Raw genomic sequence first — 107939 nt, 5'->3', positions numbered from 1 at the left:
CGACAGTGCGCTGCCGTCACGAGCTAAGATCACCCTGCTGGGGGCGGCAATGCTGCTGGACTTTCTGTTCTTCAACGTGTAGTGCTGGCTGAGTGGGGCGGGGGAAGGACTGAGGTCGACGTGATTGTCTCGGATCGATGCGCTGTCTATAATGAGTGATGTGTCACGAAATCAGCACATCATACTTGTGAGTGGATGCTATATCGGGTGCGTCTTTAATTGCATTGGTATTGATTGTGTTGCCAAAATACATGCCCAACGACGAGCTTCATCGTTCTTCAACACAGCAAAATTGAGTAATCCATTTTTACACGTTTTGTCGGGAGTATTGTTGATAAATTGATGAACTGCGTCTTTGAAACTTCACATAATGAGGTCTTTTGCTCATTTCTGCAGTCTTAACTGCAGTCAGCGTTGAGTCAGCTCATTTGCTTCGATTAAAAGGCCGCCTGATCGGGAGACAAAAGCCACTCCCGTCTCGAGCGCTAAGAGACCACCAGCGTTGGCTAAAACATAAAAGGTCGGGCAACGAACTGGCAGTGGTGGTGGCAGAGTGGTGCTGAGGCTGCACGAGGGACGATTTTCGATGTGCTTTAGGGCGTAACGGAAGCCGCTGCCTTGCACCCATTTACAACAGTGTATGACGTTCATGCCTACCTGCCCTTGGCTTATCCAATAGCGATGTGCGTGGTGCTGAGTTTGTTTGCGGACTGCTGAGCTTGTATGCCGCATGGACTGAGTTTGGGTGCCGCACGTCGAATTTGTGTGCCGTGTGAAACGGTGCTTAGCTATTTTGGATTGCTGAGTTTGTGAGTTTATGTGCCGGACGCCTGACTTGTGAGTTTGTATGTCGGTCGCCGAGGCTGAGTTTGCGAGTTTATGTGCCGGGCGCTGAGTTTGTGTGAGTTTGTGAGTTTGTGTGCCGGGCGGCGTCCGGCGCCAGGTGCGGCCGGACGCCGCCATATGCCATGCGATAGCCGGGTATGCGATGACGGCGCGCGGCGGCCCGCTATCTTATCGGCCGGAGCGGGCAGATAGCGCCGGCCGGCGGGCCGCGCTGCCCGCGCCCGGCCAGAGTACAGCGACGCTCCGACGGCGATCCACCGGTCACTCGGCGCGCGGCGGACAGCGACACACCAGCCCGGCGTCCACCGTCCTCCTCCACAGCGTCTCCAGCAGATCCACCCGCCGCCAGCTCTCCTCGGCGCCGGTCCGCCGACGCGGCTCGCTCGGAGACCTCCACTGCCGCCCGTCGCGAGTCGCCAGTCGTCGTCGGTGGCGGCGGGACCCGCGCTCCGACCGTCGGCCGCGTCGCAGGTGACGCCGACCCGAAATAGCCGACCGGACCGGCCGCTGGAACGGACTCCAGCCGACCGAACGCGGCGGTGTCGACCACGTGCCACGAGCTGAGCAGGACGTGAGACGGTGCGCCGTGAGCGGACGTGGCTCGGACGTGAGCAAGACGTGAGCGGGAAGTGAGCTGAAGACGTTATCAAGTTTGTGAGCTGACAGACAAGCCCGAAGGTAGACTCTGCTGCTGTGTGAGAGCCCGGTGTCGCTGCGGGAGCTGCGGCGGCCGCAGTGTCATGCACAGAGACCAGGTGGCTTCGGAGAAGGCGGCCAGTGATCAGGCGCTGAAGCTCACCTCGCTGAACGCGCTGGCGGGAAAGATAGCGCCGCCGCCGGCGGGCGCGCCCGGCGGCCCCGGCGCGCCCGTGGCACCCGCCGACCTCAAATCTAGGTGAGTCCGCTGGGGTGTGGGTGGTTGAGTCCTTCCTCGGGTGGTCGTGTAAGTCAATGCGTCGCTTTCAAGCGAACAAATCTACTGGTTTATCAAACATTGAGCGTCAACTGAACATCAGTCAGTGGGTTCCCGCAAATTTTCACCGCAACTGCATTAGTGAAGACATTGCAATCACATGTATCGTGAACCAAATATTTATCCGTTTTGAGAAAATAAATGCTCTTGCACGAGCCATGGCAGCGGCGCAGCGCACCTGTTCGTCTCTGGCCAGTGCAGAGCCGCCCGCCCTGACTGTCCTATATCCTCTGTGCTCTGCTTATCGCCCCGACCTCCCCCGTCGCGTGCTATTGGCAGCCTGTCTCTCCGAGCGCAGCATGCGATCGGGCCGTCCTTCCTGTGGGGGCGAACCCCCACCCCCACCCCTCCCCAGCGGTGGAGTCATCCCTCCTACCCCACTTCTATTCAGTGTCCCGTATAGTGGATACGGAAATAGCTCCATCCTTCTTCCTATACGAGGTGATCAGCACCTTCCTCTCTCTCGTTGGGATTGGTCAGCCCCGCCTCTGGGCCTCATCTGGCGCGTGGGTCCCCTCCCCCTCCCGTAGGTGCCCCGCCCCCTGCGGGGTACATCGCGTGCGGCGGCGACGGTCGGTCTGTGATGAGTATCCGCCGTCTACCGGTCGGCTGTCCTGATGGAGGGCATCCGTCCGGTGCTGCTGGAGGAGCCCCTCCCCCCTAGACCCTCTCTGACCGACCGACCGACCGATCTGCACCTGTCCAGTGACCGATCCAGCAGTGACCGGTCATTGACCGATCACTGATCAGTGACCAACGAGTGGTCGATAAGTAACTGATCAGCAATTGTGACCAGTGACTGATCACTGATCAGTGACCGATCGATGACCGATCATTGACCAGTTGCCAAACCAGGGAAAGATATAAGTATTTCGCAACGTGAATGCGTTTTCGTGACTTAAAATGGCTGGTTGTCATTAACATTTCATCCTGTGCCAGCCCTCCGCGAAAATATCAAATATCATTCTCACTACAAGGGAAAATAAATAACGTTTTAATGCGCAACACGTGGGGACAACATTAAAACGTCCCTTTGACATGTCTCCCCCTAGTGTAGCATTTCAGCGCGCGATAAGGGATATCTGGTGTATTTGTCCAACTGCGAGTCTACACTGGAGGCAAGATAATCCGCTCAACAAGACAAAGTGCCAACCGCGTGGGCGATTTGGCAGAGATATATTTTAAGCTACTGACTCGGCAAAGTTTTGCTTGTTTAGAAACTCAAGCATATCAGTTTTTTTCCTCTTTCGGAGATTAGAAGCATGTCATGATGACGATTTGTTGTGTTCGAAATGTATCGTTAAGCTACTTGTTAAAGAGCAGCGTGATTGATTCGCAGCATATTGAACGTGGCAAGCTGTCTGAGGTAGGCATTTCTGTAACTTTAAACTGACAAGGTCATGGAATAAAAACAATCATTCCGGCTGGGGCTACCACAAAAATGGCACACGTTCCTTGGAAATATTACGACACAAAGAAAATCCCGTTCTCTGAAGACATTCGGCCCCGAGGAAGCCGTTCCCGTCCCGAGGGTCCAGTTATCTCCCCTGTCCCGGGAGATGAGACTGACTGGCAGCGGCTGTATGGTCAGTGGTGCGGCCGATCCGGTCCCCGGGGTCAGCTTCTTCTGCCGGCCGACGTTATACGATACCCACCCGGCGGTACTGACCCCTCCCCTGCTCGTGCCCCCGGCCAAACCGCTGACCTCAGGCGCTGCTGACGGGCGGAGATGGGGTCACTCAGTCACCGGCCTCACACCAGGGAGCTCGGGTAACGCTCTGGGCACGGTGTGGCTGCTGATGAGGCTCATGCTCATAGGAGTTCGGAGGGTTTTTTAGTGTAACACACCGCCTGCAGTCAAGTTCACTGGTCACTTGAAACTATCCCCTTTTTGACCAATACTATTTTTATGAAGGACTGATTTTGAAAGTCACCCATTCATTCATGAGTTATTTAATTTGCAACGCTAACCTGGAATGACTTCTTTTATTTTATGGAGTACATCTTCAGGCCTGTGATGGCAAGCTATCGGGACCGATCAACCGAATTACATGTGCTCGTGTGCCCCATGGGAACGATCTAGGCGTGGGCTTCTATCACACCGGATGCTGGAAAAATAAGGAAAGGTTTGCGCCAATTTTTCAAAGCCATATTTCCAAAACTTAGTTCAGTACCGGCGCCCTAATTTGCACGCCTGTTCAGGTAAGCGAGCATTTCACCAAAGTGCTCATACTGCCTGGTCATGTTAGTTTACTTAGGCAGGAAGTGTAGGCGTTGTGTTAAAATAGCTCGGAGTCTGCTTCCTGACATTCCACACACATTGCGGAACCGTTTCCGCGCAGGAAGTGCCAATATTTAGCCGCGTCTGTCACCACGCACCGGCACGTGGCCGCACGTGGCGGCACGTAACGGCACACGGCGCCACGTTTTCGGCACGGGGCGATGCGTGACTGTCCGCACGTGGTCCGCTGCCGCTGCCGACGAGCACTATTCCATCATCTCTGGCCGTCCCCGTTGCACGCGGCTGGCTCCGGATCAGATTTCGGCAAAGTGGTGGTCGCCAATATGCGGCGTTTGCCGCGCCGCTTTTGGCTCGTGCTGCGTAATGCGGCGCGCTAATGGGTGCTGTGTTGTGGATGGTGATCGGCACTCATTTCCCCGGCCAAGTGCTGGCCGGAGGGCAGTAGCGGCGGCGGCGGCGGCGGCGGCGGTGGCGGCGACGGTCGATGGCGGCGCCCAGCGCTGGACAGAGTGCGCCGTTTTTGTCGAGGGCCCGCTCGGCCGGGTCGTTTGCGGTGTCGTGATCAGGCTGATTGGGAGAGCCATCGCAGCCGGGCCGGCTCTGACCCAGTGCAGCTCTCGGTGGAAATGGACGCGCAGTTCAACGGAGAGTGATCCCAGATGGAGTGGAAGGGCTGACAGAGGTGCGGTCATTCTCATCGGCGTGCCTGAGGAGACAGGAGAGTTGTATTTATCTGCTGTTGCAGCCTATTATTGTTCAATGCTCATCTACATATTGGTTTGTTAGATTTTCCCTAGTCTGTATAAAATGCCTGTCTTTATGTAGATTGTTCTCAATTGAACAAGACATGGGACCGGCGTTATGGTGGCACATTTCACTCACGGCGGGCTGGACGAGCTCGGTAATCCCTCCAACATATCACGCTCGTCAAGATACCTGGCTCGGCGCTGTGCACTCTGTGAACTCTCGACTGATACAACTGTCTGTCCGTCCGACCGGCTGCTAACGTTTACACTACCCTCCAGCACTCGCCGATTGTCTTCCCTTTATCGACGACGGCCAGGCGGGGCGCGTCGCTCGGTTCCGCGTCTCGCCGTCTGACTTTGCATAACGTCGGCTCAGCGCGCGCGTCCCGTCCCCATCGGCGACCGATCAGCTCCGATGGCTCGGCCAACTCGTCTCTCAATTCATCGGTGTCCTGGCGGCCCTCCAAGGCGGCCGGCCGGCCGGCCTGCGGCGCGTCAGAACCGTGTCAGAAAACGCTGAATTATCACTCGCCGGCCGCGAAATGCTAATTGCGACCGGTTGCCGACGTAAATGATAAATATTTGGATTTGTGTGGTGTAGGTGTACTTCGCCGGCGGCCGATGACGGGCCATTCGTTATTTTCGCATATTCGCGGGATTTCGACGGGGATGAATGCGGTGAAATGGAATGCTCAAAGCTGGCATTCATCAGTGCCGATTGGGATTTCTATGCTCCCTTTATGGTTTCTCCTGTAGCCGGAAACGTTTGTTTTCTGAGTTTTTGTTTTTTCAGCTTACCACAAGTACCAGGGATTTTTTTCAGTCCTGGTTTACTCAATTGTATCTGAAAAGCATATCATCTAGAGAAAAGGCAAGGGAACGGTTTTTTAAAGTCTATATGATAGGAATCTTTTTACAAAAAGTTCGCTGCTTTTATCGTCTGCTTTTAATCTCAACCTCTCCGCCCCTTCCAATCTCGTTCCTGCTCTCGTTTCCATGTGGGTTTTTCTGGACGGCGGCCGCGCTGGGCGGCTGGCTCCAACTGGCACCGACCTCAGGTGGACCCCCGAATTAACCGTCCAGCTCGTGACGTTGATGGAACGTGTGCCGCCACCGGCCGACGCTCAACGATCTCCAGATGTGCAATGACATCCGACCCATCGAGGAGGCCCGATCCTGATCCGCCGCCGGCCGCGGTCACTCGGCCAGTAAATCGGTAAACGAGCCGAGATTACCCGATTGCCGGCCTGCGTGATTGATCAATGGTGGTCACGCAGGAGGGGGTTATTGCGTTCCAGCGATAGGTCGCGGAGAAAACGGTATGGGATGTTATTGCTTGCAAGGAGCTGTACCAGTGCACACTGCACTAACACATGCCTGAATTGAACAAAAACAGGCGTTTCGACCACAACTCGAGTCCCTCTAAAACAGGCCTCCGCCTCCAATTAACGCACGCAGCAGCGTCGTCACAGTGACTTTGAATTCCGAGTTGATTTATTTACAGAGCAGGTATCGTTTACAGTGCCTGTGAGGGCCCTAACGGCGTGTCATCAACGACACGTGCCGTGTGGCGCCTCCCACTTTGACGTCACCCAGACTACCGGGGCTGGCGCCGCGCCAGGCCCAGTTTCGCGACGAGCACCTGTCGCGGCGACATGTGCTGCGTCCAGCTCGCTGGATCTAGGTGAGCGCACCGTGCGCTGGATTCACACGCCTGGAGAGAGCGGGGGAGTGGGGAGAGAGTAGCGGAGTGGACGCACTGGCCGGACGGCCCCGCGGCCGTTTGGGGCGGGCGCTGATGAGAAGGCAGTTTGTAGTGGACGTGAGGCGTGGATCGCGGCAGTGAGTCGTGGCTGCTGTCTGTGGTCACTGGACTGGTGATTTGGGTCGCGGGTGTGGGATTCCGGCTGGCGGTGGACGTTTTAGGCCGCAGTCCCTCCTCTGCAGGACCCCTGGAACTCGGGCACCGGCAGAGACCAAGTGTTGTCGTATCAAGCGTTTGATGCTTTCTTCTTCTGATAACACGACTCGTAGTAGCGCCTACACTGAAGGCGCCGGCAGTGACATAAGGCCATGTGCGACTGTCATGAGCCCAGTGTCGTCTCCGTCTCCCACGTCGGTCTCGGCCACCACTAGGTCAGGTCGGGCGTCTCCCCGCGTTGGTCCCCGCTCCCCCCATCCCTCCTGCGGGGACGGCCGGATGGTCGCATGTCAATCGTCATCGATGGCTATTATAACTAGCGATCGGTGGTGGAGGTCTTTCCCCCACTGGATGGAGGGGGGGGGGGGAGGATAATCGGAGCCCCCCAGCTCGGCTGTCACAGCTCTTCGACGACCCGTGTCGAGCGGTCGCTGGTGGTGACAGCCCGCCGCATCCACGGAGACAATCGCTTATTGTAACCGGGTGTCGACTGGTCAGAATGGTGTCCGTCAAGTGACGGCTGGCTCTGAATGGATGGTGCGAAGGAAATAGTTCAGCCCTGTAGGAGCAATGAAGCTAGGCTCATTAGACGGTAGAATCCTGTGTAGTTGTTAACTTTCTTCCTCCTTGATAGTCTCTGTAGAATTTAGAATACATAAGCAGAAATGCAATTTTCATTCATCTGATAATTTTATATATTGGAATTACATAAGCAATGTTTTATGTAACGGCTCCAGTGGCGCAGTTGGTAAGGCGTCGGATCTGTGGTCGGGAGGACCCGGGTTCGATCCCCGGTGCCGCCCGGCTTCCGGACTGGCGTCCCCAACTGTGTCACTGGGGGGTGGGGTGGGCTCCCGCCTTGCACCGTAGCCCTGAGGAGGAGCAGGAGCCCTCCCATAAATGGGAAAACATATCCCGTGTGGAGGACGAGGAATAAAAAAAAAATAATAACGGATAGTAATGTTGCGAGAATGTGAAGAAAATATCGACTTTCACCCAGTCTGAGTCCTGACGCCACGATTTGAACATGCTGTTTGATCTCGGAGTGCTGTAAATCCAAATCAGTTTGTTGGCTTACAAACGCACGCATGTAAGCCAACAGGAATTAGCCGGGCTGCAAACGTGGCCGACCGGACAGGGGTGTATTTTTGCCGATCGGCGCTGTTTGCAGCGGGCCATCATCCATCAGGGCAGTGGTGTCGACAACGGGCCAGACACTGATTAATTACGCCCCGGGGAGGGGGGAGGGGGTCAACGGGGCGATACGACGGATGGTGTGGGAATGGGGACCAAATGAGGTGCATGGATGTGGTGTGGGGCTCATTTTGAGGTGTAATTTAGGTTACAGGAGTTTACATAGATAGATTAAAAGCTGTTGATGACAAGGTAATAGATACTTCTTGCTTTAAGATGGGCTCTTAAAGACATTTTCATCTTAGACCCCGAATTCCAATTTCTCGAACAGCATTCTGATCTAACATTTCACATGCAAAACAGCGGGAAGAGCGTCTTTAGATGTATATCGTGTTTAGGGAGGGCCTCTATTCAGCTGCTCGTCAGAAGGTGGATTGAAGAGACGGTGTTCATTGTTAGAATATGGTCTGTACAAGAGGTTTTGATGTGACTCAGACCACTGAATTCCCAGCTAGATGGGACGCGCTGCGAGCTGTGACCGAGCTCGCGTTATAATCCTGTCGCTTGCATGTGGCAGAAACGTTCAAAGGCTACATCTCGGATCGGATACAAGCGCAGTCAACAATCTGCGGCCGTTTATATCGCAGAGTTTGTGACGAACAATGGACGATCTTCAAGCGCAGTCCTGTTTATCTCTGTTTGGAATATCTTCTCAACATACCTCTGTTTTGAGCGGGCCGTGCCCGAGAAACAAACAGAGCCGCCGCGCTACACATTCCTACTCGGACTTCGCTCCTTCCAGGTGGAGAGCAAGCAGCTCAACCACAGACTCGCGGACGGTTTACTCCTTTGCACTCATTTAAAGGGGGAATGGGTCTTTGAAGAACAGGTTCAGTTGGAGACTGATACCGAGGGGGACTTAAATAGAGACATCTTGTGAGACAGTGAATGGTGGAAGGATGAATTGGGTCACCAGTGACTGATTTGACGGGGACACTAGACACCGACACCGGACGGTGGCCGGCTGGGTCGGTCTGTGACAGCCCACAGGACAGCTCACAGACAGTCCACAGGTCACCAGTGGCGGGTGGCACTGCCCTCTCTCACGTCACAGCTCGACACCCTGAATGATAGCTACACGCGGCGGCTGGCGGCCGGCCGGCGGCGGTGACCACGTTCCTTTGCCCGCTATAGATCACTCGAGCGGGCCCGAACACCGTCCTCAGTGCATTCCAGTCGACGGGACAGCCACGGTAGCACAGAGAGGAAGCTATCCATGCCCACTGATCAGTGCTTCCCTATGATATTCAGACTACTGAAACTAAACAACCATTGAATGATTTGTAGCGAAAACCCACTATAACTCCCAATTTTGACAGATGCAACTCTGTTGATTTTTTTCATTATCATACTTATGGCGTGGTTGAGCGCGACTTTTCATCGAAATAACATTATGTCTGACAGCACTATCAATTCATGGATCCAATGTTGATCCACTAAAGATTCAAAGTTGTGAAACAGGTCTGAGGTCACAAGGTGGTCAACATAAGTCTACTTCCCTGTGATATAAATGCACCTTCGTCCATAAGAAATGGACCTACGCCACACTTTTTCTCGGGAAGCTGTAATTATCAACGATTAGATCAGACCGGCCAGAACCTGTTGATGGCTAGGTCAACTGGTTCACGTTTGAGGGACGTCCTCTCTCCACTACAGGTCAATTATTTGCTAGCTTAAAATAGTCGCATCTCATCCCAGCTGTCAGATGGCTACCCGATAATGTCAAAGGGTCGGACTGAGTGTCAATGCCAAATGCCAATGCGCATGCTACTTTGTCAATTGACCTTGGAATATACCGGACATAACACTTGACACCATCGCAGGCGTCACACATTCATGCAACTGGCAACTAGAACTTGGCAGAGGGTGGAGGTGTGAGTTGACCGCTTCACACCCCACATCATCCCGACCTCCATCATCCCATCATTGCGCGGCCGTGTCAGCGGCGCCACGTCATGGTGACGCTGATGACTGAAGTGCCAGCTCGTTCGTCTGTCATCGTCGTCGCCCCTGCCAGCAGATCAGCGATAAAAATACTCGCGCGGGTCGACCGACCGAGAGTCGGTCTGTCCCTCGTACGACCGTCCACCGTTCCTGCTATGTCCACCGCGAGTGGACGAGGCAGCGTCCACCGTGGACTGAGGAGATCCTCCTGACGGGTGGCCCTCTCTCACCCCGGAAAACAAACGCTTGACACCGGGAGTCTCTCAGCACGAGCATTTAGTTTGCCGGTTGGAGCGGACACTATCCCAACAGACGGACGACGCGGACAGGTGTTGGACCGGCGTCCCGGCGCCGGCCGCAGACAAATGAACAAACCCGCTGCTGGGAGCCCGCTGTGGGCGCTGACATGTCGGACATCGATGAATGTTGGAGGCAGTGAAGGACGGACGATGTTGTAAACTTACACAAAATTTCGGGGCGGTGGATAATTACAATTTACACAGAAATTCGGGGATGTGAAAACCTCGACACTGCATGCTATTGTCGAATGCCGGGCAGCTTATGACCAGTCGGCATGTCATAAAGTCCATCAGACAGAGGATGACGAAAGTCGTGGTATGATTATTCGCATTCAAACTCACAAAGCTTATTGCGATAGCCTGAGCAGTGAGCGTAGCTTTTTCAGTTCGATCATTCAAAACACAGTGATGCTACGGAATGAGCTTTCCACGATTTCTTTCTTCAACAAGTCAGCATTTCCGTTATCCTAGCGCCGCCTAACTAGCCATTCAGCAGCATAAGGCAGTCCCTCCGCTTTCAGTATAGGCTTTGGGCCGGATCCGGCCCGGCCCAGTCGCCGTACATACAGTCGGGCCGTTCAGACGCCGTACAGTCGGGCCGCTCAGACGCCGTACAGTCGGGCCGCTCAGACGCCGTACAGTCGGGCCGCTCAGACGCCGTACAGTCGGAACGCCCAGACGCCGTATAGTCGGAGCGCCCAGACGCCGTATAGTCAGGCCGCCCAGACGCCGTATAGTCGGGCCGCTCAGACGCCGTACAGTCGGGCCGCTCAGACGCCGTACAGTCGGGCCGCTCAGACGCCGTACAGTCGGAACGCCCAGACGCCGTATAGTCAGGCCGCCCAGACGCCGTATAGTCGGGCCGCCCAGACGCCGTACAGTCGGGCCGCTCAGACGCCGTATATACAGTCGGGCCGCTCAGACGCCGTACACTCGGGCCGCTCAGACGCCGTACAGTCGGAAGGCCCAGACGCCGTATAGTCGGGCCGCCCAGACAGACGCCGTACGCGCTCAGCGTCGCCCGTTCGACTGATGGACGACATACCGGCGCTGTCGCCCTGTCAATGGCTGATGACGGCCGCCTGCTGACGGCGTCGGACCGTCAGCCGACGGGCCCCGAGCCGTCAGCTCCGGTGACGCCGACGTGCAGCCGACTTTGGTCCCTGCTGTCGCGGCGCTTCAGTCAGCACGCGGGCGGAAATAGCTCCGTCCCCGGCGTCACCGGCGGACACCTCGGGCCGACGGCCACGCCCCGATCGGCCACGGTGATTTGAGACCTATTGATATGTAAATTTGAAATAAAATGTGTTCAGACAACAATATCTATTATAATGCACCATTTGAAAAATACATAAGCGAACTTAATATTTACCTACAGCTTAACTTGTCAAATTGTTGAAAGATGGCTTCAGCCATTTACTGCAACTTTCACTTAACACTTGAATATATGTAGACGAAACTGACTTCTAGAACCCAGCTTCACATAGTCTAGCGCACCTTCCAGAAATCATTCCTCAACTCACGCCCGGCTGTCGCGTCGGCTGCGCTTTGTGCTAGTTTGTTATCTGGGTCGCTAGATGGCAGTAGTGGTCAGCGCCTGGAGGTATGCTGTACCGGTGGGCTCGCTGGAACGCAAACGGCGCGGCGGACTGAGCTGGAGCTAATAGAACGTCATAACTACATCATAGTTATTCTAGCCAAGCAAAGAAGCACTGTGAAACGGCACTTCCAGAACTTTGTTTACTTGTCATAGCTATGTCTTTGAACTAGCTGAAACCACCAAAAACGTCAGACGATCATCTTATATTAACGATAAAGGCTAGGCTCATTTGTCAGCGGCCTCGGTCGCTCGCGGCAGTTTTCACGCGGTCTCGTCTTGGTCGCGAGGTCTTTTTCTGACCATTCATCTTGACGTGCTTTTAGGCCGTCTCCGGTGACGGGAATTGCGAACTATGGTGACCGGTGGGGCCAGGTGAACAGATTGACGGCAAACTCACTCACTGCCGTCAGTAACGCTCAATCTCCCACACCGTAAACCTCAATCTCCCCTCCGTCGCCGTTCTAGCCTCAGTCCTGGCGTACCGTCCTCGGTGTTTCGTCCTCGCTCCAGCTCTCTAGTACTGATAACAGCTGGTTATCGCACTGTGACCGGCTGATAGCGACGTAGGCGGCTCTGTCGGAGCGATACAGAGCAGAGAGCAAACACTGCCCCCGCGCTCTCACCCCTCCCCTGTGCCCCCCCCCCGGCGTTCCCTCACCCCCTCTGGTGCGACAGGGGAGGCGGGGCTGGTTAATCCGGGTCATGGATTATGTCAATGATAAGTATTTCTGTACTGTTCTACAGCCTGTGAGTTGTTCTATAAATCTGGATCATTCTATCAAAACTGCACAGTGACAAAAGAAGATGCAGAGAACATCTCCTCGACTTAGGGGAAAAATGTCTTTAAATTCCCTCCCTTCGCCAAATGGAAGAACTTCTGACTCACCTAGTGCCCATTTTGTTATTTTTATCCAAAAACTGACCTCCGTGATATACTTTCATTATTTGAAATCACTTTATGTGTCAACAGTTTGTAATGACTATTCCATTAAAATGTCCTGCTGAAGCCAGCAGTTTTAATTTCTCGTCATTTGATGACGGTAGCAATCAATCAACCTAATTCGACATCACCGAAATGAATTGATTTTACTAATATTTCAGTCACATCTCAGCCAGAGCGCTGAAGTCGACTAAACACCGTCATTTGCTGACTGGAGCGTTCTGTCCGCCCGTAGCGACGTTTGCAGTTGGTAGCGATGGGTTGGACCGTCCCCCATTGACATTCTGTGACTGTCGTTTTCCGTTGGTTCGGTATGCCATGCACGCGCACGGCCCGCGTGGGGTCCCCGGTTATCAGTCGCTCAGTACACTTTGATTCTGTGAAATTCGCCGCACGGGCGGCTTACGATCTGTCGCAAGTGCTCACTTGGAGAACAAAGTCGGACAGGATGCAAAAGCAGCGAAGGAAGTGCATGCGTACAGCTGTTTTACTTTAAAAGATGCAAAATATTTCAAATGGGACCAATGTTTATTACTTTTTATAAAGGTCGTTGAATAGACGGTGTGGATTATGTGTATGCTTTACCGTTATATTTCGCTGAGTAATTATATGCGTACGCCGCGCTTTTTCTGAAAATACTCTGACGTGCTTCTGTGATCTCATAATAACGTCTATCAGCTCTCGGATGGCCGGCGGCTGATAAAGTTTAGCGTGTCACCGACTCGGAAGATGGATGCGCGCCCGCCGATAAGACGCCGACACTTCAGAACGTGTCGTCACAAATGCTTGACATTTTACTGAAAGGCCCGTCGAAGCCAGCCATTTGCTGATAGGAGCTGACAGAAACCACGATACGAGCCGGCCGATAGCTCACTGAGGCGATAGCTGGCGCGTTTCCCGAGCGGTCATGACACGCAGTAATGTGACACACACAGTGGTGCCATGAAATTATAATTCACCGCCGCGGATAAGCTAACTTTGCCGTTTTATTTCAGAACGGTCCCGTCAGATGGCAGCAGCAACGGACGCGTGTCGCGGGACCAGCCCGATGCGGACGCCATCAAGATGTTCGTGGGCCAGGTGCCACGTCACATGAACGAGAACGACATCCGTGGCATGTTTGAGGAGTTCGGGCCGATCCACCAGATCAACGTGCTGCGGGACAAGATCACAGGTCACAGTAAAGGTCAGTAGGGTCACCGGACGGGGGAGCTACGAGACGCTGTCACGGCGGTGAGGGAGGACCGCCACAGGCAACACACCACACAACAATCGCGCCTGATGAACGAACACCGCATCTAACAGAATGGAGCTGTCTCTGGCGCCAGCCCAGCCTCAAAACGTAATTAATAAGGGGAGAATAAAGTAGCTTCTATCTCATTAAAGTCGTATCAATCAGCGGGCGACATGTGGAGGCTGCTGGGGGACTGATGTGATGCCAACTGCACAGAGCTGTCCCCGGTCGGCACCAGGGGTCACCGCTCGTCGGGCCGTGCCACACGAGCGCTGGCACCGGGGTGACAACATGACGTCAGATGGCTGACACACAACAACACATGGTGTTTGTGAGTTGTGTGCTAGGATCCAGTGGACTTCCGGTGGGATTCTTTTTTTTTTGGAGCTTATTAAATACGGAGGTTCTTCAATAAAGTATCAGTGGAATCAGCTCTGGAAATTGTTAGTTCTAGCCTCTAGGTTAGGTAACCAAAAATGTATCGCAACTTGCTAGATGCATCCACAAGATCGTGCACGCTCGCTCTGTGAAATCCCTGACTGCACTGGTCACGCTGAGAGCAGCAGGGAAGTTAAGGTCAATCCAGTCTGTCACCCGACCCAACAACAGCCGAGCGGACGACACGCAACAGCTGGCGGTCGCTCTGCCATAAATTACCGACGACTGCCTCCGGAGCCGTCCGTCCGACCCCGCGCCAGTGTGGTGCCGGGATTTAGCGTGACGGAGCCGCCAGACACCGGAAATTTATCGAAATCGTTCTGCCTTATTAGCTGAGATGTAAGGTTTTGGGGATGGATAGAGGCGAGTAATTGTACGAGTTGTGTTGGTAATTACGGGGATTGCGTTGCGTTTCTTAGCTGTTGATTTAATTGAACATACAATTAGGCATTTCCCTAAGGGAAACTCAGTGCGATAGTCCTTTATTCCCGGGAACTCAACTGAAAGTTTAAACACTCGGGAGTGTTGACTTCTCACGACCTTTTAAACTGATGACTTCCTCGCGCCCCTGGTAAAGTCCTTCGAAACCTGCGTTGCAAATACGATATCTTTAAAAGGATACGCTTATAGCCTGTTTTCGTTTCTGTTTGCAGGCTGCTGTTTCGTCACATTCTACACGAGAAAAGCCGCGTTGCAAGCGCAAAACCAGTTGCACAACGTCAAAACCCTTCCCGGAGTAAGTAAATAAACGTTTGTGACTACCATGTTGGTGTGAAATTCTGTTTTGTCTTATCTCAAAGGAAGTTGGTGTGAAATTCTGTTTTGTCTTAGCTCAAAGGAATCATCGATGATTTTGACTCACCCAATGTCTGCATTGTAGGCGACTTTAATGCTGACATCATCAAGCAATCTGACTTTGGAATTGAACTTGAATCATTCTGTCAAGAGGCAGACTTACGCATTGCTGATGTGTTGTTATTGCCCCAGAGTTCAATCACTCATACTAATGATGGCAGTTGCACAGAATCTTGGATTGACCACATAGTCTGTACAAAGAGTCTTTACTCTCTCGTTCGTGCTGTTAGGGTTGATGTGTCGATTATGAGTTCTGACCACTTCCCAGTGTGTTGTGATCTGGAAATCATGACCACCGACCCTATCCCGGATTCACACGAGGCTGCTGAATCTGATCCTAGGTGGGTAGTTGATTGGTCTTCTGTTGACGAACTTGGTCTGAACAACTTTGCTATGGCTGCGAGGGAGCAATTGTCTAATATTGACGTACCGTTTGAGGCTATATTCTGTGCTGCCACTGACTGTAGTGTAGCCCACAGAGAGGCTATCAATAGTTATTATGAAGCGATAATTGATGCTATTAAGAGTGCTACTCTTACTACTGTGGCCAAACGAGCGCATGGTAGCTGTAAGCGAACAATCCCAGGTTGGACCGAGTTTGTGGAGGAGAAACACACCTTGTTCGGTGATGTTTACTCCCTTTGGTCCCGGCCCTGGTTGGAAAGCCCCGTCAGGGCTACATCTACAGCCAGTTGCGAATGGCTAGGTCACAATTCAAGTATGCGCTTCGTTTTTGTCTTAAGAATGAGAAAGAGCTGCGAGCAAAATCACTAGCTGATAAATTTGCTAAAAACCCGCGCGACTTAGCAACTTTTTGGAAAGAAGTTCGTAAGCTTAACGCTGATCCGCCACTGGCCCAGTCTATTGGAAGCGTCAGTGGAGAGAAAAATATAGCGAACATGTGGAAGGATCACTTTGCTGATATTCTGAATAGTGTTGATGGCGATGACTGTAAAGAAGGTGTTCTGAATCAGCTTCGTAATGATGGTGAAGGTGCTGATATGTTCTCGGTTCCTAAGGTTTTAGAATCGATCCATGAGCTGTCGTCAGGTCGCTCTCCAGGTTGTGACAGTCTATCTGCTGAACATTTTAAGTTTGCGGGTGTTCCATGTGCTACGCATCTATCGTTATGTTTCTCGATGATGGTGAGACATGGCGTCTTGCCTCCTTCTTTGTCGAAGGTGATACTTCGCCCTATTGTGAAAGATCGGACAGGCAAATTGACTGATAAGGATAACTATAGGCCAATAGCTTTGGCCACGGTGAGCTCTAAAATACTGGAGCGGGTCATACTCACTCGATGTAAAGCAAGTCTTCTCACTAGCGATCATCAGTTTGGATTTAAGGAGGGCCACTCCACCGATATGGCTGTGTATGCGTTAAAAGAAATTGTGGACCACTATTTGCGCAATAGGAGTGCAGTCTTTGTCTGTTTTCTGGACGCTAGAAAGGCGTTTGATCGCGTGAACCATTGGACTCTATTTGATAAGCTGTTGAGTAGGGGAATGGATAATAGCGTTGTAAGGCTCCTCGTTCGGTGGCGAGACTCACATAGGTATCATGTGCTTTGGGGTAAAACCCTCTCTGAGGAGTTCTCTGTGACGAATGGCGTAAGGCAAGGCGGGATACTCTCTCCGTACCTGTTTAATGCTTATACCGACCAGCTGTCAGAAAAATTGGACTTGAGTGGTGTAGGATGTCATTATCTGGGGAGTATAAACCACCTATATTATGCGGATGACATGGTGCTCCTATCCCCTACGCCACAGGGTCTGCAAAAAATGGTTGACATTTGTGCTGACTATGCAGGGAATCATGATATTGTGTTCAATACCAAGAAATCAGTGTGTATGTCGATTCTGCCTCCACTGTTTCGAAATATGATCCTGCCTGATATTGTGCTGTGTGGAAATGTTCTAGCTTATGTTGATCAGTACACTGAGAAAACAGTGTCCCGATTTTCGGGCTCAGAGACCAGTTTTCGGGCTAATGTACCATATTCAAAACAGACAGCACATTTCGAGAATACTTTCTGAGCTAGCGCCACATGGGCTCATACGATCCCTTAAATCGGTATCATTGATCGCAGAAACAGAGCTCAGTCAGTACCCATTATCGGTGTCAAGCTCTAAAACTAGTCTCACTATGATACCAGTTTTCAGCCTGATCCCCATTTTCGAGCTCACCTGATTCCAGTTTGAGGGCTCAAATTGTGTGGTGAAGCCAATATTAGGGCTCACGTCATCGCTTTTCGGGGCTTTGGTAAAAGCTGGATTGCGTCAGCTGGCTGGCCAGCTGGCGACGCACGAAAGGTATTTAATTTTAGATATACCTAAGCGCGGTAGTAGGATGGACATAAATATTTCAAATGGCTTTAAATGAAAAATTGATTGGTAAATATTCATTCTTTTATATCTAGCATTGATATGTAAGAAGCTCTGCTAGCGCCACCATACGGCGCCAGCTGGCAAAAAATCCAGTTAATACCAGAGCCCGCTTTTCGTCCGATGCAGCCCCTCCTCCCCCCTCCCCCGTGTCCAGCAGCTGCGAATAAGACGAAGCCGCGGACAAACTTTTTTTTTTGCTCGGCCAGCCTAGCGCCAGTCTCGAGCGGTGGGACAGTTAACCGGCAATTTTGGCCGGGATGCAAAAGTTACGTTAAACCGGTTTATGTTAACCCGGGAGCAAATAACAACGTGGGAGCCTATCTTAGGTGTGGCAAAGCTAACGGATTACTTACTTGTTGCCGAGGTGCCCAAAGAAGGTACTGGAACCGAAAACACAACATTGGTTCATGTATTTATTAACATTCATACACACAGTCATACTTGTGCAAGGTGTCAGTGTTCGGTTGTGGGGTGTAATAGCCAGGGAAAAAGTTCTATGAACTGAAAAACCCGGCGCCTATTACTTCGCAACATGGTTGTGTATTCAACATGAACTGCAAGGAGTGCAGACGACATTGCCTGTGCTAACTTAACGTCTCACGGGCAGCGCCGCGCTCTGACACCTTGGTCCCAGAAGCGGCGGCGTTTCTGACCGCAAATCGCCGGAGAGCCGGTCGACGCCGTTGAGGGGACTGAGCAGGCCGCTGCCAGCTCCACCTTCACGTCCGCGCGGCGCAGCTCGGTGTGCGGCGGCGGCTCATCGCGCGGGCCGCACCCGTCCGTCCGCTGCACGAGCCGCTTTTCGATCCGACAGCGCAACACCGGCACGCCATTGTGCTGGCTGAGCGGCGGCAGCGGCACGTAGGCAACAAAACAGTAGAAATCGATGGGCCTGGATCGGCGTTGCCAGCAACGCCGGCAGCGGCGCGGCGGGAGGCGCCAGTGCCGCCGTCGGGGACGTGTGCCCTTCGCTGCGCTCATTCGAGTTGGCCGGCCGGCCGCGCGGCGTAGTCCTTTTGACACGGTGCGAGAAGAGCCGGATGAAGGTGGACTTTTTATTGGCGTTGCTGGTGCTCACGCCGCCGGCGTCCAGTTTGGGCGGCAAGTCCGAGTACCAGGAGTCGGACAAGTCCCGCGCGAACGCCGCCAGCCGGTCGTCGTCACTGCTGGCGGCGGCCCGCCGACGGCGCTGCCTCAGAATCGGACGAGTCGGTGGTACTGAGCACCTCGCGGGACGGGTAGCTGGGAGTGGGCCGGCCGCGGCCCCTGCCAGGCCGCGCCACCTTCACCGGCGCAGCCGCCTTCAAACTGCCCTTGCTGGGCGGCGGGTTGGTCGGCGGAGGCGGCAGCGGTGCCTCGACGTCAGTCCGAGTCGCTGTCACTGGGCGGCCGCCGCGGAGACGGCTTCTGTTTGACCCGCAGCCGGCCTGGGCCGGCTCGGCGCCCTCGGCCGGCGGCGCGCGCCGTTTCGAGCGTTTCACCTTTTCACTGTTACTCTCGCCTGGTCCTCAGCGTCGAGCGGCTCGGCGCTGTTCGGTTTCATGTGGCCCATGCTGCTGGGAAACTCGGGTGGGGACAGCTTTCTGACTGGAGTGCCGTCGAAGATGGAGGAGACGGGGGTGCTCGCAGAGTCCTTGCCCAATGCCCATGATAGAGCCGAGGCTCCACTGGACGCCCAGCTTAATCGGGCTATCGCCGCCCTCCTTCTATTGTGGATTCTTCGGCCCCCTACAGCCACTAGGGCCATCATATACTCCCAGATGGCGGCACCTAGGGGATGAGGGGGGGGGGGGTGTCTGGGCCACTTGTCCACCTCGTGGCGTCGCCAGCGACGCCTGCGAGTCGGAGCAAATGATTATGGGGTCTTCCTCGAAGGACGGGTGCTTCAGGAGATGTTGCTTTGCCGTTTTGGGCGCCACCATCTCAGATCGGTAAATGGAGCAAATCCTCCCCGCCGCCTCCCGCAGTACCAATGTTGTACTGTCTGGGTGCTCGGTGAGGACCCCAGCGCCGCCTTCCTATTACTCCCCCGGTCGCAGACCCGTCGACCCAGGCCCACGTCGCACGCTGGGGGAGCGCTCCCAGTCACGCCTCCGCAGCACTCCTCCTCGCTGTCGCGGACGCCCCGATCGGCAGCAGGTCCAGGTGGACCGTGACGCCGTCTGTTGGCGTCTACGGGGGCAGTCTCGTGGATAAGCGCGCCTCGGCGGGCAGCGCCACTCCAGTGGTCCCACACCGCTCCCCCGCGCTCTCTCCAGCCGGTCACTGACTTCAGTCACGGTTGGGGGGGGGGGGGGGCTTCCGCCACGACGCGGCGGGTCCTCCGACGGGAGGGAGAGCGCCTTCGCCAGTAGGCGCGATGCCAGCGCATCCCTCCTCATCTCTCCATCGGCACGACGCCCGCCTCGGCCCTCACGGCGAGTCTTGGAGCATGGAAATCGGGCAGCCAGTGATGACTCATGCCACCATCAGCATCTCCGCCTCCAGGACGCCAAGATGTGTGGCCGCAGCCGCAGGCAGCCACGCCGACCCCGCTGCCCGCATGCCCAAGTAGTCTCGAATCGCTGACACCTCTCCTGAAACAAGAGTGGTGTCGTAAACTTAAACCCCTTGCTGGAGCCCGCCAGCCGCGACAACACCGCCACACCAATTTTTGTGACCCCGGAACTTCCGTCCCGAGCCTTATTTCACGGCACGATGCTACAGTGCGCTACACGTATTGTGGTATTCAGCTTCCATGGAAACATCAACTAATTTGGACGCTCAAACATGGGATTCAGGAGTGGTTAAGGCCCAGAGCGTTCTGTCTGGTTTATAAAACCTTGGCCAGCAGATGTAAACGTGCTTTTTGTATAAGTGGCTTAATTTTGACGCAAAAGGGCACTAACCTTCGGCGCAAATAATGCAGAAATTTCAGCGCAAATTGCAAAATAGCTTGCGCCGAACTTCGGCGCATGACGGCTTCACGGGCGTCCGGCGTACCATATGGATGTTTTCCAGTTTGGGCTGCAGGTTTTAGCTCTAGGTTTTAGACTGTAGGTTTTGGGTTGGGCTGGGCTGGGCTGGGCTGGGCTGGGCTGGGCTGGGCTGGGTTGGGCTGGGCTGGGCTGGTTGGGGTGGTTGGGTTGGGTTGGATTAGGTTAGGTAAGTTTAGGTTAGTTTAGTTTAGGATAGATATGAATACCTATTTTTTGTAAGTTGAATTATTTTTTTTTCATTTTGTAGCATCATTTGCCTTCCATCTTTGAACTGCCATATTCAAGCACCAGAATAAGTATGGACTTGAACCTTTTCCAGTCTGGATGCCTGTATGGAAGTTGTGCAAAATCATGCAGTTGAAGGTATTGTAACCACAAATAAGAGCTCATGACTCAAGTCTCAACTTGTCCATAATTGGTTATCTTGATGTATACTTGTAGACCCTTCCTCTTACTTGGCACACAGGCATGGTGTCACAGTGTTCTAAAATTGGATTTCAATTGGGTGTCCCAATAAAAAAAAATCTGAAGACAAAATGAGATAGATTTAGTCTTTCCGCAAAACTGCATAATGCCATTTTTACCTCAGATTTTGTCAGAAGTAACCTTCACAGGATCTGAAATGAAATGATGTAGAGTAGATGCATCAACTGTCAAGTCATGCGTAACCTGGCAGCTGGCTGTTGAATCAAACTTTTGACATATTTTTTTTAGCAAAGATGAAATAAAGCCACTTGTCATATTTTTAGGATGAAAACATTTTCCCCATCATGTGTGGTTATTCACCTAAAATTCTGAAACATGGAACACTGTCATACCAGCATTCCATCATGTCAACCAGCATTCCGCAGCATGTTAGCAGAAGCAGCAGCATGTTATAAGTATATGAAAGATCCAAATAGGTTGTAGGTTGGTAGGTATTGGTACTAAGTTTAACTTAATAGGTTAGTAGGCAAGGTTAGGATTAATTTTAGTTGAGCATCAAGATAACCATTACGAACAAGTAACAAAATCCTTACCTACCCTTGAAAGCATTGCTTCAATCACATCATCACGAAGAACCAGACAAAATTTTTGCACATTCTTACACTATTTGACATCCTGAATCCAGATATGATGCTTTCATGTGGCGCAAATACAAGAAAAACGAATAATCAAACCCGTGCGTATTCGTATCAACGGCGCCACAATTGTAGATCAGACCTTTTCTGAACAAATGCCACCACAATTTTAATTGATAAGGGATTAAAATGGCATGAGCATCAACATCTTGATTTTTTCTAAAAGATAGCGATAACTGATAACTAATAACTTACCATTCATTTTGAAATCACGGCGGTAGGTACACCAACACATGGCACTGAAAACAGCAAAAGACGGAATGGCGGAATGTCGTATGGAGCCCTAAAACGCAGCTCGAATTGAGCCCGAAAAGGAAGACGAACTGATGCCGCTTTCGGGGCTAATGTACTTTGAGCCCGAAAAGGGCGCCTAACTGATCCCGATTTTAAAATCATACAGATTTGAGCCCTGTTTTGGCACTCATATGAGCCCTTATTCAAAAATGTTCTCAAAGTGTTTTCTGAGTGTACAAATATCTTGGCTTCCATATCACCAGCAGCCCCAAGAAAACTGATGATCTGGAAATCCAATATCAGTATCGTCTTCTTTGTTGTCGGGCAAACTCCCTGATCAGGAAATTTGCAATGTGCTCATATAATGTGAAACGGTACTTATACTCTACGTATTGTTCTAATGTACATGGTGTGCATCTGTGGCATTCTTATCGCTCTTCTGTGTCAAGGAAATTTACTGTTTGTTTCAACAATGCAGCTAGAATGTTCTTTGGTTATCATCGTTTCTGTAGTGCGTCCGACATGTTTGTGAATGAAAGAATCGATAACTTTATGGCGATGTATCGAAAGGCCGTCTATGGATTCATGACTCGCCTGAGCCAGACGGACAACCGAATCGTATCCTCCCTATATGAAAGTGATCTGGCATGTTATTCATCGATTCGGAGAGCGTGGTGCTCTGCCCTGTACAGTGATACAATTTTGATGTGATGTGACTGGTACTGGACCTCGAGTCTGTCAAATACAGTTATCTCTCTCTCTCTCTCTCTTATCTACATTGGCACCGGTCGCTCAAGTTAATTTCTTGTTGATGTTTCTGAGTCATGTGTTTTCGCTCCTCACGTGTTATGACGGCTCATTGGCAGTAGGCGTTTTGCCCGCTGTAATTTACAGACCATGTCGTGCCGTTCCTTTATGATCCGGGATATCTATGTACCTGCTGACTGTTGTTCAGCTGTTTTGGACTGATGACACGTACTTATGATTGCTGTTGATGTGGCTATGGAATTGAAGATGTTTATATGTCATGCCTAAAAACGTATGCTAGCAGTTAGATGACTGATGTGTAAAAAAATTGCATCACCAAACCTTGCTTACTTTTTATCATTACAGATGCACCATGCAATCCAGATGAAGCCAGCAGACACAGAAAATAGAAACGGTGAGTTCGTGCTTCCGCTCTATTTGTCCATGGGCGAACTCTGTCTTTCGCCTAGCGGTGTCGTTACTGTGATCCTGACAGTTTGTAGGACCTTGGCTCAGAACTACGCTGTTTCACGGGCTATTAAACGCCATTAAGGATCAATTTTATGTTGTTGACACTTATCTGTTGTTGATGGAGTGGAAAAATTAAGCAGCATTCTAAGATCTTTGGGGATTTCGCTGAATTATGCCTGTAGTGAACTTGGAAGAAAATTTCTGGATAGTTCACGGTACTGGAAATTCAGACCTGCAACGACAAATGAATGGATTGCCTACTTTTTACTCGCGTCCCGCTGGATTACGTTCTGTCTGTCTGTCTGTCTATCTGCTTGTTTGTCTGTGTGTGTTTGCCCGACTCTCTCTCTCTCTCTCTCTCTCTCTCTCTCTCTCGCTTTCTCTCCGAATGGCTTCTGTCTGCTCTATTGTCTCTTCCTCTGTCTCTTCCCTGCCCCTATCCGTCTCTCCGTCGCTCTCTGTGTACTCTGTTCGCTGGCGCGCAGAGCCAGGTCCGCGATGGAGTCCGTATTTGTCCTGCCCCGGCGGTCCGGCCCGGGCCGACTCCGTCTACCGGCCGAGAACATCTGAATGCCGCTGTTGTTCGGGGTTTGTTTGGCCAGAATTGACTCATTATTCCCGTCTCTTGAGGCTCAAACAGCTGTTGAGTGCAAAGCTGCCAAGGAGTTTCCCAGTGGGAGAGGATCTCCTGAATCAGAGGTTGAAGTGATAGAGACAGTCTTTTATTTCGTTCTCGAGAAACAGTACATGTCTGGATTCCGCCGATGCCGCCGATGGTTTGAAAAAAAAATGATCTTCTCGTTAGCATGGGACTCACAGATATCTGCTTATGTCCCTTGTCGGGTTTCGTTTTTCTTTTAGTCACAAAGAATGGTGAGCCAACCACCTCGCCTTTGTTTGTGTCCCATGATCTGAACAGTTGTCCTTCCACCTGCTCTTTCGACAGCCCCTGTCCTTTCGTGCTCCGGAATCCCTCCTGGATCCACCGCTAATCCCAGCTCGCCGGTCGGGCAGTGCTGATCACATCGTGGTCAGTTCATCAGGCCGCCCGCCCGCTCGGGGTCACCGGGCCCACCCCGCCGGCGGCCTGCGGGGCTGTGTTTGCGGGAGGGGTGGGGACGGGGAAGGGGCGGATGGATGACCGCCCCATCGACCGCGGCGCGCCGCTCCATGTGTGCACAGTGCAGATGGAGCGCACCGGCGGGCGGGCCGGCCATCCCGCGGGGGGGAGGGGGGGGGACAGGGGACAGTAATGCAACTGGCTCGAGACGCTGCTGTACAGTCAGTCTTGAAAGTGCCGCGCATCGGTGGTGGATCCATCTAGCCCGGCCGAGGAAGGGCTGCTAAATTTGAGAGTTGCCGAACTAATTGACCTGGGGAACGGGTGTGGATGTCAATTGGTGAGGATGTCAATTGGTCAATTGGTGGCGATGTCGAACCAATTGACATCCTTACCCATCCTCCAGGTCAATTAGTTCGGCAACTTTCAAATTTAGCAGCCCTTCCTCGGTCAGGCTTGACGGATCCACCGCATCGACGCGCGGTAGGTACTTTCAAGACTGGTTGTAGGTACTCACTTCCGGACTCCGGTGGCTCGGTGGATTCTCATGGGTAGTTTAAGGTCAAGGGAGCTAGACTTGGATGGCCAGAAAATTTCAGTTTTACGGACAAATCGTCCATATGTCACATAAGTCTGGTACTGATTCCGATGAACCAGAACCAGGCTTATGTTGTGTTTTTCTCGGCTTCAACAAGGTCTACTTCAGCTGTCACTGCTCGCAGCGTTCCGGTATAACGCTATGCTGTTCTGATATCCTGTATTTCCAATTACAGAGAGGAAGCTGTTTATTGGTATGCTGAGCAAGAAGTACAATGAAAATGACGTTAGGGAAATGTTCCAGTCCTTTGGTCAAATCGAAGAGTGCACCGTTCTTCGGGATCAAAATGGAATCAGTAAAGGTGAATTCCCTTCGTCCCCTCGGTCATATGTTGTGCACTGGTCACCCAGTTTACCGGCGTTTTATCCATAGATGTATAGTGGAGCCGTTAAAAGACACTGTCCCTTCTTTGTAAGCTGTTTAACCCATTTTCTGTCCAGTGCAGTACGAGTATGTGCCCCTGTGAACAGTTACACTGACATGCGTCATGTGTCTGGCTCCTATACCCCTGCGATAATCGTTCCCTGTACTAAGCTATAGTCTAACACACCTGTTTCGTTCGTAGGCTGTGCCTTCGTCACGTTTGGCTGTCGGCAATTCGCCATCGCTGCCATCAAGGCCATGCACCAGGGACAGACTATGGAGGTAAGGACACCCCAAGACTGGTGATGTCGAGAATCGGCACGGCTTTCACGCTATTCTTCTGTGTATTTTGTGAGATGAGTTGAGTGTGGTTCCATCGGTTGAGTTCGATACTGTTTCTCGTACTTCTTTTGTCCCTGTCGTATTGCTGCTCAGCTACACAAAGGATAGTTAAAACTCTTTTTAAGCAATTCGCCACTTGTCTTGGCGATGCCTACGCCGCGCTGGGAGCAGCCGTGTCTTGCGGTACAGTCTACCTGCAGGCGTTACACGCAGCGCCATCTATTATCAGCGACATGAAATAGAGCACGTCGAATTCAGCTGTGACTGATATGCCAACAATGTAAGGCCGGGCGAACATATTTCAACGATGTTTCAGTGTTTGTGCGTGCAATGTATCTCAACGTGGAAGCATCCGCTTGCTGCTAGGGAGCGCTTACCATGCGCTTCCAATTCGCCCCAAATTATCGGATGATTGCACTAGTTTGTCGCAAAGAAGACACGGCGTGCAAACGTACACAGATGATCATCATTCGTACCATGGTCTCACATCACGCATTAATCGCTCTGGGTGTCGATCTCGCGACGCCGTCTCCTCCAGCTGATCTCTATCTGACCTTGACCTGACCTCCACCCGACTTCCAGCTGACCTCCATTTGACCCGTCCCTCCCCGCCAGGGCTGTTCGTCGCCGCTGACGGTTAAGTTCGCCGATACTCAGAAGGAGAAGGATGCTAAGCGACTCCAGGGAGTGAGTTCGGCACTCTGGGGCGCGCCCGTCGCCGCGCCGATGCCCGTCAACCCTCAGTACCTGGCGGTGAGTCTTGGGACAGCGCGAAGACCCTGGTCTGTGTAGTTACAGGGACGCTCTTACAAGTTGATTAAATAATGTGTAGAGAACAAGCTCTGGTAGCAAGCTGAATGACACCAAGCTATTTTCTAGTCCAGCAATGAACTAGTAATGACGTCGGAACTAGTTTCTATGCTCTTTCGAAATGTTTTGTAACAAAAAAGAGGGAAATCAAAGGTAATGACGTATGCAATAACCTCAACAAGCTACACCAAACGCAACTCGAGATTTGTTTAAATTCTAAAATCTAGATTTATGCAGCGTCCAGCGCAGAGGTTACATAACCGAGAAGTCAGTGGTGTGTTGAATGGGCTAAATTGTAATTGGCAGGGATGAAAGCAGCCGTGTAGGCTGGTTGAGATGCTTAATTGACTATGTTTGAGGGTTATAGTGTCGAAAGTTTCTGTGCGCTTCTAATTAACTGTGATAGCAGCGCAGCCAAAGTCTTTGGAGGTCAAACTTTACGAATGGGGCTAAGGCATGCAAATTTGCAATGCGTGTATGACGACGAATTTGGAATAATTGTTCTTAAATGAGGAAGCTTACGAGCGTTTTAAAAACGCATGAATCGATTTCGCCGGTTATCAGAACGAATCTTCTATGCTCCGTTTTCTGTCAACAGCGCACGCGAATGGGAATGCAGCAAAGCTTAAGTCACTCAATAAACGTTCCAAACTATGCATCCCGCTAGACTGTCCCCCATCACTCGTAAGCGCTGCGGCACAGCATACCTTTCAGGCAAACAAAGCCAGATTGGCGTATAAGGCTCACGATTGCCGTAAGCTGAACTAAGAATGAAAGTGGTAATCTCTGAAAGAGTTCACTATCGTCTCCGTATTTCCTCTCGCTGATAGCGATTGTGCGTCATGCTCTGCACGGTGTCTGCTATCGGGACGTGCTTTTGTGACGTCACAGCCGGCGGGCGGCACACCGGAAGCGATGTAGTGATCGCGCCGCGGCAGCGCCTGGCCTGGATGGCTGTCCAAACAGGGCTCCAGAGGCGGCGGGCCTGCATTGGAGGCGCTGCCGCCACCAGGGAGCCTGCAGCGGGGACGCTGCCGACGGCGGCGCGCGCGGCCGTTGGGAATCTCTCGGAAGATGTTCAAAGAGCTCAGCATGCTCCAGGGAGGAATGCCATTCATTACACGTGCATGCCGGAAATGTGTCTGGCAGTGCCTGCAAAGATCTTAATGACGGTAGAGAAATGCCGTTAATCGCGCGCTCTATGCGCGCTGGGCGATGACGTGCGCATTCAAACCGCAAACAACTGGGGTGGTTGTGTTTGAAGTCTGAGTAAAAGGCCACGAGCCCCACTTCCGTGTGCCGGCTCCCGGTCTCTAGCAGTTGACATATTGGAGCGAGATGTGGATTTAATGATGGAAGCATTGTTTATGAACGTAAGCTTCTGACTTCTTGTTTTCTTTCATGGAGCTCAACCAAACCAAATGTAACTTGTAGGATGTGTTGTTCACCCTCTATCGCGCGGACCGGTCAGCCGTCCCGACTGAGCAAAGACTGGACTCGTAGCCTCTCGGCGGCGCGGGCTGATCCTCTCCTCTCCCGGCGGGCCGGCCCATGGCTGCGGCGGCGGTCGGCGCGGGCTGATCCCTCTCCTCTCCCGGCGGGCCGGCCCATGGCTGCGGCGGCGGCCGGCGCGGGCTGATCCTCTCCTCTCCCGGCCGGCCGGCCCATGGCTGCGGCGGCGGTAGGCGCGGGCTGATCCTCTCCTCTCCCGGCCGGCCGGCCCATGGCTGCGGCGGCGGTAGGCGCGGGCTGATCCTCTCCTCTCCCGGCCGGCTGGCCCATGGCTGCGGCGGCGGTCGGCGCGCACTCGCCCCGAAATAGCGGCGCCGGCGTCGGTGAGCGGCGCGGCGCGGCGCGTCATCACACGGCGACGACCGGCCGTCTGTTGACTCAGGAGGCGCCGGCCGCGACGGGCCCCGCCCCGCCCCGCCCCGGGCGCAGGACACGCGGCTCATTCGGGAGGCCTCCGACAGAGTTGAGAGTATCGCCTGATGAGAGGACTCAGGGCGGCTGCGGGACGCTCTGCTGCGTGCGCTCGGCAGCAGAGACGGGGTAAACGTGTAACCTGTCAGCACTGGCAGTGGTGTTCTTTGAAGGCCGGGCCGTGATGTAAATCTGAAACGGGTCAGCTGGGCTGGGTTCGTTTGGGTTCAAGGCTCGCACCTGACAGTTAGTGAATGCCGAAGTGGTGGCTCGGTGAAAATTGGACACGATTTGGTACTTGCTAGGGGCAGTGGAAAGAAATTACTATGCTTGATAGTTGTTATACCTTTTTAATTTTTAAGCATGATTTAGTCGGTACTAAGACTAGTTTGGACTTGAAGCTATTTCAAGACCTCTAAATCAAGTGGTTAAGTTTAATTAACAATGTAAGCTGTCCCGACCTGAGTAAGATATCCAGTCAGGTCCAGTGCTAACTAGTTGCTGCTATGGACGAACTGTAACACTTCATCCGTGGCTAGCGAGAAGATCATTCAGCCCACGGTGCTGTCTGCCAACTAGCTAAATAACCAAACAAACGGAAACCACCGCCCGCCGCCACTCAGCCTCCACGCACGCCGCGTGGCTGAAATCAGGCACGACCTGCAGCAATATCCCCCTGTCTGGCCATGAATCGCGCCGCTGGACGTGTTTCGCATAAATTGCAGCGTCCAAACAACACTGGCGGACTGTGCAGCGGGCGGTCCGCGTGGTGCCGCTGAGGCCGGCGGGGGCGGGGCGGCCACCGTGCCAGGACCTCTCCCCCGGCCCACAGTGATGCAAATGGGGTTCACGAGTGGCCATAAATACGAAAAAGGCCCAAAATTCAAGTTCACTTAATCGAATAAATCGTAATATGGTCAGTCAGGCAAATGTTTGGGGTGTCTGAAAAAGTATGATTTTAATGTTTTTGTCAAAACCGGCCTCGTGTAGGATTGTCAGAAGTCGAGACATTTTCGATGTCGTAAAATGACTGTCAGGTACTTGAAATTCAAGTGCCGCTAGCGTGCGTTCATGTCATACAAACTGCAAGAATTATACATGAAAATGCTCCCCGAAACCTGCTGCTTCTAATGCCACGTCATAAAAAGCCGTATCTATTTTGGTTTGGCGGTGAGCTAACTATTTGTAATAATGTTGCAACCGCAGTTTTTTACCAACAATATTTGCTTTCAATTCATCTACAGCACTTCCCACAGTGTGTGCCCGTTAGTGCACCATATCATAGCATTCCCTAATCATTTCTGAGTCGCATCGCGAAAGAATTAAGGCGCTAGCACAGGGCTGACCGGCGCTACAGAAGTTTTCGTCCGGCACGGTCGGGTGCCGCGGCGCAGCGGGCGGCCCGGGCGGCCGCGCCGCTGCGCCGCCCGGACGCCGCGCGGCGGCACCCACCCGTCCACTGCGCGCCCACTGCGGCACCCGACCGCCCGGACAAAAATCTCTGTAGCGCCGGTCAGCCCTGTGCTAGTGCCTTAATTCTTTCACGATGCGACTCAGAAATGATTAGGGAAGGCTATGGTATGGTGGACTAACGGGCACACACTGTGTTAGGTGCTGTAGGTGAAACGAAAACATTTTTTTTCTTAGTAAAAAACTGCGATTGCAACATGATGATAAATAGTCAGATTACCGCCAAAGCGAATGAGATACGGCTTTTTGTGACCCGGCATTAGAAGCAGAAGGCTTTGGGGATCATTCCCATGCATATTTTTTTTTCAATTTGTACGAAATGAACGCAAACCAGCGGCGTTTGAACTTGCGAGCGTCTGACCGTCATTTTACGACCTAGAAATTGTCACGACTTCTGACGATTATACACGAGGCCGGTTTTGACAAAAACATGAAAACCATGTGATTTCAGATGCCCCAAACATTTGTCTACTCGGCCATATCGCAATTAACTCGATTTAGTAAACTTGACTTTTGGGTATTTATGGCCACTCGTGAACCCCATTTGCATCACTGTGCGGCCCGGGCGGCCTCGGGCTGGAAGCAGCTCAGCGCTCGGCCCGCTCGGGGCTCAGCTCAGCGGCTGGCAGCCGGTGGCCGCGCCGCCATCTGGGCAGATAACGATGTATAAATAGGCGCCAGAGGTACGGCGTGACGCGCCCGGTCGCGTCGTCACCGGCGCCGCTGGCCGCTTGGCCGGCGACCCGTCACACCTGTGACAGGAGGTGGCACCGCGCCCCCGCTCCTGGCGCCCCCGCAGCGCGGTGCCTCCGCTCCGCAGAACCGCCCCTCCCCTTCTAGCAGCACCACGCCCCCGCTCCTGATGAGCGCCACGCCCCGCTCCCGACGAAAAAAAACAGCCCCTACTCCTGGCGCATCCCCCCCCCCCCCCGATACTGACGACGGTTAGGGTTGCAGGTCGTTCTAGTCTCGTGTTTTACTTTCTTTCAGTCATTGTGAGTTAAAAGGCTATTATTGCCCGTTGTTTGCGCAATTAACACTACTTTACAGCAATATTGATATCGACATTTTTACATATTCGCTGCGTTAATGCAGCACGCATATTAGCAGTCATTTATCACTGTCCACTCCCGGCAGCGCAGGCCATAAATCGTCCCCAGCCGGTGCCACTTCCCCTCACTTCTCTCCCTCTCCTCCGTCCCTCCCTTCTTCCTTCTCACGCGCTCTGGTTCCCCTTTGCTCGGCGACTGACCGATCGGCGTTATTTGTTTCTCAGCTCCTTCAGCAGTTGAACGGAGCGGGAGGTATGCCTCCGCTGGCCTCCATACCCGGCCTGGGAGGAATGCCGGGCTCGCAGCTGCTGCCGCATCAACTGCAAAATGGACACGGTACGTATGAACGGCACTTTGTACTCTAGTGGGTCGATGCGCGTGAGAAACAAATATTACCCTTATTTACGACCGTTAGTAAGGTCGTTGAGATTTGAGTCATGTATCAACTAGTGTTGGCCCTAAAAAAATGAACGCCAAACGGGACATGAAATAAAAAAGGTGCTACAAAAGAAAATAGAAACCGATACCAAAGGCTAAGCAGAGAAACTAAACGGAACAACACACAAATCCTCAACTCACAACCGCTGCGGAGCGGTTTTCCGAGCCTTTCGGCGAACGCTGAGCGATCCGCTCGGTTCAGAGCCGCTCTCGGAAAGGGTCGGCCTTTCTGGGCCGGGTCGCCTCAGCGGCGCTCAAAGCCGCGCTCGGCGGCGTATGAGATGGATTGACGATGTTCCGCGCCACCACATCAAAGGTATCATTTTTCGTCCCGAATCGGGCACGGTTCGGTCGGAGCCGTCGCTGTTGATCGTTTGTTTCCGAGCTCGCGGGCTCTAGGACGATGTGTGTCTGGTCTCGCTTTTAATACTTCCATCGTCTCACATTTCATCTTTTCTTCTATCCTTTTCTCCCTCTCCTTTGACTCTCCTCTCCCTTCTTCCCTCCATTCACTTTTCTTGATAAGCCTCCCTTCATCATTCCAAAGCTATCGGCGAATGCAGATCATTCGTTCCTAATATCAAGCTCTAGACTCATGCACATATAAGGCAGCCTCTCCCGCCGTTTAGCCCTGCCACCGTCGCCCTCTGATAATCCATGTGTTCCGCAGGACTGCCTGGTCTTTCCGGTCTTCACCCGGCCGCCGGTATGGTGCTGGGGCCCAACGGAGAGCCTACCCCGGACATGGCCGGCGCCGGCCTGCCGCCCTTCGCCGCCAATGTACCAGGTGTGTACCGGTAGTTCAAATTTTGACCAATGCAACAGGTAATAAGAATAGGTAAAATGGTGCATCCTTGGATGTACAGCCCTCAGCAGACTGCGTGGTAGGTATTCTTTTTTCGACAAAACCGGTGATAACTCAAAGACTATGTGATCTGTCGGTCGGAATTCATTGCAAATAGAGGGACCATGCTCCACTCCTTCGATTGGGTCTATCACAAAACAAAATATATGCTTTGTGTGGCAACAAAATGCAACAGTTTGTTTTGGGGGCAAATATAAACTTTTGGGTTTTGTTGCCAAACTGGATGGAAAATGAATACGATGGTAATGCCCATCTAAGGTGCGGAGTCTCGCGCGTCTTGCTGTTACGATTTCCGAGTGACCGATAGCATAGTCTCCGCGATATTCTCGGTTTTGTCGAAAAAAGAATACCTACCACGCAGTTTGCAGAGGGCTACCCCGTAGTGACTACTGGCTCCTGTAGCTTCACTTGACTTGATCTCCTGATGTCTTTATGCACCGTTTTATGTACATAAGTACCATGCAGCCAGGCAGTTTACCAGTGGACCAGGTAGTCTTATATCGATCTACCAGGTACAGGCGCCTTTCGGCATCAGGAACTCAGTTCCAATAGTGCGTAATGTGTAGGTATATCTATGGCGCACGCAAGGCTATATAACGGGCACACGGGATGATGAATTGTGTGAAACGGATCCGACTTTCTTGCGGGGATCGGAATAAATGGAGATGAAATGACTGTGAAAGATCGTTCGTCTTAGTTTTGGTTGATTCCTTTTCTACAGCTAGTTGATGACGTTCTGAATTCTGGTCGGTTTCTTCCGGTTCGCTCGATCCTTCCTTGTTTTCCGAGCTGGGTGGTGCCCGTAGCCGGAAGTGACTTGAAGGAGCTCCAATCGGACCGAACTCCCATAGGAGTACCTGTTAGTGCGGCTCGTTGGCCTGTCTCTGGGGTGGGCTGATCCACAGAACACCAAACGACCCCAGCCCAGTGTCTGGCTCCTATCCTGTCATCCAACTGAAATGATTTGAAACGGCTCTGTTGGACCGCAAGGTCTTGATCCAACAAAACAACTAAATGCTGCGCTGTTCGCAGATCTTAGCTTTACTAGCCTGGTCTCGTTGGATATTTTCGGCCAGATTGGGTGTTCTTATTCTAACAATGCTGTTTTTGCTGACAGATCTCAGCTCCGTCAGCCTGGCCTCGCTGGCGGCTATGGGCCACAATGGCTCACCTCTTCCTGGCATGCCTTACGGTACGAGGATACATCCGAGTATTTGCCGTTATTTGTCCCATGAAGATGCCTTACTCATGGGCGTGTCACTGTAACGTGATTACTGCTGCAACATTTTACATTGTTATCAGATCCTTACCTTCTTGATTGCCTCTATCGTTCACCTCTATCGACAGCGCCATTTTTGAAGCAATTCAACGTCATGCATCATGGGACTGCTTCAATGTGTTGTGATTAACCGAGAACACTACCGGGTCTTGTGCTCGCGCCTCACAACCTGATAAACCACTTGTTGATACGAGAGGCCGTGGGGCGATTCCGACAGACCTGGCGCGGCTCGATTGAAGGATCGTATGGTTGCCTTGCCTTCTTTACTGTTCTGGTACTGTTCCGTTAGCGTTCTGGTACGGTATTGTTCCCGGCTGACCAGTCTCTCCCTATCCTCCTCACAGGAGCGTTCGCCGGACAGACGTCGGCGGCGTCTCCGATCCCGTCGGTACCGTCGCTGTCGATGACCGGCGCGTCGGCGCCGCTGAGCGGTCTGGGCGCCGGCGCCGGACTCGACTCGCTCGGCTCCTACCCCGCGCTCCAGCAGTACTCAGGTGCGTCAGAGTCAGAGTCAGAGCCGGTCGGAGTCGGAGAGTGGGCATGACGTGTGTAAAGTGCCGATCGGCTGACTGATTTGTGCATGTGGCCCGAGGTAGTGGACTAACTTGATGGATAGACTAACCTGTTGATGGCGCTGACCCCGCTGTTCCCACTGACTTGTCTTGCTCGCTCTACTTACCGGCCCGGGTGGGAGATGAGTTCTGTTTGCCGAGGTCCTCCCGCCCTGTATTTCACCTCCCCGGCTGCCGACCCTCTCTGGTGATCGGACCTCTGGAACAGCCGTGACCTGGCCGTGACCGGGGACGATGCACCGCAGGGTATCCAGCCTACTCGGCGCCGGCGCTGGCCGCCGGCTCGGGCCGCCAGACCGAGGGCCCCGACGGCTGCAACCTTTTCATCTACCACCTGCCGCAAGAGTTCACCGACTCCGACCTGGCGCAGTCCTTTCTGCCATTCGGTAACGTCATTTCCGCCAAGGTGTTCGTCGACCGTCAGACCAACCTGTCCAAGTGTTTCGGTGAGGCCCGCCGCCGCCCCCTCCCCCTCGGCGCCCCCTCGGCGGCTCGCGCAGGGACGAGCCTTCAGCCCCCCCCCCCCCCCCTCCGACCTCTGAGGCCAGCAGAGAGAGACTCTGAGATCACGGTGCGCCCTACAGTAAACAGAACAGGTTGAGCTGCTGGCGAACAACACACGCTGTTCCTGCATGCTCTTGTTGTTCTGTCGCTTTGGCTTGCCTTTGTAGATTTTTGTAAATTAAGTTCGATTCGGAGATTCGTATCAAGTCGTACGTTAATGCTAAAAGGAAAGCATGCGCTTGTGATTACTAAATTGCACTAACGACTTTGTACCACTTCTGTAGGTCTTCAACATGCCTGTGAATTATGCCCGTTAAGATAATTTGTTGCCCAAATGCCCCAGCTACGAGTGTCACATATTCAATTGATTTCACGGTTCTATACCTATTGAAACATATAAAACAATCAAGGTACAGCAAATAATATATGAAGTACCTATTCGGTGACGCAATGGCATGGGACACCCGGCACTTATTAGTATTTCTTCCGTAAACGTACTGCTTTCCTTGCTTCTTTTGCAAACTAAGTTTTAGATGATTTCATAACTGTTCACTTTTCACAGCTCAAACGCCAATAAACGGCGTGCACCAACCACTTCTTACCTGCAGATGCATTTACATGTGCTTAACGTTTTTACTGGTTGCTGTTATCAATGTCGCATTACACAGGGCTCTGTTGACTGGCTGAAAAAGCATGTGTGTGCCAAATTTCCGGTTATGGGTGTTGATTGGCTGTCTATTTTTCTCTGTGTGTTTTCCGTCAGCACTGCCCTTATTGTCTGGACCATCATCCGTTTCGATCCGTTTTCAGGGTTCGTCTCATACGACAACCCGAGCAGCTCCCAGGCGGCCATTCAGGGTATGAACGGCTTCCAGATCGGCACCAAGCGGCTCAAGGTGCAGCTAAAACGCTCCCGGGACGCCTCCAAGCCGTACTGACCGCTGCCGCCGCCGCCCAACGCGGAGTAAGTCGGACGCACTCTGTGATAGCACGCCGGCCGAGCCTGGGCTGGGCCGACCAGGGCGACATCTATAATATACTGGCGCAGATGGGCGGGACACCTGTCGGAGTCAGCCTGGTCGTGCTGGCGCGACTGTGGCGGTGCCTTATCAGTTCACGAAGCCCGGTCGGTAGGCTAAAGTGCCTTTCGTAGAAATTTTGAGCTTATCTCCATATGTGAGTGAGACTACACTAACGGGTCTGTGGACGGCCAACGTCAGTATTTGGCTGTGTTGTGAAGAGCAGTAAAGGAGAAGTTAAATTCTAACTTTGGATTAGTAACTGCCCATATCAGAGCAAACTGAAAGCCATGCCTCTGCCTTCACAGTTTTGTTATATCTCCTGGCTGTAGGAGGCTGCGTTCACAAGCATGTTGATACGTACATTTAACTGCTGCCAATTAGGACATACATATGACGAGTTGATGTGTTTTGCTCATATTCAGGTGGAACCAGAATCCAGATAGATCTGAGCGCATAATGTTGGGTGCTACAAAAGATCGAATGGTTGTAGCTGCATGTCAATGCGAGTATGATTGCACTTTTTACTGCTTTTAAACCTGATGCAAATACAGTTGCCAATAAGAGCGCCGCCTGTGCCCGTGCTGTAGAAAGATGATCTCGCTCCGTTCCATGTGCCAAAAGGGCGGCGGTGCTCTGGTGTTTTATGGTGTCCCCCAGCCGTGGAGTGACCGTTTGAACCAGGTGAATCGGATTTTTTTTCGCCTGCAGTTAATATAATTTCTTATACTGCATCATGGTATTAAACTTGGTCGCTGTGCCTGATCCAAGGTTAAGTGAACTCCAAATGACCCAGATCAAGCGGTCACCCCTCGGGTTGTGTGCTGTTCCCTCGTCATTGTCGCTAAACTGACATCGACTTGTGTGTATTCCGTGTGGTTTGACGTCTATCCTGTCTTAAATTATCGGCTTCTCCGTTCCTTGTTTCTGTGATTTATAAGTGTTTGTAAAGAAAAGCGCAGCCAGTCAGTTCTTCTCAATTCATTCTACTTGCGACCTCACTTGTCACTTTTCCATCGGTGAAAGTAAATCGATGTGGATTTTTGCCAAAATGTAGAGAATCTCTAAGCTCTGGCTGCGTTTTTCCCAGTTGCATGTCTAGTTTTGTACCGGTCATCGGCGGTTTTCGTCTCGGCGGTCCCGGAGCGGAGAGCAGCGCCCGGCGCCGGCCGCCTCACTAACCCCAGCTCTTTTCTCTTCCCTAGATTGCTTGCGTGAGAGGCATGTGCGCGCTGCGTGTGGCAGGCCGGCCGGCCGCGTCCCTGTCCCTGGTGCCGTCTGTGCCGCTGTCGCCGCTGGATGGCAGCACTGGCGGCAGCGCCGCTCAGCTGAGCCGCCGGCCGGCCGGGGCGGGTTCGCGTCCCGTCGCCGCCGGCCGATACGTCCGCTGTTTGTGCAGCTTCCGTAGTGGTTTGTCGTCGGCCCCCGATCTTCAGTTTCGTCCGTCTTGTGATTGCTTTTGTGATTTTGGATGCGTTTTCGTGTACGCGTGTGCGCAGTCCGGTCCACATCAGGTGACGTACACTGATGACGTGTAGTGACGTCAATAGCTATGTGGGCTGATCGTGCTGTCGAGACCTGTGCCCAATTTCAGAAACAACGAATCGCGTGTCCTGGACGAAATGGCACCACAAAGCTCTCGGTACAAAATAGTTGTCCTCTCTGTAACCACATCAGGTCAAGTCCGGTATTTTTGACATTACCCCCGTGACAAGTCTTCTACCTTTAAATTCATTTATGCCGTGCTGACGTAGTAAGACAATAGTGCGCAACTGCTTGAATATCTGCTTTTATGCCGCACGAAAGGTGATTGATGTTTTCACTCTAATGTGCGTGTTTACCGTCCAACTTCGCAAGTTTTTCATCTTACCAACTTTGTGCCAAACGTATCGTTCGGAATGAGAACGCCCGAAGTCGGCCAAACCCTGTCATGAAATGTTGAGAAAAAAAAAACTCCCACATTCTCTATGCACGACTTGCCCCGAATAAGTTCTTCCTGACCAGAGGGATACGAATGAGCCCTCAGAAAACTGTGCATTGGAGGCAGCGTATTGCAGTTGCCTTGTTAATTTCGCACAGGTGCCTCGTGAAGAGGTGAGACATGTTATGTAAATCATTTATGCGACGGTCTTATCAACAGGTAACATCTCTCCGTGTGATTCTCTCTTTCTAGCTCGACTCATCCCTCTGTCCAATCGTGCCAGGATATTCTTGACTCGACCTAACATAATCCCTCCGTCACTAACCATCCTTAATTCGCACTAATCACCCTAAAAATCGTACTTAATTGACGTGCCGCGTCAGGCCCAGGGCGGTGACCTGCCCCGGCGGTAACTGATAGATAGTGATGAACTGCAGGGTTTAAAGGCCGCCTTCTAAGGAACGGTCTGATGCGGAGTGGCCGCGGCAGCTCGGAAAATATCACTGGCAATGGTAGTGAGTAGCGCACTGAGTGACGATGAGTATGTGCCTGTGGACAAATTGCAGCTGTGCGGGGGATGAGTGAGATTGATTCAGCCGGTGCGGGATATGATCATTACATAGCCGGAAAGTTCAACCGTGTTTGTATTTGGTCGGTACAGAGTGGGGCAGCTCAAGCTGCAGAGACTAGACTTTGAAACAGAGACACTGATATGGCTAAACGCGGGACAGAAACAAACTAGGTTCAGCGGCGAAATGTTCGAATGCTGAAGTGATCGGTAACAAGAACATAGAGTACGTTGCGTTCCGCAACTTTCCTTCACCACAACATTCATTATCCACCAACATCGGGCCCGGGTATGTGAGGCGAGAAAATGGATCACCGCATCGGATTAACGAGCAGTCACATCACATTCACACGTAGAAAATGCACCAAAATGTTACCAAATTATCAGTAGGAATCACTTATGACTCTGTCGGTGCCCATTCTAATGCACTTTAACGTCCGTAGTTGAATTGAACTGATGTCGGTACAGGTTAACACGTCAGGGGATCAATGGTAGAACCATTCCTTCGAAACAACATAAATAGTCGCCAAGAGGTAAAGACGGCTTCAAAACTTTTCGAAACGGCTGCATGAGTTCATGGGCGTAAGCAGCAGCACACGTCACAACAGACGACCAGACCTGTCATTAACAACGAAACCGCTCAGGCCAACGCCGTTACCAGCGTAACGACAAATTCACCAGCCTAAGTGTCTAACAATCTGATCACGACGAGGCAACGAAAATGTGACCCTGCCGTGATCAGTTGGTGTTCGTATCACGTCACCGTTCACAAACAGTGCCTACCCTCCCCAGTCCCCAATTGTCACCTACCTCCCACCCCACCGCGTCTGGTCAGAGCAGTTTCAGGTGGCCGGTGACCTCCTGCAAGATGGCCGCCGGCGCCGGGCCCACACCCAGCACGGTCACACTGCCGGGCGCGATCTGGGTCCGGCCGGCGTCCTGGATGACTGCCGTCACCAGGCCGGCGGCCCGCGCGCGCTGCTCCACACGGTACATGGCCGACTCATCCTCTACGCGGACCACCACCTTGGCCGGGCCGCGGCGCTCCCACTCACGGAGATACTCGGGCGACTGGCGCTGCGACTGCTTGTAGGCGGCCAGCGCCGCGTGCGAGCACTGCGCAGCGATCTTACCCTTCCCCATCTTCAGATCCATACGCACAACCAGAATCATCTTCATGTCGTCGTGTTCGCTGACTGGTACAATGTAGGGTCCGCGGGGGGCGTCTCCGCCCGCGGAGGGGGTGTCACTGAGGGCGCGGGCGGCCGGGCCGGGGCGCCACAGAAGCCAGCCGACCACGGCGCCCAGGCCCAGACCGGTGGCCAGGCCGGGCAGGTCGGTCATCCTAGCGACCAGCTGACGGCAGGTGCTCTGCAGAGGACCCAGTACCGACATCCAACTGGAAATACGGGTAACTGCGGTCAGTAATTCGGTAGGCTGCAGTTCCATGATCACGTGCATTTGAAATTAACATTGGGCTGGTCTGTAACTGCACAAGGTTACATTTAAAGGGGCTCTGTCTCAATGATGGTGGTGTTGGCAGGTCTGGCTGAATATGATTTAAGTATTTTCTGGGCACAGGAACAGTTGTGCAGCATCATACACCTCACCAAATAATTGTGATACCTAGGCACCTACCCATTTCAGCTGTATCAATAAAATATATGTATATCAGAAATTTACCATGTCAAAAAGAGAGGACATGGTCCTTTAGACACATGCTTCCCTTTCATGCTGCCTCAAGGTCAAATGCTTTACAAAAATAGGTAGTTTAGCATTTAAAAACTGTTAGTGGATATTACAGGCGTCTACAATTTAGATAAGCAAACATATTTGATAGTATTGCCTACTGGTGAGGCTGAAATCGCTTTAAAAGTGTGGTATTAAAGTGAATAGTCTCCAAAACATTCACAGATTCACATCATTGGTAGATAATCTTACTCAAAACCTTGCTCAAAACTATTTGTGACAATGGGCCACTCATGCCAGGCCCTGGCAACTCGAGAAGGCACTCCCCAGTCCCCTATCATCTGACAATGAATGACTATTGGGAAGAATTGTATGAATTTCAATTATACATTATACCTTTCAACCATTTGTCCACAATCAGACATCTGTGATCAAAATCTGGAAAATGAATGGTGACAACTTCAGTCTCTACTCTGACAAGAACGAGAGCACCACCAATAACTAGGCACCAATGCACACACCACCAAAAACAGAAGAATATCAGGGGCGGATATAAAGACAGTACATCGGCTAACTACACAACATTGCACAACATGGGGAAAACTGGGCGACACGGTCAAATAACGTTGACGTAGCATTTCATCATAAGCAACACATGGTGAAATTTGACAATGCTTTAGTTGCTCCTTTACGCACTTGTCTTCACAAAAGATCAACAAGTAACCCTTGAAAATTGCTTACGTGATATATTATGACAAAACTTATCAATTTTTTCACTAAATTACACCGCGTTTTGAATGCTTGCTTGCCTATCTTGATCTCACCGGGAAAGATGAAATTAATAATTGTCATTCTTGCGCAGTAAACGGCTTAAAAGACAGAGCTGCCATATGAAGGTAACACCTGTCCGTGCTTCTATCCTCAGGATACTGAAATCCTTTTTCCACCACGCCACAGCCCCCTTCCGGGCTGGGCAGGCAACTTTATCTCATGCGGGCTGCTCCCTTGGAGCGGCACCGCTGCTCCCGAGGGAGCGCACCCCGTAGCCGGGTGGGTATATAGGGCCTTGGCCGGGTGCAGTGAGTGCCTTGGGGCTGGGTGGCCTGTCCTCTGGACGGGCTCAGCCCCGGCGACTCACTAGGGTGCCTGCCCAGACCAACGTCTCCCCCTAATTCCTATCATCCTTCCGGCTCTGCAATGGTCTTGTCGACCGAAAGGGCCTAACCCAACAAAAAAAAAAAAAAATATGAAGGTAAATCTCTGCAAGAAAATTATCTGGCGATTGACACCCGTCGAGTTCATCAGACTTTTGAGACAGTACCAGTAGTATATTCGAATTACACCTCACTCACGATCTACATCAGAAAGGCATGAGGCAGTTATGCCTTAAGTGGTGGATATGTTGCTGTCATCTGAAATTATAGCCTGCCTAATGTCACCAACTAAAGGCATAGCCGACCGAGTAGTAAAGGAATCTTGTAGCCGACCGACATAATCCAACAAGAACGGGAGGCGACTGTCGCCGTCTACGAGGGGCATGGCTAATTGTTACATTGAATTTCTTCACCCATTTGACAAAACATAGGAACCGATCACCAGCCAGTTCCCAAAAACACTGATCTCACTGAATCATTATATTGTATTTCACATAGGTTTGTACTTGATCTGCCTTTGTATCTCGAAAATGTGCACTCACACGCTCACACAGTTTCGACAGTAAACCATTTAGCACACATCACACAGGCGAACATTCAACACAAATTGGTATGTAGACACATCAATTTGAGGATAATCAAATGAAAGTGAGCCCGTTGACATTGAGATTCGTCAAAAGACGACCGGGCGCGGGCAATGGACACAAGTTCGATAAGAGCGACATCGAATATTCGTTGGTCCCATACCTTTGATCAGTAGTCGCTATAATGCGTATCACAAATGTCCAGTTGACTAGTTCAGACAAATGAGTTCACCTTTTAAAACTCGATATTCAAGATATTCGAGGTGATGACTATGAAAATACGAACATGCAAATATTTCATACGGTACATCAGTGGGCAGTGATTTTCCGTTGCCGTTGGACACGATTGCTAACACACGAGCACCCATACACACTATCGTTACTACACTCTACAAGAGCGTCCGTTTATTCATCAGATGAACTGGAGGCGGCATCAGAAAGCCGTGGAGATCCTCTATTTAACAGCTGTCGAGTCCAACACTATCTGCGTCCACCGCTACCTGTTTCGTCCACCCGGCTTAGCGGCATTCGGCAGATCTTCTCCAAGGCTCTAGCGTCGCAGCTTGTGACCCCTCGCCGACCCCTCCCCCCGGGCAGCACTACCGTCAGTCCTCCAGCTGGTGTCGCCGAGGGTCTCGGGCCGCCGCCGAGGGTGATACCCGCCGAGCCTCTGAGCGCACCGTCAGGAAACGCTTCTCGGCCGTCTGAACACGCAGCTCCAGCTCTCGCACTCTAGGAAAAGGGAGGGGGAGGTTAAATTGCAGTCACATAGGACGTTTAAACACTACTCAAAGCGTGCTATTGTTCAAAATGGAATAATGGAATAGGGAATAGGAATAATGGAATAATGGAATAATGGAATAGGGCTATAATTCCCAGCTTTAATAGGCGAATCCTCACGCTGACACCGAAAAAGGAAATGCCAATTCGTTACGGCACTCACTATCCAGTATCCAACAAAATATTACCTGTACTTGTAGCGTTTGGCGTCCTCCTCGGCTTCCAGGCGGTGTCCGCTGACCTCCCGCAGCTCGTCCTCCAGCTCGGTGATGCGCCGGGCCAGGTCACGCTCGACGCGCCGCATGTCAGCCACTCGGCGCTCCGTCTGCTCCGTCACAGAGAGCAGCTCACGGCGCCACCTGGAGAGAGAGGAAGGAGAGAGGAGAGTCAGAGGGTAGATTAGGAGCGTGGGTCGTGACTGGCAGGACAAGGATCAGTTGACAGATGGGGAGGGGCAAATAGGAGGAGAACCTGTAGATACGAGTAGACTACCCGAGACGGAAGACAGGCAATCCTTAGACATATAAGTACTCAGAATTAGTAAACAAACCCAGGGAATGATCTAAAGCAAGGCAAATAAAGCAACCAGTAACACGAAGGAAATAACGACAAGATAAATGCCAGACAGTAAACTCAATTAGGGAAACTCTGTACGGCCGTACCATGGAGCAAGGCCTGCTTCAATTTGCCCGTTGCCAGGCGCAGAGAGCTCTTCAAACTATCATAACTCACATAACTCTTTAAACAGTCGTCACTCACTTGGCCGACATCTGTTGCTGTTCACTCAGCTGCTGCCGGAGCTCGACCTTTGTGTGCTCGTGGTCCGTCTCAAATGAGTGGATCTCGACGCTGAGAAGGCGCTCCTTCTGACGCAGCTTCTGCTCCAGGGAGCTGAAACACCGGCAGCCGGTCACTACCCAGTCATCACGCCATAGCCACACAGCATCGCCACGCACTGAGGGATTCGCTCTAACACATGGTTCATTAATCGCTATGTTTGTTTGTTTGTTTGTTTGTTTTGTTGGGTTAGGCCCTTTCGGTCCAGTAAGACCATTTCAGAGCCAGGAGAATGATAGGATATAGGGGGAGACATTGGTCTGGGCAGGCACCCTAGTGAGTCGCCGGGGCTGAGCCCGTCCGAAGACAGGCCCCCCAGCCCCAAGGCACTCACTGCACCCGGCTACGGGGTGCGCTCCCTCGGGAGCAGCGGTGCCGCTCCAAGGGAGCAGCCCGCATGAGATAAAGTTGCCTGTCCAGCCCGGAGGGGGGTTGCGGTGTGGAGGAGAAGGATTTCAGTATCCTGAGGATAGAAGCATGGAACGGTGGATCGCTATGTTATTCCCAAAGGTCAGTTGTTTCCTCCTCATTTAAACATCACCTCGAGCAGCCTAGGACTTTAGGAGGATACCAGCCTAGGATGTACAAACATTCCTTTTTCCTCGGCTAAACGGCTAAACCCTTCACCGCACCTGACGGTTCTCTCCAGTTCTCGGCGCCGCTCGGTGGCCGCCGCCAGCTCGGTGTCCTGCTGGGTACGGGCCGCCGCCAGCTCCTCCGTCAGAGCCCTCTTCTGGTGCATCAGCTCATCACAGGTGTCTGAGAGCTCCGCCAGGCGGCGCTGGCGCTCGGCGGCGTCCTCCGCGGCTCGCTCCAGCTCCACAGCGTGTCTGGGTGGACGGAGCAAACCGTGTCAGGGCGGTGGGAGGTCATGATGCATGGCGACGGGTAAGGTCCGGCAGGGCCGTAGCTCAGCGCAGTGACCGCAGGCTGACATCAGAGGTACAGCGACGCAGACTAGATCCGGCCTGACGCCCCCATTGGACAACCCAGGGGAAACGGTCGCCAAGGCCGCGAGAGTGACAGGCAGCATATGTTGCGCGCTAATTTGGCCATGGTTTAGCGTCGAGACTGCTGAACCGGATACAGTGAGATGTAGCGTGGTTAACCCGCGCGGGGCTGGGGGGGTAAATTTTACCCCCCCTCGCGAATTTTTGCGATATCTCAAAAACGGCGGCGCGCAGCGCCGCCAAACTTTCAGTACCTTTTCTTACATCAATTTGACACGTTCCCTGAAAATTTGAGCGAAATCCGTCGGAAAATTTTTGAGAAATTGACGTTTTAGTGACGTCATGTTCGCCATTTTCGCAACAAAAACGGCAAAAGTTCAAACGCCGCTAACATCTTCATTTTTAAAGGAATCAAGACGTAACAAAAAAGGTTATACGTAATTTTACTTAGTCTATCAAATGGCTATCTCGGTTTTTTGAAAATTTTGGATTTTGGCCTAAATTTTTTCAAAAAACTGATTTTTTTGGGAAAATCATTATAAAATCCAAAATTTTGAGTCTATCGAAAAAACCGGAATATATGTCAGAGAAGTGGTCTATGTGCACCTACATACCAAATTTTAGAAGAATCGGTTCAAAAATGTGGGAGTTATTCAAAATTTTATGACGTCACGACACACAATTTTTTTGAAAAATGACTTTTTTGGAAGTTCTAGACCTCGTACGGAAACAAAAATAACACCATTCGATTTGCCGTGAAAAACTGCATCAGATAGACACTTTTTTAGGCCTTAACAACCAACTTCAAAATTTGACCTCACTTGACCTGACCTTGACCTGACCTCGACCTGAAATTCATCCAGAGGTGGTCCATATCACTTATTGAGTGTGCCTATTGAATTCTATTAGTAAAATGACCCATAAAACATGTGTCGCACATGCCCTTTTCTATATTTTGTTCTTTGGTGACCTGACCTGACCTGACCTGACCTTGACCTTGACCTCTGAATGATATTGTATGCAACGAATATTGTCTTGGTAGCCTAAGAACACGTTTTGGGCGATCAGTCTCAGTCCATGACTCCATTCTTCGGCGACTACGGTGCAAGGCCGATACTGTAGAAACTTGCAATTTGTACCCTTGACCTGACCTTGACCTTGACCTCAAACTTTAAATTAAGTACATGTTTTTAGTAGTTCGTGATGAGAGCTTTCGATTGGCGTTTGAATTTTCCAAATCGGACCATTAGTTCGGGAGATAACAGGGGGGGGGGGTAAAATTTACCCCCCCCCCCAGCCCCGCGCGTTCGGCTGGAGACCCCAGCCCCGCGCGGGTTAAATCATAGATAAAGACCAACTAGCGGTTAGCCCGACAGTCCATGTTGAAATTTGAAAGTAATGCCATGGAGGAAAAATAGCAAACAAGCTTGGCAATATGTAAAACTAAAAATGCAGCGGCTGAAATATGGAATTCACATCAATAGAGCCCATGCTGTTCTGAAAATAAAAAGGTAAAGTCGCCCTACAGAACACGAACGAAGCTTTTACTTCCTTGATGTCACCGTACACACATGACTAAAATAGATACCGGGCACAGGTGTATGGTCCTGCCTGCGGCTGAAACTGTATTTATAGCCGGCTCACTAGCTTACATCTGCTAAATGGTGTCTGCTAAATGGTCAAGCCAGTGCTTCAGCTCGAATCAGCCGGGCCGGTGCATTCAACAATGACACAGCGCGCCTCGGCATTTCCCTGAAATCGCTGGCGACTTATTCACTCTGCTGCTGATAATACGGCGGTAAATCAAGTGTGAAATACCGGATTAAGTGGCAGCATACTCTGGAAGGAGACCCAGTCACTGCAAGTACAGCGCCGGCCATTGAATGTCAACATCCTGAATCAATAACCAATCAGTCGCTAGACACTTTTCAAGAATCGAGCTCCAGCAACGAGACAAACACCAGCCGTTTTGATAATGTCACAGCTACCGGATTCACATTCCCATGAAACTGAGGGCAGCCAATTTGCCTAAGTCACTCCGGATCGCCTCATATTGAACAGTAGCTATATAAAACGGTGCCACAATACTAAATCAGTCCCAGTTTATCATTCAAATCAGCCTCCTGTAACATAAAACCAAGCCCGCGTCAGCCTCCAAAAAGTGTGCTGCAGCCGGCGCGGCGGGGTGAGCCGCGGGGCCGGTGCTCGCGTGGGTGTCGTCTGGAGCGCAGACCGGACTGCGAGTTAACTCGTTAGACGGTGCGGCGGCCGCTCGTTACCACCCGTATTGCAATGTACGCGACACCGCGGCCGCTGATCGATGTCGCCGGCTCCGCCCCGTCCTAATTGGCGACGGACGCTCCTCGCGGCGGCGTCAGCGGCCCAGTGGCGCTGCCCCGTCCACACACGCCCTGATGGATGGCCGGTACCGAGCCGTCCGCGACCGTCCGCAGTCGTCCACCGCCCCCCGCCGAGCGGTGGCTGCTTCATGGCACGTGTATTTACCGCCCACCAAAGAGCCGTATGAAAGGGGTGTTCAAAGAAGCGGCGCCGGACGTTACACCGATCGATAGCGCGGTAACTGTCGCCGCACGGGAAGGGGTTACCGAAAAACGCGCACACAGCAGCATGGGCCGAGCGCGCTGAATGCCACCTGATGAATGCGTGTTTGTCCGGTGTAGGGAGCGCCGGATGGCTCGCCGCTGCACCCAGGACAAAGGGAGGCACGTCCACATTGGAGTCGGAAGGACGACAAACGGAGAATCCTCTAAAAAAACAGCCACAGTGCTCCGTCTGAAATTGTTAACTACACCAATCTAATGCAGGACGGCAAAAACAAGTGGAAGGCTGCCAGCATGTGATGCTGAAAAATCGGCTGCAATTTGGCCACAAATTGTTGACCCTCACTGTCTGGTGATGATACCCAATTCAGCACAAATGTTTCACAGAAACCAGTACCTAAATCTGGTATTTCACTTTGCATAACCGTCATTTCTATGACGGTACTTTCAGGAACGTTTTCCATAAAAGAACATCAAATCGGTTACAATAATCAAATGACGGCATAGCGTCCGTTCTTCAACCCAATTGATTTTAAATGCTTCAGGCAGGACCATGATAATTTCAACCTCCCGCCTAAAGGCACCAAAAGCACTCTGTGACGCACAATATGGACGTTATCATAAGGGATTCAAGATCTTATTCAACTCTGGAATTCAAATTTGGGTAGAAATAGATTCAGAAACTGACCTATCGCGATTTAGCAATTATCTGCCTAATGCTACGGTAATACCATATGGGCCAGTCACAGGGGTCCCCGAAACTAGGGCAAAATGCGACTTCATCCTGAATCCCCACCCATAGAATTCGGTCAGTGTGACCAACAGTTGACGTCAGCTCACTGCATAACCATCGCATCAAACCCGTCATAAGACAGCGCGCAGACCAGTGCCCCAGCCAACGTCCAGACCAGCGCCCGGCCACGCCCAGACCAGCGCCACTATCATCCCAGCTCGGCCCGTCCCAACCCGGCCCGGCTATCAAAGGCCGGCAAATTCACCGTAATCGGCGTGTGTACACCGCGCGCACACAGGCACACACACATGGATGGCCAACGGGCTGTAAACCGGGGCGATCAGGCCGGGCCGGTGACGCCAGCGAGGCAGACGGTGCCAGTTACCGACAAACGGCCGGCCGGCCAGCCGGCGCCGCAAAAACGCGGAATACACAGCCGACAGCAAACACGGGTGGAGAGGAAAAACGACAGGGTGGTGATAGACGAACGAACGATGGTGAATAAATTGGCAGGGGATGGATATTGGATATGATGGTTGGATAATAGAAATAAAATAATTAAAACGATACGGATATAAATTTTACCACAGGTGTTCAGAGTATAACTATTGCATCAAGCAAACTTGGTTTACGTAATCCGGGTTATCCTCTACCGGGCCGTCTGTATCACCCGGGGCGCTTCAGCAACTGACCTGGCCTGCGCCGAGGTCAGCTTTCGGGTCAGCTCGGCGGCCGTGGCCTCAGCCTGTATCCTGGCATCCTCCAGCCGTGAGAGCCGTTCAGTCAGCTCCTGCAGGGCGGCGCACTGTGCCTCTCCTGAACGACACCGGTCATGCTCCTCCTGTAACACGACAGGGGGCATTTAGGGGAGGAACAACAGCTGTGATAATGATGGCACAAAAGTAGACGGCAATTTTCATGAGCGATGCAATAAGAGAGCACGGTCAGAAGCATGAATTTAGAACGGAAAACACTTACGGTAAAGCATTCTTTGAGTGTTCACTGTTCAACCGCTAATACCCACGGTGACATTGCCTCGGACAATAGGACAGCACAACTTAGCCAATACTCTCCAGCAAAATGGCTCTGAAACGTCTCTCACAAACAACTCCATTACTCGCTTAATCTCGGCCCGCCTCTCGGTGGCCAACTGGACAGTGGACACTGTCTCCCGTTCAGCAATATGGCAGGAAGCAGGGGGCCATCTCAACTTCCGTTGCAATCAATAACACTCGGTTGGCGCGGGTATTTTCCGAGTGAGTGGCCGCCGGCCAGCCGGGCCGACCGCCGCCGCAGCGCCACAATAGAGCAGTTTGTCGACGGAGGCGCCGGCCGGCCGCGCGGCGCGCCGTTAGTGACCGCGACCCGCCGGCGCGGGCCACTTCAAATGGCGCGTGAACAGATCGGCCGCAGATTCACCGCGCCACCGGCTGACCGGCCGGGCGGCGGGTTCACGGCGGTCACTCCCACAGAGCTGCGAGTGGGCGGCAAAAACGGACGGCAGCAGGACTCCAGACACATCGTCTGACCGCACTCCTCCGACACCGCAATCCTTCCTCAGGCGGCGCCGAAAGTCAGCGGGTCGGGCCGCGCGGGGAGACTGATGGCGGTGCTGCCGCGGACTGTGCCGAGCTGTAGATCACACACGGCCGACACAACAGCAGACGGCAACACGTAATGTCACGGCCCGCGGTCAGACCGAACGGAACACGGCGCCCGACCCATCACTGGGCAGCGCGGGAGGCGGCCGCCGGCGCACCCGGCACTCTCACACGCGTGTGATGGAAGCCCGGAAGACGGGGAGGGATGCGATGCGACCCACCTTCAATCGCTCGTACTCGGACTCGATCTTTTTCTTGTCGCGCAGGAGTCGCTCCATCAGCTGCTGGTGCTCCACCTCCTCCTGTTGGCGGAGTCGGTGTCAGCGGAGTTCAACACACACCTGGTTCGGAGCATCGGTCACGCTCCATCATCAGACGGTGGAGCCTAACTGGACATCCATCAAATGGGTACGCGATGAACTCGACACACAACACCGGGACGCTAAAATTCAACGGCGTTGGGGTAGGGCCGTTCTTTAGGCGTAAGGCGATAAAACCACACATACGGATATCCCGTGGCGAATAACGTATGGTGGCTGCCGCTGGTATTGTGATCCTATGATGAATACAGTGGCCATATACGCGCATGTGATACTTCACTGACGCAAGCGAATTAACGTCTCTCATTTCGTGTTTTCAGCTACTTAGCAGAAGAGATCGGAGTTCCGTCAAGAACGCCGTCATAGGGAAGATTACGAATTAATCAAATCAAAACTATTTTCCGATATCTATCAACCACCGCTGATTGTCACATACCTATTAGATGAAAATCATAAGCATCTGAGAAGTAACACCAACATGGAGCTACCCCCGATAACAAGTGTCTCAGCGGGACTAAGGCCGAGTGCCGTTCGGCACAGATCACTCCTCCCCGCGGGGCTGAGTCACTGCACTGAGACGGAAATCTGACGCCAATCCTGCGACGGTTTCAGCCTGACGTACGCCAGAGCCGGGCGGTCCGTTTTGGACCGAGCACAGACCACAAATAGATTGGATGGATTAAAAGGACTCGCCAGAACAGCGGAACGGAGCGGCTCATTCTCAGAGCAACCGGGACACTTGATGCAACTGGTTCGATTTTAACACGTAGGGAGTTTTGTGCGCATAACTAGCCCAGCTTGGCTTTGCTACGTGGGAGCCAAAGCAATACTAAATCACTAATACAGTCCATCAAAGACTTGTTAACTTTCTAATCATCCCAAGGCGCACAAGTACCGCTTCCTTGCATTCAAATTTGCGCAGAACAAGAACAGCTGTGGAAGCAGTTCGCTGTTACGTGCGCCAACGCCTTGAACCAGTTCAAAGTCAACGCCCGCGGCTCTGGACCCCGTGGCGCGGGTCTGGGAGGTAGTGGGGGGGGGGGGGGGGGGGAGGCCAGTCGGTCGGTCACGGTCTGATTAATCAGCCGTCCGGTCGGTGCTGAGCCCCGGCCGCCCACGGGCCGTGACCCCGGCTACATCTCTGGCGTTCCAGGCAGTGTGGGGCGGCGCGGCACGCCACGGTACAATCCGGTACGGGGCGGAGTGGAACCGCATGGTAAGAACGGTATACACCGGTAAGGTCAGGTGTAGTACGCGACAGAACGGCTGTTACTTAAACGGTGTAACGGTGCAAGATGATGTTGCGTAGTTATAGAAGCGAACGACTTTTATAGACATTTCTAGCATTGCAGTTCGAATTTGGGTTTTAGTACAATAATTTAGTGAGAACATACAGAGCAAAAACGAGATAAAGCAGTGAACAACTGAGACTGTAACCGTACTGGACATGACAAAAATCGACCGCGCATCGAACTCTGAACAGCAGCTCCATGGTAAAATCAGGCTCAAAATGAGACGTCACTCATCATCCGACACGAAATGTTACGCAACAGGCGCCCCCGCGGTGACAGCAGGCTGCCGATCCATTCAGGGACGGCACGCGACGGTCGGTCACCGTCCGCAGCCGGGGGGAGAGAAGCACAGGAGGCTCAGATGGGACTACAGCTACGTGGAGACCGCTCGTTAGGTAAGGGAGGGGAGGGGAGGGGAGGGGATGGATTAGGTGGACGACCACACAGCCCAGCTAGACAGATATACAGACGGACAGACGGACGGACAAACAGACAGGCCACTGATCAGAGACACGCACACCTCGGTCCAGCCGGAAATGAACGGATTGAGCAGACACGGCACCTCCGAGAGGGGGGGGGGGTGAAAGGAGGGAGGAGAGATGTCATATCCCCTACCAGCAGCTACAGAGGAGAGAGGAGGAGACCGGAGAGAGCGAAGGAGCAGTCGCTGACGAAGAGAGCACAGGAGAGGTCGGCACTGCGGACGCTCTCCTACCCAGCTCGTCCCCCGGTTACGACGGATTCTTGGGAAACATTGCGGGGTCAAATAGGGTACAGATCTTTTGTTTGCTGAAGTGTTCGGGTTTCACGTCAATAGTGACTGATATGTGCATAATCATACGCAAAGTCCATGCTATCAATATGCAGAACAAGCAGTTAAATAACCAAGTTAAGCTAGGACAAGATTGAGAGCAGCATTAAGTTAAACCCCTTCGGTAAATTTACAGGTAATTTACATGTGAACCATACAACCTGGCATCGCGGCTTCGGGTCATGCAGGTTGGACGACTAAAATACCGCCGTACACAACAGGCACTGAACGGCGTTCTCCCCGACCCCGTCTTACGGCGTCCTTCTGCTGCAGTTTCTCAGCTAGCTCGGTCAGCCGCTTGTTGCCCTGTTCGCGCACGGCATCGACTTCCTGACGGGTCCGCAGTCCGGCCTCGTCAGCCAGCCGGCCCAGAGACGCCTCCAGGTCTGCCACATCCCCTGCCAGGTCCGCCGCCGGGTCACCGGGGTCACAGGGGTCACCAGGGTCAGCCTGGGGTCACCCGAGGTTAGGTGGCGAACAGGGCGCCAGACAGGCAGCCGACATGCGGTTTAGGTGGGGTCGAATAAGGCGGGCGCGACAAACTACAGCTACCAGCAATATGCGCTTTTACGTGGGCAGACGGTCCAGGCGTCGGTGGCCCTTCACAGAAGCGTTATTGCAATCGATAAGCGCTGGGCATTCACGCGAGAACGGCGTTAGTCATTCGGCAGATGCGTTACTCATTCTGGGAATTTATGCGACACTGGTTTTCCAACTATCTAAAGCGTTGCGGATGCAGATATTTGGGTTTAGATAGTGACTGTCCGTCACCTGCCACCTACCCTCGAGTCGAGCTGCCTTTTGTACGGCCTCCTCCTTTTCGATGAGGGCGTTTTGTACGACATCCACGCCCTCCCTGATCTTCTCCAGCGCCTCAGCCTCGCGCTGACTGAGCTGGACGCACCGCTCCCGGGCCTCGATCAGGTCCTGACGGAGCCGCTCCGACTCCTCCGTCGCCCGCCGGAGCCGCTCGTCATGCGAGGCGGCTGACTCTGACAGCAGGGCCAGCTCGGCCTCCAGCTGCTGCTGCCGCTCGGCCTGCTCCAGGGCGCGTCGGTCGGCCTCCGTCAGCCGCTCCGTCAGACGCCGCACCTGCTGACGGTGGCTGACCGACGCCGCCTCTGCCGAGCGGGCGGCCTCCTCGGCGGCGGCCAGAGCGGCGGCCGAGCGCTCGGCCTCCTCCCGCTGCCGGGCCAGCTCAGCCGTAACCGTGCTGACCGCCCGCGCGTACTGGGAGCGAATCTGGGCGGACAGGCACGGCCGTGATAGGGTTACTGCGATAGTACAGACCGTGGACGGGATGGGGAAACACCACATGGGACCAGACGGCGGCCCGACCGAGAGTAGAGACACCATTGCAGCTGGGAGCCGGTACCTTGGTTGTTCAATAAGTAAGGTAAAATGTCCTATAGTTAATGGAATTCGTGAAGTTAAGGAAAATAAAATGTGTGATCTGAATCTACGGAAAATTTCCCACGCGACATTCGCAACCGTTTTAAGGTGTCTGCATCACTGTCTGAACACGGTCGGTATGAAAACATCGATGCAGCAGCGTTCCGTTCTAGAAATGTACGTTTTGTCATGTGAACCCAAATCTGCTTCAAAACTAGTGAATGACACTATTGCCATCGCTATCGGATCACTGACAGACATTTCGCTTGGGAATAACTTTTTATTGATGAGGCAATCAATAAAATAGTAGATAAAAAGCGTAAGGGTATCAATAAGGAGCTTTTCGAGCAAGCTTTCAGCGCTGAGTGAATTGCTGGACAAGCGCGTGCGCCCGAACGGTGATCGGATGAAGGTATGACTTTCGAAGGCTGGGGAGGCTGGCTGACAAGACTTGCCAACAAATGTTAATAGCCACTTTGTAGGCGAAAGTTAACTGAACATTTGCTGTTAGTTTTATGTCGTTACAGCATAGGTGGGCTGAAATACATGTGATTTTACCTTACTTATTGAACCACCGTATAACTGCATCATAAAATCGATATTTTAAATCAAGTATGGTGAAACACAAACGTTGTCATTCAGCAGATCAAATCGTTCAAATGTGTTTAGGAATCCGAACATCACACATAAGACGTCGTAGAGGCGAGCCTTTACAAAAGAGAATAGAGGTGGCTATCTGACTACGTCACATTTCGCGATTAGCCAGACAAAAACACGCATGCAGTCGTGCGCTTGATTAATGATGCTCGGAGGTGTTTTGACACACTGTTCAAATTTCCAAACTCGGCGGCAATTTATCTTTGCATCGAATTCAGAATAGTGAACTGATTTAACGAGAATCTACAGAGAGCATAAATGAGCCCAACGAGCTTCTACAGTCAACGGAACTGCGTGATTTGGAACAGGAATGGCGCACGCACTATATGCTCGATACGACATTGCCAGACATTGAGAAGTTATACAAAACTTGATTCACTTCCGATCAGTGAAAAACTCAAAGTTTTATCTTATATAATCATTCCAATATCTGGTAGAATTATACATACAATACGATGCAAATCGTAAGAAGAATAATCCAGTTGTTGGAAACGTAGGTATTGATATAGCAAAACTTCACCCCTCATCATTTACGGTCGCTGAAACCTCACCGTTCTATTAAACTCATTAACGATCATAAGTGAGCAGTGCGCACAAAGTAAGTTCAAGAGTGCGCTGTTAGCTATCCGACAAGTCGACCATGGTCAGAGAACCAGGAATGTCCACCGCTCGTCCGCGGATTAGCAGCAGCTTACGTCGGCATCATCCTAAAAATAAAATATAGCCTAGTTCGCGACATCCATAGCAGAAAAGAGACGACAGGAAATAGTGACCACAATCAGCAAAATGGGATTAATACTTAAGTGTCTGTTTCGGCCTCAGATTCTTTCATGACACCAAAATGACTTCTTAATGGTTCTCGGTTTCCTTCCGTATCGTTCGAGATCCCTTATAAGTTCGTCGCACTACTGACACTATGTAGTCGACCATTACACCTGCAGACATTCACAAATTGTCGCGAGGTGACATCACAATAGCGGCGGACAGTCACACAGCGCGGCACGTTCCCTGCCGCCTACGAACGCTAATTCTCCGCCTTACGACACACCCAGTGACAGCGCGGACACGGCTCTATTCAGGGGTCACCGCCGGGCCGGGAGCGATGGACCCCAGAGCGGCCGTATAGCCACACCATTGATTGGTTACGGTCGGGTTGTTGTCTGCGGTACCGCTCGGTTAGTTCATTGACCAGTCCTCTGTCCGGCTGACTGGCCGGGGGTGGGGCCGTGGGGCCGAGCAGATGGCAGTGACACGAGTAGTTGAACTGTTGAGCAACACCCAGGGTCCCACCTGAAGTCACCCACGGTACGGTTGGGGTTCACCCAGGATCACAGACACACCAGCAGTGTGGGGCGCAGAGCAGCCCTCCCTCCCGGCCCGGCCCAGCCGGGAGCAGAGTAACGAGTCGCCCAGCCGCCCCCAGAGGCCCGCGCCGGCCCCGCCCCCGTCTAACGAGACGCCGTGCCGCGTCCGCCGCCCGGCCACAGCTGCGGCACGTGACTCCGAGTGAGGAGGGTCCGGAGGGTCAACCGAACGCCAAAAGACACAGACGGAGACACTGGACTGCGGGCCAGCACCGGAGTGGGAGCGAACATACTTCTGACATTTCTGCTTGTAACACAGATCACAGCTCAAACTGAGTTTTATATCAAATACAAACAATTTAATGTTCACAGTGAGTAGTGATGCGACTTTTAATATCGAGCACGACGCAGCGTGAAGGACTGCACCTAGTGCAGTCCCCGGACACCTCACCTGCTCGGTGTACCGCTGCCACCGCTGGTCGGAGCCGTCCGTCCGGGCGGCCGACAGCGCTGCCTCCAACCGCTCCACCTCCTTAACGCTGGCCTGCCACAGCTGCACCGCTGAGTCACGCTCCTAAAAAAAATACACAGGGGATGATAGGAAATCAGTGTACATTCCAGTCGCTCTACCTCTTTAGCGCTGGCCTGCCACAGCTGCACGGCAGAGTCACGCTTCTGGAAAATAAATGTTATCTTGAAAAAACAGACATAACATACCTAGCGATGATGCAAAATTTTGAGATCATTGGTAGTTTCCAGTTGACTAGATGCCCTGTGATAGTTTATCAAAACTTAACATCCAGATTCTCAAATGTCAAATAGGATAACCTGGCAACAACCCAGACCCAATGATAATAATAAAAAAACTGCAAAACACTCACACAGGTGACAGGCAACAAAGACCATAACTGGTACAATAAACTCACTGCAGATACAACAGCCCAATGTCTCTTCCTCCTACATCCAGCTCACCTTGACTGCCAAATCCAGCTGCAGCTGATGGTCCCTGGTGCCAGAATCGGCGGCACCACCGGCTCCGGATGGACCAGCTGCTGCTGCTGCTGCAGGTGAGCAGCGAGTAGCCTCTGCCAGCTGGGCAGTGAGTGTCTCGTTCTCAGCTGTCACCTCGCCCACCTGAGCCTGAAGCCTTTCCAGCTCATCCTGTGTGGTGAATGGGACATCAGCTAGGCCACCTGGGGTGCAGTGCAGTCACAGAGGCATGGCATTGAGTGCAAACATCAAAATCACATCATCAGCTACAGGAATTCACATCAAAACCTTGATGGCAAACTTGCAACCAATTATACCAGCAATTAAGAGCTGCTAAGTGCACATAGTAACATTCTAAGCCAAGAATTGATATTGGATTGGCATCACATTTTATGTTCTATAAATTTGTATGGAAAGCAGCACCTAAGGGTTAGCAATTAATATCTGTCCTAGCCCCTAGGTCCCTGTCTTTATATTGTCATGGGCTAGCTTACCCAAAATTTGCCAATTTCACTTTTCAATGATGCTATAGTTTCTTCATACTCCTCTTTCAGAGGCAGCAGCACAACATCTCTGCTTCTAGCAGCTTGTTTCATCATTGCAAACTGCAGTTTGAAGCAAGTTAACCATTAACTGATTTGTCGTAATAACATTTAAATGACTGACAGTGACTATTATGAGTATTATCACATGCATGCAGAAACTCTGAAAGATAGCTTCTCAGGTCCCTTCCCTGTGGAAAAGAAATTGGTACAGGGTTAGAACTCATGAAGGTTTAATTCTTGATATTCTTATATATTTAGAGCTATCAATTGTACCTACCTAACATGCAACATGATGAACAGTCAGGTGGAATCTGAAGACACGGTGCTGGAGGGCATATTTGGTCATGTGACGGCAAAAAAATATTCCCCTCTCACTGCCTTTCACAGGCTTACCGTCACATGAGTTGTGCAAGCAAATTTCAAGGGCCGTATTATTTACTGGAATATTTGCTAGCTGACACCGTATAGTAGTGCTAGCAGAGCTTGTCATAAGCTAGGTATAACCTTAAGTAAATAAATACATACAATACTATCTATTAATTTATTATTATTAATACATCGTATAGTGTGCATTTCATAATCGGTTCGCCACTCGGACCTAATATATACTAATACCAACAGTTCAAGTTAAACCACAAAATGCCTGCAAAGACCGCAATAATACAGACAAAAAATCGAGTGACCAGCAATGCATAAGCCTACAGAAAACAGACCATTTGACATTCAGATCAAGAAAATTTTATAACGAAACAATTGACATGTATTTTATTTGAAAATTTGAGTTCACGCTATAATTATTAATTATGACGTTGCGGTTGGCATTCACGTACATCACGCGCTTTGAACTAGACAAAAGTTCACACAATATACACATGAAGTATACACTGCAAAGCAAGTGAATGTTATGAATCTTATCTACAACACAAGCATTACACTTGAATTATCAGAAAAAAAGGCGTAAAGCGAATAAAAAATAAAAATCCGCACAACCACGGTCATAGAATACTAAGGTAACACGGAGCCGAAGCTTCAAGCCAGGGGACACGGGAGGCATGCCGTCAGCTGTCCATTTATAAATAATCGGTTTCTTTGACTTAATTTCTAATGTTTTTCTGATGTTTTGCATCAATGAGGTACATCAAAAATTAAGTTTTATTTTTTTTGAGGTCGAAAATATTTTGTTGTCCAAACTATCCCCGTTTAAAGAAAATAGACAAGGGGAGAGTTTACCCAGGACCCTATGGAGAGAGTCAACCCAGGGCCCTATGGGAGTGCTTCTATGGGGCGAATTCGATGCAACAATGGCGCAGTAGCGACATTACTCTTGTTCGATGTTTTTCGGACGACAAAGATTCTACGTCATTTGGCCAATCACATTCCATAATTGCAGCCGAGCCCCCGTTGATCTAGAACGGGATTGGCCGAACGACGTACAATCTTCGTCGTCTGAGAGACATCGAACGAGGGGTACATCGACTGAACATACATTGCGATACAAGATTGAGATGAGTGGATCAAGATGTATCTTTCGTGCAGATGTATCAAGATCCTTGGTGAGGTTCCAGTGAAATTTGAATTCGATAGGTAGCTATTTTTGATTTTGCTTTGATACTTGTGGTAAGGAAACATGATTATGGTTGCATGAACCGCCCACTGCTCATTGCTGTCTTGTCTCACGTTCGATATCCGATCACCTTTCTTAAATAGCTCACCCCATATGGAAATCAGGTTTCAGGAGGCCACTAGGCTTGTGGGGCCTGGTCTCAATGAGCTCCCAGTGCTAAGGACAGTCAGGCTCATATGCTGGGTAAGGTCAGGTTCAGGTAGGCCAGTATGCACTCTGCAAAGCATGGCAATTTCGACAAGATCTCGTCTGTGCTGGCTTGTCCGGCTGGTGAGGCTTTGGTGTGGCGTGGATTTAGCTTGGTGCAGTGCGGATTTTGTGTAGCGCGGTGCAGATTTGGTCTGGTGTGGTCAGGTGGTGGGAGATGTAGTGTAGTGCATTTTAAATGTGGCTGATAGGTGTGCGGTGGTCAGAACGGACTGTGCCAGTGCTGGTGCCTGGTGGTCCCACCAATCACGGGGGTCATCTCCTGTTGTGACCCAGGGCCCAGGGGGTCTAGTCAAAACCTTACCTATTTCTGCTAACCTAAACCTATTTCTTACAAATTAGGCATAAATGTGATTATGGTATAATGATAATTAAACCTGGCCCTTTTTCAGGCGCAAGCTTTGGATGAACTTCTGCTTCTGCGGTCGGCATTCTTACAGGAGAACCCAAGATTCATTGTACCTACTGTATGCATTTCAAAACTGAATAATTGATAGTAACAAGTAAATATTTGAAGTTGCAGCCAAATGCTGTGCCTTCTCTGCTGCAAGAGCTACATGTCACCATTGAAGCAAGGTAAGTGTTAAAAGAAATTGTTCACCTTCTGTGAGTAACTTGATAAATAAAATTTAAAAAGGTGTGTTAAAAATGTGATGAATAAAATTTAAATGTATTCTAACTTGGAATTACACACTTCTTCTAAAGGGATTTCATTATTTTAATGATTAGAGTTATGAACACTTACAGCTGAACAACCTATCAGCTGCAAGGGATTCTGCTCCTGTAAGTGCTCTCATCGCTGATTGGCCACTGTGTGTGTTGAAGAGGTTTCTGCTTGCTGTAAATGAGCACTAGAACATTAATTTAAGCACCAATATTCACTGATAAAAGGTGAATATCTCAAACGGTTCAAATATAAGGCATACACAAATCTGCTCTATCAGACTGCTATCTCAGTTTAAAATCCCATGTTAAAGGTGAACTATTTCCTCGACAGGACCAGCTCGACTCCTGCAGTAGGAGTCCAGCCTCGTCCAGTCGTCGCCGCTCGCCAAGACCAGCCGGACTCCTGCAATAGGGGTCCAGGCTGACCCGTTCGTCCAGTAACCGCCGCTCGTCAGCACCAGCTGGGCTCCTGTAGTAGGGGTCCAGCCTCGTCCAGTCGCCGCCGCTCGCCAAGACCAGCTGGGCTCCTGTAGTATGGGGCTAGGATGGCCCGTTCATCAACCGGTCCTGAAGTCACATCGCCGTCAGCCAGCCGAACTCAGTACATAAGTCACCAACCCTGAATGTTGCCAGCCAAAGTCGGCAGTTTCCTTCGGACAGTCATCTCACCAGTGTTGTACAGTGTACGAGGTTAGTGACGCAGTTAAATGCGTCAATTAAATGCGAGGACGTGCGCTTGTATGCAGCGTTTTGTCATGTTGAGCTGCATGGGTGTCGATTTTCACCGAATTGAGGGTGCCCACTGCCCGGGCGCAGCAAATCCGCCGCTGCCTTAGCGGTGACCTTGACCCGCACCGTCTGTTGGGGCTCCAAAGCCAAGCCAGCCGAGCCGGCGGGGAATCTAAAGAGCTTGAGCACCCCCAACCCGGCGGAAATTGACACCTATGTTGAGCTGTATGGATGCGTTTTAGCCTTCCGCCGTGGTGGTAAATAGCAGCCTACATGCAGAATTAGGCAGGCTTATTAGCGGACTCATTATTGGATTCATTGTGTCACGTTTGTCGGCACGTGTAAGATGTGCTTAACTGCCATTAGCTCTCGGCCTGGCGACTTCTGGGGACCACGTAATGGGGATGACAATTGGGATCCTGTGCCTTAAGCCGGCCATTTACGTCCATGGCTATATACCCCCGTACTAGGGCTAGTTATGACGTATATAGGGATCCACGAGATCTTTTTTGATGAATGTGTTGTGCAGTGTTGAGATCCGCGTGTAACGTCACTGTTTGGCCAGTCTGCCCTCAAACGCGTCATCTTTACTCGTATTTTATTTACTGAACGCTTTGCATGGTCCAGTGGTTTATATAGACATCTTCCTTGCACTAGCTAGTTTTATGTGGCCAGGTTGATTGCCTGTCAGCGCGGTCACGCTGTCGTCTTTCGATTGGTGCGCTTAAATGCGGCGAGATGAATATAGGATTTCCTTTGATGCTATTTAGTACCTGCGCCCAGCTCAACTGGGGAAGGGGGGGGGGGGGCACTGCCGACTTTTGGTCCCATTCTTTCCATGTAACGCCCATAGAGCCCATTGTTAAAATGCCAAAATCAAAGGAGGGCACGGTGCCCCGGTGCCCTCCCCGTTCCGCCGCCTATGCGCGAAAGTACCAACTACCAACAGTTTCCAGTTGTTTGTGTCCCAAAGTTTTTTATGAGTTGGACGATTGGGCTTTTCCCATCGCTCGTTATGCAATTATTTTGTTAAACGCTCTAAAATTGTTTCTCTACAAGTCATTAGAACTTAGAAGCAAATAGATATTGATGGATACGATCTCAAGGGGGCCGATAAGAAGGAAGAGCGCGCGGCGCAATGATTGTGGAGCACAGCACACGATTAATGTGAGGCGCATTTAAGGGAGAAATAACTTCATTGAACAGAAATGAGCAGAGTACCAGCATTGAAACTGCACCAGTACCAGCATTGAAACTAAATATAAGATATCTCAGAAGGTTGCGCTTTTGGGGCCGAGTTGTGGTGCTTTACGCCGTACATCATGCTTAATGAATGTGACCGTCGTGTTTGTGGGATCCCCGTCGGTACTAGTCAGCCCCACGAATCGTGGTAGATCATAAAGATAATCTTCGCCTCCGGTTATGATTTTGATATTCTACGAAACGGGTGCTGGGTGGTACACGAAAGCAGCTTTTTCAGGTGAGTTGAAAGGGGAAGAGGTTCTTTGAATTACCATTTCGGACCATGGTTCTAAAAAGCGCTAGTTTAAAACTATTGTTATAATTCCTATCGTAAACCATCGGACGCTCGACGCTGCATTGGCATTGGTACGATCAACGATGTGCCGGTAATCGCTTCGCTCGCCGAGAATGATAGCGTGGCAGGTTTACTGATATGTAGGATTATCAAATAAATGTAATAGAAACGATATTAAATCCACTACCTCTTTAGAAGCTCTTGAAATAAACCTGGCTATCTGGTTGTCGAAGCCAGGCAAATTATATGCTTGGAATGGCTAAATGTCCATTGTCCATGACATCATTAAATTGAATTATTTTCCTTCTTAGCACTTAAAATACATTTCAGCGACACAAAACTCCCAAAAGTCTGATATCTTGCCCGTGGTATCGTGGTACGATCGGCGAGTACCTAAACCTTCCTACGCAATGTCCATGGCTATGCGAAGTCTAAGGTTGGCCTACATAAGCCTTGGGTTGGCCTGTTTATCCTGTTTCATATCGTATCTATGATAATAAAGTGTTCACGATCGCATAGCCAAACTGAGAACAAAATATTTATTTGCAAAACTCCAGCAATACCCCTCGCTTGATACTATCATGGAGGAGAGAATACTGGAGTGGCAACTCCATGCCTTTAGCATGGGCCGTTAGCGACAGACACGGGCCACCTAGCGGGAGCGGGTCGAAACGCCCCAGCTAGTATCGGCGGGTCGCGGCGGTCGGCTTATAATGGCGGGCTATGGCGTGCAGCGGTTTAGAGAAAAGGGCGTAGGAAGATTATTTTGGGCGCTACGTGTGATTTTTGTACATCAATGAGCAGGAAATTAAACGGAGAAGACAATGGTTACATTCAAGTTCTAGCGACTTTCACAGATTAATCTCAAATCCGGTGCGCGAAGGGCGGTACATCTACAGCTGGAGACGAGGACGGGAAGAACGGGCAGGCGCCGGCTCGTTGAAATTGACATTAAAACTTATAAATATTTTATATTATTTATATTATTATTATACTTATAATAATAAACTTATAAATATAAACTTATAAACTTATAAAATCAAATATTGCTCGATGTAGTCTGTTCATTTTATTCGTGAGCTGGTTACGAGCGCGCTCATTGGTTGAATTACGGACGGTTGGCAACGCTGATTGGCTGAATGGTGTAGTTCTGCTTTCGATAAGAACCTATGAACGGTACTAGCTGGAAGGTGTCTGTCGCAAAAAAGCGTGAAGTCAGGGGCGGTCGCAGCCGCTAGCAAAAGGGGGGGCCAAACTCACACTCGCGGGACATAACATTTATCCGTCACCGGAGGGTGATCGGCTCATTTTTTACGCCCGCGAGGCGCCGCGCAGTTGGCCATACTTATGCTTCATTCATATCGTTCTTGCGTTGAATCTTTAAGCTCAATTTAAGGCAAAATCACCAGTACCTACCATTTCTCGTCCCACGGTGTTTCCACCGGTCGGGCCACTGCACCATAGCGACGGATCGGTGTAGCATATACTGGAAGGTCGGGCACGCGGATTCATGACCTTACCTTACCAGTATAAAACAATTCGGAAAAGTACAGATACCTACCTCTTGCTTTGAACAAGCATGTGAAACCCAGAGAGCATTTTCAGACTATGACATTTACCCATATAGGTACGAGTAGTTGTGTGGCGGCGGGAGAGAGAAGCTAGGTACACCGACCTCTGGTGACCAAAGGTTCCTGCCTCCTGGCTTTCAAAATTGGCATCTGAGGGCCGCGCGCGACTCCTGTGGGCTTCGCAACGGCTCTATTGGGGCTCACTCAAATGCCTAGTCCTCATGCTAAGAAGACTGGCCCTGAGCCCTGAGGACTTCATCAGTCTCTGCCAGCCCCAGGACCCACAACGGCTCATGGGGTCCTGACGTCGAAATATGAGAGAATCTACGCGGGACCATCAGGACGTAAAGTGATCTCGATCAGGACCAACGTAAGGCTGTGCAGGAGTCTGCGTAAGCCCTCTGAGCTTCAGAAGCCCATGCATATGTATGTTTTCACTTAGAGGCCAGTTTAAGGCCCTCAGAGACCAGTACAGGGCCTGCAAACTGCAAAGGCCAGTAGTTTGAGACCATCAGATACCGAGTTGGGCTCTCAGAGGCTAATGTGGGTCCTTACTCATTACAGGCCAACATGGGGCCCTCAAAGGTCAGCGTGGGGCTCTAAAAGACCGGCATGAGCCGTCGTTGGACCCCAGAGGCTAGCAGAGGGCCCTCAAAGGCCAAGATGGGCCTTCCTCAGAGGCCAATGCAGTCCCTTAGAGGCCGGCATCAGGTCTTTAGCAGCCAGTGCGGGGCCTCATTGGCACCTAAGGGTTCGTCTTGGGACGCCAGAGACAGAAATAAGGCCACCAGAGACCGGTGTGAGACGCTCAGACGCCGGTTGGGGCCCCTGAGGACGGTTAGGGGCCATCATAGGCCAGATGTGGGGCTTCAGAGGTCGATGTGGGCTCTAAGCGGCCAACATGGGCGCTTGACCGCCACTGAAGTTCCCTCAGAGGTCAGTGTAGGACACTCAAAGACCGGTGTGGGAGCTATATTGATAGCTGGGAGTGTTTTTTTTTTAGGCCTCGTGACGATCGAATAAGGGCCAGGGCCCCATACACCTATGGGGGCCCATCGGTTGTTTGAGGGGGGCAAATGATATGATAGCCCCCTTTATTGGCCTTTGGGGGGCATGGCCCTGATGTCCCCCACCCCCCGCGACCGTCACTGTGTACACATTACACACAGGCCTCTGAGATTGCATACCTACTAGCTCATGCAAACTCTATGCAGGCCCCGGAGGTCCCACGCTAATCCTTAAGAAACCAAGCCAGCATACGGCGTCACCACCGGGCTTCTGAGGTGCACAGCATCAACCCATGAGGTCTTACTTTAGCATGTCGAAGAGCCACGCTCATTTGGCAGGGCCCACCCGGCACTGCCGAAGAGGGTCTCATGCCAGCCATTGCTGGGCCTACGAGAGCCTCAAGTAAACCCACGCTGATATTCCATATAAGATCCGGCCATACTCGTGAATCGGTGTCAGCGACGCTGACCGCCAAATTGACAGAATGCGAAACTGAGCCCACTCCATGAGTGAAATTTACGTCCTTTGATGGCGCAAGAAAGAAAATGAAACATACAAAAAGCTTTCTAGGACTTTTGTTCGATCTGAAAGGTGGGGCCAAAAGATAGTATGGCCCCACCTTTCAGCACCAAAGGGGGGGCCATGGCCCCCGTGGCCCCCCCCCCCCTGGGACCGCCAGTGCGTGAAGTTGCCACTCCAGTACTCCTTCCTCCATGATACTATAAAAAATATTGCACACGATCATGCGAAGCCGTGAATCCTACCGCCTTTATTTAGCGCCGGCGTTCCCGCGTTAATAATTTCTCCTGAATCGGAGGACCAATAATCAGCTGACGCACCGTTGTTTTGATGTCGGCGGACCGTGCCAGCCTGCGCACAACTACACAAAATCAAATCCTCAAATGCTCCTCGCGCCGGTAAACGCAACAAATGCGTCATGTTTACATTTTGAATATGGCATTTCTTTCCAGCGCTTCCATATTGAAGAAAACCCTTACCTTTGAATAAAACTGGATTTATAACATTAGATGTCTAATTTCCTGATAAATCCTATGCAAGCACATCCAATATCGTTCATACACGCTTCTTATGGACGGGAAGTTGATCAAATTACCATCTATGGCATCTATAACTGGTGATTTGCCTCTTGAAAGTTTCCGTCTTTCCGAGGCCTTGAGTCTTGGTTCATGGTTGGGTCGGAAAAAGTAATCGTACCGGCACATACGAGTGCCTACGACTACCGAAGCATTTCATCCGTCACCGACCATTGGTGCAGCATCCCGACTCCCGACCGCCCTCGAGGCTCCGTTTATTTGGGAGACGTCCGTCCGTATACGTATTGTGTCAGGCTCAGCCGTTGGGGGGGGGGGGGATCCGTTGACGGTTGTGGATTTGTGCTATAACAAGTAGTATTGCACAGTGTGATGGAATGTCCAAAGAAGTAGAACGGGACAATAGGTGTTGTTTTTGGCTATAAGGTATAGGTAGGAGTAGTGTCCCTCTATCGTGCGTTTTTTTTTTTGCATAAGGATTGCTAAGCTTCGTATCTATCTCACCCACGAGACCATGCGACGGCTTAGACTTTATATCGAACCAAGATTAACGCTGGTTTGACCTCTGTGTTCGGAGACATATCTAGGAACTGTTACTGATGTACGAGAGCTCTTCGCTCTGGTCTTGCTCGAACCAGCTGGGCTCAGTTTCTTGTGGCATTACATTTCTCTTTCATAGCAAGCATCAATATATCACTTCGATTGTTCTGCGAATTGTGTTTTACCTATAGCTGCCGCTGCAATACTAAAAACATAGCTAATGATCTAGCCGGTAGATCAGCCTCTGTTTTGGCAAAGGGCGGCACTCTTTTCTTACATCATCATCATCGGTGGCACTAATTGAGCGCCTTTCACTCGATTGATCAATTCGTCCGCTGCTCCTCCAAGACTGAACGCGGACTCGGAAGCCGCACAGCTGGCTAATGAGGTCGCAATTCTACATCGGTGCGCGGCCGGGCAGTCCGTGTAGGCGCTCGGTACCTCCGTCTCCGTGCGGGAGACAGTGGCGATCGGCGCCAGCCGGCTGGCGACAGATGAAGCCACTCTTCATTAATGCCGGTGGTGACCGCACGCCCAGCCGGGTACTCACTGCTCATCGATCTGCCTCCGCACCGGTCCTCGGCAAACCCACCGTGCTCGAATGGCGCGCCGCGCCGCCCCAGATGGCGGGAAGCCGGGCCGCGGCTGTGCCGCCGCGTGGGCGCCGCGGGGTGTCGGAGTCGACCCGTCGGCGCCGACAGAGGTGCTCCAGCGGGCTCCGCCCCGAGCGGGGGTTTGTCGGCAGGTGGGGTGAGCAAACCAAAATATAGGTCTGTGGCTATTACAAATAGTGGCTATTACCTTATCTCAGGGGCCATGAAACATATTGATAGCCTGCAGCAAGTCCATTGAAATGAGTGGTGTTTGGACCGCAGCATTTCACGATTTTTGCTAAGCAATAAGCTTGCTTGATTTCACTCTGGTCAATTTTACGCCATCTTTGCCAGACTGAAATCGGTACAATAACAAATGACATGAGATGTGGCTGACGCCTGACCGTCTATTTAGTCATTTATGTATATACAGTCGCGCCATACTGGTCGGAAAGATGTCTTATTAAGCTCTCAGTTAGCACTTAGCACTCACGTCAAACGAAGTCTTGCTGCACAATTCGCTTTTTACAGGAATAAGCAAAAGCAAATAAATCCTAAAGATTAACACATTTGTCAACATGCGTCGGAAGTTACATATTATTACTGGTCAATGGACTGGGAAGCGCTGCAGATGAATATCGGCGTTGGATGCGGCGCGGCCTGTTGCAAGCTTGTCAGAGCCGTTACGGACAAGAATGGTGGAGACACTGATGTCATTAAATATGAAGGTGATATTTCTTATTTACCATACAGCGAAGTTAAGTCATTTTGGCGACGGCAAAAACCTTTCCCAGTCCTGTGTAAGGCAGTTTGCTCATTGGCCAATGAAAATTGGTCACTTGCGCGGCCATATTTTGAATCACGTCAACAGGCCTTCGGAAAGTGAAATAACGTATGAATTGCCAAAGGCTGGTAAAAGGCTCTCGATGCATTGTTACGCTCCAATTCACACCTGCGTGTTTTGATTTAATCTCTCGGATGTTATACCAGTGGGCTGGAACGACGTAATTGTGTTTGCCTAGTTTACAGCGTGGAATTGTTCGGCCTCTGTCAACAGATGGCCCGATTGCCGGGCGGCAGTGATAGCTCTCCTCCCTCTCAACACGTGCGTGCAGATGCAACACACCGGCATGAATATTATCATGCATACGTGCATACTAATACAAATACACATACCAATGCATATATTTGTATCACTGGTGCAATTTCTGATAAAATACTGACACACATGACAAAGTCCTTTTACACTTTTTAAGGTATTATATTAGGTAAATGTGCAAAAGCCAAAATACAAACCGTCAAACATGCCTAACTGCATGAAGAATGCATATTATTTTGCTTTTGTTTGCCGTTTGATCGTACCACTGCGGCTAACATTTTGCTGCCGTCTATGAATGTCGTCACATGTTACGAATGACGTGTAGCGTCACATGTCACGAATGACGTTTGACGTCACACTATCAGAGATTCAAGGCTGACCTTAGTGGACCAATATGTCCCAGTTAGCCTAGCGACGCAGTGATGCATATACAAATAGCAGATTGAAAATCAGACACGATTGTTACACCAAAGTCTTGACGCAGCCTCGGGAATCAGCGGCTTCTAGATAACGACTCGACGGCAATTTATTGGTGAGCCATCTGTCCGACATCACCACTAGCCAGAAATTCACGGTCATCTTGGCTATATGTATAATGCATAAAACATGCCTACCTACTGTCCCAACGGGGCAATCCGGTCCCACCGTGACGGTCTTGCCTCCGCGACTCACTGTCTGTGTCACGCGCAGCCCAATGTCTATACGCCCTATCCTAATACTCCATAGCTATGCAATGATCTTTTTAAGCCGGAAGAGCTTGCTCACAAGAAAATATGACATGTGTTCGCACGTTTGAAGCGCAATATGGAATGTTACTTTTGTGTAGGTACAGCATGTATCTATAAACCATGTTTTCCATTTTATGGTAAAGTCAACCATGAACAAATTGTCCCGCGGGATTATTTACCGACTGCAGTTTTTACTATTCCAAAATGGCAGTGTACATGCATGTGCGCTGTTTTGCTGTGTAAGCTCGATTTTCTTATGCTTGGAAAAGTTTTAATTGCGACAACTGACTAGATGCATTACATTTCTAGGCCGCCACATACGTTCAAGAACTACAGATAAATTTTCGGATGTGATCCTTTTACAAAGTGGCTAGCTCTTGGATGCGCCTCAAGCATATTAGGAAAATAGCTTCCTAGAAACTGTCGAAACACTGGGCGAAACGTCATCACGGCACCAGAAGCATTTGTTACTCCAGCTGACAGCTGAATAGAATCAATATCGGCCATGAGATGATTGGCATTCAGTCTAATTGCTTCTTGACGTTGTTTGACAGCAGCGCATGCTATTCATAGAGAGCAGCTAACATGAGTCCATCCGCACCGATTGCGGGCCTAAATTCTAAGAAAACACCACGCACAGTTACGACTTACGTTCTCGTAGAAATAACTCGATGACGATGGCACCGGTTATGTCAATGTGCCGAACGGCGCAAACAGTAGGTCCGCTACGCACGACGCGGGGGATCGCTGCCGGCCCGATAACAGGCAGCGGGCAAAAACTAAAACAAACAAAAAGGGAAAACACACACGCACCGACAGACACGCCACGTCGGAGATGCACGCACCGAGGCAGAGGACCAAGATGGTGAGACACCTTTGGCGTGACTCCCGCTCCGCCGGAGGCGGCGGACCATCCTGCTGGACCATCAAACAGGCAGCGAAGGCTGCCGCTCCGCCACGAGGGCAGTGGTCGCACAGGGTGGAACGTAAACGGGCAGTCCGAGCACTGAAACTGGGCTATGCGAGCGACCGCGAACACGAACGGCGGCCGGAATAACGGCGTCTGGGTTATCAGGGGCGTGGCACGGGCTCGCCGAGCGCGACCTCCGGTAGTTTAGGTCGCCTGGAGGACGGAGACCGGCTGACGCACGTAGCGGCGGACGGCACGGGAGGACCAGCGTCCCGCCTGACACAGCTGCAGTTCAGACATGCCGACCGAGGCGCCATGGGACGCGCCTCCGATACGGAGACAGTGGCCGGAAAGGCGAGCTACATCGAGGCCGATCGCGCGACCCGCTAAGCGGAGAACCCGAGTGAGGGCCGGGGCTGTTACCGGGCGCTGACGGTCACCGATGAACAGGGGGTCCTGCGGCCGCCCGACGCCGCGCAGAGATAAGTATGCACGGAGCGCGGCGACGGGACACACGCTGATGTCAGGCCGGGCGGTGAGGGAGATGACCTGGGGAGCGGCGGCCGTCTTGGAGGACGGGATCGTGACAGAGAGTTCAGAGGCATTGATGCAAACGCCGCCGAGACGCAGAGTGTGCGCCACCGACCTGCCGGCCACGACTTCGCCTGGCCGCAGCAGGGCAAAGAAGGCTAGCGGGAAAATAGCCCGGTAAGCAGCGCGCTCGAGGGGAGATAGGTTGAGACCGGCGAGAGCGCCACAGAGCAGCCCGATCTCATTAAGGGAAAGGGGGATGCGCTGGTCGGCTCCGGGCCGGAGGCGCCGAGAGCCAGCCAGTAGCTGACGAATTCGAAAGTCTGCGGTAGGGTCGGGCAGACCGGCCCGCTTGTGGCCGTAGGCGATTGCGGAGGCGGCGGCGGCGAGGGTGGCAGAGTGACAGCCCTGGGCATGACGGGAGGCAAGAAAATCTGCAGTGGCGGTCACTGACACGGGAAAGACGACGGCTGTCGGTGGAATTTGCAGGAAGGTCCGCAGCTGGCGCCATACGGCGTGGTACGCTCTCACGGTGGCAGGGGCGAGGGCGGCCTCGGCGAGTGCGGCGACGTCTGCAGCGTGCCGCAGACCGGCCAGTCCCATGTTGTCGGCGCACCGTCGGCTTGGGGACGCAGCGCCCGGAAGACCTGCACAAGACCACGGGACAGGGCATCAGCGGCTGCGTTTTCGGCACCAGGGGTGTGGACCGCGCGAATGAGGATGTCGTTAGTGACCGTGGTTAAAAATAGAAAGCGAACCCACTGCATCATCAGCGGCGAGCGGGACGACTGTGCCGTGATGCAGGCCACGACAGCCGAGTTATCGCAGCGGACAATAACGCAGCGATGAGCGAAGCGGTCACGCCACACATAAATGGCCACCGCCACTGCCACCAGTTCCAGGACGCAAATGGGTGCCGCTCGGAGGGACGCCGGCCACGGACCCAGCAGCCAAGTGGCACCGCACACCGCACCCAGACCGAATGAGGTGGAGGCATCGGTTTCGATTAGGAGCCCCGGCTCGCGCAGCCAGCGACGCTGATCCAGCAAGGAGCGGCCGTGAAATTGAGCGAGGAACAGCAGCCAGGCACGCATGTCCAGCCGGGAGGCACGAGTAATGGTGACGCGATGATGTGGCCGTGACACGCCGCGACACAGGTCAAACAGGCGCCGCAGGAAAGGCCGGCCGAGCGGCATGGCGATGCACGCAAAGTTCAGCAGCCCCGTGCACTCACGCACGAGACGGAGAGGCGCTTTTCGGCGCGCAAGCAGCCCCGTCAGGCATGAGCGGGCACGCTCGATTTTGTCTGGCGGGAGGCGCAGCTGCCCACTCGCGACGTCAATGATAACGCCCAGGAACGTCAGGGACCGGCAGGGATCGACGGTTTTGTCAGGACGGAGCGGGATGTTGAGCGACTGGCACATGGCTTGAAACCCCGCCAGGGATCGGCGACACTCATCCACCGAGCCGCCTACGAACAGAAAATCGTCCAGAACAGAGACGATAGGGCCCGATCCGAATTTGGTCTGTGCAATCCAAACGAGGGCATCACTGACTGATTGAAAAATACGAGAGCTGCTGGCACAGCCCATGGGTAGACACAGATCAACATATGCCTGCCCACGCCAGCGGAAACCCAGCATCGCCGTATCGGCAGTCCGAACCGGGACCATCCGAAACGCACTTGCAATGTCTGTTTTGGCGAGAAATGGGGTCGGAAACGAGTCAACGAGATGGAGAGCTTCTTCGACAGAGCCATACTGAACATGGGTGGCTTCCGGGGGAATAGAATCATTCAGAGACGAGCCAGAGGGGAATGAGAGATGATGAATGACCCGGAATGAATTCGGCTGACGCTTGGGGATGAGACCGATGGGAGAGAATTTAACTACCCACGGCGGAGGAGAAGAGAAAGGCCCTGCGATTCTGCCCTCCCGACGCTCGGCCGCGATGTATGCGTCTATTACTTCGGGCGCGAGCGCACAGGAAGGGAGATTGAGTTCTGCATCACCGGGGGAAACATCGACGCCTCCCAGCTCAAATCCGAACAGAAACCCGGCGACGAGCACCTCGGCCTTGGCGGGGTCGTAGCCGCACAGCAGCCGTTGGAGGCGGTCAGGCGGGATCGACCGGGGCACGGCGGGGGCCTCACTGGCGGTCGCGGCGGCGGGGACCCGGGAGGGCCGTGGCGGGCCGGCGGGGGCATGAGGGCAGGGCATGAGAGCCGCGGCATGCTCGACAGGCATGGGTGTAGCGGCAGGACAGACGGCTGCAGCCGGCCGCGCTGTTGAAGGCGAGGCAGACCGGAAAGGGCGCCGAAACGGCCCCCGACCGGCCAGCGGTGGCGCCATGGGGGCCCCGGGAGGGCCCAGCCGGCCCGGCCCGAGCGGCAGACATTCCACGCGCCACAGCATTCAGCCATAAAGGCGAATTGGCTGCCGTCGCGCCCCACGGATGGGACTCTGGCTGCAGGCTGCGGGCACGGCGGAAGGCCTCATCGAACTCCCGCCAGGCCAAGCCCATCCCTGGGGACTGCAGGGACGCCACTTGCTGCATGTGCCCTATTAGCCCCGAGGCGTCAGCCGGATGGACGGCCAGGTATACGGCGGCGTAGCGCAGAAACGCGGTGCACCACGCGCCGAAGTGTGGGACGGGGCGGCGCGGAGCAGCGGCGGGCCGGAGACGGCCGTCGACCAGGCTGAAGGTCGGGCCGGCGCCGACACCGAGGGAGTCATTATCCAGGAGGGACCCGATGTCTAAATAGGCATGACTCGTGATTAACGCCGCGGTCGCCGCCGGTACCGCCGCGCGCATGGCGAAGTCGGGGCCCGTCGCAGGCGGCGTGCCGACACCAGTCACGACCGGCGGCGGCGCCTCAACGGGCGGGGCCGCGGCGGCGCCCGGCGCGGCGAGCGCTGCCGGCAGCATAATCGTACCGGCGACAGCTGGAGCGGGCGGCGGCGGCGGCGGCGGCGGCGGCGGCGGCGGCGGCGCAGGCGCAGGCGCGGTGGGCGCTGGCGTGACGGGCGCGGCAGGCTCCATCGGTGGCGGCTGAAGGGCGGGCAGCTCCTCGGCGACGGCAGCGCGAACCATGTCTCGCAGCATGTCGTGCAGCGCTGCGGAGCTGAACACCTCCGCCGCCGCCGTGACTGTAGTCCCGGATGAGCCGGCCTCAGCAGCGGGACGCCGGCGCCGAACTGACCGCAGGGCGCCGCCAGCGGGTCCCGGCTCGCCACCATCAGCCGCCGAGCGCCGGGCAGCGCCAGCAGCCGCGCGGGCGGCGATCGTCTGCCGTGGCCGGCCCGGGGCAGCCTGCCGCATAGTGGCGCCGGTGGTGGCTGTGGCGGCGGTGTGCCGGAGGGCGCTGGTGCGCCTGCGTCCTGGCGACAGCGCCGCTGCAGCGGGCGCGATCTGGCCCCGTGTGGGCGCCGCTCGTGCGCGCGGCATGATGGCCCGCAGTCCATGAAACAAACAAAAACAATGTCAGCATAAGTGTATTCGCTGGATCCGACATATGGCACCTCCCACTCTGTATGAACCGCACGTGGTTAAGGGGAAGAGGGCTCCGAGACAGCCGTGGGAGAGGAGGTGGCAACCCGGACGACCTCTGCAATAGCCCGCCATCCGGCCGCCGATGGATGCACGCCATCCGACCCCAGGAAATCGGCCGGAAACACGAACGCCAGCACCACGACCGGCCGGCGGCGGAACAACCGGCGGAGGATCCTGTTGACGGACCAGCGCCGGCGCCGGAAACGCCGCGCCGATATGTCGGCCGCGCGGAGCACGGCGCGAGGGGGGATTGGGAACACCCAAATCCGCTCTACCCCGGCAGCGAGGAGGCCGAGCGTTAGCTCCTCCAGCTGCGCGATCCAGCGGCGGACGTTAAAGTCGGGCCGGGCCAGGTCGTTGCCGCCCGCCATGATAACGGCTTTCCGCGCACGATGTTGCACGGCCCGGCGAATGGCTTCCCGCCGGAAAGCGTCGCTCCCGACGCAGCCGCCTCGAACGCCATATACCACCGCCCCATGCAGGGCGGTGGTACAGCGCGACCGGAACCAGAAAGCGTAACTGTCGCCGACGATCAACATATCTGCAACGAGCGGAGAACGGTAAGTGGGAGGCAATCGACCCATACGGGGAGCAGACCGCACCGATGAACAATGAGCAGCGGAGGCAGGGACATTGGCCGGTCGTAGCGGTAAAAAAAAAACGAGCAGACAAACCCGCAAACAAATAAAACAGGTAGACCCGGTATGGGGAAAAGCAAGCATGCGCAGGGCAATCGGAGAGATGACAAGGAGCCAGCAGCGGCGGCGGGCGACCTCGCGCAGGGCAGGAACGGTGACGAGTCCACACCCAGAGCTGCTGTCGGCTGGCGAGCTCACGCAGAGCTACTGACGCCGATATGAGCCCGCACGGCGCCCGCTGAGTTAGAGTGCTCACGCAGAGCGATTGGTGGCCTGGAGCTCACGCAGAGCAGCTATAGGCGGTGATGAGCTCACTCAGAGCTATGGCGGTTGATAAGCTCATGCCGAGCTACGGACGCTGATATGAGCACACACCATGCTGGCTGGATTAGAGTGCTCACGCAGAGCTAACGGCTCACGCAGAGCTCTTAGTGGTCGGGCGCTCCCGCAGAGAGCTGTTGGCGGTCAAATAGCTCACTCAGAGCAGAGGGTGGCGGACCAGCTCGTGCCGAGCCAGCTGAAGTACATGGAGGGCCGGACTGTTGGCCGATGATGCAAATCAGGGTTAACGGGAGGCAAATCCCAATTTATCGGAGCTGACAGAACTTCCATGCCGGCCCGCCGCGGCATGGTGACCTCCATAGCCATCGTAGATCCAAGCGCTGCTGCCCCGCCGGCCGGCCCGCCGCTCAGCGACTGAGCGCCGCCGCGGCGGCTCTGCTGCCTCATGAGCGTGGCGCCACCTTGCGCGATTCACATAACCCAGAGTTCCAATATAGCCGCTAGGCAGCGCTGGCGACAGCCAGGCCATGCGTTCAGTACCCTGGGTGGGCCCCGCCGCTCGCGGCGGGCGACGCAGGCGCCCCAGGGGCAGGGACGCCCTGCGTGCTGCGCAGCCCGGCCCGCAGCGGGCGGCGCCACCTGCCGACGGCGCATGCGCGTAGAGCGCCGTCGCGCTTACCCGCAAGACAAAGGAAGACGGCGCGAGACGCGGGCCGCCGCCAGTAACATCCATCCAAGATGGCCGTCCCCGGGCCGCAGGTACCTACCCGGTAACATTGCCCGGGGGCCTGACACGCACACACACAAGGGCAGCATTGAAACCACACAGCGGCCGAACCAGCTACATCGGGAAAGCTAGGGGCGTGTATGTAATTGAGAATTCACGTGCGCTGATGATAGCAACAATTCAATACAACGGGGACGCATCGTGTCATAACCGAGCGAAAAGAAAACAGACGGCCTGAGAATCATTGCGGCGGAAATGGACGGGGTGACCGACATAGGGGCATTGCGTAGATAAAGCACCGTATTGTTATGCCGAGAACCGAACCCCGACGGATAGGTACATCATGCGGACGGCGCATTCATGCGCAATGAATGGGCCGGGAATTCGCGTCGACCCTGCAGGCGCAACACGAGAGCCATGAACGTATCGACAGACGGACACCCGCCCCTTTTCCTGCTAGGCGTAGTCCGCGCCAATTGACAACTCACCGGAGGGCCAGGAGAAGCGAGAATGGCAAAAACGTGTGTGCGCCCCGCAAAACAAAAACACTCGCGTGCGCTCGTCGACGCGAGCTGACGCACACTGACGCGCGCCGCACTCGGTTGCGTAGATGGCGCTGGATGGCGCTCGCTCGCAGCCAGAGAAAGGTCGTTGGCCCGACCGCCGCTGTTGCGGCTAGTCGAGCCAAACGTGCATTTATATACTTTGTATCTACTAACTATGCACTGTTAACTGCTGTAAAGACCTTCTGAGCATGTTAATTGTCAAGATCAAGGATCGATATACGTGATACTCATTACTCATGAAAGAAATGCCTACTCATGCTGAAACAAAGTATGTGGTATTTAGGAATTACCACGGCCCGCGCTCAATACATTGCTACGTTGAGTGCGTTCACAACGTCTAAAAACTGTGTCGAAAAAAAATATTGATCCATATTCTTTTGCTATTTAGCATCAAATACCTTCCGAGATCTTATCGGAATTTGGATTAGGCTTGCCAAATGCCGCCAAATTTAGGCTAATTCTGACTATTGTTAGGCTTTGGAGGTCGGTAGGGGACTTGGCACTGGGGATCTCAATTGTGGCCTCACTTTGCACGTGCGCACGTGCAGTACCTATGCACTTGCACAGTGCACACGTCGTTTCTCACAGCAATATGCTCTACTATATAAACGCTCACTCATTCATCGCTAATAAATGTTGCATACTGGACACTGGCTATCAAAAATGCTTCATAAGCGCCACACGTAGGTACTCGTGCTTAACTCCTACATGAGTGTAAAGTTAGATAAACTCTGAGGTCAGAGAGTGACTACCTAACTCTGTCACGGTTCGGCACTGACACAAATTAAGATGGTAAACCTATCGGTGATCGAAATTCTCCAAACGCATTGCTACAACTTTCAGCAGAATAAGCTCTCTGAACCTTAACAATGCCAGTGTCATATCCTCCCGGAACCACTCGGGTCAGATTCAGCCTGGATTGGTATTTTCTGGGTAGACTGTGTGGGCTGTACCTGCAGTTGCTGTTTATGTTTTCACATGTATGCAAGTGGATATCAAGTTCAAACAGCACTAGTTGGCTCTCAAGTTCAGATAGCACTGGTCTCTAAGTTTCTAGTCTGTGGAATATGACCAGACAAATTATTCACCACACTGTTGTTCCAGCCACGTGCCTCGACCATTGTTGAAAAGTGCACCCTACTCGTGCTCGACCAAAGGTTTACTTAGCTCCTAAGCAAATCGTTTGCTTATTATTCTGCCTCGGTTTATAACTGTTAATGACGTTGGCTGGCATCTTACAATATACATTTTTGCTATATTAGGCAATTGATGTGTGTTTAAGTGCCATATGACGCCTTGTGAAGCTGCCTAAAACATGCAGAATTGAGATTAAAGCTCTCCGTCTGTTATCTTTTGGTCAGTCCTGTAATAATTGCTTGAAGCACTGGATTGGAACATTGGAAATATTAACAGCCTCGGATATTATGAGAAAAGATAGCCGACAGTCGAACTCATGGAGCTGATGTCCGACGACATGCAATTTACTACCGCTGGAAAAGCTGCAATTTTTTCATTCTTGTTAGATGACAGACCCTGAGCATCATCCCAGAGCTTCATTTCAGATCTTCCCACTCAGAGACCTATAAGTAAATTATGCATGAATGTGCGAGGAACCGTCAGTTCATCGCGCAAAAACATTATACAAATAACTTGCAAATAACCACAATTTCCAAATAAGAGGAGAGGGGAATGTGCCTTCTGACTGTGTGGTTCCTATATAGAGAGCTTGTAACATGTTAGCATGTACAACTACAGTCGGTTAATTCGACCGAATTTTATTTAGAATAACTTAAATCTTTAAAGTTTGAAGAAAATGTTCAACTTCACTAAATGAGGAGGGAAGTGTGTGGCAGAGGGCAACATAGCGCGGACGGCGACCGCGGCGAGGCCCCGATCAAGCCGCCGGTTTCGATATGCATACTGGAACCGAACAGGTAATCCTGGCAGAACCGATGGCCCACCAAGGGCTCAGGAGATACTCCATAAGTCGACGGGATAGGCCGTTAAGAGATTTAGCATCGCCCGAAATATGTTCCATGAGTCGTAGAGCATTATTACAATAATGTCGATGCATGGAAGCATGTTTGGCGACGTTTCGTTAGTTTCCTTTATGTAAGTTTTTGCCAAGCACAAATCATGTCTCGGCAGTAGGCAGTAATTTTACTGACTTGTTTGCTCCGACCGTGATGCATGATCCGTTCTATTCATCCACTTGCTCTGCTTTCGGACAATTCGAGAATCGCGTCTATCTGTAACATTCGAGTGAACGATGGCCCACACTATCCATCACTGCCGGCTCATTTCGTCCCCTTTGTCAACTGAAGCATAGATAACGACAGAAGCATATACGCCGGCTGAAGAAATAGCCGGCTACGGCAGTCCACTGAGCAGCGTACATCAGTTGAATATCACTGCTGGAGGTTTGCATGAATGAAAATCGATAACTGCATGTATTCAGAGACTCGCTTGTCCCTTAATCACCCGCTGAAGCATGATGGGTTTAACCCACTCAACTTGCTACCCCACCCATTAACCCACTCAACTTGCTTGTTGTTTTTCAAGCTTCCTTTTGTTTTAAATGCTAGAAATTAGTTGAAGAAATTCAAGCCGAACTTACTGACCTTCTATTACACAGGAAGAACGTTAACCCTCGCCCGCACATGCCATTTTCCCATCCTAGAACGCACATGGGGGGGGGGGGGTTGCCACCCCCCGGCGCCATTTCGTTCCTGTTGGAGAGAGAGCTTCGTGGTAAAGACCAAAAAGATTCTTTGGGAAGAGACAAATCCAATGATACCCAGTTTTACCCTCTCAGGTCAGTCATTGACCTTGGGTCAAACTAAGAATGTTGCTGTTTTGGGTTACCGTTGGATATCAAGTGCGGTGCTTATCATATACCGATGACGATGCCGTTTTCTGGTGCCAAGCCAGCTAGAACGTCTTTGTAACACTACCCGACCAGAATTTTGCTGCTGAGGTCATTTCAGGTCAAGCTAGGTCAAGGTCAATTATATGTGTTTGTATGTCTGTGTGTGTCTGTGTGTATACTGATGTGTGCACCGAGTGTTTATGTGTCCATATTACATGAAATGATGATCTGAGAAGCTTTTACCAAAAATGCAGTAAAAAAACTTCACGAAAAGTAAATTCAGCTTGCCTAAAACGCAATTATCTTAGATGACCTAGGTTGACCTTGACCCTGACCTTGACATCTGTACATCGTCGAATAACATGTTCCATGATAGGTGGGAGGTAAGACTGGCAAAAAAGGCCGAAATCAATGTGTCAAAAGCTCACAAGGCCCATAGCCAACGTAAGATGTTGAGAATTGGTCATTTGGGTCATGACATGACCTCAAAAACAAGGTCATATCTCCGAAACCAAAACCGCAGAAACTTGAAATTTTCAGGGGACATCAAGAAAGGATAGAGGAGCAGATATACCAAAAATCAAACTTCTAGCTCTAAAAATGTTGAGTGCAGAGCAGAAAGACTACCTGGGGGGGGGGGGGGTGGCAACCCCCCCCCCATGTGCGGGCGAGGGTTAAGTCTACTCATATTGATTGTAATTCACCGTACTGTAATTACAAATATGTAGTGCCTTTGAGCATACGACTAGGATCTATGCCTCAAATCATACTCTGTAGGATCTATATTGACGTAAGTTACGGAAAGGGCACCATAGCACCTTGGCGAGTAAAGCCCCTCGAATTTACGATATCGTATACATGTGCATTTGCAAGCGTATGAAGTTAAAAGCACATTTACCAAACATGCGAGCACTACAACAGTCACATGAAACACGCGAGAAGACCATATAAAATGCCATCTTGCCCTCAATCACTCCAACACCCATCTGCACAGAACTTTATGGGTTGGAGTCACTGTTCGTCATTTACAATATCTGATAAAAAACAGTTATTTTATATCAAATACGGGCTGGGAGACTCACAGTTTCCACCACTCCCACTCGCTCAAGACCAGCTCGACAGGCAATGCCCCGCCAGCCGCTCCACAACGCGAGCTCCGCCGACTGGGAGGTAGACTGTACCGCAGTACCCGACTGCGCTGCGGTACAGCATAGGAGCGCGGCGGCCCACGCCGTAGCCAACACACAGCATGCTGACGGAGACTCGTGCGCGATTGAGCCTTATCAGCTCTACTCAAGTTAAATTAAAAATGTAGGTGCTGTAGTAATGTTCTAAAGAAACTGTGCACACTTATGACGGTCTTCTATGTCTATTTAAGCAAACGCCACACTTCTTGTGTGAGAGAGCTGCAAAATCCTACTTGAAATTTCATTGGATCATATTTGCAATCCATGAACTATTGAAAATACCGTAAACGTTAGCCTTTTATGGTCATTTTAACTTAATCAACGTATTCATCGAAGCTAAGAGGTGATCAAAAGGAGTACGGAGACACTGTTTACGTATATTTAGAATAAGTAATCATCAAATGAAATTATAAATGCAGATTTATAGTGAACTATTTTCGTGTTTTATCTAAAAGTATGCAACAAACCTCCGGAATAAGTTTGCAGTAAGGTCCCATGATGCTGTGTCTGCGGTGGAAGCGGTTCAAGAGCGGCCAACGGCAGGGTGGTGGGCGGCGGGGCGCAGCGGGCGGCGCCGGCCGCGCGCGCGCGCGCTCTTATTTAACGGCCGGCTGCCGGCGCGGCGGTCAGCAGTGTGCCGGGCCGCCGCAGAGCAGAGGTGCCAGACGGCTCGCATACGAGCACAGAGGGCCGCCGCGCCCCCGCCCCGACGCACCCCGGCCCAGGCCACGGTCGGACTCCGCCGGCGCCCGCCACCACTCCAGGTGAGTCGCGGGAGCTCCGGCGTGTGCTCTCCTGCCGTTTGTGCACGAGCGGACGCTAAAACTCAAAAACAGCTTCACAATTCTGTTTACATCACATACATAATCCTCATAATGCTACGAATAACTTCATTCAACATAAGCGCTATGAGCAAGAGGGTAACATATATATTAGGTGCAACCATGTGCAACGATTTAATACTGACAACTGGATTGAATTAAAGACATAGCACTAATCCTTCATACGCAATCATATGAGCACTAAAAGTCAGCCCGCTTTGAAAAAAGCAGTTTTGATAAATGCGTCTCTCGTTATGCTAGCATCCTAGTGAGCTTCATTCCTCTTTTACCGAAATCGCAAAAAAACTTTTACTATAATCGAACAGTTCCATGGGTAAAAATCCGGCCGTCAATTATAGTTGTTGAGCTTCTTGAAGCAACACTGCTTAAAGGGACCCTCCCACCTTAACATTAGTTTTGAGTTGAGATAGCCAAGTTTGCGGCCAGGCTCAGAAACCACCATTTATCCTGGTCGCAACCCCCGCAGCTTTATGGTGTTCAAGAAATTTCTTCCCTTTACTTGCAGGGTGGGACCAGCGTGGTCCCTATCTCTTAACCATTACGGGAATCTGATGACGTCATCAGGCTTTCGAAGGTCCGTTAAATGTTTGACTAAAATGTTTTGTAGCACGCGGTGGTATATGCTGCTTTGCGCGCAACAAATGCCGCACTTTCAAATAAAGTCGCTAGGAACAGCGGGGATCCCAAAAAGTAAACAAAAGTAAAAGTCTAATATCTTGAAAACCGGTGAATATTTTTCGATGAAATTTGGTAGATATTCGTTTTTGCTCTTTCTGAACCGAGTGACATCACTTTCATGCCAATTCATTAAATTTTTTGAAGGTGGGAGGGTCCCTTTAATTTTCATGGCTAGACATGTAGATAACTCCTGGCTCGCATACAGGTAACCTGATAAAAAGTAATGAATATAAACGTTTCGTCACAAAACTCTTTTTGCTCAGTTCTTCGCTATGTCTAACGTCTTTAGCTGAATTTGATGGTAGGATGCTTTACTGCAAGACCAGTTGCCGTCGCTTTCAACATTTAAAACCTTGGCCGTTCAAGGGCAGGTGTCGGAAATGTGAATTTACTTGTTCCATAGCCATTCAATTAACTTATTTGGTCCCTGATTCTCATTAACATTAAGCTAGTTACCTGCTTAGTGATTAAATATTTCCGCACATTTTGCTCGCCAGGCTGCAAAATAAATACATTTTCGCATTTCACACTAAACAACTGCACCTTACCGATTTCAATGAAACTCAAACGAACGTTTTCTTGCATAATAGCTATCTCCATTGGCAATGGTGATCATGAAGAGAAGATACATGATGAATCAAGTGTTTGTTTACAGGCGTTTTCCTTTGAATTATGCCAAGGCATGGTGAAGGTATATGTTTTGCTTCGTTTTTATTAAAGCCAATAACGGCAATTCAGTGTACTAACACTGAGTAAACCTTCCCGCCTAGAATATCTCACTGCGGCCTTTTCGGTATATCACTCGAAGTTCAGACGGCTGCTAACAGAAGACGATTCGGCCCCGTGCGACCCGAGTGGGAGAATCGGAGGCATGGGTTCATTTCAATGAACTAGAAAACAGATTCGCAACATAGTTCTCCTACACGAGGCAGATTGTGGTGAGGTGATATTCAGGCTACTTCAGACTTGGCCGCTTTACATTAATTCATTTGTATGAGGCACGTGTCCAGCTTTCGCTCGACAGCTTTTTATCTCGTGCATGCACAACACGCATGCTATTAAAGGTAAAACAGCATACAAGATTTTAGATTGTACTATTCATTGTACGATTATAATGAATACGCATGAGTGCATTATAATCCTTTTAAATTACAAAAAGTATTAAAACCGATTCGCGTTTCGGTGAAAGAGGGCACAAAAAGTTGAACTATTGAGCGTTGACTGCATAGAGATCTTATATACAGAGATGTATATAAGATCTCTATGGTTGACTGCCCGTGTCAGAATATCCCTGATTCTCTCTCATGTCGTGACTTCTAAAAGCCTGACGTTTCCTCGTCATCTCATGCTACCGTGATGATTGTGACCTCTGGCCAGCGGATAGCCGCCGTCGCACACACGGGGCTAATTTTCCACCGGGACAGTGCGCACGAGGGATCAGCCGTTCTCTCCCGTGTACCGGGCGTCTGCGGCCCTTCCATCCGTCCTAATCTAGCCAAATTAAAGAACGCCCGACTGCAGATGTGGTAGTTATGTCGAGCAGATCGGACAGCAGCGGCGACATCCGCGCACGACAACATGCCCGCCGGGAAATTGACGGTACAATTACCGCGGTGTGGCCTACAGCACGGACAAAAAGGGCAGACGTGCGCACCGCGGCAGAGCAGCAAATAATATTTCAGGCTGGGAAAATTCAGCATCAGGGCCTGTTTGCTCCGGTGTTGCCGCGGCTAGTTGGGCAGTTACGGCTGTGGATTCCTGTAAAATGGCACAGGCCTCACTACCCGGCAAGCTGTGGAAGCCACTTGAGGTCCTGCCAGAAATGGCAGAACAGTGAACCACTGCGCTCTGCGCCAATACACTCGTCAACACTGGCACATCCAAGGCTTCTTGAACGGGGATCGAGTTTATGGCATATTGTTGAGAGTATCTTGCATAACCAGACCTCATCCAAAGCCTCGTAAAGTAACGGCTGTTGTGAGGAAAATCAATATCAAGAAAAACGACTTACAGTTTGATAAGTTTATTGTCTAGCGTCTCTAGTAAAGTATCTACAACCGTACGACAAGGTCTTCAACATGACCGTAGTGAAGTTAAGTCAATGAAAAATGGGTTGAGATAGAGGCATTGCAAACACCGTAGTAATAAAAAAATGCATTGGCAGCTTTTGCACGCACTTACTTGCTTAGACGTCATCGAAAAATTATCTAAAGCCAAATTTTCTATCGTCGGCTCGCTGGCCCAATGCATCTATAACGGCGACGTGGGCGTTCTTCGCTTATGTAATGTTTTGAGTCAACACTGCCAGGCACGGCGATACCTATGTGCCAATAGGGCACGGCGTCAGCAAATGTCATTCACTGATAGCTGACGGGTGTGAGCTATTCTGTTTGGCCAGCCATTAGTCCGCTATTATGATTGCGCTCATAAAGCTGTTAGACATCTGGTGTAATAGCTGCACAGCAAAAAGCGAAGCCGTATTTTATATTTATCGGTGAGTAAAGGTTCAACACTGTTTCTGAAAATGCTGACATATTTCTCCCTTTTTATTTTTAATAGTCAAATACTCAAATGCTTTAATAGACAATACTGATTGTCAGATGCCCTAATTAACCAATAATCATTGGAAACTGATATAAGTAAGACGCGGTCATTGACTTACAGTTAACCCGCGCCCAGATGGGGTCTGCCGAGCAACGCAGTCTGATGGGGGGGGGGCCATTTTGGCCCCCCCCCCTCAGATCTCGAGAACCACGCAACATAGCGACAAGCGGTAAACGGTGTTGGATAGCCCCAACGGGGAACTACCTTGTGACCCAATTTCATTGACCTCGGTCAAACCGATGACGTCACAGGTCAGGTCAAAGGTCGAATTTTCACCGTTTACAGGCATTTCAAGAAATGCGTTGTAAAATCGAGTAAAATGCATTTCATTGAAAATCATCGGTGGAGAAATGTTCTTCAAACACATATTTTGCTATTTGAGGTCACTGATACCAGGTCAGGTCACAGAGGTCAGGTCACTGGGGGGGTCACAATATGAAAGTGTCGTGTGATGCATGTTTTATGGTCCATTTTACATGACAAATGCGATGATGTGGGTCAGACAGACTTTAGGGCCAGCTTAGGTCACGTTTTGGTCAAGGTCAGGTCAAGGTCAGGTCAAGGTCAGGTCAAATTAGGTCAAATTTCAAAGTTGATATTTTTGCATAAAATGGGTATCGATTCGATGCAGCTCGTCACGGGGAGTTCAATGGTGGTCTCCGTTTTGCGCTACGAGGTCTAGAATTGCTAAAAATTGAGTTCAAAAATTTGACGTCATCAATTTTTAACAGTTTTTTTGCTATAACTTGGCCAAAAAAAGAGGTATCGATCTAAAATTTGGTATGTATATCGAAGAGCGTAGGGACTATCACATATATTCCGGTTTTTTCGAAATTCGAAAAAAATTGGAAATTTTATGAGTTTTTCTAAAAAAATCAATTTTTTGATTTTTGGGGGTCAAAATCCCAAAATTTCGAAAATCCGAGACAGCAGTTTTGTAGCGCCGTCTTTTCTCTACACAACCACATAAAGAACTTTAAAATTGCTTGTTAAGTGTAGAATTGGTGAGCGTTTCAAGATGTCATGTTTTTTGCTCATTTTTGCTCGAACATGACCTCAGTTTGACCTCAATAACTCCTGACCTGAGGTGACCTGTGACTTAAAATTTTGTGTGAAGGTGTCAAATTGATGCCCGGTAAGGTACCCAAAATTTGGCGGCGCTGCGCGCCGCCGTTTTCTCGCTATTTAAGAAAAACCACAGGGGGGGGCAAAATGGCCCCCCCCATCAGGGCGCGGGTTAAGACTCCACCTAAAATCGAGACGCTCGATGTGTCCCCCACCTCAAGGGGAACAGTTTTTGGACCACCTGAGATCAAAGGAGCCATGCATGCAGAATTGGGAGGCGCGATCCTGTTGCTGCCCACACTCTGGTCTCAGTAAATGTCCACACACTGCTCTCCAGAAATGACCCCACACTGTGTGGACACCTTCTGTGAAGTGTGACCCAGAACTTCAGCACCAGATGCTGCAGCTCTCAGCCCTTGGGTGACTGACCACACTCTCAGCGTCCTCTCCAATCCAGATGGAACTGCGGTGCTGTACAAACCACAAACGTCTGAACTGCCCACAACACAAACGTGGTCCATGTTGGCGGAGACAGCTGGCATTATGCAGCCGCTTCTGGGGATTTTTTTTATCCGGATCCGGCCGTTTCGAGTGTTCATTATCATCCCATCGAATATTCCAAGCCGCTGAAGGGCTTTGAATCGATACGGATAATTTCGTTAGGAGTAAAATTGCGCCATCTTGACTTTTTTTGCGTAAACTGTAGAAATACATGGTGCATAAAGGTCGCACGCGCTAACACAAAGAAGAAATCACCACACCGTTTCGTGCATAAACGTTAACAAAAGCCAAGGAGCATTTCCTTTGAAAGTAGTTGGGATATGTCAGGGACTGTGCATATCTATCTACTCAATTATAAGGAATGTATGCATGGACCTTGCTGAAAATCAAAGATAAGCCTATCTTCAGGCCCATCCATCAAGCACATACAAAGCAATTTTAGCTTCAATAAATACTCATGACAGCGAGAAGAACAAGCAAAACATGTTTTCAAGGTCAAGATTGTCATTCTCAACAATTATCGTCCTGCCAAATATCTTAAACTCGACAGTTTTTATGTACTTTTTGTTCTCTGACTTTGATTGGTCGATCCGCAAATATCATGAGGCTGGCCGACTTCATGGCAAAAGCTTCCAAAATCAGTATTTTCCGAAATGGCTGGCTCATTTCACTCACTGGCTTGTCTGGCCCTTGCAGATGACCAGCGGTACTAGCCTACATTCACTGTTCCGAAAAAAAAATCATAAAAAATTCAAAAAAATTGTATCATTTTCAACACAAGAATCTAATTAATTGAATAGTCTCATCGTTTGTGTCAAACAAAATCATTTGCATCTTTCTGCAGGTGTCATATAAACTTCCTTTTTAAGTATTATCAACATTACTGTCAAAATTGAGCTGCTTATAAGGGAGAAATGAAGCGCGGTTTAGACGCGAATAAAATTAATAAATATTGCTGAAGCGGGTCCGAGCTGTCTTAGCATTATAGAACCATTTCAACCTCTTCCCAGTTCTCCCACCCTCAGTTCTCGCTTGCATTTTATAGTGTTTCCATCAGTGCAGTCTGTTCTCCACTTCATTCGTCGCCGAAGCTAACTCCATACACCTTGGCCGTCCCCGACACAGCCGGCAGCATAACACACCACTCTAGATTCAGAACTATTGCAAAACAATGTTTATCAATAGCGGCTGACGGCCAGCGCAACACTGACTGCTCCAGTGTTACCCGGGCGTCAAAACAAACCAGCTGCAGTCTAGTGCCCGGCGGCTCTGCGGTGGTGTCAGATAGGCGCGTCATTAGTTGGATAATAATAGAGCCAGTGTGAAACATAGGCATATGAAGTTGTTGGCATTGTTGGAAGGAACTCTAAATCAGTCAAAGTAATACAAAAGATGTATGTTATTTTTTCATCTTCTGTCTCCTAACGCGTTTTGTTCAGAGTTTCCTTTCCACCTAAAATGAATAGCCCGTGTCTTTTGTCGAACATCTCGTGACAACGCCGTGTCTTTTTCCACCTAAAGTGCTCACCGCATCCGCCGCTCATTCTACCCATATTCATGGAGTCATCTCAGAGAATCGGACGTGCCCTGCGGTGGCGACACCGGTCAGGTTATTGACCGAACAACGGCAAGGCAGCGTGTAGTAGACGGCTGTCACAAAGCCAGTCTGCTCTCTGGGTGAGGAGCTGTTATCCTAAAAAAATACCGAACATTTCTCTCTGAATCAGGTTTTGCAAAACCAGCCTGCCCCCTGGATTGCAATGTCCATATATTCGCAGGCCCATCTGGGTTAGGTGGGAGCAGCCATCGCGCCAGTCGCAGTCTCCGGTGCCCGATCAGTCTCTCCGGCTTCCCTCGCCGTTCAGTCTCCTCTCTGGGTCAGGTCAGATGACTCGGTCACCGGTCACCGGTCAGTGCCCCGGTCTCCTCCCGCGGTACCATCGGTCGTGTTGTGACCGGAGCGGACCCTTCTCCCAGCGGAGAGGGTCACGTGCCAGGTGAAGACGCGTTACCGAGTTAGTGCCGCCCCCCGCCCCCCTCGGTCGAGAGGGAGGGGAGAGGTGGCGCTTCTCAGAGTCGCTACTTCTCTGATGAGCGGAGGAGCCAGAAGGGACAATTAATTAACAGCTCGTCTACTGATGAACGCTCATGTCGAAAGTATGAGGACTATTAGTGGTTAGGTGGCGGCACCATGCAAGAAATAGCATGGCGAACAGAATGACCCCATTTAAAGAGAACGGATTGCAATATTCGTGCAACAATGTATTGGACCTGTAAAAGCTAATTGCTTGCAAATAGTTATATAACGTGAATGTTGTGAGGAATTCAATTAGAGGTTTGAGCGTTCAGGCAGCACATTGCTAGCGAGATTCGTTCATGGTATCGGGCCTGAGCCAGGAAGTATACATAAAGAGCAGCCAGGCAGCCATTAACAAAACACCTCGATATGCGGATCTAGAAAAGGCAGCTTATTACAGATTACTGTACATACACTACCTATCGGTAAACATACCAGCGTTGTCTTATGGGTTAAGCCTAAGCATCCCCAGTAATCAGTATCTTATCTTAAGCATAACGCAGCTCTTGTATAAATAATGAATAAGAAGCCAAATCAGTTCAAACGACAGCACCCAAACAGGGAATTCCCGATCATATATAGATGTGAGCATTGGTATTAGTCTTACAAACACTGGTGGTATAACATACACGTCTGAACCCATTTATCGGCACGCACGTCGGTCTCTCTTGCCTCGCTATGATTAATAACGACAGGGTAATTTCACAGACCGGATGCTCATCAAAATGGCACGTGGTATCACGTTTACGTTTTCAGATCGATTTCAAGCATAGCTAGCTATATGATAGATACCTATTACTGCCCTGCCCAACATTTGGCGCATTTGGCTATCGCAGGCCTGAAAACCAACAATCATTGTGCAGATATTCTTCGGATTGCTTCCAAGGCAAAAAATACAGAGTTTTCTATTAAAGGCTAAAGCTGTGTTTTTAATCCTCCTTAGAGAGTAAAGTGATCAGAACATATACCGACAGCATCCGCATATGCAGTCATAACCTTCAAAAATACCAGTGACAGGCACACCTCACTTCAAGCTATTCCCCTTACGGCTGCATCAGTTGTAAGATTTTTTTTGCGAGCCTCGTGAGGCAGTAACACTTCATGACCCATGGACGCCCGAGGCAGCGAGCATCTGATGTTTGAGGTCGTGCACCTCAGGAGCGCTCGGTCGACCTTGATTAAAAACGTGCGTTGGACGAGCCGTCCCTGTATTCATAACGGCCGGAGGTCATTGGCATCAGGTAATGCTCAGCGGGTGCTTAACCACCGCTTCAGCAGCTAATGACAACAATATGGGTTATTGCCCATTTCCAGCAAGTTTCTTTGAACGTTATTAAGAACAGGTAATCAGAAGCCGGTATGAAGCATGTCACAAAAACTTCCGCATCAAATCGCAGGCTTTACTTATCGTTTGAAAAGCGAACTGATTTCATTTTAGTTGCTTGAAGCGATGCTTGGAGCAAAGCACAACGCAAGTGCATTTAACATTCTTAGACGTTGGTCTATGATAGGTGCTACTGCTTATATCCTTTGTTCTGTGCGAGCAATAACTAAAACTTCATAAGCCGAGTGTGGTCTCATTTACAGTACCTACCTTGGTACCTACCTACCGTCTCTGGAATCCATGTTTTAACAGCAGCTAACGATATTAGATATTTTCTCGTGATGAACATGGCTCCTGGAAACCTTTAAAAGATAGGATGAGGATAGGTTTACGTCCTACGTTACAACAAAGTCCCAGTGATACTCTCCTATCCTCGGTCTATCTTTACAGTCATCTCGAGCCTGCTGAAACAGCGCCTGAACTAAAGATAGCTCTATTTTGCTCCCCTGAGAATTAATAAAGGGAAGTTATCTCATAAGTTTACTCCTTGTTTTATTATTTTATTTAAATCCTATCCTACCTCACCACGAACCTTATCTTGTGTTACGTACAACCTAAACATGTCATGCAACTGTAATTGTCCTTCCGGTATTCGGTAAACGGCAAGCAAAATGGATTGACGGCTGAACCATTCTATACCACGCTTTTCTGCTGCCCCTCCGATGCAATCGTATTACTTTCCACGCCAATATCCATCCGAGGCGCGTTGCTAACTTTGACACATCTCAGAACCAGCCCTGACGTGTCCAGTCGTAATCCAAAATAAATTCCGCGGCTCGAATTCAATATCGTGACTGACTCGTCTCTGAACGCGGCCTCCCGCCTGCCGACCAGCGCCTTGTCGAGACCCACCCGTCTCGCCACGATGCACGGACTCATCTCGATGACCTCTTCCCGTCACATCACAATCACACGTCTCATCTCGTCACAGTCTCGTCGTCTCCACTCGTCTCGTCCTGCCCATTGACTCAAGACGGGCACATTTTGAAACGGCGCGCCCCTCGGCCGTCCCGGGACAGCCTGGAGCCAGTAACCGATCCTGAAGCTACTCAGCCCCACGCAGCTGGGAGACATGGGTGGGCAATTCCGGCGCCGGCGTCGAACACGGGTGACCGGGCTCGCTCGCCGGTCGGACATCTTCCGTCGCCGGTGAACAGGGTACGGCTGAGGCCGAGTGGGCGGCTGCCGCGGGGGGTGACACGCGCCTGGAGCGAGGGGTAGAGGTCGGGGTGGGACGGTGAGATGGAAGGCAGTGCGTGCTCATGACAGGCATCTGTGATATTATCTAAGCAGAGGGGTAATGCTCGTCGGCGTCAGAAAAGATAATTAGTGCATTTAATTGTTTCTAATCAATAGCTAAACCCCAGCCGCAAAAAGAAATAATATTTCCCCTGTGAAGTTGGATGCTGAAATTCTACGTTTTTGTGCTGGCTTCCCGTTAAATGTCCATTTTAAGCCTTTGAGAAGTCACACATATTCATCGTGTACCTTTCGGTAGTTACGACACCCACAAGTTGTTATACCGACATTGACCTCAAGGAACGCATTCAAGTCACCCCAGCCAGTCGTGAAAGCTGTGACACATTGGCTCCGAGGGATCACTGAGGTTCCCATATACCCCTCCAAAAACACATTCACAGTAGATGGGAGTGTGGGCATCAAAACATCTCCAAGTCGGCCATTGACAGGGGCTCAGTGAGCAGCCTGCGCTGCTCACAGCGCCCGTCCAACGTTGTCAAACAGGAAGACAACAAATCGCTCATCGTCCGGGAACGGGCAAAACATGCGCATTCTGTTTGCCCTGGTGGAACGGTAATGTCAGATAGGGGAAAGGAACTACGCACTTATCGACAAACACTTTTCACCGAGTTTGCAGGCCATTACCAATAAATAGCTATAGAATGAGGACATATATTGTCCGATCCACAAATCCAGCGCAGTTATCGAAGATACACCTACTAGAGGATAGCGATTTCTCACAACTGCTAATACTTTACAATAGCGAATGCAGAGTGGAATCGAGCGTAATGTTGAGTGTGGAATGGTGCAGTACGTTTTTTTTTTTTGCAGCCGAAAGCTAAACTTTCCCATCCAAAACAGCCAGTAAAAATGTACACGACTACACCCATTCACTATCCTGTTTTCTTAATCTCGAAACTTGTCATGACTTACACAAACCTTTCCTTCAACCGATAGATGCAGATTCCCCTTCAGATAACCATCAGCCTGTATCGCAGCAAGTCAAGCCGCCGGCTGACGCGCTGGTGGGCCGAACATTCAATTATGCAAAGCATCTGCAGCATTGGTGAGAAAGTCTTTACCGTCAGGTCAGTGGCATTTCGGTGGATTTTGCGGCTGGCTGTCTCAGCTAATTTGACATGTCGGGTTCATAATTCAGGCTTGCTTTCTGGGACGGCTGCCAGGCGCCGTGAGACGGCGGCTTAGCCTCGCCTTTGCTGTGCGCCGCAAACGCCCCCAAAGTGGCACGCTAGCTGTGCCGGTGGCAATACGGGCCCGCTGACCGCGGCCTCCGCTCTGCGCCAGTTGATTCTTGTGTCGGCCGACGGCGGAGACTCATTTCGCACTGACAGCTGCGATGATTGATGAAAACAGGCGGATCCGGGCGGCGACAGAGACGTCAGAGCGGCCGACCCACAGCCGGCGACAGAGACGCGAGGGCACACGGACCCAAGCAGTGACTACAGAAAGCCCCGGCAGAGACTGACAGACCAGACCGGGCAGTGAGAGAGACGTCAGAATGGCCGGTCCGCAGCCGGCGACGGAGACGCGAGGGCACGCGAACTCAAGCAGCTAAGCAGCTACAGGAGAGACCAGCCCGAACGGCTACTGAGACGCGGTGGCAAGCGGATCCAAGCAGCGACTAGACCAGAGTGGGCGGTAACACACATGTCAGAACTGCTGATCCCGCGCGGGGGCAGCGGCAGAAATGTCGGGACAGGTGGATCCAAACAGCGACAGAGACAGATCGGACCGCACGGAGACTGAGACGAGACGAAGTGACTCAAGTAGTGACAGAGACAACGATACCGATCGAGTCTAAACGAGAGGCGCTCAGACAAGCCAACCCGGGTAGCAGCGACCAGAATGACAGAAAAGAAGGACCGCGGGAACACTAAGACGATGATACAGCGCGGCATATGACTGCTCCGATTGCATGTCATCTAACCTCACTGTGCGGGTCAAATGTAAATGTGAGCCCCATGTGATTGTGACAAGATAACACGAGACGCAAGGCAGACACACTGTAAAAAAAGTTTAGCACCCATGTCAAAAACCAGCACCCTATACCTGCTTATTTTAAGCAGGCTAAATTAGTACTGAATTTTAGCACCCTTTTCGAAAAATAGCTCCCTGTGCCGGCTTATTTTAAGCACCCTAAATGGCTGCAACCATTTAGGGCGCTTAAAATAAGCTGGCACAGGGAGCTATTTTTCGAAAAGGGTGCTAAAATTTAGCACCCAGTTAGCCTGCTTAAAATAAGCAGGTACAGGGTGCTGGTTTTTGACATGGGTTTTTACAGTGCATTTGTGAGATTTATCTATCCTTGTTGACTGATTTTACTTTAGTGAGTACTGAGCATTGAGCTTGAGTGATACGCCAAATATACATGTTATCTTTAGAATGGAAGTACATATGCAACTATATAAAAGTGACGGTACAAGTTTGTGACCACTCGACGTTCACGATGCTGTTTGTGAATGAATCTTCTGAACTAATTTTCTTCAAGCACTCCGCAAAGCAATTGGTTTGGACTTGGAGGGAGGAAAGTTTGAGTTCGTTTCAGCGATGTACCGAAGCCCGCTGAGTTTGTTGGGTCTCCAGTACAATGGTGTCTTCTCTAGTATTTCCCGTGGCTGGCGGGTGTCAATACTCCCAAACGGTGGTGTGAGAACTGTATTAGCCCGCGCCCTGCTGGGGGCTGTTTATAACGCGACCTGGTGGGGGGGGGGGCTATTTTTGCCCCCCCCTCGTATCTCCGAAACTACTGGACGGATCCGCAAAATTCAAACGGCGTTCGAAAGGCCTGTCAAATTTGTCGGAGGAAACCAAATTTTATTGACCTCGGGGTCACCGATGACGTCACAGGTCAGGTCAAAGATGAAATGTTTCACCGTTCACGGGTCTTCTAGGGAATGCGCTATAACACCGAGGAAAACGCATTTTGTCGAGAATCAGCGATAGGGCGTCAGTTGCCTAGTACATATGTTGCTGTTAGAGGTCACTGGTCATACCAGGTCAGGTCACAGGTCAGGTCACCAAAGGTCACCAAGGGTCACCACATGAACCCAACTTTACTAAGGTTGTGCGATGCATGTTTTATGGCCAGTTTTTCATTTCCAACTCAATGGTGTTGGTTATAAGACCATCAGGTACGGTTTAGGTCACTTTCTGGTGGAGGTCAGGTCAAGGTCAGGTCAAAAAAGGTCAAATTTCAAAGTTGATATTTTTGCATAAAATGGGTATTGATTCGATGCAGCTTGTCACGGGGAGTCTAACGGTGGTCTTTGTTTTGCGCTACGAGGTCTAGAATTGCGGAAAATTGAGTTTGAAAATTTGACGTCATCAATTTTGAACAGTTTTTTCGCTATAACTTGGCCAAAAAAAGAGATATCGATCTCAAATTTGGTATGTAGATAGAAAGCGGTAGGGACTATCACATATATTCCGGTTTTTTCGAAATTCAAAAAACTTTTTTGATTTTTCGGCTATTATATTCAAAAAATCTATTTTTTGATTTTTGGGGGTCAAAATCCAAAAATTTAAAAAATCCGAGATAGCAGTTTTGTAGCCCTGTCGATTTTACACCTTTCGTATTTCTATCATTTTTCTGTATTTGCAAAGCTATAGGCCTGACAGCTCTTCCCGCGAAACCCTTTTTTGGGTCGAAAACGGCAGAACATGACGTCACTCTGACGTCATTTCCGGCCAACCTATCATAGCCTTTGGAAAAAAATTTTTGGTCACAATGTGTAAAATTGATGTCCGGGAGGGTACTGAAAGTTTGGTGACGATCGGCGCAGTGGTTCTGGAGATATATCGAAAAGTCTGGAGGGGGGGGGGCAAAAAATAGCCCCCCCCCACCAGGTCGCGGGTTAGGGACTTTAATTGACACGACGACCACTAAGTATGTAGCTGATCACTGACCACACTGACTAATGAATGCTGACCACCACTAACCACTGTCCACTGTTCATTTACACAATACCTACACCGACTAAGTGCCCTTCAAACAAAGCAGGCAGTCCAGTTTACCAGTGCATCACTTTCGACAAACGCCAGTGGCAAAACCATTTGCCGGGACCAGCAGCAAAACCAGCCGATAGATGTGGGCACATTTATCTGTGCTTGACGCGGCATCATTTTATGCCTGTGACTGATGGCTGCGATTTAGCGTGGGCCAGCCAAACAGAGCAGGAAACATGACGCAATCGGTGTGAGTTGGGCTTGTTTAACTGGCGCATCCTTCTCGTTTGGCTGTAACGGAAGAGCTGAAGTGCTTAACCCTATTCCTGGCGGGCTCCGCCGGGACAAGAAACTGGCGGGGGGGGGCCGATTCGGCCCCCCCTGAGATCTCGAGAACGAAGCAAGATAGCGACAAGCGGTAAACGGCATCGGATACGCACGGCCAAGATCTACAATTTTTACTAAGGTCATTTTCAGGTCAGGTCAAAGATGACGTCACAGGGGTCGAAAAAGTCAAAATGGCGGCACTAGATATGGAGAGAGTTTTTCTCGAATAACTTTCGAATTAGTCAAGATAGGAACAAACTAAGGGCATCATCGTGATCCTCTCGTCAATCCGCATCGAATGATATATATGTTGACCTCGGAAGGTCAAGGTCAAAGGTTGACCTCAGGTCACGTGACCTCGAGGTCATCATGTATATCATTCGATGCGTCTTGACGAGCTGAACACAATGAGACCATCCACGCGTCTGTATCTTGTTCCTGTACGGAGTTATTGGCCAAAAACCTTTGGTGACCTTTGATGACGTCACATGACCTCACAGCTGCCCAACAGCAAAACAGACCTCAAGGTAGTGAAGGTTGATCGTATATGAAGTCATGTATGGTATATGGGGCCATTCCGACCCGTTTTAGTGGTAAAAACAGGGAGTTGATTTTTCCCCCATTGACTTATAATGGGGAGGTCGCGAAATTGACCTGACCTTAGGTCACCGATATCAAAATTCCGAGATATACAAATTGCACATACTGGTACCCTAACTAAACCCTAAAGAGAAGGAATTGATCGGTCAAAAACTCTAGCTCTGGCGTGATTGCAAACTTTTCTGAGGTAGCGTCACCAAACCGCCTCTGGTGACCTGACCTGAGGTCAGATCAACTCAAAATTTTCAGACATGTTGCGTAGAAGCCTTTTAGGAAAAGTCAGAAAATTTGAGCTTCCTAGCTCAACGCGTTTGGGAGATATAACCAAAAAACCTCAGGGGGGGCTCCTGAGGCCCCCCCCCCCCGCCAGGAGTAGGGTTAAAGGCCAACTTAGCTTGTTTTGTCTGCGCGTAACGCATACTGTTCGGTGGCGATAAGGCAAAAATGGCAACGTGTGCCCATTACATCGATATGCGCATCGCAAACGTGTCAGAATAATTATTTATGCCGGCAAATGCTCTAGGCACAGAAAGCACCATGTGTTATATTTATTGTGGTAGAAATAAAAAATGAAAGCTCAGAACTCTGAGCAGCACATCATTGCTAACTTATTCACATATTTGCGATCTTATTATTGCTAGGAAAGCCAAAACAACATCTAGCATGGACCTAAATAAGGTTCGCTGCGCCGGGAACACAATCAGTATGACAGCCCATCACTTTTTGAAGCACAGTATCATAGAAACTACGAGGCTAATAATACCGTCAGCTTTATGTAGTTACGAATAAACTTTGCAAACGACAGCGAGGTTTCCTTATAAGGTAAATACCAAGTTTTGCTCTATAAGCTTCCCAATGTAAAGGCCTGGTTGATGGAAAACACAGATTGTTCTTACTACCACTGGTCCACAAAGCACCAAAAACAAAAGCAACAATAGTTTGGGACGGTGTACGGCCCTCCACCCGGAGCCGGACCGCTACTGAGCGCAGGATAATATCGGGACTGTTCGATGGATATCGGACATCGGTAGGTAGCCGTATCGATGTGTACCTATGGGCTCGCTCTTTTGTTCCTTTGGGTGATGCGTGTGTGGCAATTGGCAATGCGCGTATATGGAACCGGGTGTCTGCTGCTGCCCTGGAAGGATGTTTCACTTTGCTGTGTAATTGCTTATCAGGTGGTGGTAGTCAATTTCACTTTAAAAATTGTATTAACTAGAATAAAAAGATGCTTTCAAAAACATTGTACAGCGTACGAATAGCAATACAAACGCACGTCAAGGCAGCGTACCATGCAATTGACACCTTCATGAAACGGAATGACAGCCAGTCTGTCCTCATTCCATGTCATGAGCGGAAATAATGTCTGCCCCTGTCTTGGAGCTGTATGACCGATCTGCCCCGTGTCTTTGTCTGCAGCCGGAGCAGCCTTGAGGACACATGTCTGCTGCTGTCTTGGAGCTGCCTGATCGATCTGTACTCTTTTGTCTTTCCAGCCGGAGCAGCCATGTGGACTCCGTGTCTGCTGCTGTCGTGGAGCTGCCTGCTGCTGTTGACGGTGCGCGCTGGATCGGCAGAGGCTGAACAACCGCAGGCTGTCTCGGCAGATAAACGCGACTGGAACGCGCTTCACGGCAACTGGGGCAAACGAGACCCGTCAGAGGTATGGATGACGGTGGGGGGGGGAGGCAAGGGGGTCGAGTGTGACCAATAGTTACACATGATATGGCCTGAGTTTCAAGATAACTTCCAATGCAATGCTTCAATTCTCAATTCCAAACCACTGAAAAAGAATTGGTTTCGCCAGAACCTACGAATGAACTTTTCCACTTGCCCACTGTCCATCCTAATCCCTTTGCCACATGGCCGTAGAGCAATTTTGTAGCCAGCACCGGTTCCCGGCGGCTCGTCCTTTCCCTGCCATCAGCATGCACGGCGGGCGGCAGACCACGCTCAAGGGGGTGCCTGACGGCGACTGCACGGCTGCGGGGTCGGATCAAGATGACAGGCTGTCTCCGTCAGGTGACGGAGACCGGGAGATGTCTCAGAGCCGGGAGACGAAATCCTACTCCGTTTACAGTGGAAAGAAATGGCTCACACTGTCTCTAATGTCTCACTGCTCCATGCTCGCAAAAACGGAGAAATCATTCACGGTTCGTTAGCAATGTGTGCCATCTGATTCAGACTGTCGATGCAAAGCATAGAGAAGCCTGCGAAGCAATTAGCCGCTGAATAGAAAATCAAGTGAACCAATATGCTTTATCGTAGTCTACGATTAATAATTGAAGGTAGTCATACATTAACATGTACTTTTTGTCTATTGGATTGAATCATTTTAATGATTACGATCAAACACATGCGCTTTGGCTTGCTCGCTTACGATGACGATGCTTGCCTCGATGCCCACATTGGTCTTACATCTATCGCTATAAACCGCACTTGAGAATTTTCGCTTTTATCGTGTACCTACTTACAGCACAGCAGTGGTAGTGCTCTTAAAATGTATCTTGCAATGCATATGCAAATGATTTAGTGGTGATGTTTCTCTGTCTCCCAACGACTTAAACAATGAGTGCTGATTTCATAAAGCTTATCAATTTAATCAGAAGCTTTGGTGCTTCCCAGTTTGCCCCATCTGTTCCCAATCTAGACAAGGAGCTCCATCGCAGTTGCAATATTTCATTGTCGCAATACTGACATTCCAGAAGAATATTGCCGGTTTGTCGTGCCTATAACGGTCCCACCGGCACAGCAGACAACCCAGGCAGATGCCGGGTGATACGCCGGACGTCCTGAGTCGTAGATGACGCCGGTAAAGATACCAGTGCTGCCGCACCGGCCTGCCTTTGATTATACAAGGTTGCACGAAACGGATAGTGCTACGCGCATTGACCTACATCTTCAGCTTCAGCCTATCCCAGCAGGATCTTCTAATCAAAAGGAGAAAATTATTCTTTCTCGTTCTGTCTAGGTCTATCTAACAGCTACTAAGCATAACCATTAACCAATGCTCCTGTGCTCAACTGCTCAAGTATTTTCGATGAGCCCAAGGGATTAGGTTATTTGTTCTGTTTGATACTTACCTTGAAGCCAAGGAAATTTGACAGTTAAAATAAGCATGATAAAACGTTTTATACCATCTACGTCCGTGCTTTTAGCTTCAGTACAGTGTCTGACGCGTCTAACACGCGATGTGTTTTGCAGCTTCAAGTGGGCTTTTAACGTCTTTAGCTTTTCTATTCCGATAAGAGTGGGACCTGACACTAGCCATTAGAGATCCGTTTTGAGACCATTTCAAAATGCCGCGTGGTGAAAACAAAGGCGTAATGTAGCTCTACAGCTTAACTAAGGTCGTACCGCTGCTCGGCTTTACTTCGCTCACACCAGAAAGACATTTACAATTTTCCAGCAAGTCAGCTCAGGCCCTAGCGTCTGGGCAAAGTGGAGAGGGACTCAACCTATGTGTACTTTAAGCCGGATATCTTTTGAAAATAAATTGGTTGAAAGTATTTTTGAGAAGTGACAGCAGATAACTTATTCCAATTCAAGTATAATATACAAATCCACTAATGAACGATACAAAGTCATTTGCAATCCTAAGAGGGCTCAATTCGACACGGTAACAAAACTGACTCTTTTCTATGCTGTCAAAAAACGGTGCGAGCGACTTTAGCGAGTGTCATTTGAGCGAACGTCATTTGAGCGAACCATTATCAGCGAATGGCAATTCAGCGATTATCAAGTTCATCGATTATCAAATATAGCGATTATCAATTTTAGCGAAAGCTATGTTTCAGCGACATATATTTCGTCGACTACAATTTGAGCGACTGTCAGTTCAGCGAAACACTTCATCGTCCTGTAACGGTGGATTTTTTTCTTTTGCGAGCGTATGCGTACGAATGTTTCCGGAATTTCTCATGGTTATCCGGTACTGGATGGCGGATGTCGCGCGTTCAAAGGTCAGGCATTGAGCTCCAATTTTAATGCTACATTTGTCAAAAATTCCAACGGTTCAATTTCATCCCCCCCCTAACCCACCCTGCTCTTTGTCAATAATGGTGACCAAACGTTTGTTCAGAGATCAATATTGCTTGTGCTTTTTTTTCGCGAAATTGCCCCGCTTGAAGTTGGATCAGTTCCCCATGTTGTAAAATTTGTTCTTGCCCCAAGCACCGTACGAATTTCCAGATATTTGGGTGAGGTCCCTGAAACATAGACTGGATTCCCCTGTGCCATCTCTCTACGAGGGGGTATCGAAAAGTTCTGATCATCACCATGAATTAGATGTGATAGAAATTTGATTTCTTTACATAATGTTCATTACTCCTTCACAAGTCACCACACACGACCGCAAACTTATTGCACCGTTTCTTGAACTGCCTCAGGCGGTCATTGTAGGACCTTCGCACTGTCCCGTAAATCACTGCTTCACCTGATCAATGACGTCATTTCTGTCCTTAAATCACCGGCCATACTGTGGATTCTTCATCTCCCGTAACAATCAATAGTCAGTTAATACCCGGTCAGGTGAATTTGTTAGATGCGGTAGGATTTAATGTCCACATCCTGTTGTTCCTTCAATCGCAGCTCAGGACGAATGGGCGGGGGCGCTGTCGGTGAGGGTAAACATCTTTCTTGGGCTTTTTTGCGGCGATTCTGCTTGAGGCAATCTTGCAACTTCTTCAAAAGTGTGCAGTAGTGCTTGCTTATCATTATCCGACCATCATCAAGACAGTCGGTAATGACTATCCTACACCAGATCCAGAACACTGATAGCATTGACCTTCCATATCGGCTTCTGCATCTTCGCCTTTTAAGAAGGACAGATGTGCCGTGCTTTAACTTCCTGATCATCTTTTTGTCTCTGGATCATACACATAGACCCAGCATTCGTCACAAGTCATCAAATGATCAAAGATGTCTTCAATTTCCTAAAAAATGTCTAGTTTTCGTTTCTAAAGGCCAAGACGCATTTTTTCTCTTGAACAAAGTAGACACACGAACTTCTAAGCGGGCTGACTCCTTTGTCGTCTGTAGTTCTTCGCTGATAATATTTTCTGGCACTGCCAGCATTGAGACCTTTCTGTTGCACAATCATCTGAAAGGTCACACGACGATCTGAAAGGATGAGGTCCTCCACTTCCTTCACAGTCACCACCTTGTCAGTCACTGGTAGTCACTCACTTCTTGACTCCCCTGCAAAGGCCATGCAACCAAGTTGAAAACTATTTCTTCATTTCCGGTAAGTGCATGAGATGGGCTTTCCTCGCCATGAACTTATTTCACGTTCTTGATGTATTTTCTCAATGTGATACCGTGTCAAATGCATTGGTTGGATGACGGTTCGGTCCTCAATGGGCCCAATACTCATCTTTTTTATTTCTAAGTCTCTCCTACATAAGATAAAACCACTTCTCAGGATTTTCTTTGCGGGAACATTGTTCTTGAGAACCAAATATAATACAAACCAAAAATTATCAAAATCGGTCTATATCTTCTATGCGATGATCAGAACTTTTCGATACCCCCTCGTATGTAGTTTGTTATTGGTCCTTGACATTCCTTCCGTCGCCCTATCTCTCACGTTCCGCATTTTCAATTCAAATTTTGCCCGCCTCCTTCCCCTCCCATGCACCCCTTGTTGGTCGTCCAATGTACTATGTTTCTTCAAAATTCAAATGATACGTAAAGAGGTGCAATAATTTCCGAAAAGTAGCAAATGATTGACTTTCGTCGCGTTCGGTCATTCGCTGTAACTGCATCGCTCAACTGGTCTCCCACTGACCACCATATGTTCGCTCAATCTGGACTCGCTTATTCTGGTCCTCGCTAAAGTTGATAATCGCTGTGATTGAATTCGCCGACTTGACAATCGCTGAAAAAGCCAATCGCTTAAATTGATAATCGCTGAAAATGTTTCGCTCAAATGTCGTTCGCTGAAATGACGTTCGCTCAGGTGTCGCAGAACCGTCAAAAAAAAAAAAAAAAAAACTGCGAAGCTGAACGACACAACCTTCTGCACAGTCCGACACAGCAAATTGCATCGCGTTCAAAACAAGTCTTTCGAACTCAGTTCAGATGATAACAATCCTGATGTTCAAGGATGTACATGAAGGTGCTGAAAGATAAAACATTAACATGGAAAAATAACAAAAGGCTTCTCTGACAAGACAAAGGTAAACTATCCTAAAACATATCGTTAAGTGATTCGACATTCTTGCATCCCTTCATCACAGATAGAAATTAATGATCCGACCAGCTGAGAACTCATGCCGATATAAAAGCTGAAAAAGTCTCATCTGCGGGCAATGACCCGGTCTCATACCGCTACCTGTCCGTCTCTCTGCGATACCCATACATTCTCTGTGTCTATGAGCGCGGGACAGCTGGCATTTCCCACCATTAACGGCCAGAGACGGCACATCAGCACTCACCTGTCCTGTACCACACTGGCTGATACCCGAACATATCTGGCTGAGTATATCGGTTCTTAGGCGCTGATATGCGACATTTGTCATGTGTTACACGGTATTCAGAGAAGAAACAATGCTCGCATGTGTACATATGCGCTGCGTATCGGTGGTGTGATCCTGGTAGAAGTCTGAATATGTGAGGCGTGTTGAAGCGTGATAAATAGGCTTACCTGAATTACAAACGGAAGCTCTCTCTGTTGCGCGCTGCGCCGCCAAGCTGTGGGCGTTTGACGCTATCTTGTAGGGACAGTCCTTTACTCGAGATCGGCTAGGGCGTCTAGTGTAACACTGGCTGTTTGTTGCCAGCTCAAGTAGATGAGCCCACTAATTTATTATGCTCAGGACTGGCGGGGGTATATGTCATGCTACGAGATGCTCAAATTGCATCACTCTGTCAAAGCAACTGGTCAGCTACGCTTGCACTCCTAGACATCGTAGACTGCCTGAGATAGCTTCAAGCGCTCACATAACTTGACTGCGACCCCACAAGCACTATAAAAAATAAATTTACATCATGATGTCCAAGAAAAGGAACCACTCACGCAGTAATGATGTAACATTTCCAAGAGGAACCGTAGCGCTATGAGCTGACTATCCTTCGGTTAGATGGCGTTGTCGGCGACGCCTGCGAGGTATGCTGTACCGCATAGCACAACGCCCGCTAGCTGGCTGCGTTCCTTGTGCCGCGCGCCAAGCTGTGGGCGTTTTTTCGTTGGATTCCCGAAGGCGTTCCTTGTTTGGGTTGGGCTGCATGGGTGTGATGAACCTCGCCAAAGGAACGATGCTGTACTGAGAGCTAGAAGTCCTGCCCACCATGCCAGGCTCCCAGCGTCTATTCCCGAGATACAAGAATTCCCTGATCTCCCTACATGCCCCATCCCCAAGGACAGGAGTAACTAGCAATTACGGTTTGTCGGCGATCCGGGGAACATAAATAATGCACTCTAACAAGAATCATTGAAACGCCTTCGGGAATCCAACGAAAAAACAAATGCGGGCAAAATGACCTGTAAATTGTACCATGCTTATTGAATTACACTGACATTTTGATCAACGGCAGTGATGTAAATAACCACACACTACATGCGGATCTTATCGCTGAATGTCAGCAGATTTGTTAACATTTTTGCGAGTTCTTAGTGACAATGTAGGCATGTTGGTCTGTGATATATAATAACAGTACAGTCTGATCATGTTTGACACTGGTACTTATCTATGCATTGTTCCAGGAACTCTTCTACGGAATGCCTATAATTATTTCAACAGTAATGAAAACAACAAATAATAATGGCTCAACCAGCATCATTTGAAGTAAATATGTGACACAACACACTGAAACGGGACCTGTGCATTGTGTAGGTAGGTGGTACCATTTACCTCAGTCATTCGATGGTGAAGGCCATTGCCAATGGCTAACGGAGGTCACGTTCTGCGTTTCAGGTCACCGGAGACCCCGAGGATGACCGGGAGTTGATGCGAGAGGTCGCCAAAGGGCTGGTGTTATCTGCATACGAGCCGGAGGATAAGAGGAAGTGGAACAGCTTCACCGGCTCCTGGGGCAAGCGGGGGGCCAAGTGGAACGGCTTCGCTGGCTCCTGGGGAAAGCGGTCCAAGTGGAACGACATGGGCCCGTCCTGGGGCAAGAGAGCCAAGTGGGAAAACTTTGGCGGATCGTGGGGAAAGCGGAGCAAGTGGGACGACATTGACGACGACTCCTTGGAAAAGCGGGCAAAGTGGGACAACTTTGGCGGATCCTGGGGCAAGAGGAAGAACTGGGATAACTTCAACGGCGCCTGGGGCAAGAGGAAAGGCTGGGACAGCTTCAGCGGCGGATGGGGCAAGCGGTCAGCGTGGAACAACTTCGGCGGCTCGTGGGGCAAGCGGTCCGTGTCGACGCCAGAGCTTCAGGAGGCTGCGGGTGAGTCACCACGGAGCCGCGGTCCGCGCACACCCCTGAGCTACTGTAACGGCCGTCAGTGGAATGCTTTACAGAAACCTCAACACGTCACTAAGCCCTAACTATTTTTGTGCAGGGCTCATTTTAGCCTGACATTTTTCCTCTGCTGCTGAGTTAACAAATGCACATACAGCTTTTGCCAAGAAGGAGATACGTTAACTTTTGTACCATATTACTTTTCTGATGATGCATGAACACAACTGCATGCATGCAGCATTGTACCTGCTTTGACATTTGAGTGACGTCCTTTTTTTGCCAGAGGAGACAAATTTTAGTAGAATGTGTTGTAAGTGTGCATCCCGATTTTTCCTTGCAGATCGTTTAGAAAAGTTTATTGTAAGCCATTACGAACCATCGCCAGAAGTCGAGGTATCTTCTGGTGAAACACAAGCGAAGAAACGAAAAGATTGGACACAACTCAACGGCATGTGGGGAAAACGGTCTTCACCAAAGGTATTCTGCAATTGAACAAAGTGAAACTATAGACAGACACCATTGGCGCCATACGCATACACTTAATAATGACACCTAAATCGTCAGAACGCGGAATTCATAAATGGTTGAAGAAGAATAGGTTGCATTGTTAAAATGTATTGAGGTAACGGCTGGTAGGCAGAACAACAGGAACCTCATTATGTCGACATGTTTCTGACAAAATAGTTCAAATGTTCTTTGCAAAATATTGCGTAAATTAAGTAGATCTGCGTAGCTCACTTTTTCTTTTGCTTGTACTCTTTTCAAATGTTTTCGAGCTCGATAATAGTTATCTCAGTTCCTGCAGAAACGACTTATTTTAGCTGTGCTTTGGCAAACAGTCGCCAGCCAGCAAGAATAATCAAATAACTTGGAAAAGAAACATTCAATCAAAGTGCGACAGTCACCGGCGCAAACATTCGGCGCCTGAAGAGTTCTGACCATGCATGACAAAAACGTTTTACCGAACTCTTTTGCTGTCAGTCACTTCAACGCGACATATTGTTTTGTGTCGTCAGTTCACGTAAACCTCTTTTGCTTATGATTTTGTCCACTGCAGCGACATCTTCAAAGAACGCCTGCGGGCGGTTGGAATTAATAAAAAAGCATACGTGTAATATAATAGGAACGCCTCATTTTCGCCATTGCTTCGAATCCGGTCAAAACGAAACAGAGTCTTTAACGTTTTCACATCATCAAAAATATTCCAATAACCACGCATATGCTGTATGCTTTTGTCTGTACTTCTTACACATGGGCAAGGATGGGCACCAAAACGAGTTCTGAGTATAAATGCGACATTTTGAAAGTGTGTTTTTGAATGTGTGTACGTACATTGCCCCTATAACCCTATGCTCTGACCCTGGCCGTCGGTAGCCTCTATTCAGGAGCTGTTCCTCCCCTGGAATCTCTGCGCTCGCCACTCCGCTCAATGTCTGCCCCATCTCTGTCTCTGTCTGTCTCACGTCTCTGTCTCTGTTTTTGTCTCTGACTCATGTCTCTGTCTCGCAGGCGCTTCTGCTGGCGTGAGGCGCTAGGGCCACCCACAAGCCAACCTCCTACATGTCATGACGTCACTACCAACCATCCCGGCCACCGACCAGCGGCATGACGTCATCGCCTCTGACCTGCTGGTATGACGTCACGGGTCCGGCCGGCTCGGCAGCCGTACAGAAGGACGTCCACTGTGACGTCATAGTGACGTCACTGGATCAACACGTGGCGTCGTTAGGGGTGACGAGCCGGGCCGAGACGAGGCGTGCCGTGTTCAACAGCCAGCGGAGCGCCTCGTCAGCCACATTCTATGCATAGCGGATACGTTTGTTCTGTCAGCACCAATCATAGCCCCGAATGGTGCTGACGTCACGCTTCGTGGCCGACGGCAGAAATTCATGACGGCATGTACTGGCTGTCACCGTTTTCAATAACTTGAACAGATTGTCAACCGTGAAAAAGCGTTATTGAATTGCCATAGCTCGTGAAACTGAACAAACTGAACAATAAACCATGTGATTTGAAACTTGATCATGTTTTGACGAAAAGGTTTGAGATGATTTATGACGCTCTAGGTATCATGCAAAGGTGTTTTATTTACTTCATTCGACAAATAAAGATTAAGGTGAACCAAATCAACACTTCCCAAGATTTCACATGAACAGACGTTAAACGGCAAGCACAAGCACTGGCGTGACAGCACTACTTTAGCTTTGAGATGCGCTGACAGATCGAACGAGGCCAGGTCATAAGTATGACGTCACAGGTAAACATGACGTCATGTGTGCCAGCAGGCGTGAGCCGCGGTCACGTCGGGTGACCGTCTGAGTGACATCAGGACCTGTTTTACGGGCACCTCCCTGATCGGATGCCAGGAGCCGCAGGAGTCCGTGCCACTGGTTGTGTTGTGTAATACTGTAATAGCCAAAGATCCATTCGTTTCATGTGCTGGGAGCATGGCGCGAATGAAGTGGAATCACTGCATAGTTTTATTCTTCCTGGTGGTCATGCGCTATGTCTTATATCTATCTTATGTATTTCGAAATAAATGAAAATAATTTTGTGGGAATCTTTGAGTGATTAGGGACAGAGCAAATCGATCTTCAACCACATCTCAAGTAGCAAAGGAACACTCCAAACATTACTCAAACATATTTTCGCTACTTTTCTTCTCACTGAACTCTTCCTTTGGCCAAGTTGTCACCGTCTTCCCTCAACTTCTAACATCACTGAGGTCATCACCATACCTCTCCCATTCACTATGTCGGCTTTCGTCCATTCCCACTACATTCCTCTGCCCCCACATTTTGACCACCTCCACTGCGCCTGGGGTTACGCCTCCACATCGGCATGGCGGAATACAAACGATGGCTCATAACTGGCGTCAAATGACCGCCGGCGCCGGTCCTGACACGTCCCCGCGGTCACTCAGCGCCATAGGTCACGGTTCTGAGCCTGCCACCGCAGCCGAAAACTGGGCATTAGTGTGATTTGTTGGACTCGCGACATTTTCAGTGGAATTCTAGTATGCGTCGTAGTGCTCACGTCAAGTCTTCAATAAGTCTTTTAAAGCTGTGTTTCATGATTTTATTATCACTATACAATTTTATAATTGACAATTAATTCCGAATACTTCAGGAGGTGACAGATACATTTATTGTAAACCACCATAAGCTGCACAGTGTACCTACTTTTTATCAAGTCTCCTCCGTTACCTTCGTATGCTAGATCGCAATCCTTTTAAATTTAAATGAAGTTGCACTTGAAGGCTTAACGATGAAATCGAAATCGCGAATTACGAAGAGTATAGAAAAGCAAAAGTTAGGACAGAACCACAGATTTTAATGCACAGAAATATCATGGAAACAACAGGCGCTACGCCAAAATGTCCCATTTGACCTCTGCACTGACGTCTCGGGTGAAATCCGTGGTGAAATTCCGGTGCTAATTAATCCCAGAGCGTCTACGGGCCGTCCCCAGGGACAGATTAGTGTAGCGTGGTAGCCTTCTCCGGTGAGAAGGTCCCCCTCCGACCGGACCCGTCAGACGGCTGCAGACGACGGCGACGAATGAACTGCTCGGAAGAGATTCCCTGAAAGTGGAACAGCCCTTGAGAAGATAAAGCTCTGCAGTGGCGAGCGGAGGCGGGTGGAGGAGACAGCGACCATGGCACACTGGCCCAGGTGGCTCGTAGGCGAGACCAGCGTGGTTGTAACGCGAGATTGCAGTTGGTCCTGACTGCATTGTAGCGCACTTTCCACGTGGGTTAGGTGTCCAGTGTTTCTGCCAAACAATACGTTCTATTATCTTCCATAACTTCTAGTAAAATAGATGTAGTTGCTCAAAGAGAGAATAAAAAAATATAGTTATTAGTTGTGCAAAGGAAAACCAAAGCTTATTGGCTGCAATTTTGTGTTGTGGGCATTTGTCAACCCCAGAGCGCAGGTAGCTTCCATTGCCATGGTAAGAACCATCATTCCCATGGAAACCAGCGTGCTGCCAGTCACCTCCAGCGCTCAGCGCCTATACGCCGCACGTGCTGGGGCGTGGCCCCCACGAGGGTGGGATGGCGCGGGACTGTCCCGCACCGGCATCACAGACTTCCTCGGCTCTTTATAGGATCGGATTAGCGCACACCAGTCATCACATTCACTGCTGTAGACGCCACCGGTGCGTCGACTAATAGGGACCGCACCGTATACGGTGGCCGAGACGAAAACCAACGCCGTCTCCGGAAAATTAGGTTCGAGTCGGCGCACAGTGATGCTTCCAAGTACCTCTAAGAGGCCGTTAGAAAGAGATTGTATCTCAGCTATCTATATCGTAGTGTTACCGTATAGATCGTACGATGTTATTCAGAGTAATCCTTTCGGAGAATCCCCATAGTAACGCGATAATGCAATAAAATGCAAAAGGAAAAATGAGTAAAATAAATACGATATCTACGTGTATTTTGATTGACACTTGACACCATTTACTTAATATCAGTAAAGTGAGTAAAGTATCATTAAAGTGAGCTTGGATACCAAATGCTTTCAACATATATGATGAAATTGGACGATACCATATGCTCCACCATATATACAACAATGTTAAAAATACTCATGCGAACCATGCTCTGTCATGTTCGTTGACATGACGGATACACCAGCGCAGTTTTATTTGCGTGCACTATCGCTCACACGTGGACCGGGGGAAGAGACGGACACCTCTGTCGGCACGACGAGCCATCGACCTTTTCCAGCTGCAATCACTCCCGACTGGAGCGCGGCGCTGACCGATGAGGGACAGAGTGCTGGCAGCATATCTAAGTCATCCAGGAGCGATGGATCTCACCGCGGGATTACAATTATCAGAGTGCCGCCGATACGGAGCGTGGGTGGGACGATAGGTATCTTCAATACGGATTGTTTTTTGTATCCAGTTTCCTCCAAAGTCGTACATACCATTGAAGTCATGCATGGGGCACATTCGGATAGAGTTCACACAGATAACTATGGAAAACAGCCAATCAACTTCTCATTAACTTTTTTTCTGAGTTACGATTTAACGTTCCGGTCCCCTGTGTCAGTTTCTTTTCTCTTTAAAAATGGAAGCTGTCCTGAGTCCTGACAATGCGTTGTTCGACACTAGAGACGCCCATTGTTGGCACTGCTCTTCAGTCGTTTCTTCTCTAACATTTCGTGGGCATTTCACGGAAAGTGTCAATATTTTGTCGCCCATTAAGGCCATATTTACAGCTAATAGGTTGAAGCAATGGCCAGAAGGCTTCAATGGTCTCTCTTCTTTAAGTAATTTGTGTTTTTATTAGATATGGATAAATAAAAATAGTAGCTTTCAGAAGGCGTTTTCCTAACCCTCATCTAACTTAAAACTTGCACCCCAACTCAACGATTTTTTCTCTCTTTGTTCAACGCATAATGTTTTATGCTCCACTCACAACATTGTCACCGGTTGGTAGCGAAAAGCGTTTCTTACATAAACAA

The 107939-nt window shown here is 50.6% G+C and overlaps 4 protein-coding genes and 1 long non-coding RNA gene across 17 annotated transcripts; 3 read left to right on the top strand and 2 right to left on the bottom strand.

Annotated features, from left to right (window-relative positions):
* Window positions 1-1019: 1019 nt before the first annotated feature.
* Window positions 1020-38022, top strand: LOC122394138 (CUGBP Elav-like family member 1). Of its 3 annotated transcripts, none has more exons than XM_043390784.1 (14): window positions 1029-1741; window positions 13701-13891; window positions 15031-15113; window positions 23066-23114; window positions 25004-25129; window positions 25394-25473; window positions 26149-26286; window positions 31013-31124; window positions 31897-32013; window positions 33209-33283; window positions 33715-33864; window positions 34188-34328; window positions 35257-35410; window positions 36671-38022. In XM_043390784.1, the coding sequence occupies exons 1-13, from the start codon at window positions 1587-1589 to the stop codon at window positions 35382-35384; spliced, it is 1545 nt and encodes a 514-aa protein (XP_043246719.1). In that variant the 5' UTR covers window positions 1029-1586; the 3' UTR covers window positions 35385-35410; window positions 36671-38022. The 3 variants fall into 3 exon arrangements, with proteins under 3 accessions (XP_043246726.1, XP_043246719.1, XP_043246716.1); XM_043390781.1 differs by having other exon boundaries at window positions 34188-34388; XM_043390791.1 differs by lacking the exon at window positions 34188-34328 and having other exon boundaries at window positions 1020-1741.
* On the bottom strand, window positions 38017-40579 carry LOC122394149 (peptidyl-tRNA hydrolase 2, mitochondrial-like). 5 transcript variants are annotated; one of them, XM_043390840.1, is made up of 2 exons: window positions 40468-40579; window positions 38017-39353 (listed from the first exon to the last, which is right to left on the bottom strand). In XM_043390840.1, exon 2 carries the CDS (start codon window positions 39347-39349, stop codon window positions 38786-38788), a length of 564 nt encoding a protein of 187 aa, XP_043246775.1. In that variant the 5' UTR covers window positions 39350-39353; window positions 40468-40579; the 3' UTR covers window positions 38017-38785. The 5 variants fall into 5 exon arrangements, with proteins under 5 accessions (XP_043246775.1, XP_043246756.1, XP_043246764.1 ...); XM_043390821.1 differs by having other exon boundaries at window positions 40385-40477; XM_043390829.1 differs by lacking the exon at window positions 40468-40579 and adding an exon at window positions 40340-40454.
* A 683-nt stretch (window positions 40580-41262) lies between these two features.
* On the bottom strand, window positions 41263-64430 carry LOC122394103 (sodium channel and clathrin linker 1-like). Of its 6 annotated transcripts, none has more exons than XM_043390696.1 (12): window positions 64375-64430; window positions 56104-56342; window positions 55592-55780; window positions 55071-55193; window positions 52049-52508; window positions 51522-51664; window positions 49065-49145; window positions 47935-48083; window positions 43631-43828; window positions 42921-43052; window positions 42350-42520; window positions 41263-42113 (listed from the first exon to the last, which is right to left on the bottom strand). In XM_043390696.1, the coding sequence occupies exons 2-12, from the start codon at window positions 56206-56208 to the stop codon at window positions 41987-41989; spliced, it is 1878 nt and encodes a 625-aa protein (XP_043246631.1). In that variant the 5' UTR covers window positions 56209-56342; window positions 64375-64430; the 3' UTR covers window positions 41263-41986. The 6 variants fall into 6 exon arrangements, with proteins under 6 accessions (XP_043246631.1, XP_043246622.1, XP_043246652.1 ...); XM_043390687.1 differs by lacking the exon at window positions 64375-64430 and adding an exon at window positions 57148-57199; XM_043390717.1 differs by lacking the exon at window positions 64375-64430 and adding an exon at window positions 57161-57199.
* LOC122394123 lies at window positions 57677-59786 on the top strand. The gene is made up of 3 exons (XR_006258802.1): window positions 57677-57707; window positions 58378-58561; window positions 58983-59786. It is a non-coding gene; the product is annotated as an uncharacterized LOC122394123 (long non-coding RNA).
* Window positions 64431-79374: 14944 nt separating the features above from the next.
* On the top strand, window positions 79375-104482 carry LOC122394086 (prothoracicostatic peptides-like). Of its 2 annotated transcripts, XM_043390672.1 has the most exons (5): window positions 79375-79534; window positions 95550-95716; window positions 101970-102447; window positions 102803-102939; window positions 103972-104482. In XM_043390672.1, the coding sequence occupies exons 2-5, from the start codon at window positions 95561-95563 to the stop codon at window positions 103987-103989; spliced, it is 789 nt and encodes a 262-aa protein (XP_043246607.1). In that variant the 5' UTR covers window positions 79375-79534; window positions 95550-95560; the 3' UTR covers window positions 103990-104482. The 2 variants fall into 2 exon arrangements, with proteins under 2 accessions (XP_043246607.1, XP_043246612.1); XM_043390677.1 differs by lacking the exon at window positions 102803-102939 and having other exon boundaries at window positions 79405-79534.
* Window positions 104483-107939: the final 3457 nt, after the last annotated feature.

This window comes from Amphibalanus amphitrite, unplaced genomic scaffold (genome assembly GCF_019059575.1).
Source record: "Amphibalanus amphitrite isolate SeventyFive unplaced genomic scaffold, NRLGWU_Aamphi_draft 000025F_arrow, whole genome shotgun sequence".
NCBI lineage: Eukaryota > Metazoa > Arthropoda > Thecostraca > Balanomorpha > Balanidae > Amphibalanus > Amphibalanus amphitrite.
Note: the sequence above shows the minus strand (reverse complement) of the source record. Positions and strands in the feature narration are given on the sequence as shown.

Excerpts from the sequence above, each read along its gene's own strand:
- LOC122394138 (XM_043390781.1), top strand. The coding sequence starts at position 1,587 with ATGCACAGAGACCAGGTGGCTTCGGAGAAGGCGGCCAGTGATCAGGCG. Across the intron at positions 31,125-31,896 it reads TCAACTGCAAAATGGACACG|GACTGCCTGGTCTTTCCGGT; the intron begins GTACGTATGAAC and ends TGTGTTCCGCAG. Across the intron at positions 34,389-35,256 it reads CAACCTGTCCAAGTGTTTCG|GGTTCGTCTCATACGACAAC; the intron begins GTGAGGCCCGCC and ends ATCCGTTTTCAG.
- LOC122394149 (XM_043390806.1), bottom strand. The coding sequence starts at position 40,068 with ATGTCTGATTGTGGACAAATGGTTGAAAG. Across the intron at positions 39,354-40,039 it reads TGTGGACAAATGGTTGAAAG|TTGGATGTCGGTACTGGGTC; the intron begins GTATAATGTATA and ends CCGTATTTCCAG.
- LOC122394103 (XM_043390696.1), bottom strand. The coding sequence starts at position 56,208 with ATGATGAAACAAGCTGCTAGAAGCAGAGATGTTGTGCTGCTGCCTCTG. Across the intron at positions 52,509-55,070 it reads GGCAGCGGTACACCGAGCAG|ATTCGCTCCCAGTACGCGCG; the intron begins GTGAGGTGTCCG and ends CTGTCCGCCCAG. Across the intron at positions 43,829-47,934 it reads CTGACCTCGGCGCAGGCCAG|ACACGCTGTGGAGCTGGAGC; the intron begins GTCAGTTGCTGA and ends CCGTCCACCCAG.
- LOC122394086 (XM_043390672.1), top strand. The coding sequence starts at position 95,561 with ATGTGGACTCCGTGTCTGCTGCTGTCGTGGAGCTGCCTGCTGCTGTTG. Across the intron at positions 95,717-101,969 it reads GCAAACGAGACCCGTCAGAG|GTCACCGGAGACCCCGAGGA; the intron begins GTATGGATGACG and ends TCTGCGTTTCAG. Across the intron at positions 102,448-102,802 it reads AGAGCTTCAGGAGGCTGCGG|ATCGTTTAGAAAAGTTTATT; the intron begins GTGAGTCACCAC and ends TTTTCCTTGCAG.